The sequence below is a fragment of the Gymnoscopelus microlampas genome (genome assembly GCF_963454915.1).
Source record: "Gymnoscopelus microlampas genome assembly, chromosome: 3".
Classification (NCBI taxonomy): Eukaryota; Metazoa; Chordata; class Actinopteri; order Myctophiformes; family Myctophidae; genus Gymnoscopelus; species Gymnoscopelus microlampas.
This window is the reverse complement of record NC_139940.1, coordinates 22,785,150-22,906,482: the sequence shown is the minus strand read 5'-3', so window position 1 is coordinate 22,906,482 and position 121,333 is coordinate 22,785,150. Positions and strand designations below refer to the sequence as shown.

At 41.9% G+C, this 121,333-nt stretch overlaps 1 protein-coding gene across 5 annotated transcripts; it reads right to left on the bottom strand.

The window, feature by feature from the left end:
- Window positions 1-19,130: 19,130 nt before the first annotated feature.
- Window positions 19,131-76,444, bottom strand: znf385d (zinc finger protein 385D). 5 transcript variants are annotated; one of them, XM_084052635.1, is made up of 10 exons: window positions 76,106-76,444; window positions 70,031-70,173; window positions 48,941-49,048; window positions 48,557-48,649; window positions 39,255-39,423; window positions 29,375-29,560; window positions 28,774-28,914; window positions 27,491-27,672; window positions 23,233-23,334; window positions 19,131-20,778 (listed from the first exon to the last, which is right to left on the bottom strand). In XM_084052635.1, the coding sequence occupies exons 1-10, from the start codon at window positions 76,125-76,127 to the stop codon at window positions 20,533-20,535; spliced, it is 1,392 nt and encodes a 463-aa protein (XP_083908761.1). In that variant the 5' UTR covers window positions 76,128-76,444; the 3' UTR covers window positions 19,131-20,532. The 5 variants fall into 5 exon arrangements, with proteins under 5 accessions (XP_083908761.1, XP_083908762.1, XP_083908763.1 ...); XM_084052636.1 differs by having other exon boundaries at window positions 19,131-20,775; XM_084052637.1 differs by having other exon boundaries at window positions 29,375-29,554.
- Between the last annotated feature and the right edge of the window lie 44,889 nt (window positions 76,445-121,333).

Below are 121,333 nucleotides of genomic sequence, written 5' to 3'. Positions count from 1 at the left end.
TGATAGTGTCTTTGATTTTTGCTGTGCACCTGTGATCCTTGGCTGCTCGATCGGCACATTCTGTGTCAACAGTAGTCTATCTACAGTCAGTTGATGAATACAATCTACCCTTGGCTTTAATTAGCCTGTGTGTCAGACTGGATGAGTCTAAAATCACTACCGTGTTAGTAACCTCTTGGTCCTATCAATGACGTAAGTTTGTTTTGCCAACCACCCTGCTATTCAGCTGGTATGATGCATTCTGGAACCAATAGCTGGAAGGAAGAATCACAGGGGAGCTGGATGTACTGTGTGTACAGGGTAGCATATATGTTACCTCAAAGGTGTAGGTATTTGATTATGAGCAATATATAGTGGTTTCCAACCTTTTTGGATCAGGGCCCACTTGAAAACCCACATATCTGAATCTGACCACTTATTGGCAGCCAATGCTGTGTGCATTTTCAGAGCATGTTTATTTTAATGACCAAATCGATATATATTTGGCCGCGGACCCCCATCTGAAAATGGGACCCCCAGAAGAGAAGATTTGTTTACATTTTTTAAAATATTTTTCAGAAATGTTCAAAAATAACAGATGTACAAGCTTGCAGCCGCGCTGTGAGCTTGTAGATCTGCCATTTTTTAATATCCAACCTATAAATGGTTAAGTGGTTAAAATGATCGTGATGCTATGTTAACTACTTGTTGCTGGGGACCCCCTGGAACCCCCTAAGGACTCCTGGGGGTCCCTGGACCTCACTTTGAGAACCAATGTTCTACACTATATAGTCACAAATCCTTGTTGCATGAGTCAACATGTAGCAAGGTAATATGTTTCATAACATTCGTTAATTCCTGGGAGAGGGATCTACAGAAATCTTCAAGACAAATGTGTCATGAATGAACTAGAAAAAGTGCTCCTCGGAGCACAGGTCTCCGCCAGGTCAGGAAGGTTATTGAGGGCCAGCAATGTTCGGAATTCGCCAAGCAGGATGGAATTTGAAAAATCGGACGCAACCTTGTTGATCACTTGACTATGGAAATAATGTGTACCGATTTGCATGATGTTTGGACCAAATTTGTAGTAGTAACATAAAATATCGTCAGAGGGGTTATGGCTTAATTTGTTAATCAAAGGGACTTTGAGTGGGCTACTTAGAAAAGCCCTAAAATAATGTCAGGTATTATTATTATTATTATTATCAATTCAACAGTCACATAACTGCATCTGCATCAGGCTGTACCAGGTGATACGTGTGGCATTTACTCTCTCTGCCATCACTTTGTTCTGTCTTCATTGTCCCGTGTCAATTGGGAAGAATTAATGCCTTGAAAACACAACGTTCACTTACCACGTCTAAAATGGCGTTGAGCGCCACATCCAGCCACACCACGGTGGGTTTTGTGTGGTCTAGAACGGGCCGTGTTGCCATGTACATTCTGTTTCCTTCTTTCATTCAGGTGTATTAAAATGTCAACGTAACTGCACACCTGTTTAATACCTGAAACACAAGAGTGAACACAACTATGAATGAAAAAAAAAGTCAAAGCCTGGAACCAAGCCATCCAGGCTCCTGGTGAATCATGACCATAAAACATTTGATTCTGTGTAAACACATATTTGAAAACCGCAAAAAAGGGTAGTTATTAAATATAGTATAGAATATAATAAAAAATGTAAATCATTTTTGAAACCTTCTAACAACACAAATCTAGTACGGGGCTCCCTGGCACAAAACATTTTCAGATGGGGGTTAGGGGACAAATACATAATTTTGGGGTCCATGACATGAAAATATTTGCGAACCACTGGTTAAAATAATTTAAATTTAAAATTGTGATGCAAGCCCAAATGAGCAACTAAGCCCAAGAAACCACAACCCACACAACCAAATTTTACAAGCAAAAATAAGCCCAAAGTACGTTCTAAGCTGGTCCACCTGGCTCTCATTGGCTCTCATTGACTCTCATGACCTATATGTTCGTACCTTCTTTTTATATACCTTGGTGTAATGCAGGTAGTTGCCAGATTTTGCGAAAGAAACAAGCGGCCGTGTCGATAAAAACAAGCCCAAAAGAAGCAACTAGGCTAATTCGTTTCCACTTTTACATCGGCTGTTTGAAAATAGCAGATCAACAAGCTCACAACGTGTCAGATCATGACACGTTGTGAGCTTGTAGATCTGCTATTTTCAAAAAATATTTGGAAAAAAAGTAAAATATTCAGTTTTTTTTTTAAACATTTTATCAACACAAATCTTGTATGGGGGTCCCTGGCACCACATATTTTCAGATGTGGGTCTGCGACAAATACATATTAATCTGGGGGTCCTTGACATGAAAGATATGTGGAAACCACTGGTTTAAAAAATATTAGAAAGCATGCCCAATGAAGTGACTACAATTTAAAAAATAAATAAATAAAATGCTCATTTATAAGCAGACATGGCAACACGGGTAACGAGCGTATTAGGAGCCCCTTAGATCTTGCCGTCCTCAGCGTGATGTTGCTGTTCTCCACTCTGATTTGAGTACTCCAATTGCCGCGCTAGCGCTCTCCTCCCCCCCATACACACACACACACACACACACACACACACACACACCAGCAAACACGACGGTTTGTTAACAAGCGCTGCTTGTTTCAGTGCTTACCAGGCGGGTGAAAAAAAAGCTGCTAAAACACACTATGTGAGCAGACTGTGGAAAGAGAAGTGAATTATCTCTCCATCCATCAAACAGGTGAGTTTTACTGCAGGTGTGTGTTAGCTTAGTGTCAACCTTTCCCATGTCAAGGACCCCCAAATTGACACTTATTAGCCCGCGGACACTCATTTGAAAAGATATGCCAGGACCCCCATAAGAGAAGATTGTTTACAGCTAGCAGTGATTCTCAACCATTTTAATTTCAAGGACCCCCCAGTTTGACATGCATTTAGGCTACGGACCCCCATTTAATGAAATTTCTATCTCTGGGACCGTAATTTATATTGTAAAGTCAATGTTCATTTGAGAGTGTACAAAATGGAACCTAAATGGACCCGGTTCCATTTGTACACCCTCAGAGTTGCAGACCCATAAGGGTCCCATTTGGTTCCTAACTATCCATCATGTAGCTGGGGACCCCCTAGTACTCCCTCAAGGACCCCTGGGGGTCAACGGACCCCACTATGAGAACCAATGGCTTAGCTCAGTGGTTCTGAAACTTTTTCATGATAGGACCCCAAAATTGACACATAATAGTGGAAAAAGTACTCAAAGTCTGGAATTCGAAATGTACTTAAGTAAAAGTACAAACGTATTTGGTATCAACGTGCAGATCATGGTGTTCTACAACGTGTTCACACCCTCCTCAGTCTGCCCGCCGAAGTGCTGCCGCATCCGCACGCTGGTGATGCAACTACTGCTGGACGAGCAGCTGGAGGTACAGTAGCAGCACACACAGTAAAATCAGAAAGTTATAATGGGGCGCTGATGGCCAGGTGGCAAGTACATGGGGGTCCTTTGACATGAGAAAAGTTTGAGAACCACTGATATTATAGCAGGATACGTTTAAAAAAAAAAATGTTAGGATTTAGAATACATTTGAAGGATCCCCCAGAAGCAAAAGATTTGAGTTAAAAATGTTCGGTTTAAAACAAATATATATTAAAAGTTTGGGTTTGGGGTCTAAAAGATTAGGCTCCAAGAAAAGCTTAGGTTCGGGGCCCCAACACATGCTACAAGGCCCCAACTACAAGCTCACAACGCTTCGCACTGCAAGGTGTTGTGAGCTTGTAGATCGGCTATTTAAAAAAATGTTGCCTTTCTTGTAATATTTGACAATTTAGCCAATGTTTGACCATTTTTTATAGTAGTTGGCTACTTCTGACGAGGTATTAAAAAGGTCTTAAAAGTCCTTAAATTGTAACTTTAGAAAATGTGCAAATACCCTGTATTCACTTATACTGTATGTTGGTTTGTTTACTGTTGAGTGAGAAAATAATGTTACACAATAAGCTAATCATCTGGGGACCAAAATAATTTGGGTCCCGACCCCCAGTTTGGGAACCATTGTTCTACTACTCAATGCTCAATCTAGGCATTATCATTGTATTGTGTAACTGCTGTTCTACTTTTATGGCAGTAGTATGGCATAATTTACAGTAATACAAACGTTTAAAGGTAGGGTAAGTGATTTTCTTTGGTTAAAATAAGTGTTAGATAGCTCTATATTCTGATAGTAATCATTGCTTTAGAGTGTTTGTTCAGTAACAGGAGTCTCCATGTCTCTCCAGCTCTACAGAAAATGAATTTTCAGGTCAAGATACCAATTTTATCCAATCAGGATAGAGAACTCAGACAGGTATGGAGTTACATTTGTAACTCCATAGACAGGATACAGATTAAACAAGTGAAATTGGAAGTGATGACACAAAGAAATGAGCAGACACAATTGGAACTGGAACACTATACAAATTAAATAAATGGGCACTATCTCCTGATTGGCTGAAACTTTGTCACCTACCTGAAATAAAATGTATGTTCTGTTTATTAAAGAGCTGGAGAGACTGGGACACTCCTGTTACTGAACAAACACACTATCAGAATATAGTGCTTTAGCCTTTTAACAAAACACTTTTTCAACACAAAAATATCACTTACCCTACCTTTAAGAAAATGTAAAAATGCAATGTTGAAAATATTTTTGACGAATCTAAATGGCGTTTTTTTAGTCAATATCTCATCTGCTTTTAGAAGCAATTGAAAATACAAATGATGTTGCGTAGCCTATACTTTGTTGATGCCCCCTAGGGGCGCTGTGCTTGAATATCTGTCAGCTCTCCAAGATGATGAAAAGCTCAAGACTTAATGCCACTTTTGTTAACCACTTGAACCCTCAGCATCCCTATTCTGGGGGGAACGTTCAGCAAAAATAGCCGATCTACAAGCTCACAGCGCGTTGTGAGCTTGTAGATTTGCTATTTTTAGCGAATCGATTTGTGTAGAGTGAAAGAAGAGCATACCAAATGCGCTCTTTACAGGTCAGTTTTTATCAAGTATAGAGCGTTTAAGTGGTCCTGAATTTGCATCCTAACAAAAGCTTATTCATCCTAGTGTATGACGGAGGACAATTTCACAATAAATTAAAATCTCTGCGATACGATTATTGTGACAGTTGTGACAGGATACAGTATACGTATACAGTAAACATATTGCCTCAATTCACTGGCTCCCTGTACATTTCAGAATGATTTTTCAATGATATTTCAAGAAATAGCAGATCTACAAGCTCATGTGCCGAGCTTATAGATTTGCTCACTTTAATTAATGTTTGTTTGTCCTTCTTTCTTTCTTTCTTTCTTTCTTTCTTTCTTTCTTTCTTTCTTTCTTTCTTTCTTTCTTTCTTTCTTAGAGTGGAGACAGACTGTACCGTTGAAAGGCTCAACCCGAGGATGCCCTTAGAGATGGAGATCTCTCTATCCATGGATTTGTTTGCATGGGGGATTCCTCCGCGCCAACGGCCCTGGTCTTCGGTGGTCTCCACCGTGGATTGATTGCTGATTGACGCAAAATTCCACGACAGTGTGTATGATGTGTCTTCATTGATGCAGAATTCCACGACAGTGTGTATGTGTCTTCGGTGGTCTCCGCCGTCGGCCTCCACCGAAGACCTCGGCCAGCCGGGGGTTTCCTCTGAAGACGACTCTAAGTAGGAACCTCTTTTCCTTTTCCTTTGCTGGATGCTGCAGCTGCTTCATGCTGCAGTTTGTTGGATGCTGCTTGTGGTGTTGGTGTTGGATGCTGATTGTGTCGTATGCGTGCTGATGTGGTTAAAGATGTTGCTCTGCTGCTTTTTTCCCAGGTATTTTTTTTCAGGTTGTGGAATCAAACGCCGACGTTGAATCTACGACTATGTTGGTGGTGTAGTGTTGTGGCTGTTATTTTGTGGCTGTTAGTTAGTGTGTGTGAGAGAGATAATTTGCATTCAATATGTTTTTAGACATAGGCCTCTGTAAATCCGGGCATGAACCTGGTCATTTGGGGGGGGGGGGGGGGGGGGGTGGCAGGCGGGCGTTCACACTAATCACATGACGCTGCTACATTTCAATCAATGACGAGCCACATTTTTCATTTAAAAGTTTAATTTCTTGCCCGAAGAAGATCAAGAACATGTCGATGTGTTCCAACATACCTGAAATGAGTCAACGAAAAGCACATTTTGAATGATTTCTTCAGTCTTCAGTGAGAAGATGATTGATTTGACAATGCTGGACATCACTTATCACGATGTCTGGGAAATAGTTTTAGGCCAAAAACAAAACACAGAACAAACTAGAAAAAGTGCTTTCCGCCAGGTCAGGCAGGTTATTGTGGCCTCCTGGTGGCGCTAAATGTGAAAAGGGTGCCATTTCTTCTTAGGCCTTGCATGGCAATCGTACTCTGCATTAATGATTTGAGGCATTTTGTTCCAAAAATATGTTTTGCTAAATTAGACCTGCTGATGGCACTATAACAGGCCAATGTTAAAAGGGTGGCATTTGTTCCTCAACATAGTGTGAATGTGCATGCAAAGTTTATCCTCAATCGGACGCTGTGTTCATGATTTGCGGCATTTTGTTCAAAACAAGCCACTACTGCAAACTTTGGATGTGAATCTCAGCCAATCAGGATGGAATCAGAAAAATCAAACAGATCCGTCTTGATCACATGACTTTAGAGATCATGTGTACCGATTTGCGTGAAATTTGGATAAAATCGGAGTCATATAAAAAAAAGAGTTTTACATAAGTCGGCCTCCTGGTGGCGCTATAAAAGGAAAAATGCAGGCCAATGACCTTTAATGAGTGCGCATACAAAGTTTTACACAGATCGGTGCATTTATAGGTAAAAACACGAATCGGCCTGTTTTAGCGCCACCATGAGGCTGATTTGAAAATTCAAATGGCATTTCTTCCTCGGCCTAGTGGGTATGTGCGTGCAAAATCTCATGGAAACTGCATGCTGTGTTCATGATTTGAGGCATTTTGTTCAAAACAGGACACTCCTGCAAACGCTGGAAGCCATTTTTAGCCAATCAGGATGGAATATGAAAAATCTGAAAGACACATTTCCGTTTAATGACAATAGATATACACAATAAGCGTTCTCAAAGTTAGTTTGTGCTCTTCAGTAATACCTGAGATGGCAAAATCCAAGTGCTTTGGTTGCAAAGTTAAATAAGGTCAAAACACAGGTCTCCGCCAGCTCAGGTAGGTTATTGTGGGGCAGCAATGTTCGGAATTCGGCAATCAGGATGTAATATAAAAAATCGGAAGGAACCATCTTGACCACTTGGCTATAGAGATAATGGGTACCGATTTGCATGATGTTTGGACAAATTTGTAGGAGTAATATAAAAAAGAAAACTGTTGCAAAAATTGGCCTCAAGGTGGCGCTATAATAGGGCAATGTTAAAATGGTGGCATTTGTTCCTCAATGTAGTGCGAATGTGCGAGCAAAGTTTCACTGCAATCGGACGCTGCGTTCATGATTTGGGCCACTCCTGCAAACTTTAGATGTACATTTTAGTCAATCAGGATGGACTATGAAACATCTAACAGATCCTTCTTGATCACATGACTATAGAGATCATGTGTACCGATTTGCGTGAAATTTGGATAAAATCTGAAGGCTTACAATCAAAAAATGTGTTTTACATAAGTCGGCCTCCTGGTGGCGCTATAAAAGGCAGATGTGAAAAATGCAGGGCAAAGGTTTTTCTTTGGCCTCTAGAGAGTGTGCATACAAAGTTTTACACAGATCGGTTTTACACAGTTATAGGCAAAAACACAAATCGGCCTGTTATAGCGCCACCATGAGGCTGATTTTAAAATGTTCAAGTAGCATTTCTTCCTTGACGTAGTGGGAATGTGCTTGCAAAATTTCACGGAAATTGCATGCTGTGTTCATGATTTGAGGCATTTTGTTCAAAACGGAGCACTCCTGCAAACTTTGGAAGGCAATTTTAATCAATCAGAAAGGAATATGAAAAATGTGAAAGACCCGTTTCGTTTAATGACTATAGAGATACTGTGTACCGATTTGCGTGCTGTTTGGACAAAATCTGTAGGAGTACTGTCAAGAAATGTGTTTTGCACCAATCGGCCTCCTGGTGGCGCTATAACAGGCCCATGTGAAAAATTGGGGGCAGAGGTTCTGCTCTGGTATTCAGGGAGTGTGTGTGCACAGTTTCGCTGCGAGCAAGCCAACGGTGCCGGAGATTAGCTGTACATAGACAGATCGAAGGACGGACGGACGGACGGACGGACGGACGGACGGGCAGGGGGTAAAACATACTCTCTCGCCATGCCTTTCGGCCTGGCGGAGACAATAAGCTGAAATACACTCTTACCTGGACAAGAACTTGTCCTCAATGGCAGAAGTACTGCTAACAATGTTATTGAGGTCCATTTCTGCTTGCTTGTAGTGAAAGCACTTTGAATGGATTTTGCTGCAGACCGTCCTATGGAAATGTTTCCCTCATTTCCCTAGCAACAAAAGCACTTTTGTAGACACGTTTTGACGTTTAAATGGGGAATACATCTCAAACTGTCCTTCGAAAGGTCAGCCTTTATTAATGAACATTTATTACAGCCCCCCTTAGCTATGAATTATAGACACTGTATAGTACACTGTATAATATACAGTATAGGCTATATCACATACCCAGCCTTTATTTGACCTGGGTAAGAGGAGCAGTAAAATTATGGTGATAAAGTTGTGCTGACTGGTCAGCTGCCATATCAGCGGTGGTTATGTCAGTATAACTGCTGGGGCTGAAACCAATCAATGCAACTAAACTCAGGTGGGCAGAACTGATGCTGCAACTGACCTCTGGTAAGGAAACCACTATGTAAAATGATAAATGGTGCATTTATATAGCGCCTTTCTCAAAAGCACTTTACAATGTGCATTACATTCACCCATTCATTCACACACCGACAGCAGAGCACCATGCAAGGTACCACCAATCTGCTCATCAGGAGCAGTTATAGGGTTCAGTGTCTTGCTCAAGGACACTTCAACACCAACTCAGGGGGAGCCGGGGATCGAACCAGGAACCTTCCGCTTCCCAAGCGTCCGCTCTTGTACTACTTCCTGAGTTATTACCACCCCTGTGCCTCCAATGTCCAACACGGATGAAAGTTTGGTACTTGAGTTCATTCAGGAGCAAAGGAACAAATAGCAGAAGAAAAGTTACTTCTGACGGCCAGCCAGCAGCATCTGTGTTTTCAAACAACTCCCTCCCTAGTCCCAACACTTCTGGGAAATCCCAATGGGACTCATTTAAGTCCTCTTAAGGTGCAATGCAGATTTTCTCAGAATGTTCTATAAACAAAACTTGACAGAACCGGGTCCAGCAGGGAGAAGCCAGTCTGGCTACAGGCGTGTGACAGTATTTTGATTATAGTGATATGAACTAATGTTAAACTAGGCTGTGGATTCATGTTATGATATGGTTCAGTAAGCTAGAAATTCAAGGTTACATGAATGTTGATTTATTTCAACAAGAAGCACTGTTCTGTTGTTACAATTTTCTATCAATAATTAATTATTTTACATCTTTTTTTGTCATTCCTGTGTATATTTAAATTGAAATCACATGAATGACCACAACAGCAGTTAATCAGGAGGAATTTATCACATTTGAATGTGCTGATATTGTATCTGGATATCCCATTATCAAACCTATTCATATAGGCCTACAGTACCTACAATCCAATCTCGTTGAATTACTTCAAGAAATAGCTTTACGCATTATACTTTACAGCATTTTACTTGCCTGAAACATTTTTAACCGCTTTTGAATGTGGCTTTTACCTGTATGTTACTCGTTTAGCCATAGGGAGGCAGTAGCACACCACTGGATACCATGGGAGATATTAATTTAACAGACCCAGACTTCTTTACATAGCACAACATCTCTGGGGGGAAAAGACATTCCTCAATTTAGAAGATAATGTCTTTGATTGTGAATTTTGTATTTGACAATTTCCCTGAAAACCCCACCATCACAATTTCCATTGTGTAAAATTGTAGGCCTAATGCACATTGTGGATAGAGATGATATTAGACTTTCTGATTTAGACTATGATGATGCTTTATGGACCATGGTATCAGTTCTGACTCTGAGCCCTAAACTATACTTTTGAGTTCAAACCCTTTTCTTCAATTTATCATACTCCAATGAACAATTGTAGGCCTACGCACCAAAATAAGTTTTCAAACTGGGTCATTTCTTTTTTGCTATGGTATGTCTATTGGCATCAAATTGGAAGGCCAGAAGCTTTGTACTGTATGTAGTCTAATTAAATTAGGGTAGACCACACACAAAACGTGCCACCTTTACTGTCAATAAATATCAATATCACTGGAGAGTTTAAATGGGCTATTGTCCCTCAGTCTTCCTTCTAAGGTTGTGTTTAATATTGGAAAGTAGAACACAAGGTGAGACCTCCTGAAAGTCATTGCTGATGCCTGGTGTGATCTCCATAGCCAGTGGCACGTGTCACCTGTCTCACCTGTCAACAGCAACCCTGGGATGTCGCTGCCATGACAGTCTCATTACGGTGATAACTCTACCGGCTGAATATATTATGGTTATTTTCCTCATGGTGCTATGATGGTTGTAGCATTCCAGTGAAGTCTGAGGGACAGTTTTGCAACTCCATGCTATATTTGAAATAGGTACTGTAGACTAGACATGAGCTAAAGTTACTGTTTTTTTGGGGGTTTTTTTACATTGACAAATATAATTCATTCAATATTGTCAAATGATTACATAAAATTATCCTTAACATCTGCATACAACAAAATATATCTGCTAAGACCCAGCCAGTGTGAGATGTTAACAGATTTGAAAGTATGTTGTTATTAGTAGGCTAGTTGTAGCTTGTCATTCAGTAAATAAAATGACCAGAGGTTTTATCAGACTTAAGAGGTAAATGATCTCTGCACTATCATTTATCTTTGCCACAAAACCATGCTTTTTTACGTTGGAAATAGCCAAATGCAGACGTTTTCCAGTGCATGCCACTATTAGAATATTTATGAGCATGACAACATACCCCAAAACCCCCAAATGATGAGTCTTAATGTCCGTGCACATTCAACTCAGTCTGTCTGGCTCAGTCTTTATCCCCTTTTACAGTGTAGAGCAGTGGTTCTCAACCTTTTTAGGTCGCGACTCCCCAAAATAATCCTACTTGAACTGGGGACCCCCCACCCTGATTTAAGTACTGCCTGGGCTTTAAGAACATGACCCCCCCCCACCTGAGAACCCAATTCAAACCCCTCCAACTTGAGGAGGGCATATGAGGTATGCGGTCAGCTGTAGGGTTGGCTCAGGGAAGAGGACGCCCCTGCCTTGCACAGTCCCTTGGGATGTCTGCCACTTATCAACTAGGCAAATCTTAATGATTGGGCATGGGACATAAGCTAAGGCTTGATCACCCTGTAGCTGGCCACCTTTGATGAGGGTGTATAGTGTTTGAAGGCCGAAACACCCCCTGGCACACTACTGAGGATATGTCCCAAAATTGACATCTTACCCCAGTAAGAAAGACACCTCCCATGCCACTCTCGTAACATCAAGGCAAATCTCATGTGAGTGCACACCATCTATTGGCACAATGGACAGTATCAACATCACGTCCCGTGTTTTATGATTCTTGGAATTGTAGGAGTACTTGGAATTGTAGGAGTTGAGGTTACAGTTTGACTCGGTTCCACAGACAAATATTGTGAAAATAGCAGATCTACAAAGCTCTACAAAGGTTGAGAGAACCACTGGTGTAGAGCACCAACAACTGGCCAAGCAGAGATAAAGATGGAAAGAGGTAGACCAGGAATGTGTATGAGAGAGGGAGTAAGACAGTATAGACAGTGTACTTACTGTACAACTGGAAATCATGTGTCATGCTACACCTTCATGGCTGTACAGTAGAGATTGAACTCACTTTTACATCACTATTACTTCATGCCTCTCTTATTACATTGTGACTCCTGGCAGATTTGTGCTATACTGAGCACAGCTTTTCTTTTTCAATCTTTTTTCGGGCTTCAAGAAATGTCTGAAGGTTTACACAAAACATTTGTTTCAAACAGCATCTGTTGAAACCACTGAAACTTCCGACAATATAATGAAATTGAAATTGTGTTGATTTAAGCTTTAACCATGAGCATACAGCCTACAAGATTAAATTGCATGCTAAGTTTTCCATTTTTTCACAAGGGCTGAGAGAAGGTTATATGAGGATACAGGGACCTTCTAGCCAGCAGCACCTAGCCTAATGCCTGTTGATCTTTATTTCATTACATCCAGCTCACACTTTCTCCATATGTTTCAGATTAAAGCAATTAAAGTCTTCAACTGCCACTCTCATTTGATTCACAGAGGTGAAAATGGAGAAAGTAAAGGCATTTGTACCATCATGTATAGGCTGATATATTGTTCAGTCGCTGATATGGAACGATTGCCTTTTACAAGTTCCCTGTCCTTATAATTTATTGCAGCCTTCAGATGTGTTCACACTTGAGTGCTCAGAGCCGCCTGGTCAGACACGCTCTTCCATGTGTTTATAGCTCTGGCTTATTCATCAGGGTCAAACTGTCCGTCTCACTTGAGTGACATCTGCTTGAGCCAATAATTAATGGCTCTATAATTGATGTGGTCGTCATATGATATGGGCGAGGAGATCAGAGGACGATTAGGTCAATTGATAACACATGCAAATGAGGGTCATCAAACAACCTCTGCAGAAAGAAACTAACACTGTCCAGTGTCCACAGAAACAGACTCACTATTATAATCTGTATTATATGTTCTGTGGTATACAAGGTACTAAGTGAACTATTAGCGATACTACAGTACTTCCAAGGTAGTATCTGTTCACTGTTCACTAATGTGATCAGAGGGACAGCTGTCATCAGATAAAATTGTTGCAAAGTAGCCTATGCTATCCATCTATTTCTTGCAATAGTTACCTTAGCTGCTTTAAAAATTAAACTGAATAAATCCTTTATTGTGTTAATATTCTATTGGGTTTCGTAAGACATTGTAGCATTTTGGAAAAGTATAACTTTTTAAACTTTGATCATTTTAAGGCTTTTAAAAGTCTCTGCTTTGTCTATAAGTGTCTATATAGACTGGCTGTAGTTGTTTGCTGTTTTTCTCTATTTTCCAACCGTAGTCCCACATGCAAATACACCACAGTGACAACATGACAATAGCTATTAGCTAAATCTGGCATATTATTACATGCAATCATGTGTATTGATTGAACTGTTCATTAATGTGCACTGTCCCGGATGTAAACAAAGAAAGAAAGACAAAGACTGTGCTGCTTTGTAAAGATGCATAGTTACCATGCATTGACTTAGCACACACAGTATGGCAGCTCTCACTGTCTCATCAGAGACACGGTCACAAATCAATGTTATACATCTTTTCCAAAAAAAAATTAATGAAGGAAATGGTGGCTATATCTCATCAACTCTCTCTCTCTGTAGCTGTGTGTGTGTGTGTGTGTGTGTGTGTGTGTGTGTGTGTGTGTGTGTGTGTGTGTGTGTGTGTGTGTGTGTGTGTGTGTGTGTGTGTGTGTGTGTGTGTGTGTGTGTGTGTGTGTGTGTGTGTGTGTGTGTGTGTGTGTGTGAGAGAGAGAGAGACAGAGAGAGAGGGGGGTGCTCACTCAGAGGATGTCTGTATTAGAAATTAGTTGTGTGCATGTTTGCATACACTACAAAATCGTGAGCATTAATTTCACTCTGTGAAAACTCTCAGAGTTAAATGAACACTCAGGATATTATAGTAAAATTTCAGTTCAATTGCATGACAAACAAAGCTGCTAACAAAGCTGCTAAAAGACCAGTGACAACATAACATACGTTGGGTAGGGTATAATAATCGCATTTACTATAGTTAAGAATTAATGAATTAAACAGACCAGCTCATAACAGATATGTTAGTGGACTAGAAAATCTGATTGCGTCCTTACTCCTTGCTGTAATGTACCACTGTTATTCTGGTAATAATCCTGACAACTAATTGATCCAAGTGGGTGAATGGGTGGTCTGTGTCACTTTGAAAACACAATTCAGCCGTAAACTCAATATTACGGCCCTCTGGCTGGGTTAGTAAGAGTTTGAATAAATCACAGTTGTTTTGAACAGAATTGCTGAGCTACAGAAAAAAAAAACTTGAACCTAGAAGCACTCTGCTAATACATGAAAGGCAGTAAAACTGTAAAACCATGGAGCGTTTAATGCAGGTGTCCTTTTAAAAAATACACACAAAACTATGTTTCAAAAGACACTTGGCCCTAGGGCAGGGTTGAGGCGAGTGCGTGTTTACCTCCTTGTAAACTGCACGTCTGAGTCGAGTAAAGATGTCAAATCCTTATGGACTTGGAATGTTAATTGAGACATTTATCATAAAGCTGAATCAAAGCCTGTACATTGACATGCAAGATAGTTGCCTGGATTTGCCCTCTGTTGTCCCGAGGGAATTCTTGCTTCAGTTTATGTTCACTCTGTTAAAACATCCTGCCTGTGTGAATTAACCTTTAGGGTTGTTTTTTTTTCTTCTTCCTCCAACTGGCCTTAAGACAGGAAGGGAAAAACAGATGAAAATAACTAAGCAATGAACTTTTGACCAGTTTCGATGACAGAAAACCCACTGTTATTAAACTGTAATGAACAACAGGGAGGAGAGCAGTTAATATGCTACATGCTGCTCAGCTCTAACACACTAGTCATTTTTTTGGTTTTCAATAATGCCTGGCTCATTCAGGATCACGACAAAGAAAGGAGGTCCGCACAGTAACAGTTTAAGTAAACAAATAATGTATTAAATATAACTCAATGTACTCAAAGTATGTAAGCCAACTATGAGGTATAATAAAGTCAGTAGTAGTGAAGGATGGGTGTTGGGTGCTACAGTATGACACTGTAGGTGCCAACCTAAACTATGTGTAACATGAACCAAGGCTGAACTGAACACAATCAAAATCCAAACAAAACCAATGTGAGGAGGGGTCCTACGGGGACTGCTAATAACATGGTGTTTCACCCGGGGCGGTGCCTGCATCACACAGCGTTGTGTTTCTGATGCGTGTTCTTGTCGGCTTGCAGGGTAGTCTTGACCCTTGTTTTGTTAGTACGAAGATACACTTAGGTTTTTGTTCCTTGTACTGCTGCAGCATAGTCACCAGGGGAAAACCTACTTGGCATTGTACGTTTCTGCAAACCATGTCAACGTTTCTGAACCAAACGCAATTTAAAAATAGATTATTACTGATTCCCACCCTATCAGTATGCAACTCGGATGATGCTGAGTCAACAGCGTGGCCAGAGATGGGCGCAAATACAAATACTGGGTGAAAACATTTATCACATTACAAATACAAAATGCTGGTCTGAGAAATATATTTGAGATACAAATACGTATTTTGTATTTTGAAAATGCATTTTATAAAAAAGTGATGCAATGATTAGTCAACTCATAGCTTGATTGCCAAATATCAAATTGCCTATGTCAGAATCTCTAAGAATAAATTGATCATACAAGCAGAGTGTTTTTCATGGTGTTTGGAGCAGGCAGCCAAAATGTTTACCACTGTGTGTGAAAGCACAGGCCAGAGTGACCTTGTTATTGTCGAAAGCTAGACAAGAACTATGGGGTGAGACTGAATGCACACCATTGGCTGACACCAGGATACTGACACAGAGCATCAGAAATAAGCAAATATTAGGCTTGTCAGACCATTTATGGGTTATGCACTATCTTTAATGCATAACGACATTTCCACAAGGCTCCATTCACTAGTTGAGCCAAGGTGATATGAAGTCTGTCTCTGACTCTCATTTGTGGTTTGGAACAAATTTTGTTCTCAGGGTGGGTAAGCCAATCAGAGGAGTAGAAGTGACATCTCACATAGTGTTTTGTAAACCTGTGTAAATGTTTAAAATGTGTCTATTTGAGAATAAAATGACATACCGTTATATGTATTGTATGTATTTAAAATACAGAAAATACAAGATCTGAAAGTATCTTAATACAAATTAAATTTTTTTTCCATAAAAAAGTGAAACGGCCTATACTAAGGATAATGCTTTACACTGTTTATTGAGAGTAATCCCCCCATCTAATGACCTTGTCAGCGGTCTGATAGCCTAGTGACATTTATTTTGTATTCATATATCTGGTCAAACATCCCTATACCCCATTCAGTGGTTAATTCATTGGCCAGTTTTCAGTATAGTTGGAAGTTTCATATCTTACACAAACACAGGCTAGGAAAAAAAGGAAGAAAAGAAACCATCTGTGCTTTTTAACAAATTGCACCCTTTGCCACTTGTTACCATAGGCTATTCTGCTCACATTTGTTTTGTCATACATATCATATACAGTATTGATATAATTCACATTTCAAAGCTATTTATAATGTATGTAATGCCAAAAGCTTTCATATTGGTCAAGGCGCGCTGTTGCAATGTTTTCATATTGTGTGCATGAGCATGTGCACATGCGTTAAAGGTGCTCTCCCCCACTTAAAATAGCACTACATCGACCTGTCAAGGGGGAGAAAGAGATAGCCATCTTGAAATCGTCCAGCTTATAAAGGCTCCAAGAAGGTAGTCTCATGTGGTCAGGCAAATCCTACACCATCAATTCCAGTAATGGAGGGTCTGAATCACAAGTCAGTATGTCCGGGCTTGGCCAGAGAAATACTTACTGTAGCCTCTGATTGGCTGGGCTGGTTGGGCCATGGTTGGTCTATGGTTGGATTCATATGTCTGTTCAGGCATTTATTTTTATTTTTATTTTTTTTGTTGGATGTCGATAACCACTTTTTAATAATTTAGTTATTCCTCTGACATGAATGTAGATATTGTCCTGCTGCTGGATGTAGAGGTGTGGGTAATGACGGGCACGGCAAAGATTCTTAATTTTAGCAGACTTTACTGATGTAACTGCACTCAGGTACATACAGACTCCACAACACACAATACGTTGTCTGATTGCTTGATCATAAGAAATGCTGTCATTAAGGCACTCTAGCTCGGGCACGTAACGGGAAACTGTATCTGTCCATGCAGTGAGCTTGAGTACCTGATAACTTAGAAAGTGTCCAACTCTCTTTACAAAGCCAATGAGAGTGCGAATAGAACATGCACATTCAACCAAACTAGGGGGTAACTCAAATATCCAGGTAACACAGTCCCATGCTACACACATCACATATTGTCTCAGAACAAGGTGTCACAGGGCTGTGCTGTCAATCACAAGTTAATATCTATATAATCATTAAGCAAGTGAAACCAATCACTCAATGAGGTGGGAGGGGCCAGACCATTAGGAAGCGGAAGCAGGCCATCACAGACATAAGGCCTATAGGGCCTTCACAACACTGATACGTTCTGTTTGAGAAATGGAGATGTGAATGCCAGATGACAATTGCATTCAAACAAAGGTGTAAGTAAAATGTTTTCTTTTGGTTATAAATTCATTCAAAGACATTCTGATCTCTAGCAGTGAACTATTACTAATTACTACTAACTTCTTGGCTCAAATGTACCACTGTAATTCATCTGTAGTTATGTTGATTTTAGCTTTATCAATGTTTTTGTTAGTTTGTTTTGTTAAATGGTCCCTCATATTAATTGCCATAAAATAGAATACAACTAAGCTGATAAATATTACATTTTCCTAACTAAAGAAGAAGAGGGCTCAAGATTGATAACCTCAAAAGTCATTTTGTTCTCATTTCATAGCAATCATTTTGTCACTGCCTTATTTCTAAGATGGTGGATATCTTATAATTGAACTCATCAACTGTTCATTGTGCTATTGTCTGAAACACAGCTACCACTCTATTAAAAGCTAAGGTTTGCTCAATTTCAGCTCTTCCTGACGCAACAATCAATGCTAGTCATCAACTAGCCAATAGCTGGGAACTGCCCCATGCCTGGATTGAAGCCAGGTGTATACTCAGCTCTAATCTATCTACATTCCAAAGCTTTCTTTTCTGACATTCAGCTTCAGGGTGTGCTATCTGTTTTCCCCTCTGACAGAACTAGAGTCAGTCGATGACATTCTGCCGATAGCTCTGAGGAACAGCAGACAGAGGAGCTCCGCATCCCACTTACAGATGTTTGCGATTATTGTTCAAGGGGAGGGGGTAAATGGGAGCAAGATGGTGGCCACGCCAGGGATCCCCCTCACTGAGCTGCCTGCTACCCTGGCCATCACATCGACTGCTGCATTCGTTTTGGTGTGGGAGCTGGGCTCTGGAAATAAGCTTCCTCCTCTGGATGGACGGCCAAGTTGAGGGAATGCACTGGGAGCTTTTTGGGGGACGATATCCTCCTAACTGTTGATAGATGGATAAGCTTATGGGTTCATGGAAAAGTTCACAGACTGAACAACTGGGTTTAATGTGTCTGATGACTTATGGTATCGTGTTGAACTGGATTCTTCTGAGACATACAGGATCTGCATTTGTCAAATGTTATTTCCATTGGAGGTGAGATAGCAGGTTTTAAACAACAGTGTGTTTGTTTGTGCACCTTTATGTGTATGTGTGCGTGTGCGTGTTTGTGTAAGTGTGTGTGTATGCATACATTGCGGTGGCAACCAAACTGAAGGTTTGGCTGCCACCGCGCTAACAGCTCACCCATCATCAGTTGTTATACATCAGATACATCTAAGTGTGTGTACTTATTGTCTCCGCCAGGCCGGACGGCCAAAAGCGGAAGTTTCGCCAAATGTTTGTTTTTGACAAATTATGTTTCCCTTGGATTCCTTGGATTATTACACAACTCCCCAAATAAGCCACGCCCAATTCCACCTGACAAGTTTTCCACCATGTTGCGTTTTTTTCAATTCTGCTGGCCCACAAGAAGTTACCTGGCCTGGCGGAGACCTGTGCTCCAAAGAGAAATTTTAGTATACATGTGTTGGGTGCACTCCCAATTCATAGATATATCATTTCCTAGATGAATTTTCCCATAGCACTTTATATTAGCCTGAATGTCTACCACAGATATCTACCTCTAAAGTTGATGGTACAAATGCCGTTGATCTACACAGAATGACCAAAAATTAACAAAGTAGGACTCTTTTATTTGAAATTGTTCACCTTATACACATTGACAGGTAATATACACAAGCCTCAGTGGTCCCTCTGACCCAAGACATTGTCAGTGATAATGTGTGCTAGATATCAACTAGGATGGCTTATGATGGATGGAAAGCTTACAATCACTTCTGTACGCACACACACATAAACACACTCATGCACACTACATTGACTGTTTCATTCATTCCATGTCTCACAATCTTACCCTTATTAAATTGTAGTAACATCAAACTGGGAACATACACTTTGTCCCAATTAGACACGTCTCACCAATTAATTGGTTTAATGTCCAAAAGTTTTCACCAAAAAATTGGCCTATGTTGACGCGCACATGCACACGCACACACACACACACACACACACACACACACACACACACACACACACACACACACACACACACACACACACACACACACACACACACACACACACACACACACACACACACACACACACACAATTACTGTATGACAAATACAAACACATTATGCAAGAGATAACACAACACAAACTCTTACCATCTAACACAGTCTAGCCATCTAATGTAGACATCAACTGAGGAGAGGCTTGAACCTCATTTATGCTTCCGTGACAAAGTGTCATGTGACGTGTTGCTTGGCAAAAATAACGTATCATTTCAACAAAAAAAGGTGTTGTGTTTTCAATTGAAAATACATTATCTTTTCGCATGACACTGTCACAGTATCATAAATCAGGCTTTAAAGTGCATACAGCAAAGGACTTGTTTTCTAATCATAAACAGCCTGTTAAACTATGAGTGATGGTAACCTCCACTAAAGCAATGATGTTAGTGCCACACTGTGTCTTTACAAATAGTAGCCTACATAGTACAGTACATCCCTACCACATTTAGCTAGAGCTGAAATTGTGCCTTGCATTGCACACTAATTGACACTGCATAGTTCAAGGGTTTGTCTTGTACATTATTGCGGTAAAATACAGGTCCAGGTCCAGGGATCCAGTATAGTCCATGGGCACCTGAATGGCGCACAAAATGACTTCACTATGCGCATTGCCCAGATATAGCTGAAGAGAAGGGTGGTTTTTAGTGGGCTTTACCAAATCAGAAATATATTAGAGAAATAAATCCAATTCAAAGTCCTCTGGACTGCAGTCAAGTTTAGCTTCAAATGGTGGACTGTCAATGTGGATCTTGAGAGATCTTCCAAGCAGGGAGAAGTTACAATCAGTAGCATCCCCAAAATGTTTATGTTTCACTCATCACTGAATGATGGAGGATGAAGGTAGCCCAGATATACAGAAGGTTCATGGATTCTAACAAACGTCCTCAGCCTTCCCCCCGGGGTTAAGTTCGTGGTTGGTTCTTGATGGGAGGGGTCTGCATATCACCATATCAGACGGGTCAATAGGGGGCGAACAGAAGCTGCGGATGGGAGGTCCTGACGGGCCCAGGGGCCGGGCGAAGCAGTGCCGCTTGGAGGGTCTGTGCTTGGAAGAGGGTAGTGGTCGGGGCGTGGTTGGTAGTGTGTGTGGAGCGGAGGGAGAATCCGTTGCTCAGGGCTGCGGCAAGTGTTGCTGCCAGGTGTGCGGGCATGATCTGTGAAGTCAGAGGCTGGCAAAGGTCCTTTCCAATGGTCAACTTTGCCTGCTGGAGAAAGTAGATATATAAAAACAAAACAAAATCAATCCCATCCTTAAATCACACAGTGTAATAGTCAAACAAGCAAACTGGCTTTTAAAACATAACTTCAGGACACTAATGATGAAGTCCAGTGGTGTGAAACAAAGCCAATTTGAAGCATAACTGCTGATTATGGGGGCAATCATTCTTTACACAGAGAAAAGAAAGAACAAAAAGAGAAATACATAAATACGTACATAATAAATAAATATGAGAAGTGGAACAGAAAGAACCATCTCAGCAAATAAACAAAAATCTACAAAGGCCACCAAAGTTATCTGACTTAATCTTCTGTATCAGTAATGGGAAAGCTAAGGTTTCACAGCAACGCAATGGCAGCAATTGTCATGGGTTATCAATCACTGACTGAGGCATTGTTACCCTATGGGAAGCATTCTTTACTCTCTGCTCATCAAAGATCCTCGTCTCCGTTAACTCAGTCGATGATGGGTTTCAGAAAAGTAATTTCCCCCATACTGTTAACCCCTGCATTTTGTCTCAGCCAACAGTGGGTGTGATGGATGCCATTTCAAGGAAGCTAAGATGGAAAGTCAGGCACACAGCCTGACTTTGCTTCTCCACATTTGCTCCTCTATCCATTACTCTAGGCTCGGATCAAAAGGTTTTTTTTTGCATTTATTTCAATCTGCTTGAAGTAGTACCAAATGGGCAAGGTTTACTGCTCAGTGACCCATTTCAGTAAGAGCACATGCTTATAATAGTAAACTGTTATTGTTTAATTATTTGAACATTCCGGAGGGAACATTAAGCTCACAACATGTCGCAACGCAATGTGTAGCTTGTATATCGGTTGTTTTTGGTGAAGAGATTTTGTGAAGATGGAAAAAAGCTCTAACAGCCGACTCAGGTCAGTTTAGTCTAGCGGGTTTAACCCATTAAGACCGGGAAAGCATCTGCGTCATTTTAGATTTCTTTGGCTATTAAAAAATAGCAGATATACAAGCTCATAACGCGGCATGACCTTGTCATAGCGCAATGAACTTTGTGCAAATCTTTGAATATATATTTTTTTAAGCAAACATTTGTAACTCAAATCTTTGCTTCTGGGGATTCTAATGTCTTCTAAATCCTAACAGTAATCAGTGGTTCTCAAACTTTTTCATGTCAAGGACCCCCCAAAATTATATGTATTTGGCCATGGACCTAGCCTGACACTCAGCCTGAATTTTAATTTTGTTTCTATTGGGCTGGTGGTTAGATTTTCATCCGAGAAAACCCCGCCTTCTACAGCGTCACCAGACCAAGCGATTCAGAAAATAATTTGTTCCAGGGACCCCCCCCCCCCCAAGCAAAGATTTGAGTTAAAGATGTTCGCTTGAAAATATATATATATATTCAAAGATTTCCAAAAGAAAATGAAGATTTTTCAAAAATAGCAGATCTACAAGCTCATAATAATGCACAAAGTGATGCACTATGAGCTTGTATATCTGCTATTTTTGAATAGCCAAAGTACAGTATAAAATAATGGTTTAAGTGGTTACACAGGTGCGTTGCCGGTTTTAATGAGTTATGTGGTTAGTCATGTCATACTGGGATCAACACGGCACCCAACATTTGAGTTGCAGAGGTGTGCTGTTCTGCAGGTCTAATAAAACACCAGATGCAGCAGTGACTGTACCTTGGTTGTTAGTGTCACAGTGACCTATTCTGCTCAAGTGACACAAACCTTTTCATGTCAAGGACCACCCAAAATTATTTGAATTTGGACGCTGACCCCCATCTAAAATATGTTTGTTCCAGGGACCCCCAGAAGCAAAGATTTGAGTTTAAAAAATTGCAGATCTACAAGTTCACAGCATGGCATGAAGTGACGCGCTGTGAGCTTGTATATCTGCTATTTTTGAATAACCAAAGTATAAAAAAATGGTTAAAGTGGTTAAAATCACGGATGCTTTCACAGTCTTAATGGGTTAAATGAATATAGGGAGAGTGATAGTGAATTTAGAACAGTCTTCTGCGGCTGACATTCTACCTAGTAAACCCCCACTCATTTGGTAGGTGCCCCTTACAGATTAAACCAACAAAAATAATGATGTTGAAATAGTATTTGACCCAAGTCTGCATTACACCATTCAGAGTGCTTGGCTCAGACCTTCTTTTTATAGTACCTAGTAAATGTACCAGACTGTAAATCTAGACAAAAAAATTAAAGACAAAATAATGGCAACATATTTTTGAATTCCAAAGAAATGTTGATAATCTATCAGGGCTTTAATTAGAATGATAAATGATAAATCCTTCTACTACCAATTATTTTGTTAGTGTAGGTGTCATGTTTTGACAAATAAGTATTGCTCTTGAGCTGACATGTTTATCTATCTACAAAATAAAAAATCAATTGTCGTGGCTGTTGCGTCTACAAAGACATATTGTTATGATAGTCTTAAAGGGACTCACCGGTTGTTTGCTCAGACCTTTCTGTGGCTTGCTGTAGGGACTGTATTTGGGTTTGGCAGGTTTACCTGCAGCTCTGTCTTTATGACGTCTGCTGCTGATGTGCTGGAAATTAAACAATAACAAGCTGCATCAAACGTCAAATCATCTTAATTAGAGCCACTCGGTTGTAACCATACGGTATATTGACAAATAATGCAAATAATGTAACATAAGTAGGTATACAACATTCATGTGCACTGTCAGAGAGAGTGCAATTATATGTAGTGTGTTTGTGCGCGCGTGTGCACGTGTGTGCACACACACTATAAATTAAATCCACCAAAAGCCATTCATTCTGTGGAAATTTCCGCAAGCAACTACACTCCCACCTGTGCACTCACTGTGAGGCACTCTGGATAAGACCCATGGATAAATCCCTGAAATGTAAAATATGTCACGCACACATGCAGTACAGTATGTGTGTGTGTGTGTGTGTGTGTGTGTGTGTGTGTGTGTGTGTGTGTGTGTGTGTGTGTGTGTGTGTGTGTGTGCGTGTGCGTGCGTGCGTTCAGGCATGATACCATACTGCTGGCATCAGGGACTTTCGGGTGATTTACACTTAGTTGCGTGCTAGTGTCTTGCACCAAAAGGGTCCACCAAACAGCCTATGTCTGTTCAGTATATGTAAGCCATACAGTGTATGTAGGAAATATTTATAACTACATCCAAAAGTCTAAGAATTTAATGGGCACAAGCACATGCCAATGAGCAATGACAGATTTGGGAAAATGGCTTTTAGTCAGACATTCAGTAGTGCTTAAAATGGATTTAATAACTTGTTTCCTATTCTTCTAGGACTGAGTCAAGCTGAAACTGAAATGTGTCAAAATTAATCGTCTTCATTTAGGATAATGCCATATGAAAGTGCTCACTCAAAGTCTCTGAATTAAAAATGTATATAATCTGTCTATTTTCAGTAAGAAATGTCAAGGCTGGCGCTGACATAAGCACAACTGAATTTAACATATAGTGCCTGTCTGCCAGAAATAAAATTAAATTGATGGATGAAATGTGCCAAAGATTCAACCCAAATTCCTTTCCAGTTTATATTGAAGATTTCAACTACACAGTGATGATAAATATACTGTTATACTGTCAGAAGTTTAATTGGAATAATAATTAGGTGGGCCAGGAGCCAATGAGAACAGAATTAAAGAGTTCAATCAAGTTAAAGCTCTCAATGATATTTAGCCAAAGGCGCACTGACGGGTATAAAGGCGGGGTGAGGTCAATGTCTAGTAGAAACCTACTGATCTACTCCCAGCTTCAAGTACATAAACATACATTCACGTTGCAACTCAAGTCAAATCAAATACAGGCCAAAACTGCAGTTATCGGAATTATTAGCAATCATGTTGCCTTGATTATAAGGCATTCCAATCTATCCAACCCTATTTCTCATCTGTCTTTCTCTTCCTGCCTGTTTTTTGGTAAATCTTTAACTCACCCTCTTTAATTCTTTGCACGCACACATGCACGCACGCATGCCGCACGTACGCACACGCACGCACGCACACGCGCGCACGTGCACGCACACACACACACACACACACACACACACACACACACACACACACACACACACACACACACACACACACACACACACACACACACACACACACACACACACACCCCTCCACGCCCACATGCTGTCCCTAGTCTCTCTCACACACACTTATGGCATCCCAGCCTGTGTCCTCAGAGCATGTGTGGACCAGCTGGCGTGAGTGTTTGTGGATATTTTCAACCTCTCCCTCTCCCAGGCTGTGGTCCCCGCAGGCTTCAAGATGTCCACCATTGTGGCTGGTGTCCCCAAGCACTCCAAGTTTTAACGTGTCTGAATGACTGGAGAGCTGTCTCTGTCACCTCAATTGTCAGCAAATGCTTTGAGAGGTTGACTAGGGACTAGTACATTTGTTCCATGCTGCCTGCCACACTGTACCCATGGCAATTTGCATATTGTCAAAATAGATCCACCGACGACACAATTGCCATGGCTCTTCACACCGCCCTTTCTCACCTGACAGCTACAGCTTGGCATTCAGCACCATACTTCCTGCATAGCTCGACGCAAAGCTCATAGATCTAGGTCTGAACCATAGACATAGTCCTCACTCGGTAGAACCAGTAGTCTAGAAACACTAGAAACATACCCTACTTTATCATTAATTTGAAAATGAATGAGACCATGATTTACTAAACGCATATCATGATGATTTTAAAAAGGCTTTAAACTAGCGATTGAAAACATTAAGTGTTTATGAAAATGTTTACTAAGGTAATAAAATCAAGTGTAAAGTCAGCCCAAAACCTTGTATAAAAGTATATTGTATTGCGACCGGTAGAAGGTGAAATAGCGACATCTGCTGGGCCACTAGTAGGAACTGCATGCTGTAAGAGAACCCTTGGTCTGGACCCAATGTGCAGCTCAGACCAGGGACGTGCACAGATAGACTCTAGGTGGTGCTACAGCACCTGCCCTTTGCCCTCTTGACCAAAAGTGCCCTTTTGGAAAAAAAATGTTTACAACGGTCTTCAACACGGGGTCCGGGACCCCTAGGGGGTCCTCAGAGTTACTACAGGGGGTCCGCCAAATCTTTACGTGATATGATTTTTCTTTTTACCATAACCACTCGAAACCTAGCATCCCTTTTCTGAGGAGAACTTTAGCCAAAAATAGGCGATCTACAAGCCCACAACGCCTCGCGCTGCGAGGCGTTGTGGGCTTGTAGATCGGCTATTTTTGGCAAAGAGGTATAGGTGTAGAGGGAAAAAAGAGCAGACCAAGTAAACAAAAAAAAGTATAATTTACTTGAGCACCTGCCCCTCAAAATGTCTGTGCACGCCACTGGATCAGACGGCTGAAGAAGTCCAGCTGAAGGGGGCGGCCATAGCTGAGTGGGTAGTGAGCCCGCCTAGGGAGCCAGAGGCCCTGGTTGCCCCAGGTTCGATTCCAGGCCAGGCCAGTATATGTGTCGATGAAATGAAATTTGTCCCTAAGCAAGACTCTTAACCCCTAATTGCTCACAGGTTCTCATTGGAAACAAGACCGCAAGGACTTTTATGAACGACCTGTTAAAAGGAATTATCCTTATCCTTATCCTTATCCAGCTCCATCCTCAGGACGTTCTACAACATCCTGACGAGCTGCATCACCACCTGGTATGGGAACTGCACCGTCCTCAACCACAAAGCGCTACAGAGGGTGGTGCAGACGGCCCAGTGCGTCTTCAGCGGATATACTGTATATCGTTGCTGTCGGGCAGAAAGCAGCTAACTCCATTTTGACGCTTTTGCATTTTTTTTCCCACAAATCAGTGCTATTGAACACCCTTTATGTCTGTGTGTTGGTAAAACAAATATTGAACCAATGAAAAGTATTAAAAAGCGCTTCTGACAAAACCAGCTAACTCCATTCGATCCTCAAACTGTCTGCTAAACCAGCTAAGTCCACTAAATGGGGGTGGAGTTAGCTGGTTTTGCTGACTCCAGGCTCCACCCCTTTTGACCTCCAACCTCATTGTGAGCTTGGAGGTCCATTCAGCTGTTCTTATCAATGATGAACAAAACCTCCTAACTCCACCTTTTGTTTTGTTTTTTTCATTTCCTGAAAAATGAACATTTTGGAGTTAGCTGGTTTCTGCCCGACAGCAGATATATGTACCTATATGAGAAGGTGTGCGTAGCCAAGGCTGAGTGGATCATCATGGACGCCCACCACCCCAGCCACTATCTGTCGCTGCTGGCAGGCAGGCTAGGGAAGCAATACCTATGTATCAAAAGCAACACGTCCAGACTATGGAACAGTTTCCACCTGTCAACTATCAGGCTGTTGAAGCGCTGAGCCTTGTCGCCATGTCAGTCTTGGCGACATACACCGCCATACATTATCACTTTATGTACAGTACAGTATATGACAATGAACACACACCATTGCTCCTGCACTGCCACTGGCACCTACATTGTACATGTTTGATATCTACAGTACTTGACTGCTTCTAAGTGATATGTCTCTTACTTGCACAAGAGACTGTGATATTCTGCCACATTTGTATTTCTTTTTGAGTATGCACCATATGTATAGTTGATATTGTTATCTGACTTTTGCTTTGTTTCTTTCTCTATTCTCTCTATAACTGCAAATCATTGGAGCTTGTACGGACAACTATTTTACACCTGTAAACTTGATGTGATAATAAACTTGAAGTTGACACACCTGTTTGAGTTGGGTCTCTGAGTTGACATGGACATCACAGATCTCACAGTGGAATGTTTTGTTCTGCAGGCCTGTTGTTGATTTGACGGGTGGGACCAATTTGCTCTTGACCCCTGGCCTAGGGAAGGACTTGATGGCGCCCACACCACTCCTGGCCTCCAGCATTGTCTTGTGCTTCGTACCTAAACAATAAATACAAATAAAATAGTGATGTGGAATCCGCATTTGATGATAAGAAAAACAAAAGGAACATAAGCGCAAAATACTGTACTGGCCAAACGGCAGGTCAACAGTGAAATAAATAAAGTCTGCACACTGGCTCTTGGCTACACTTTTTTAATGCTGCTTTCAAAAAGTGGAGCCGAGAGCCAGTGTGCGGACTTTATTTATTTCACAAAAAAGGTATTTAACCTCATTATTGGATCACATCCTTGGTCGTATTACGCTTGCACACATCTTTTAGCATTCATTCCTAGTGCATTGACGACATTAATGACATCAGTGATCTCAAAAGTTGGGCATGGTTTCAACACGATCTGAGCCCCATTGACATCCATTATAAAATTCAAGTTAAACGTTTAAGAAAACATAAAATGTGAAAAATAAATTTGTGGAGGCACTAAGTTGACCTCCTGGAAGAGAAGGCACGAAACATTGATTTGGCGCTGAACGGTCCAGACAGACAATCTTATAGACGGCTAGCCTCCTTCAGAGCATAAAACACAGCAAAAATTACAGTTTGGTTCAGCTTCATTGCACTGATCTCATGAGCAAAGACAGGCTTCCAGCAGTAATGAGAAATGAGAAATGTTTAAAAAGTGTGTAAAAAGCATAAGAATATTTAACATGAACTGTGAGCTATCTTTTCAACACTGAAGTTGGCAAATTGACAATTGAACTTAATATGTATTAATAAAAAATCATGGAATTTAAGTGGACAACAAGCTTATTTTAATCTGTAGTCCCCTTTTGTCCTCTGTTCAAACAGCTCTGCAACAATCAGTAATATCCTCAGTGTTAATTAATCCATTTGTAACTAAGAGATTGTACAAATGTAACCCAACATGGTTACATTTGTACAATCTCAGTATTAAATTTACACCACAATGTTTACTGTGTAGAGAGTAGAGCCACTCAAAATCAATTGATAAACAAGAAGACTCTTCATTGGAAATGCTCTTTACTGCCAAGAGGAAACTCCCCTTCAAAAACCCATTAAAGGGTAAGTGACTTGGCTCACAAGCCGCAGGGACACAGCAGAAATGTCAGGACGTGTCTCTCACCGCTGTTGTGAGCCTCCAGCTGGGATGCAGAGTTAACGGCCACTTTACAGAGCGAGCAGTATAGAAGACGTCGAGCCTTCTCCTCCTCTGTCTCGTTGTCCACCTCTGCTTCACCATTGGCCTCTGGCTCTGTATCTGGGTCTGAATGCAAGGTTATTATAGTTAACTAGAACGAACACAAAAAACTACTAACTACTACTAACTAAACTAAACGATAATTGAACAAACATTTGAGTTAACTGAAATAAAAAGGCTTCACAAAAAATGATAACTAACTAATAACTAACTGAATTGTGTGTTTCCTTTCCTTTTTACAAAACTAGCCAAAACTAACAAAAATCACATAGAGAAAATGTCCTTAGAAAAGGTCTTTGTCAATATTTCATACAAAAGCCTAGAATGGGTGGATATGAAATATTATCTTCCAATATTTTTTTCTTCACAAATAGAGAAAATAACTGATCTAAGCAAAATGTTCTGAGCTTGTAGAAACTAAACTAAAACTCAGCCTTTAAAAAAATACTTGAAAACTAAACCGAAATTGAAAACAGAAAGCCAAAACAATAAATAAAAAATAAAACAAAAACAAAACTACAATAACCTTGGTCTGAAGGTGAGCCAGGCTCCTCCCCTCCAACGGCTGAGGTAGACTCCATGGCTGGAGATGTGGCGGTGGTGTTTGGATATGCCGTTGGCAGGGATGGCAACGTAGGGGTGACAGGGAGAGCCAGTGATACCAGAGGTTTTGCCAGTTTGAGCACAGGGGTTAATTGTAGGGGTGCTGCATCTGTCAAGGGAAACACATTGTGAGCATGGAATCAATCCTATGCTTCAAGGCTTCATTACGCACTTGGCAAAAGCTGTGTAAACAGTCTGTGCATGTGGCTAACCTTGAAATGTTTTGAAAATATGTTTCAACCACATGAACACTAGCTACGCTACAAGCTCACAACGCGTCACAGTGCAATGTGTTGTGAGCTTGTAGATCAGCTAATTTCGGCAAAGAGATTTGGTGCACTGTATCCATATATGGATATACCCATATATGGGCATGCCAATATATGGGCATATACTGATGACATCAGGGATCTCCATCAATGGGTATAAAAGGGACAAGGACTAAAAAATACAGAGATCTCCATATATGGGCATAAAAGAGACACAGGTGCAGAGATCTCCATATGGGCACAAAAGGGATGCAGACAGACGGGTACAACACTATGACTCAGACATATTGGTTGGATCGGTGGTCCAACATAGGTGTGAGTGTCGCGTAGCAGCCCGAACTCTAGATGTGAGGGCTGCATAGTTCGCATCACTGTTTCAGCTACTCTGAATGCAATTGGAACTTCTTAGTTAGGTATTCTGGAGCCGTGTTAGCTAATCGATTAAATGCCAATGTGATGTATGGGAATTATGTCAGCGAAACAAAAATGTAATTTACATACACTCCGGGTTATCAAGATGAACAGACTCTGTAATATGATTCAATATTTCATCGATTATCAGAAAGTACTTCACCACTTAAAACAAATTACTGCTATGGAAAACAATATTGTCTTACAAGTGATTGTCTTAAATGTTGGGATTAAAGTCAGTCATACATCAATGAACTTTGATCCCAAAAGAGCACCACATGTCACAGCGCAGTGTACAATACACCGGACTGCACGCTCATTTAACAAAATTTCATTTTGCCTTGGCAGCACCTGCTGATCGATGCCAGCACCTCTCAGCTCTCCATACCCCAATGACGTGAAATGAAGATCAGCCAGCCAAGAGAACAAATCAATAGCGAATTATGTCATGCTATTTTTGCGAGCCATTATGGATGGCTCATATTTGTCCCAGCAGAGGTGTCAGAGCTAACACTGTCAGACCAATAGAAACTATGCTGTCATTGGGTGCACATCTATCAAAAATCCCAGAAATATGTTAGACCTCTGACAAGAAGGTTCGGTAAGGTTGTTATGTTATGAAACAGGATAGAAATATACTGTATGTATGAATCAATTTTTATGTTTGTCCATATGTCTTCTGTACGTAGTGTATGAATGTCCCCCAAATGTGTGTGTCTGTCTGTCCGTCCATCCGTGTCTGTCCGTGGCTATTCTCGGAAACCATTGCACCGATCAGTACCAAATGTATTCTGCAGGCTTAGGCCAGGGATGTCAATCCCTGGATGTTTTTTACATTTTGTAAATATTTATTTTGACATTTTGTGAAGTGATGATCTCAGACCGCCCTGCTCTCCCTCCATGTTTGGTCAAGCCTGATGTCATAGACATGTAGATCTGCTTTTTTCAGAGCGCAACACCCAAGCACAAACAAGCATAAAATGACTTGTCTTTTAGTTCCACTGGATCTCTTCTCCACTAGTCCTTTCCCTAACATTTTAGTCTACTTTTTATTTGTTGACGAAATTGTCAATACATGCAGTCTTAGTTTCAGTCATCGTAGCTTAGTTTTTATTTGTTTTAGTCAGTGAAAAAAGGTAGTTGACGAAAAATCTTCGTCATAGTTTTAGTCGACGAAATCAACACTGACCAATAGGACGTCAGAGATTCACAGGGAAGCCACGCTGTTATAAAACTTCTTGGTTTAATCATGGTTCTCAATCATTTTAATCTCAAGGTCCCCCCCATAACTCCGAGAGTGTATGAAACCAAATGCACCCGGAAGGATCTACTTGGTTGCATTCGTACGCTCTCAGAGTTACAGACCTGTAAGGGTCCATTTAGAACCTGCTCAAGAAACCCTGGGGGTCCCTCGAGTGGACCCCACTTTGAGAAGCATTGGTTTAATAGAAAAAGAAATACACCAAGTGAAGAGCACTCTGATAATGAATTTCAACATTAACCCATTCAATCCGGCACTCGGTGCCACGCTATGAGCTTGTATCTGCTATTTTTGAAAAATAGCAGATACAGAAATCTTAAAATGACACAGATGCGTTCCCGGTCTTAATGGATTAAAGCTATAATAATCCGGGACTTATTTTATTCTAACCAACCAAGTATGGTAGATTATGTTAATACAAAATACTGTGCTTGTAAGTGGTCCCCCTACTCTTTCATTGATACATTTAGACTCTGAAGTCGGGTAGGACAATGCCTACTAGCTGACAATGTCAATATAGCTATATGAAGCAGACGGTGCACCGGATAGGACACGAACAGAGATGGGCGAAAATACATCCAAAAGTATTTTGATACAAATGACTAATTTAGGGTCAAAGAATGTATCACAATACAAATACAAAATACTGATCTGAGAAATGTATTAAATACAGATTTTTAAAATACATAAAAACTGATGCAATGATTAGTCAATTCATTGATTGATTGCCAAATATTAAATCAGTTGAAAAAATAATTTCTAAGAATAAATTGATCATACAAGCAGAGTGTTTTTCATGGTGTTTGGAGCAGGCAGCCAAAAATGTTTATCACTGTGTGTGAGAGCACAGGCCAGAGTGGCCTTGTTATCGAAAGCTAGACAAGAACTATGGCATGAGACTGAACAATCCTACACAGAGCTCCCACTACGCCTGAACTTCACTGACACCAGGATACTGACCATGATGCTGACCATGACACTGACACCAGGTTACTGACGCGAACGGCCTTTTACTGACCATGATGTCGACCATGATACTGAACCCACCCTGACCATGCATTTAGTAATGTAGGAAAGTGAAAATGTGTATTTTCTTAATTTATTTTATCGACCACTAGTTGAGAAACAGTGCACTAAATTACCTGGTGACGTATAATGACGTCAATGTTGTCAGTTACTGGGAAGTCGGACGTCAAGAACTTCCGCAGAAAAGGGAGTTAGAATCTCAAGGGAAAGTGTTGCCTGGTTGAGTCACCATTTTTAGGAAATGTGCCCATAATCAATCGCATGTGTCTGCTCGCTCATACATAAGTTGCAATGAATCAGTTAACATGAGTTTAATAGAAGGTTAAGAGAACAGAATAAGGGTAACATGGGATAGGAATGGATCAGTGGTTCTCAATCTTTTTTGAGCTCTGGACCACTAGCATAATATCTCAGTTAAATAATGACTATTAACTGCTTGATTGAATATGTTGCGCGTAGTATCGTGCAGCGAATTAAATCAAGCCCTTAACAGTCATATATTTAATTTCAAGCTTTTTCCCCCACACCACGCCCATATCCCCACCCAACACAACAGTGGTCCCCAGGTTGATTCTTAGTCAGGGTGGTGGTCCCTGGTTCACAATCAGTTGAAAACCCCTGTTCTAAACAGCTAGACTCCTGCAGAGCCATGTTGTAAATCTAATAAACATAAACCAACCTCAGAACAACAGCAACAACGTAATTGCGACTTTTTTTGTGACTACAGTGCGTTGCCCTGTCATGTCAAACTCAAGCTATGTACCATGTGCATGAACAATTAATTGGTAGCCTATTTATGATGTGGCCCACTTTGTCGCTTGTGATGAATAATGCTTATGCCAGGAGCACAGCAGCAGGGGTGACCTCTTAGCTCCCTGCAATTACCAGCCACCTACAGTACTCCCAGCCTGCTGCCGTGGACCAGGCATCAAAACAACCTTCAAATCACTACAATTCAAAGGCTTGACACAGCCATCTCAACAGAGACTTGACTGTCATCACACCGGCTTTGTATGGGCAGGATTTCAGCAGCACCGTCTGCCCTGTCCTTCTCTGAATCCAGAAAAGTGCAAGAAAATCACTTTGAGTCCCTGTCCGTGGCCAGTTTATTTTTACACTGTACATGACAATGTGTTTCACTGTGTACATGGACACAGTGTTGTACTTCCCAACCACAGTATGTGAGCAAGATTTTCTCATTTTTCATTTTGCGACATTTACATGAAATTGCAAGCGTTTAGCCCTGACTTAAAATGCCTGCAGTAGAACGAGATGGAATAGATTAAGGTTCAGCACCAAACCATTTTAACCACTTACTGTACTTCGTCACACAACAAATATAACAAATAGTGTCGCAATGCGATACGTGTGAGCTTGCACATCTATTTCCGCTATGTTTATATATTTTTGGAAAATGTTTCCCTATGCCTGAAATAGGGTTGAAAAATGTGGTTAACAAAGACGTAACTAATATTCACGTGTCAACACCTTGCAAAACGGACAAGCCCCAAAGGAAAGAGACATGAGCTGAGGGGAAAAGCTAGCCTTTTCATTTCAAGACCTGGGTCATAAGGTCAACCCGTGTTAACCCATGCATGCATCTGCCCTTGTGTCGCAGTGCACCCATCTTCCATAATGCCATTAAAGAGCCATTTGCCGTCGGAGAGGGCAGGTGATTAAAGTGTACTTTGGCTGGCCGAGGACGCCCTCCATGCTGGGAAGCCTCCAGTAATCCATATCCTCACTCACTGTGGCCTAACTGGCTCTGGGAGGCCCAGTTAAGAACTCTATCCCAGCTCATTAATGGAGGTAATGACTGTGATCAATCTAAAGGTGGGGTGGGTGGGAGCTGACAGCCAATGTAGGGAGAGGAGAGAAGATAGAGAGGAATGAAAGAACCAAAAGGGAGCATGGAGGAGAGAGGAGGACAGAGAAAAAGAGATAAAGGAACAAAGGAATGAATGGAAGGAAGAGAGGAAGAGGGGAGGAAAAGAGGAAATATATCACAGTACGAGCCCAGTGATAGGCATTGAAAAAGTGAAAAGTTCAATGAAAGAGAAAGTGATGATCAAGCATTGAGGAGAGAACAACAGTGGGAGAGACAAGAGAGAAAAATAACAGGGCAAGGGAGAGAGGGATAGAGAGAGGGGGGAGAGAGAGAGGGATGCAGTGGAGAACGGGAGAGGCCGTGGGACATGAGAGGGTGAGAGGAAAGAGAGGAGATATAAGGTCAAAAGAGAGGGGGTAACACAAAAGTAAAGCAAACAGACATTAAAGGGCCCATTATACTTGGTTGCATACCAAAAATCGCAGATAAGCTTATATACAATCTGCTATATTTGGTGCGTGACACCGACGTACAACTAAGTATAAATCCCCCTTAACCCATTCAATCCGGGAACGCATCTGTGTCATTTTAGATTTGAGCTATAACCATTATTTTATACTTTGGCTCTGTGCCGCGCTATGAGCTTGTATATCTGCTATTTTTGAAAAATCTTGAACATTTGTGCAGGACCACTGAGCGACCACTGAGCAATGAGGCCACCAGTCGCCTCGGGGCGACTGGTTGTCTCGTTGCTCAGTGGTCCTTCTAGCCGATCTACACAGTCACAGCTTTTTTCTGTTCTGGCCCCACAGTGGTGGAATGAACTTCCCACTGATGTCAGGGCAGCAGAGTTACTGCCCATCTTTCGCCGCAGGCTGAAAACCCACCTCTTCAGGAAACGCTACCCTTCCTCTTCGCCTTGCCTACTTGTTGTTAACTGGTTGTACGAGCTTGTTTTATTGTTTTATTGGATCTTGTTTATTCTATACACTTATTTGTTTTAGCTCTTGCTCATTTGATTTTCCTATTTGTCTCATCTGTTTAAGAAAGTAGGTAGCTGATATATTGCACTTTTACCTTAGTGCTAGGTATACTCTTAGTTGCTTGTTTTAGAAGAGAATGCACTTAAAGACTTCTGGTGATTAGAAGTTTCGTTCCCTACCTATGTAGAATGCACTTATTGTAAGTCACGTTGGATAAAAGCGTCTGCTAAATGACTGTAATGTAATGTGCAAATCTTTGAATATATATTTTTTAAAGCGACCATTTGTAATTCAAATCTTTGCTTCTGGGGGTCCCTGGTACTAAAAATTTGCCAAATACATATCATTTTGGGTGGGGCTTGACATAAAAAAGTTTGAGAAGCACCGATATTATAGCAAAATAAGTGTCTCAACTGTCAAAACTGTTAGGATTTAGAAGACATTTGTAGATGCGTTCCCGGATTGAATAGGGTCACAGTAAAAACAGAGAGAGAAAGGGAGAGAGGGTGGGTGTGGGCACATGACAAAGAGAGAAAACAAGAGAACAAGACTGATACAGCAAACCTCTTGGACAGCTGCCCGTCCCTCGTCTGTGTAAACCTCTCCCCAAGAGATTTAAGCATCAGCGATAGAGCGGGAATACCGCTCTGAAAACCTTCCACTCCGTTTAGTCTTTCAAGCAATCACGAAGCTCCCTGAAGATCTGATTACCTTTTTCAATGTTGCTGGATTAAGCCATTTAATTAAAATGATTGCGTCCTATTATATTCGGCCACAAATTAAAGGACAGCAATCCCTCAAGGCTCTTGAGTCCTGACAAATTCCATTCAACACCTATGACCCCCTCCCACAGACACACACACACGCACGCACTACAAACACACACACACTTGCAACCACGGACGTGCACACGCAAACACACGCACGCACGCACGCACGCACGCACGCACGCACGCACGCACGCACGCACGCACGCACGCACGCACGCACGCACGCACACACACTCATGACCAACTTCCCCCACAAACCAGGACGTTTGCAGCTCTGCGCAGGTGAGGAGCTGGTCTAATCACCAACTCTTTGCTCCTTTCTCTGATGTGTGTTCTGTAAGGGATTTTTTCAGCCCAGTGCATTCAGGGCTGAGGTACAAAAGTGTGTGTGTGTGTGGGGCGGGGGGGGGGGGGGGGGGGGGGGGGGGGTTTGGGGGGTCTTTTTTGCGGGAGGAGAGTTTCAGTGGGGACTGCGGTGTTGCTGATGGCTGAACAAGCCTGTGCGAGCCCCCTGCCTCCATGCAGCCTGCAGACTGCTACATTGTACAGCTGCTGTCAGCGCTGGCATGGCTCCCCTGACAATCTGCTCTTTAATAGCTAATATCAGGCTACATTTCCTCAGGCAGTGGACTGGAACTGAGAGATGGCGGGCTGTGCTATGGGCACCCCTCTCTCTCTCTCTCTCTCTCTCTCTCTCTCTCTCTCTCTCTCTCTCTCTCTCTCTCTCTCTCTCTCTCTCTCTCTCTCTCTCTCCCCCCCCCCTCTCTCTCTCTCTCCCTCTCTCTCTCTCTCCCCCCCTCTCTCTCTCTCTCTCTACCTCTCTCTCTCTTTCCACTCGATCTCTGTCGCTCGCACCCATCTCTTTGGCTCCATCTTTATCTGTCTGTCTGCCTCTCCTCTCCCTTTTTCTGTCTGTCTCTTTCTCCCCCCCCCCCCCCCCCCGACTCTGTTTCTCTATCTCCCGTCTCTGTCTCTGTCTGGGTCTCTGTCTCCCTCTTTATCTCTGTGTCCTTTACCTCTACATCTTTCTATCGCTCCCTCTCAATTTCATTTAGTTGTCTCTCCTATCTCTGCCCATCTATTATCCGCTCTCTGTCTCTTTCTCTTTTACTCTCTCTCTCTTTCCACTAGTGTGAAAACAAACACACACACACACACACACACACACACACACACACACACACACACACACACACACACACACACACACACACACACACACACACACACACACACACACACACACACACACACACACACACACACACACACACACACACACAGTTGACAGGCAGGCTGAGTCATCATGCTAATCTATAATATCTTACTGTGGCCAGCTGTCCATCTTAGACACAACCTCCCAGGGAAAGGGGAAAAACACAAATGACACATTGCCTTCTAACATGATCCATCCACCCTACAACTATACACTACACACTATTCACATATATACTGTAGACACTGGTTCTTCCCCATTCACATTCCTCTTGTGATACACAGCAGCATTCCATTCCTAAAACCGATTCATACTTCCTACAAGCTCACAACGCGTCGCGGATGTGAGCTTGTAGATCTGCTATTCTCTGCCATTCTCTGTGTGCGACACCGTTGGCTTTATCTTCCTACTTTGAGCACATAGAACTCTGAAACCTAATTAGGGTTTCTAATCTACGAGGCATCCAACATTTGAAATAGATAGTTGAAGTGAAATATAATATTACAATTGGATTAGTTAAATAATTCTCTAACTAACTACCTCTATTTCTATTTATTTTTAAGAAAAAAAAAAAAAAACGAACAGTGATTATAGGTAGCATTTCTCTTTTCCTAAAATAGATATGCTATATAGCGTCCAAATCCCTTCTTTCATATACTCTACACCTTCTACCGTATATTATTCTTCTCGGAACATAAACAATTCATCCTTCCCACTCTCTCTGAACACAGCAGGAGCCTGAGAAATGTAATTGCTTTTTGTCACATTTGAGACCAAAACATCACCACTGAGTGCCCACTCTGCAAAAGCAAACAAAGGTCCACTTTTCCTGTTGTTGCAGCCTACTCTATGTATGGTCATTACTCTTCCCTGACCTCGCCTTTTCATTAGTGGGAGTTATCTGGCACTGATAGAGCGTCAAATACTTCAGCCTTTCAGATAATGCAGCGTTTACCCGCCTTGCCAATTAATTCTTCTGACATCTGAGCACATTAATATTCATTACCCAATGCCACTTGTGACAAAACGCCGCTCCCACTTACTGTAGCTAGACTCCAAGGCTTAATGTGCTGTTTTGTTTCGTTTTGTTTTGTTTTTACTCTCTTATTTTCTTCTTTTTCCTATTTGTTCAGCATTGTCAGTAATGGAAATAATGAATAGCCATTTGTCTGTTTGGTGATATTGCATTTGAACTGCTGTCAACTAATGTCAAGGTCTCTTAAGGTTTGTATATACAAATCCTGGTGGACAAAATTATTTTGTAATTGAAGCGTGTTTTGGCACCAAGGGAGTTTGAGTGGGAAACCTGAGCTAATGTTTTACTCTGAACATAACACAACATCTAAAACCAAAGCTAAGTTACCAGGTTATTCATGTAATATTCTGTTACTATGTTCATTGGTAGCATAGATGGTTGGACACAAAGCAGTTTTACATTAAGTTGTGTGTCTTGAGATGTTGAGTGTGAGCTCCAGAAATGTGCTTCTAGTTTAAATGCAATTACATGTGGAATTCTGGAAAAGTAGACACCATGGGTAAAGGTATTCAAACTTTAGACTTAATCTCAGAGGACAACAACACAATATGTTTCCAATTTAATTTAGAAATGTATTAGATACTCAAAGTCTGAAGGAATGGTCTAATGGTCCAGTTTTATGACTTAATTACAGGTGGTGTTAGTACTACTTCAGTGGAGGAAATGAAGGCTTCTTGGCCATAGTTGTGGAGTTGGGAGGTTTTATCATGGACGAGCACAGTAAAATCTGTCTAAATGATCTGCACCTTGTCTAGTTTGATTTCTTTATATATTTGTACCTCAGTTACCATGTCCCCCACTGAAATGAAGAATCTCATTTTCAAAGAGACATGGCCAAGAAAGCAGTTTGACAAAAATAAAGAAATAAATGATAGATTTGTGCAACTGCAGCGTCTAATCTATTCATGATTGACTATCAAAGAAAAACACACCCGGTATAAAATGGACTAAATGTCAGTGACAAACAATGCTTGGTGATTAAAACAGGCGACCAAACACCAACCTTTCCTGTCGGTGCCATTGAGGATCTGTGAAGTGTCGATGCTCTTTGACATCTCCTGGTTGTTGGTTTCCTTGGTGCCGACTGAGCCTTTGAGCTTGCTTTTCGGTGCATCCAGAGATTTGATCTTCTTGGCGTGTTTGGTTCCCTTATAGTGGGACAGGGCCTGACTCTGCAAGAGGAAAAATAACAGGCTGCAGTTTGAAACAGGAACCAACTAAGCCTGCACCAACATTGAAGCTGAAAACCAGTGAGTCATTAAACAGAACAGACTAAACATAATTAACAGCTTGACAGTAAATAGGCCTTGCACTTCTGCAATGATGGCAAACAGCAAATGTTGAAACCTTGCATAACCTTATACAGGCTTATTACCGAGCCAGCGCTCACAATTAGAAGAAATACCCAGTAATCCTTGTATAGATGTGGTTCTTGAATGTCAACCATTTAATGTCCCATCAACAATAATAAGGTTCCCTGTGATAAATCTCTCTGTGACCCATGATTCTTCATTTATTAACCCATTAAGACCGGGAACGCATCTGTGTTATTTTAGATTTGAGCTATAACCATTATTTTATACTTTATGCTTCTGGAGGTCCCTAGAACAAAAATATTTTACAAATGTTCCCTTAAAAAAATACATATTCAAAGATTTGCACACATTTTCACAATTTTCACGCATCTGTGTCATTTTTAGATTTCTTTGGCGATTCAAAACAGCAGATATACAAGCTCATAGCACGGCACCGAGTGCAGCGCTATGAGCTTGTATATCTTCTATTTCTTAATAGCCTAAGAAATCTAAAAAATGACACAGATGCGTTCCCGGTCTTAATGGATTAAATGGGTGGGATTTTAAAGTCTGAACACGTATTTGCCACCAAGGCTCACCTTCAAAACACATTTACAGAGGCACACAGAAATCTGGGGCATATGCAAAGAGTTTTAGTTGTCCTTGTTTACTTCCACACACTTCCGCGTGGAATTTAGCCTGTGGCAGGAAGTAAGGTATCAGGGGGGAATAAATAAATGTGCCAGCCACACATCCCCGGCAGACATTCGTAAGCAACTGCAATTATATGGGCTGTAAGCGGGGGTTTCTCTGAAGACCACTGAGACAAAGGGACCATTCTATTTAATGTTCTCCACAAACTGTTAAATAAAGTGCTGTTCCTACTTCTCTTTTGCCTTGTGAGAAGAATCCATTGTATGAGCACATGCCGTATTGTTTTAACGGTAGAAAACGGCTTTCCGATGACACCCCTCCTGTAGAAACAGCCACAGCATAGCATGTGCTATTTGTACAGCAGTGGTTCTCAAACGTTTTCCTGCCAAGGACCCCCGAATTGATATGTATGTGGCCGCGGACCCCCGCCTGAAAATATGTTGTGCCAGGGACCCCCAGAAGCAAAGATTTGTGTTAAAAATGTAAGACTTAAAAAGAAAATGATTGAAAGATTATTTTGCACACATTTTCAAGATTTTTCATAAATAACAGATCTTCAAGCTCGTAGCACGGCACTCGGTGCCACACTATGAGCTTGTAGATCTGCTATTTTTTTTATAAAATATATAAAGGTGTTAAAATGATTGTGACACTTTATTAACTAATTTTGCTGGGGACCCCCTGGTATCCTCCCAAGGACCCCTGGGGGTCCCTGGACCCCACTTTGAGAACCAATGTCACCTAACCCTTCACCCTATACCATTTCCTATTATTCATAATCACTGATGATTGTTCCTCCAGATATTCTAGACACAAATCAGTATATCAGCTCATCTAAAAAGTGAGTCAAATGAAACGTATAGTAGTATAGTAGGTATAAGTCAAAGTGGCTTCATTCCAAAATGCTATACTACACTGTATTCACCACCCAATATTTCAAAAATATAGATTATTATATTTTCATTAATGTTGTAGGAAGGTTTTTGAGCGAAACAACTCCTAACGTAAAAGTGTTTCCAGAAATGATTAACAATCTTATTTTAATGTGGGCATCACTTTTTCCAAATGGTGGATCTCCTTCTGGAGCGACACTCATTCATTTCCAGTAAGTAGTGTATCGTACTTCATCAGCCATTAGATAATTTTCAACAAATATTCATCAACTATACTTGTGGATTAATTGCTGAAGTCCAATTGTGACACTTGCCCATGAGACAGACAACATCGTTTTTTTTCTGGATGCTCTATGAGTGAAAAATATTTTTCTATTAAACAAAGAGTGTGGCAGTGTGGTCCAAAATAAGGGACTAGGGCAGGTCAGTCAAACTTTACTGTCTTTAGAGCAGTGGTTCTCAAACATTTTCATGTCAAGGACCGCTGAATTAATATGTATTTGTCTGCAGACCCCCAAAATATTTTGTGCCAGTGACCCCCATACAAGATTTGTGTTAAAAAACATTCCAGATTATTTTTTAAAATATCAGATCTACATGCTCATAAGACGTCGCAATGCGATGGGTTACAGTAAAGTGTTGAAACTGAAGCAAGCCCAAATAGCCAACTACATCACAACTTCCTATATTTACAAGCGACTTTACAGGAAAACAAGCCCAAAGTCGCTTATAATAGCAGACTTGGCAACACTGTTTACATTTGCTCCCTGGAGCAGTAAATATGGCCATCAGCCATGTAGTATCCCTCAATGAGGCCCTGCAGCATGGGTCTTAAACAGGGGGCCCAGGGCTCCTCAGAGTTACTACAGGGGGCCGCCAAAAATCTTTTTTTTTACATTAACCACTTAAACTCGAGCATCCCTTAATTGCAGGGGGAACATTCACCGAAAATAGCAGATCTATAGGCTCACAACGCATGGTGTAGAGGGAAAAAAAGAGCACACCAACTATTGAGGGTTTAAGTGGCTGGATGTCTGAAAATGCACATGAACAAAAAACATTAATTTACATAACACTGATGATAGTGCTGTCAAACAAGTCTATGCAGCTATCTATGAGTTCAATAAGAAAAGTTTTATATGAATACATAATATGTAGTGGGGGTCCCTGCTTCATCTCTCTCTCTCCACTAAGAGGTTCTTGGCCTGAAAAACATTGAGGACCCCTGCCCTACAGTACATGTTCCAGTCTGTCTCGATAGGAATGTGAGGTAAAGTGCCTTGCATGTAAAACGAGAGCCTAGTCCTTCCAGCAAAGTCATGACACTGAAAACTAATGTGCTGTCACCCTTTTTGCTATTTTTACAACAACATTTTACAAGTACATAAAAAATAACAAGTATTTATGGCAGACCACTTGAAATGTTCTACATTTTAACCCTTGTTGTGAACTGTAATGGTGTGGGGAATATGGGACCATAAACAAACCCCAATCTCATTACTGTCAAAGAGAAAGTTTAATTAATTGTAATAAAGTGTCTGGGAACTCTAAATTTGGCATTTTGTTATTATAGGAATAGTAATAGATATCTGTATATAGTGCATATTTCAATTAGGAGAGTCTAGGATTACGGATTTAATACAAAACTTTGATTTAAATATTCAAGATGTAAGTATGCCCAAAATAATGGCTTCTCAATCATGGGGTACGGGAAACCCCATATAAAAACATTTTGTCCACCACCAGATAGTTGTTTACACACCCACACACATGCGCGCGCACGCACTCGCGCGCAGCCGTGCACACACACACACACACACACACACACACACACACACACACACACACACACATACGCACACACACTTACACACAATAGGAGGGATGCCAGCAATTTAAAGCGAAAACACTTCAGTTTCATTCTACAAAATACATCAACTCAGGGTAGTATTAAATCGATTGTACCAAGAAAAGAAGTAGGGATGGGCAACCCTTTTCGGGGTGCATGATAACAGTAACGCCAGCCGTTTTCCAAGACTGGCATGATCACCCACCCATGATCTAATCCACCACGGGCCATCCGGTTTGGCTGAGAATCAAAACACACAATTGGCCATGTTCGGGGGAGAGCAGTCGGGCGGGAAGGGGGATCTTAGTCACTGCACATACAACTATGGGCTGGGGCGGCGCCTGTCAGCAGGGAATGTTGAACTGGAGGAGCAGGAGACAGAGGCGCCACAGTACATCCCCCCCAGAGGGGGGTCCTCACTGGCAGGTGAGGGTACAAAAGCAGTGGCAACACTGAAATGTGTGGGAGGGAATTGGCAAAACAACGAAGAAAAAAGAGGTCAAAATATATGTAATAATAATGAAACAAAGAAGAATGAGACAGTAAGGTAATATGAATAATAACGGTAATTCTGATTATCTGGGAAGAAAAGAATTGTGGATTGGACTTTTAAAATACTGATGATAGCTTGTTTCATAAACAAATCAAATGTTAGCTACTTGGTTTAAAAATTCAAGCTTACTAAAGAAATAAGAGGTTTTTATCAAGATGTTTATTTGACAAATAAATATATTGCACTAATTTTCAAGATTCGATAAATATACAGGTTCAAGCAGTGCAATGTTGGTATGGTATGCTCTGCAGACTAACAAAAACTTGTATATTTTAAGCAAAATATAATAATAATGATCATCCATTCTGGATGTAATAAAAACAATTACTTAAAGTTGGCAATAGTACAGGTAAATAAAGACAGGTAGCAGCATATGGGGGAGGATAAAAGAAAAAAATAAATAATCCAGGTATTACTGGACACAATGACATGAAAACTAAAAAGTTGAACTGTTCAACTTGTCTGACAGACAGACAGACAGACAGATATTATATTTAGAAACTTGATGACCTATAGCCAGTGGTGTAAAGTAACTAAGTACATTTACTCAAGTGCTGTACTTAAGTACAATTTTGAGGTACTTTTACTTTACTGGAGTATGTCCAATTGTCTATACTTTTACTTCTACTCCACTACAATTATTTGAAAACTTGAGTTACTAGTTACTTTACATATATACATTATTACATTATAAAACATACTTTAACCACTTTGACCCTATTTTATACCTAGGATATTTGAAAATAGCCGATCTACAAGCTCACAACGCGTCGCGATGCGCGACGCGTTGTGAGCTTGTAGATCTGCTATTTTCAAACATTTTAGTACTTTTACTTTTGGTACTTTAAGTACATTCTGATACCAATACTTTTGCACTTTTACTCAAGTACATTTTTAATTCCAGACTTTTACTTGTAACAGAGTACTTCTACACTGCAGTCTTGATACTTTTACTTAAGTAAAACATTTGAGTACTTTTTCCACCACTGCGCTATAGCTTTAGATTCTGAAGCATCTGCCATCGAGGTCATTAGATGACCGTATATGACAAATCATGACCTTGGAAACAACCAAGCCCAGGAACATCAGGATGGCAAAGCCAAAGGCCGTGTCCTTTAGGGAGTCTGACACTCTATCCAGCCATGTCATAACATACTTCATGCAGGGCGTTGAGTAGATCTCCCGTCCATCCAGCACCGTGCATTGCCTAGAGGTGTCAACGCAGTCGCAAGATTTGGGCACCACCGTAGAGCCGTTACCCCAATCCAAATGTCCTTTGAAAAACCCACAGCATTGACTCGCCCTCTCCACCCTCTGGAATGACTCCTGAACTTCCATCTTCTGCTCGCTCAGAGGAACCAGGTTCCTCATGCCGTCCTGCACCAGATTCTGCGCCGCTTCACTTCTTGATATCCACCCCAGAGCTCCTACTGCGACCAGCATGATGAACATTATCAGCAGACCCAGAAAAAAGGTGGACAGCAGACAGCTGCTCTCCTTGAGGGCTCCATAGCAACCCAGTAAGCCAAAACCCAGAGTGACAGCTCCGACGAAAATCAAGAGATTTACTCCTGGGTTAAGTTGCTTAGTGCTGTGGTAGTCTGCAGGGTTGCAGCTGATGTGTAAACCAAGCAAAATAGTTCCACCAAGAAAGAACAATAAGTTGAAGGCGAAAAGCAGGTATTTTAAGTACTTGTTGACCACCATTGTTCCAGTAAGTCCACACAGCCTGACAGGTGAATAGAAATGCTTTGTGCTGCCATTTCTTAAACTGTGATACTGTCAGTGTGGTATGAGTGGGTGGGAACACTTTCTAGTGGTTACCAATCAAAGAGTTGTTTCAGGGCTGTTCTGTGGGTGGGTTCACACCGTAATAATGGGATTGGGGGTGGGGGGTCCAGAACACAGAGAAAGTTGACCTGGGGGAAAGAATAGTTCTGGTTGGACAAGAGTTGTGAACCTGACATTGTCCATCAGTCACCTAGCCTGACAGGCATTGAAGTTAAGGGAAAAAAAGCATTTCTTCAGACAAAATGACTGACCTGGAAGGGGCTATCCAAACATTACATAAATCCAGGTCATGTGATGCAATAAAAGTCCAAAGCACACCAAATAAAACTGCGCAAGTCTTTAAAAGTGTTTTAAAAGCCCCCCTGCCATTGTTCAAGCCTGCTAATGAACAGTTTTCTCACACAGACACTGTGATTTTTTGGGAAATGCAGCCCACCCACCAGCACATTGTTAGTACACTGATTGTTCTAACTGTGCATCAATCGCCTGTGTGTTTTGGTTCATTGTTCACTTTATAGCAAGGTGCATTAAAGTAAAAAGGCTTTACCGTGATAAGTGTGTCCCCAGTTTGAACACTTCAGGATTACCCAGGCATAACAGGCCAGGTTGCATTCCATGCCCTTGTGGGTTTTAAATTTACTCCTAGTATTTGCACATCACCCCCCCCTCTTTCCCAAATTAATTCAGTTATTTTCAAAGGAGCTTTACTGGCATGGGACAATCCCATTACCAAAGTAAGTGTGAAATAAAAAAATAAACATTTGTACAATTAACCCTTTAAGACCTGAGGCAATTCTTAAAAAAAACAAAATCCTAACAGTTTTTTGGAAAAATAAACAACAAGATTTTTCAAAAATAGCAGATATACAAAGCTCATAGTGCGGCAAAGAAATCTTAAAATGACACAGATGCGTTCCCGGTCTTAAAGGGTTAAATATATAGGCATAATAGAATAATGAAGAGTGTAAAGAAATGTAACATTGAAAATACATATCTATAGAAGGTTAAATTAACTAACGACGTGAGTCCGTGTGAGAAATATTTTAGATTTACTTCCTTGTCCTGCTGGCAGTGTGCACAAGAAATCTGGTGCCAATCAGGCCAGCCGTTTGCCAAAATTAGCCAACATAATGTTTTACTGTAAGGGGTATCTGCTGATTCTGCTCTCTTTGTACAGAAGGTTTATGTACTGAGATCAGCAGTTAATCTACACTGCATACAACAAGGCAGATCCCTCACTGGTTGGTATTGGTAAATAGAGCCAATGCTTCCTGCTCCAGTGATCTGCTGTGCTGATCACAACAGGCCATTCCAAACCCCTGCTCTGCATAGCAAACCAGTTTCATTTTGATGCTACATTGCTAGCTTGACAATGTGATGAATTCACAGTACAACCTGTGTAAACATGGAGCCATAAGAGTCAATTTGTACACTCGCCGAGTCAAATAAACACTGGGACGTTTCTCCCTCAACATTTACTGACAGGCAAGACAAACATAATGTCTGATTATCCTGGGATACACTGTCACTGCAATACACAGACCCAACACATCGCACACAATCCTGAGTATTAATTTAACACTCAACATTTTGACAATGTTAGAGTTAAATTACTCTGGATTCGTTTTTTGCAGGAACTTAAAAGCACAACAACAGTGTATCAGTAGTATCATGACACACCCATGGTTGAAACTCCCTCCCTTATCTTATGTAAAGTGCTGTCCCTCTCGTATCCCTCCCTTACATTGCCGTGTGTATCTTTTGTTACGAACAAGATAATACAACCTGTTAAATCGAGCACTCAAAAACTCTTGACTCCTACAGACTCAGCAATCACTTTCTTTGTCCAACTATATCCAATGAAATCTAACCAATGCACTGTACTGATCTCATTCTCATTCCTATTTAAAAACATTTCACATGAGAGGCCACTGACTCGTGTGTGTCCCTTTGTACTGATGAACATGGCTTCTATACTTGTCAGAAACTGCAAGGTTAATTTCCCCTCCGCTCCACAAGGAGACAATGGGATTCAGACTGGTACCTGTGGTGGTGACCTCACTTCCTCCCACTTTAAAAGCAGGACTGGATTCCCATTTCCCCCCTTGTCCTTTGTTTCCAAACACATGCAGCCGGCCTGTGTTTGCCGTGTGCTGCTGATGTACCACTGATGTTTGCCATGCGTCTGTTAAACCCGGTATAATGTAAGTTCCAGTGTTTTACTTCTGGTGATGTGGATTATATGATTATATTTAAGAATTGATGAACTTGAGTTATATGGATATTTAGATGTTTAATATTATGAAGTAAATACTTGGCCTATTATTATTTTGATGATATACCTAAATGTATAATATAATTTAAAGGCCATATTTATGTTTGATATTTTGTCTGGCATGATATTATAATTTTTTTCTTTATGTCTTTGTTTAGAACCATGGCATCATCATGAAACCCAATGTCAACCCTATTCATCATTATCCGGCTAAATAAACTGGATATTTGATTGCAACCTTTGTTTCCTGGTGGTTTGTGGCTCCAGCATGAACTTTAAATCCTAACAATACTATTCAATGAAATTCCTCCAATGCCCACAATGGGAGGTACCCTCCCTCCCTTGCGGAACAGTTAAGACACATGCCTTTTACATTATCACACTGAACTGCCCAATGATGGTGTAGCTATCATCAACCTTCTAGAACCTTTGTATCCATGGTAACCTCAAATGGGAGCGCAATAAAACCTACAAACTTCCCGAGGGCGTGCTGGTAGTTGACCAGATGCTCTGACCACGTAATCAATATACCTGGTTCAATCCCAGCTCTAGTTGCTTCTCTGCCCTCAATTTACTGTCTCTAGAATCAATAATTAAGAATCAAGAGGGTTTATTTGTCCCTGACTCATACAGGTGAAAGCAGACAAATGTTAGAGTGGAATGTTCTGCAAGACTGTGCTAATAATAGCAATACAATGTACACAAGATAGAGCTAATTCTAATTAAATAAAAAGAACAAGAAAAATACCATACACAGTAAGAATGTGTACAGGCAGGACACACATTCGGACCTTCTGTAAAGAAAACCATAGCAGCAATGATGGGGGATTTGGGATGTAGGGGGGGGGGTCAGTATTTAGTCTCAAAGCTGGTGGAGGCAAAGCCAGCATCTGAGAGTTGGTCCTAAGACAGACCAATTACGTAAAATAAAATACAATTCTGAAAAAGTAATGTAAAACTGTTATACAGTAAGTGTCTGGGCAGTGTCAACTCACCGTATGAGTGGCACAGCTTGGGTGTGGCATATAGAGAGGTAAGTACTGGGAGCTGATGATAGGTGTGGCGCTCGACCCCACCAATCCAGGGATCTAGTGCATTAAAATGGAGATGATCTTAGCTGATACTGACAATAAGCCTCTTCTACGTACTTACTTACTTTTTACACAAATAAGCCTTATTGAAATTTCTTCCTTTTTGTTTCCCATCTTCAAGGGCTTTTCCTCACCCAATTTACGTTCTAAGGGCAGGGGCTGCTGTTTGTTGGGTCTAAAAAGCCATTGGGACTGTAACAGTTACAGGGCTATACAAATACACTTGACATGACTTTTCTGCTTATCAATATATGTCAGCGCCATATTTGCTCATCTTCAGTCACTTACCTGTGAGTTAAACCTCAGTTGGCATACACTGCATGAGACGTGCTTCCTCTTGGTGGAGGGAGGGGCCCCAAGTGTGTGATGCAGGACAGCTTTCTGCACTGGATCCATCTGAAGGATGGGGAGGGAGACAGAGAGTTTAGAGATCAGGTGAAAGGGGGGGGGGGGATAGTAGCTAATTAAGATGCAGTGTTAAGGCTAACCTGTAAATCAACCTCACTCTTCCATCCCTTTCTGTGCTGTTAAGAGAGGCCACTTTGCCCTGAGCTCTCCACAACGACCAGGCATCTATCTTTAGCTACAACAGGTGCTCGCTCACTGAGACGCTAATGCAGACACATGGTGAATTAGGTCATTGTACACTCGCTCCAGGGAAATGTCATTGTTGAAATTGAATGTTGTTAGTATAATAGTTCTAATCAAAATCCGTTACAGAGTTGCACACTTACTGTACTTGTAGTCAGATAACTCATACGAGGCTTTATATCTTGGATGAGTTATCTCTAGCTGCATCTAAATATAAAATCATTACAGTCGATCCATATTGAGAAATAACATTACTATGAGATTTTGAATAAATGAATGACACACTCAGCTAAAACTAGAAAAGGGCAGGTACTGTATTTGCCAAGGTTGTGTCAGTCGTGGGTTGCAGCCGACAGGACACGAGCAAGCTGGGGGGGGGGGCACACAACAAAAAGTGTGTTTCGGAAGGAAAAAACAGCATTGCAGAAGAGAACTTATCAAACCTAATCTCCAGACATCCAAGTTTAAGTTTATTCTTTTGGCTACACCAATTCTTAGCAAACCCAATGCGTATCGCCGGGGCTAGTGGCTGAGAATAAAGAAAATAAGTCTTTTTACCTTTGGAGTGCATTGGAGTTTTTTTTATTGATTTTGTTTTGTAGTGCACTGCACACATATAGCCTACTCTCTTTACATGCATTCGATACTCTTCCTTGTTTAGGAGTGTCTGGGAATAGTGTTTTTACTGCATTGCTGCATCTTCATGGTCTGTTTGGTATGTACCTCCAGCTGTTTGATGACGAAGCTTAGGAATGAACAAACACCCATCTGCCTCACAGAGAGAGATTCAGTAGGGACCGCTTGGCTGGCAAAGGTGCAAAGGTGTAGGCATTGTGTAGAGAATATTATGCAGCAGGAAGGCAGACAGAATAAAGCAACAGTGAATCTTTCAGTGTAGCATTTAATGACTTGGGCCATTGTAAAAAAGAAAGTATAAAATAAATAGAAAAAGTGTTCCTCGGAGCACAGGTCTCCGCCATGTCAGCTAGGTTATTGTGGGCCAGCAATGTAAAAAAAATCGGACAGATCCGTCTTGATCCCATGACTATCTATAGAGATACTGTGTACCGATTTGTGTGATGTTTGGACAAAATCTGTAGGAGTAATATAACAAATATATATTTGTTCAAAAATCGGCCTCCTGGTGGCGCTATAACAGGCCGATCTGAACAATTCGGGGGAGAGGTTCTGCTCTGGCATCCAGGGAGTGTGTGTGCACAGTTTCGCTGCGATTGGGCCAACGGCGCCGGAGATTAGCTCCAAGAATTATAACTTAAAGTAAATTGCTTTTCGTTGGTTCTCTTTAGTTTTTTTTAAAATGCTGCTGATATTTTGGGTATTTTATGGATTGCATAGGATATACAGTAGGTAATAATAAGCCTCCAGCCTGTTTTCTTTTTCAGTCACTGATTTTGGGAAAAGCTTGATGTATATATTCATTCATGTAGAATCTGTTTACATCCACATCATTTGTAGTGTTGTCATTCATATTGTATAACCTCAATAAACCATGAATGAAATAATGAATTCATTCACTCATTCATTCATTCATGATTCATCCATAAAAAATATCCAGCAATGACAATGGATAGTCATGTAGTTCTGCATGGTGTCTGTTCCCACAGCCATTGTGGGATGGCTCACGCATGCTGTCTAATAGCCCGCAAGACTAGGCAATACAAGGTATTACATAATGTATGAGGCGGTAGAGTGTATTATTATTTTGGAATCTTTCCAATTCCTAGACATTTTCCTAGACATCAGCTGTTTTGCTTACCGTTTGCCAAATCCTCCTTGCCAAAAATGAATGCTGTGCTCACAGGTCGCACGATTTAAATAGCCACTTCGTCTACGTTGCCACATAAGCAAGGTCATAAGTTACAGAAATCTGACACTTTCATTCCCACTTAAGCGGTGGGTGAAACTTTATGTAAATGATACTCGGTGTCTTATGGAAGGAAATTTTAGGGAAATTGACACTGGCTCCTGTTCCCACATTATGCCAATATGGAACAGTGCCATTGGATTGGCTTTCAGTGCATGTGGGAAGGGGAATTTAGTTCCAAAGCTTGAGAACATCACTAACATGAGCGCTGTGAAACCTGTCAAAGATGTTTTGTGAAGTTTCTATAAAGATCATTGCCACTAGCAGTCTCATGGAGCACTTTTACCACAACCTGGCTTGAATCACAAACCCGCCAAACTCTGATGGAATTATCACAATAAAAATGACAACCATTGCAAGCTTCAACAAAGTATTATAGGCCTGAAAACAGTGAATGAACACAATCTACAAAATATTAACAGCGAAATCCTGAATATTAATTTTACCCAAGTCAGTAACACTCTGAATGTATTTATCTTCTGTTAGGAAGAAGATATTGTAAACCTTGTTCGGCCAGGGCCAGACTGGGACCAAAATTCAGCCCTGGCATTTTGGTCCGAACCGGCCCACCACCCCACTGGCCGTTTTGTCAACGGGGGGGGCGGGGGGCGTTTCACTGCTTCAGCCCAGCCCTGCACATGAACTCTGCAGGCGCACTGAGGCCCCTGTTGGAAAGCATCCCAGCCCAAACATTAAAGTAACTAATAATTGGGCCGCGCGACCCGGAAATGAGCGTAATACTCCTAAAACGGAAGCAAAAATATTTCCCCCCCCAAAAAAAAAATGTTGTTTTTTTTGGGGGGGCCAGCGGCCCACCGGGCATTTGCCCGGTACGCCAAATGGCCAGTCCGCCGCTGTGTTCGGCCGATAACCTGTTAAACAAATCAAGTACAACAATCACTCTCTTTGTACTACAATATAGTATTATCCAATTACATCTAACCACTGTACTGATCTCATACATGGCTCATGAGAGTCCATTGACTTGTGTCCTATTGTGTTGATGAATATAATTTCTATTGTGTAAATGAAGTGAATAATAGCAACACAGATTTCCTCATGTCCACAGTGGGAGGTAGCCTGCCTCCCATGTGGAAGAACAGCTGTTGAGACACCATGTCTATACTAACTGCCCAATGATGGTGTAGCTGTCATCGCCCTTTTGAAATACGGTTGAAACACCTGGCAAAGATTTTTTGTTTACGTGTAACGTTTCTATAAAGGTCAGTGCCAGCAGTCTGATAGCACTTTACCTTCAACCTGGCTCGAATCACAAACCCCCAAACACTCTAAAATACCACATGACCACAAATGGTAAATGGCACATTTAGAGCCTTTTTCCGAAGCCCTTTACGATGTGCATTGTGCATTACATTCAACCACCAACGGCGGAGGTAACCACGTAAGGCACCAACCTTCTCGTCGGGAGCAGTTAGGGGTATTTTAGTAGCCTGGCATGGTCAGACAATATCACTTGGCCGAGGGTATTTATTTTTTTGCAATGGCAGATTCGTCTGGAACCAGGCTAGTATTTCAGTGTCTTGCTCAAGGGCACTTGGACACTAAACCAGGAGAACACTAAACCGGGAAACTTCCGGTCCCAAGGCAGCGGCTGAACCCCCTGAGCCACTGCCACTCCACCACCACAAGAGAGGAGTATCCACATGTCCAACACATGAGGACTCCATTAACCCAACTAAGGAGCATGTTTAAACCAAGGGGTTATGTTATGCCATATCAGTCATGCATTGGTCATTGCATGCTGCTCTTTCTCCGGTTACACTACATGTTTAGCACCAGACTATAAGACCCTATCCAAAGTGGAATGTTCCCGTGTTAAGTTTTGTAATATGCACAATGCTTGACCCACTTCCCAGAATCTGTATATAATCTTATAACTATACTCTTAATATATACAAAATGTGTTTGCATATGTGCTTCTCCATATCACATAACTGTATGCCCAGAATAGTTTGTACCACATCTGTCTGTTCCTGTTCCTGCCCTGTCTTGCTTACAGGGCAGCATTATATGAGACATGATGACTCACTCTTCCGGCCACGTAATGTGGCTTGTGCAAATGCACCGTATATATTTTCTGTAGGTGCCTAATAAACGTCAGAACATGGTTCAACATGCCATGTGATACTGCCTTGGTGTCATTGTGTTCTCTGAGCTCACTGCTTGCTTACAGAGTAATTTAACTGAATGACTATAGTTACCACCTTAAAAGAGGACAGCTTTTAAGGATGACAACAGAGGATTGCTAAATTACAACATACAAGGGTCAAGTTATGGCCTGAATAGGAATTAAATATTCAATATCAAGACGCTATCACGATATTTTTTGTATAGAGGAAACTAGGACTGCAACAGTTAATCGAACTAATCAATTTAATCGATTATAATTGTTTCAAGATACATTTTTACGAGCGCTATATTTATTGCGTACACTGCCAGTAGGCCTCAGAAATAACTTTATAACGGAAGCCAATGGGGCTCTGATCAGGCTGAAACAAAGGTCTCCTGGAGAAACTAAACTTTTCAGTTGCTCGTCGTCACATCAGCTTCGCCTGCAAGGGGGAGGGAAGGCCCAATACACAGATACAAGTCAATCTAATCTAAATGGACTGTGATGTCCAATAGTTAATGGGACTAATCGATTTAATCAATTATAAACAATGTCTTTTTGTGTTGATTGGTTGATATAAATTAAACACTTAATCAGAAAACGTACTTCTTGATTATTTGATTAATTGAAAACTAATTGACAGAATATAATAGCTAGTTGCAGCTATAGAGGGAAGAAAAATAAAAGTAATGGGAGAGATGTATGAAACCAGGAATTACAGTAACTGGGCTTCTTTAAAGGATGTATAGATCTGAAATCATCTACGGTCTACACCACCTCAGTACAAGCTACCTGTTCAGACACACACTGGCCATGCTTTCATGCTGCAGTGGAAGAAAAAGAGGATCTTATGTAACTGCCTTCCATTATAAATCTCTAATCATAAATCTCAGGTTTTTGGGAGTCAGTGGAAGATGACACATGGGGCTGGCATGATGCCCTGGCAGAGGAAACACTACAGCACAGACACGGACACAGTTCAGCCTGCTGGGAAACCAGGGCCGGGGTTCTGGAAAGACAACACCAGTTAAAAACATCTGGGCCGTGCAAAAAGAAAAAGAAACGAAAAAAAAAATGTGCGGATGACCTCTTACTTGAAACATGTACTAGGGTAGAAACACGCTATTTCACAGAGTCCAGCGCACAGATTCATGATTTTAAATGAAGGTACAGTAGAATGTAAAGATGACACCACATGAAATGATGTGTTGAGGGGGAAAAAGAAAAGAAAAAAAATAACACTACATTATGTATTATTCATTCATGGCAATATAACTAATCAAAGAATGAAAAATGAAAACGAAAACTCTTTATGGTTTGTATTACACTGTTTTTCTTGGCAGGAGGTTTCAATTACCAACAATGCCATAGCGGTATGACTACATGTACTGTATCTATTTTCATCTACTGTATCAACTTTCCATGCAGCTTTTGAAGAAATCATATAGCATTTCAATCCCTCACGGCACTGAAAGCTGATGTGTACAGTATTAGACCTTGTCTGCAGTGCAGCTTCAGTGCCACGGGTACATTATTCCCCTGTGTTCTACTCCCATCAGCCCCCCACCGCGCTCGGTACTCCACATGGGCCACGCCTGCTACGAACACAATGTAACACAAATGTTCATGCACACACACACACACACACACACACACACACACACACACACACACACACACACACACACACACACACACACAGACACAGACACAGACACACACACACACACACACACACACACACAGACACACACACACACACACACACACACACACACACACACACACACACACACGCACACACACACACACACACACACACACACACACACACACACAGAGCCACACACACACACACACACACACACACACACACACACACACACACACACACACACACACACACACACACACACAGAGCCACACACACACACACACACACACACACACACACACACACACACACACACACACACACACACACACACACACACACACAGAGCCACACACACACACACACACACAGAGCCACACACAGAGCTCACGGCAGGATCTTCATGCAAATTCACGCAAACACATTTGAAATTCCTGCAGTGGCATACAGAGTAGGTTTTCACTATTCGTCTCATCTGAGGGTGCTTGCCTCCTTTCATTTGTCTGGCCGCTGTTTGATTTATACTGATGTGCTTCTGTCAGACGGTGGTCGGGCCGTAGCTACGGCAGCGGGAGAGAGAGAGAGAGAGAGAGAGTAACCAGGCCATTTAACGGATGCTATCTGACAGCTTACAGAAGGTCTGTCCGTCTCAAAGTTCAGTGTAGCAGCAGTGGGCCTGTTGTGACTGGGCACGGGCAGATAGTGAAGTGACAGACAGTACAAGACAGTGATGAGAAACCGTGGTTTGGGTGACTTTTACTGCAAAGGACTGATAAGGAGAGGAAAAACAGTGTGTGCAACGCTATCTGGTTTATTTTACTAGGCCTAATATGTCAGATGTGTGTGATAAAGGCTCAGGCTCAATAACCGTTGATTAGTTATTTTATCATTTTCATTTAAGAGCTGGCCTGGCTGGTTTTGACAATGCTGCCTGCATGCTACAAACGTGGAGGTTATCATATTATTAGGCATAGTATTCTAAATGTACAAGAATGTGTCACAATTGCACTGTTGCAGTCGGTGACAATGCACCAGCTGGCACATAATGTGTAATGGTGTTCCAATGTTGTGGTGTGTGTGAATGGGTGAATGTGAAGTCCATTGTATTTGAGTGGCCGGACAACTAGAAAAAGTGCTAAATGCAGTCAGGCATGTACCATATAGTTACACCTTATAGTGTACCATTACTGACGCAATCCTCAGTGATAAATGACCTCAGAGTGTAATTATTTTTTGCATTTCATAGTAACACATGTTATAAGTGTAAGGGGACGAAAAGACCCAACATTGAGGGCAAAAGGATAGTGTGCAAACATGACATGCAATAAGAGTTAGCCTATAACCCAGACCGAGTAGCATTCAATCAAAGTAGGGAGTACAGTTTATAATGTAACAGTGTGTCTGGCCACTGGATAATACATACACAATATTGCTACATGATATACTGCATGCCATGTTCGGACACCATTTGATATATGACATGTGACTGAGTAGCATATTCTATTTATAACCTGTATCCACAATACACACTGCCAGCCGGTTATGCGCTTGTGTGTGAGAGTATTAAAAAGAGAGAGGCAGAGAGAGCTGAAGGGAATGAAAGAGTGAGAATGAGAGAAAAATGGAACAAGAAAATGACTGGACATGGGAAGGCTCCAGTGGTGAGGTCTGAATGTTCCATTCATGGCCGCCAGCCTTGCTTACCATTAACTAAAGTGGAATGAATGACCTGTCAAAAGCAATCCCTCCTCCTATGTGTCTCCCAATTACCATCGCCGGCCGACCCAGTCACTTAGTTATCATCAGCCACCGTCGCCACCGTTAGATTGTTAGCACATGAACAACAAAAGAAATTAGCAAGTCAAATCAAAGAGGGCTCATAATGAGATACCAAAGGCTCCTCAGGTGTTCATTAAAAAACACACATGGGACGCAGGAGGCCTGATATAAGCTGATAATAAACTGATTTGGAAAAAGGTGTGACTAAAGAAATGTAGTGACACAGAGAAAATAACCCTCAACCAACCTGGAACTGTTGTCATTGGACGGGAACAGGTGCAATGTAATGCTACAATGCCTGACTGCAATATCTGCGGTTCTACTGAATAGTTGATGCTGTATGGATTTGGAAATTAGATTCAAAAGCATGCAATTATGTGCCACATAATGGGTGCAATTACTCAGAGGGCGACAGAGAGAAAGTGAGAAAGAGAGAGAAAAAGCATGAGAGTGAGAGAGAGATAAGGAGAGTGAGAAAAAAAAGATTCCATTGTTCAGCGCTTCATTGAATAGGAAAATTCACATTGGTTGTGCTTTGAATGAAATTCATGAGCTCTCCATTCATTTTTTATTCCATTTCATATTCTAATGACTATATGAGTTACTAAAGACCTATTTGATCCTCCTCAAATTTTAAGCCTCTAAAAGCCATTTTGGAAATGTCTGTTTCCACTCAATGCTACTTGTTTATCTCATTTACTTCAGGCAGAGAGTTCCAAAATAATAGTCTACCAAGTACCTCACACTTACTTAAAAAGGGCTCCGCTCCAGTTTAGGCACTTCCATTTTTAAAACGATACGTCAAACAAAGCAGGCAGAGAAATTATTACTGTAATGCATGCCATATGGCAACACTGCCATAATGGTTGCATTAATAATATTCTACTCAATAAAAGCTGTTGTTTTTCTTTCCATTTGGTCTTATTTTCATTCTGCATGAGTTTGGCTAGTCTTGGTGAATATAAAACAACACACACGTAAAGTATAAGCTGCGGTTTGCACGATAAGCTCGGTTTGCACTAGAACATTTTGGAAGGAGAGACAGACAGACAGACAGACAGACAGGCAGACAAGCAAAGAATTAAGATAAAACATAAAGTGCGTGTGTCTGTGTGTGTGTGTGTGTGTGTGTGTGTGTGTGTGTGTGTGTGTGTGTGTGTGTGTGTGTGCGTGCGTGCGTGCGTGCGTGCGTGCGTGCGTGCGTGCGTGCGTGCGTGCGTGCGTGCGTGCGTGCGTGCGTGCGTGCGTGCGTGCGTGCGTGCGTGCGTGCGTGCGTGCGTGTGTGTGTGTGCGTGTGTGTGTGTGTGTGTGTGCGTGTGTGTGTGTGTGGGGGGGGGGGGTGGCAGGATTTATAGAATGTGCCGTACTCAAACCTTTTCATGTCAAGGACCCCCAAATTAATAAGTATATGATTGCAAACCCCCATCTGAAAATATTTTGTGACAGGGACCCACATACATGAATTGTGTTTTAGATTTTTCACAGCTCGTGGATTGGCTATTTTCAAATAGCATATGTACAGTTTATAGGTTTATATGTACAGTGTAAAAAGGATAAACAGAGTTTGATGCTATATTGACACATTTTCTGGGGCCCCCTGGAACCCCCTCAAGGACCCTTGGGCAGGGCCGGATTAACCCTTCGGGGTGCCCAGTGCTACGACCCGTTTTGTCAGTGCCGCGTTTCACTGTTTTACCGCTCTTTCAGCAGCCGCTGCTTCTAAGTTTCTGTGCTTTTCGGCGATAGTTCAGTCTTCTTTGCCCTTGGGGGTCTCCGGACCCCACTTTGAGACCCAAAGTGGGGTCCGGCAGACCAGCGTTGCCAGCTCTAACACATGCGTACAACAATGTGCGCATCGGCCAACAGTTTGTGCAGAACTAAATGCCAACTTTTGCCAACAGAATGCCAGTCTATTGTAGTCTGTTGTAGTCTGAAGTAGTCTGTTTGGTGGAGAGTCACCTAAAGGTATACTCATATAAATAAATGTATGTACATTAAGTAAAAGTGTGAGCAAAAACTACAAGGGGGAATTTACAGATTTGTTTTGAGTTCGGATTTAAAGGGACTACACCATGAATTTTAACTTTTCCTTCTTTTTTGTGTGTTTTTGGTCTACCCTACCTCTCTTCTATCCCAAAATAACCCAGTTTGAGCACTCAGGCTTTCACAGCATATCTGGGGATTTATGTAAATTGGTCTCAAAATAGACCAAACTGAATCCCTCCCGTTTTTCAGTTCCAAAAAAAAGAAAGGAGATAACATGCATACAAACTGGCTCAATAGCGCCTGCAAATCAGGACAATGTGGTATTGCAGGTGAAAGTGCTTTATAAGCCAGAGAGAAGTTAGTTGGAATGAGTATATCTGAGGCTTGATTTAGGCTCAAACCTTTTGAAAAACGTTTGAGGGACATAAACAATATGATATTAAATATTACATCTTTTTTTTAAATTCATGGTGTAGATCCTTTAAAAGAAATCCCCATGTCCTTGTTCAGGGCTGTACTTGACAGCCTCAGGGAATAAAGTCTTGAGTCCCAGGCACCTCATATGCTTGCCAGCCCGCATCATCACAGACAGTCTGTTATTGGGGTGGTGGCCAGAACAGAAAAAAAGTTGTGACCGTGTAGATCGACCAGAAGGACCCTTGAGTGACGAGGCAATCAGTCGCCCCGAGGTGGCATAAGCCTCGAGGTGGAGGGTGTAAGCATCGACCATAGCCCGGAGGTAAGAAGGAGCTGTTCCTTTCACTGCCCTATAGGCTAGCACCAGGGTTTTAAACTGAATGCGAGCCGCTACGGGGAGCCAGTGTAGAGAACGGAGAAGGATATTGTGTGGGAACAAGCTCCAGAGGTCTGATGGCAGATGCCGGAGCACCAGCAAGGAGGGAGTTGCAGTAGTCCAGGCGGGAGATGACAAGAGACTGGATGAGCACCTGGGCTGCCTTCTCCATGAGGAAGGGGCGAATCCTCCTGATGTTGTAGAGAACGTCCTCAACTGAGGAAGAACCTGAGGTGATATACAGTATGTATAGGAATTGTCTGGCCTTCTTTGCCACAGTCTCTGTGTGCATTGTCCAAGTCAGGTCCTCAATGATGTGCACACCGAGGTACTTGAAGCTGCTCACCCTCTCCAGTGTCCTGTTGACCAAGAGCGGCATGTAAGACCTCTGCCGTTGTGTACACGAAGTCCATGAGGGGTTCTCTGCTTCTCTCTCCTGTTGAACATCTAATTTTACCACACACCCTTTTACCCTCTGCTCTTTTCTCCCTCTGGCAGACATTGCTTTTCAGATATTATTGTAGTCCATAAATGTTCCCATTGTTCTTTGGAAAATGTTTCTGTGTGTGTGTGTGTGTGTGTGTGTGTGTGTGTGTGTGTGTGTGTGTGTGTGTGTGTGTGTGTGTGTGCGTGCGTGCGTGCGTGCGTGCGTGCGTGCGTGCGTGCGTGCGTGCGTGCGTGCGTGCGTGCGTGCGTGCGTGCGTGCGTGCGTGCGTGCGTGCGTGCGTGCGTGCGTGTTGCAGCCAAATAAAAGAAAATGCTGTATACAGAATATAGAATATAAATGGATGAATAAATTAGCAATAAATATTGAACAGCATGCTTCCCAGAGGCAGGCTCACTCTCTGCCCCCAGCCCTGCTGAGATGAAAGAAATGAAAGCTTAGTGTACCTGGCCCTTCCATGTCAGTACAAGCCAATCTGGCCTGTGGCATTATTGCAGTTTTCTGACCGTCCAAAAGTAAGCTGCTTTGCGCCAATGGTTTTGGACCTAATATTACCATATAGGCTATTTAAAATGAAACACAAGCCTGCAATGGATGCAGAAAATAGATGATATGGATGGATCTAGAATATATTCCTTTTGATGAAGTGCATATGCACAAAGCGTGAATGCATTTGGTGAGTTTGGTGTTTAAGTGGATCCATCTACAGCACTTTGGAATGCATTATGTCATAACAGGCTTGGAACAGTGTAATGTCAGTACACTGAAAAGTGTTTTCGCATATAAATCACTATCCGTCAGCGCGCTGAAGCTCAAGTGGCTGCCGCTCAATAGTATTTTTGCAAAATTCCCTCACAGGGCATTCTCTAATCCATCATTCTATCAAAGTGCTCTCCAGCATCACCCACAGAAAAGAGGGGGAGTGCCTCACTCATGACGAGGTTCGATGAAAACTGAGATTACATGATTTATCTTCCTATAATTTTTCCCCAGGCTGATATGACGGTAATGAGAGAGAGACCAGAGGACCATGACCACCTATTGGATTCCCTAGAATATAGATCAATACACCTGAACAGACAAATGCATGAAACCACCTGAATATAACATTATGTTGACCAATGTGTGGTAGAGTATATGTTAACAGCTTTAATATAACTAACAAAACTGCGGTGGCTGTAGTTTGTCTAACTGTTCTACCGGTATCTATTTAATCCTGTGGTAGGATTGGATGTCATGAATGTCAAAATTCAATAAAACTTTATGTTGCTCAACAGTAGAAATGTCAGTGTTTGCATGTGGGACCAGGGTTCGAATCCCATAGGCATAAACGTTATGGATTGCAGCTTTAATGAAGGAGGGCACTCCTGTCCATGCAACTTACCTCACACATAGCAAAATCCTGAGTAGTGACTTAAGTATGATTTAACCCTGCAAGGGGGCATTTTTGCACTCTAAGGGTTAAGGCTGTATGGCCTGCACCTACTAATCTGATTAATAGGTAAGGACAGCCGACCATCCATGACCTTCTTCAGCTGTGCCCTATTTCAACAATGAATCTATCATAGACAATTGACTTTTGTTTACTGCAACAAAACAACCAACCACATTCTTCTACTGGTACAAATGTCTAATTAAGTGTCTGCTCAAAGGCACTGAAAGCAGGGCGGAGGGGAGCACAAGTCTTTTCTCATTCACGAAGTCTTTTCTCATATTTCCCGAGCTGCCTGGGGATTCAGACCACTGACCTCTTAGTCACAGACCTGCTTTTTAAAAATGCAGTTTAACCACAGACTGCTTGCGAGTGCTTTACTTCGTGAATTATTACACAGTAAAATACTCAGTGTCAATTTAACTTTTTGAATGTAAAAATGTCCACTTGGGGGCCATTTTTACATTCTCAGTGTCAAATTAACGCTGAGTAGTTTACTGTGTACTATAAGTTCTGGGTTGTTGTTTGGGGTCTTCTGAGCATGCATCGGACACTTTTATGAGTGCACATGGATCAAAACGTAGACATAGCTCACGAGAGAGAAAATACATACCATAAACCTTTACAAGCTCTGCAGAGGGAAAGTATCTCTGCGGAGAGAGGGAGAATAACAGGGCTATAGGCACAGGGTGGGTCCAAAGACCTCGCACCAAAGGCACGCCGCTGAGGGGGCCCCAGGGCGGCCATCTAAACCATGATGTAGTCTTGGGAGTCTGACACTCTCGTAAATCCTCAGATCAACCTTGTCTCCATGCAAAAAAAGACACCGCTAAATTCTCCCTCCGGGACCCTGTGCTTTTCATTATGGGAACAATGGTGTTGCAGGTGCAAACTGCCATAGCTCTCATAACTCCCAGCTGGGTTTGGTTAAGTGCTGAAACATGGTACAGTACGGGCCCAAACCTCACGCACAGACACACACGCACACCAAAATAGATGTAGCCTACAGACAGATGGATGAATGCCTCTACCTGCGGTGGCAGACATGGAAAGACTGAGGGAAGACTCAAAAACTAGCTGAATGTCTTAAAAGGAGAACTCCATACACATTTACAAATGCATATGTGTTGTTCCTGGGGCGTGGGTATGGTGACCAGATGAGAATGGGTGAAATTCAATACAGGGGAGCTGGTGGTGGGCACGGTCACATGACCATGGTGGGCATGGCCTCCACTAAATTACATTCTGTATGGACAGTAAAACGTGTGAAAGTCAAAAACTCAACACAATTTTTATTCATAAAGTCAACTGTCTGGGTCATTTGGCTCCCACACTTTTCAAATACTTCGAAAGGTCTGAAAATGAGTCGAAAATAAAGCGAATGTCCCACCTCGTTTTCGTAAAAAACTCTGGACTGGAAGCTATATTGTTTCGTATGAAAACTCTTTTTTTACGATCATTGTCACATGAGGCACGAGAGCATTTGTGCCTAATTTAGTGAGAAACCTGACTGATACATCTTGATCACATGACTTCAGAGATCATGTAATGTGTAACGATTTGTGTGAGTTTTGGACAAAATATAGGAGTAGGCGCTTGGGTGGCACAGTGGTTAAGTCCCTGCCCACTACCAAGGAGGTTGTGGGTTCAAATCCACCGTGGTCGAGCGTCTACGCGAACACAATCGGCCCGTGTTCGGGGGAGGGTGATATTAGTCATTGCATGTACTCTTACAGGCTGGGGCGGCACCTGTCAGCGGGGAGTGTTGGGCGGGAGGAGTAGGACAAAGGCTCTACGTCCTCCCGGAGGGGGCTCCTCACTGGCAGGTGAGTCAGTAGGATACAACAGCAGTGACAACACAGAAATCTGTGTGGGGAGGAATCAATTGGCAAAAAAATATATAGGACTAGTAGCAAATAGTGTGTTTTGAGAAAAACACAAAAATGGTGGAAAATCTAATATGGGAAGTTATGTCATGATCCAAGGAATCCAGGGATTTTTTTCTTTCCTACGGTTCATGAGTTAAAGGCCAAAATGTGAAGCAGCCTGTTATTGTGTCCACCATGAGGCTGATCTATAACATTTAGGGTAGAGGTTCTTTCTTGACTTACTGGGAGTAGCAAAGTTTCACGCCGAACGGTGCAGCAATGGTGCCCGAGATTAGCTGCTTAGATTAGCTGATGGACAGACAGACTCAGACCCACACCGACCTAACCTTGTGTGTGGGTTTGTCCTATACATATTTGAGAGCTGAATCAAAATAAATATAGAAATATGTTCAATTACACACACACACACACACACACACACACACACACACACACACACACACACACACACACACACACACACACACACACACACACACACTCGCATTCAAAGCATACAAGTACAATCAGTGACTTCATAACTTCATTTCACAGTATTTCCTTTGAACCACTCAGGGGTTCAATCCAACTAAAGATGAACAATAAGTTACACAAACAAGGACAGGGGGGGCTATCAGCACTCCTTTGCCAGGGAAGTTGGCATTAGCACCCCCCCATAAAACATATCCTTGAGCTCCTCTACTATTATCTCTGCATTCCACTGAGAGCAGTCTGCTGGCAGTTATCCAGAGGGAGTGAAATATTATCATGGGACTGCACGTCAGGGGTTCAGGGGTTAAAAAGCCCCAGAGCCCCTTCTAGATGATAAGGACGGTGACGTGGAGCATTAGACAGATACAGTGTACACGCTCCTCGCTCTGCTCCGCCAGGTGTGAGTCGCTTCGAGGCAGCTGGCACCGCGGCGGTGGTCGCACTCTCCGAAGCCTTTGATCATTCTGCTCTGTTTGTTGCGGTTTCGCTCGCTCTCCCTCTGGGAATATACGGTTTATTAGGATCCATGATGATTAGACATTCACAGGATCTGTGTAAATCAAATGACACGGAGACACAAGACACCGTTTGTTTTTCTCTCTTGTCTTCTACACGGAGCACATGCGATGCTCAAGCTATAATATAATTTGAAAGAGAGACAAAGAAAGGCCAGGGGGGGGGCCAGATGAAGCCATGTTGCTTTCAATGCTCTGAGAAAAGGTACATTTCCATTATGGGTATTGACTTTACTGGGAGGGGGACATTGAATTAGGATGTGATGCTTGATAGAATGCAGACTGAGGTCCATGTGTCACTCCAGGTGCGGGACTACAAAGCAATTTTCCAGCGTGCAGATCAGCTCACAGAATCGATAACTCACACTCCTGATTACTCTGTGAGTGGAAATAGAGTTTGTATTGTTTCTCCAAGACAAATGTTGGCTCCAGGCGAGATAGATGGCATTTTCTGTGCCAAAGACAGACCCCCCCTTTAACTGAAAACCCCCCATTCTCTTTCATCATAGCCTATAACTCAAAAGTCACCCGCCCCACATTGAGCATTCTATCTTCTTTTCCTTCCTTTGGCTGTCTCAATATCTGTTATCCAATTGATTCCCACCCTGCCAATACCCTGCCTGAAACCCATCAGCAAAACCAACAGGACTTGTGGTTGGCTGTCCCTGCTGACACCCAGCCTCGAATCTTCTGGTGCCAGCTGCCTTTCCTGACCTTCTGCCTATGCTGTGACATCCAGAGCGCTCCTGTTTTATGTCGCCGACCTCCAGAGCTGTCCAGCCTACGGTACGTTGCCGACCTCCAGACCAGTCCAGCTTGTGTCACCAGCCTCCAGGGCAGTCCCGCCCATGTTGCCAGCCTCCTGGTCACCCTCCAGACTTTCACTGCCCTTCAGTCCTGCCTCCTAGTCACGTTCCAGATCAGTTTTGCTCCTTTGCCCCGCCCCCTGGCTATCCACATGAGGTGTCCTGCTCCTAACATGTGTTCAAAAGTAGCACATGAGAGTTGCCCTAAACCAATGGTTCTCAATCTTTTTTGTGCCAACGCCCAAATTGATATGTATTTGGCCACGGACCCCCATCTGAAAATATTTTGTGCCAGGGACCCCCAGAAGTGAAGATTTGGGGTTAAAAATTCTAAATTATTCAAAAATGTCCAAACATTTTCAATATTTTTCAAGTATTTTCTAAAATAGCAGATCTACAAAATCACAGTGCGGCACAAAGTGACGCGCTGTGAGCTTGTATATCTGCTATTTTTGAATAGCCAACCTATAAATGGATAAAGTGGTTAAGATGATTGTAATGCTATGTTGACTACTTTAGCTGGGGACCCCCTGGAACATCCCCAAGGACTCCTGGAGGTCCCCGGACCCCACTTTCAGAACCAATGCCCTAAACTAGTAACATACAGTATGACTGTGATGATAATGTTGTGCCACACGTCCCTGGTCCCTCCCCTGCACGCCATATAAGGGCAAGGGCCGGGCGTCTCCCTCAGCCAGCAGCCAGCTCAGGATTGGCTGGTCCCAATCAGCCCGGCTGCTCCACATCACCATCATCAGGAGCTGGCCCATATAAACTGCTGAGAACCGACACCCGATGCTTGAATATTAACTACTGTGGTGTTGCTGGCTGTTAGTTTACTAGTGTTCTGAGTGATTCTCTAAAAAGCTACTTCTGTTTGATGCTAACTTTGTTCTCTTTTGTTCCAGGCTCCCTCCATCTAAACCCAGTGTCTCCCAGCTCCATCCACGCTCCTCAGCCCTCTCCACCAGCGCTCCACTTCCTTCCTCCCTGGATTCCAAAAACCCTCTCGCCTCCCCAGGACTTTTCCTCCCACCGTAACGTTATTATTTAATAAAATTCCTTTTACCCCTATTCCTGTCTCAGTGTCTTTGCCTTTGGGGTCCCCGGCACATTTGGCTACGCCGCACTGGTCGAGCGTAACAGATAATGACAATCACAATGTCATTTTGCTGCTTTCAGCACTGGTGTGAGACAAAGCAAACCTTGTAATCGCTTTCTGGATATTTTGAATGCAGCTGAGGGATGTTTCAGCAGGCATTACATCCTAGACAGTTAACCTTGTAAGAGATACAAGAAGGCTGTGTTGTTGCTACTAATTTCATCTGACTCATAGACCCTACAAACAGTACATTTATAGACTCGGTTGTCTGTTAAAGTTACTTTAAGGCGGCACATTAATATTTTCTACACAGTATTTCAAGGCAGCTCAGAAGGGAGGGGAAAAAAAGCATGCAAGTGCATTTCATAAATAATCTACCACTTCCGTTGGGCAAAGGGCATCCTGGTTGTGTCAGTTATTCAACACAGAACAGGATTTAACAATGACCTGGTAAGACATTTGGTATTGCTTTCATATTGTATCCATACAGTACAGTAGGTGGCCAGGCATACAACACCCTTTTTTTTGAATGAAGATGGAAAAGGCATCTAATAATCTATATCTTGCCAGGACACTGTGAGTCTCTCTTGCAGCGGTAGATGAATGGAAAAAGTGTGCAGTCATCACAATCTATATGGTGATTGGTATTTTGTGAAAAATAAAGCATAAAAGTTTATTGATCCTGGGAGGCCCATAAATAGATCTGACCTCATCTGTGCTGATAGAACGGTATCCCTTCACTGTGAAAGCAGATGGAAAGTGACTTCAACACAACCTGCAGCATGGAATCAGACAGTAATTCCATTTCTCAATTATGCAGAGAAAGTGAGGGGAAACATAATGGCATGATTATTAATAATCACAGAACTGCAGATTCTAATATACTCTGAAGTGATACCGATGTGTGATGCCATTCAGCATAACTCTAAAAACACCAAGCAAGCCAGCAGTGGTAACAAACAGGGACGTGCACAGATAGACTCTAGGTGGTGCTAGAGCACCTGCCCTTTGCCCTCTTGACCAGAAGTGCCCTTTTGAAAAAAAGAGAAACGTTTTTTTTTTTTTTTGTTTACAGCAGGGGTCTTCAACAGGGGGTTCGGGACCCCTAGGGGGTCCTCAGAGTTACTACAGAGGATCCGCCAAATCTTGGCGTGATATGATTTTTCTTTTTACCATAACCACTCAAAACCTAGCATCCCTTTTCTGAGTTACCATAACCACTCAAAACCTAGCATCCCTTTTCTGAGGAGAACTTTAGCCAAAAATAGCAGATCTACAAGCTCACAACGCCTCGCAGCGCGAGGCGTTGTGAGCTTGTAGATCGGCTATTTTTGGCAAAGAGGTATAGGTGTAGCGGGAAAAAGAGCAGACCAAGTAAACAAAAAAAAGTATAATTTACTTAAGCACCTGCCCCTCAAAATGTCTGTGCACGCCACTGCTGACCACTGTGACATAAGCAACACCGCTGCAGCTAATACAATTAATATTGGGTGTGTTTGATTTAGGTGTGTCTATGTGCACTGACAATACTGTTGACTAGTCCATGCTTTCACACTGGCACACCCATGGCACTGAGCACATCTAAATTTAACACACCCATCATTAATTGAATAGCTGCAGTTGTGTTGCTTACTTCTACCCACGTACAAAACACTGATGATGGCCTACAAAGCAGGGGGTAGCTGTCAGTCAGAACCATCCCTAAAACATCCGGGACAACGCTTCACACGTCCCAGACTCTTCTCCCTTCTGGCTCCCAAAGTGCGGAACTAACTCCCCATTGCAATTAGAACTGCATGCAGACTCACTCCCAATCTTCAGCCGTAATCTGAAGACCTCTTCAGACTCCACCTTAGCCCGTAACACTTGCCTAGCCTCGAGGACCTTGCAGGCTTATGCAAAGGCTAAAATGTAATTTAGCATGTTATGTAGACAGATGCCAGGTCATTGTTGACCTGGCATCCTATAGTGTGTATTTTTTCAATGTACAGATTATTGTTATTTTGATATTATACTGTTTAACTTTAGACTGATGATAGGTTTGTGGTTTACCTATTGTCCTAGATTACTATATGCATTTGATGTATTACCTTGTGTTTTCCTTGCTTACTGTAAATCGCTCTGGATTAAGAGCTAAATGCCTAAATTGTACTAGACTGGCATGTAAATCTGTTGTAGTTTTGAACATGAATTGGAAAACAAACTACAAAATCAGCTTAGAGTTTCATGCCACATCAAAGAGTCATTTAGACAATGTAATTGTCTAAAAATCAACTAAATATTGGAGCATCAGACAAGAGCTGTGAACCCTACTCCTTTTTTATTCCTACTCTTTATCCAACCCACATGCCTTGGCTCATATTCCTCAAAATCAAACTTATTAGAATCATAACAAAAGGACGATTGTAGGCATCATGGCAAAAAGCAGAACAATAACAATGTGCATATTAGGTTTTTATAGAGCTGCACACTGCTTTTACAATCACACCACCTTCTGCCAGCGATGAAAACAAAAAAAAAGACTTAAGCCCAAAGAAAAGGTTGCTGGAAAGATAGGCAGGCAGTGAGAGTACAGCAAGACAGATGGGTTGAGAAAGCACGAGTAGCGAGAAATGAGAGAGGGCGAGAGAGTGAGCAAGAGGGAGGTGATTACTCCGCGTTAATCTAGTATCAGCTTTCCTTGATTTGGAGGCTTCCCAAAGTGCAGTACTTATTATCAGTGGAAAACTCTGTTAAATGCAGATTAGAGGGGTAAGGAGCGCGAGGCAGCGAGGCTGAACTTTCTCATGAAACTCATTGCCGAAACAATCTGGCTTCCAATGGGTTATCTGAGCCTTGCTCTGTAATGTCGCCACTTGTCGTGTGTGTGTGTGTGTGTGCGTGCGTGCGTGCAGGCTGCGTACGCGTGCAATCGTGTGGGTTTCTCTCCCATCCAGCTGTCTTCCATATTTTTGCTCTGGTTTCCAGGAGACTAAATTGAGCCATCCCCGTAATTCACAAGCAAGATATTGAAGCTCTTTGGACTTTTTATCTGTCACATGTTTTCCAGGAGTCATGATATTTTTCTGACAACTTTGCTGATTTGGACCATGTGTGGGCCCACATATTTCCTCGTAATTACTTTCTACTTAAAAAAAAAAATCAATAGATCTATAACAGGGTATGGATGATTCCTGGTAAGTGCACATTGGGTGAGTGCTCTGCGCTCCATTTAAAAGGCAGTGCCTCACTGCTCGCAAATTCAATAAGGTCTAGCGGCCATATGCTGCAGTTTATGGCATGCATTTGAAAAAGTGAATCACCATCCTCCACATGAGATGTTGTCTTTCTATGGCCAGTGAAACACTGGAATGCTTAAAAAAAAAGAAGAAAAAAAAAAGAATTAATGAATAAATAATAATATTTTATAACCAAACTAAAACTAAAACAACCACCACAATACAAAAAAGCATAATTAAAAAATATATTTTATGTTCGTAGGTAATTATCTTGGTCGATATGATTCTAACTCACATATTTAAATATAATAATATTATAATGTCTTCCCTCCAAAACTGATTTATACTTCCAATCAATTAACCACTTAAACCCTACAATATATACTTTACTGACTGTGGTCCCCCAGGGGTCTATAAGTGACCCCCTCCTTTTTCCCCCTCTACACCAAATCTGTTCGCCAAAAATAGCCTGTTTTCGGCTGTTTTCATTCGCCTATTATGCCCAGAATTGGGACACTATAGGGTGTCATTATTCCCTAAATCCCTGTGTCATCACACTCGATCAGCTGTCACAATAGTTTTGACAGATTCCCTTTAGTGTGACCTACAGGCCAGTTTCATACGGTTTCAAGTCAGTGGCCTGAACCGACCCGTGTCACATGACCTGACAGTGGGACTCACCGCACTGAAGCCTGGAAAGAGACTGACTGCTGAGGCTGTATCCACAGGAAATGGGAGAAACTGCTTCATGCCCAGTGAGGTTTGGACGGCAGAGAGTGTGGGACGCATCAGTGTAGGCATGAGGCCATGTTGACACGTGTTACCTGCAAAGGAGACAAAGATGATGTTTCACGACTTGGCAAATCTGACAAGCAATCACTACCACAGTATAAGCTCCAGTTTACTTTCAGATGTGTTTGACATGTATATTCTGCTGTCGGTTTTGTCCCTTTGCACCGTGCACGAAGTCCTGCTGTACTTGTATCACAGGTTAATAGGTACCGTGTCAATACTAAATACATTTTCGACTTGTCGCCAAGACAAATGCCTGCACATTTATTGTACTACGTTGCAAAGAGTTTCTGAATTCAATGACTGCCAGCATGATGTCATTGGCTTCCAGTACTGTAAAATGAGTCACAGCCCGCACATCATGAAAATATCATCTGGCCAGCTCCTGCTTGCAATATGTTCAGGTTTTCAGTGCTCCTAAATTTGATCTCCTCTCTTAATCAAAATAAGACCTGCTTACTCTCATGTATAATGAGAGTAAGCTGCGGTTTCAGTGCTTTCTGATATTTGTGAGTAAGCTGTAGAGGCGCGCCCCTCATTTGTACTTTCTTAAAATTGCACTCATACGTGCACTCCTATGTAGGTCTGTATATGTCACGCTGCTGAAATACATCCAACAAATGACTGTTGCATGTACAGTATAGCCTAAGCCTATACAATACATGTATACTGTACTGGGTGTGATGATAATCTGGATAACTTTTTTTCAACATGCCACACTTGCTCTTTAATGTTTTGTTTATCACTCCTGGGGGAAAAAGCTTTTCATGCTTGAAGTATACCCCCAGATAGGCACCATCTTGCCCATAAGATGATTCAACAGTGAGAGGAGTCTGTGATTCAAACCTCAAGGAAAAACAAAAGTAAATGGTTCACTTTTATTGTCATGTGAGTGAGCTGTGCCAGAAGAGCCCTTTACAAGCTGTGGATTGGAAACAGCACAGGACTGATTTCAACACAAGGCGATCAAGAAAATAAAAAAATAAAATAACCCTCCCAGTCTTCCAAAACATTAGAAATTAAAGAAGCTATTTCGTGAAGCCGTAATGAGAACCAGAGGGATGGATTTTTTTTATCGCTGTACATTTAACGACAGTGGACGTCTGGGCCAGCATTGCTCTAAAAAGGGTTGGTTGATACGATGTCAAACCACCGGCCTGAGACAAATAAAAATAAGGTTTGCCACGTTTCGGTCCCGAGGCGATGGTAAAGGGTAAATAAAAAGCATAAGTCATAAAATGAGGGAGAGGGAGCAAGCCACAGTCGATCCGCCCTCTCTCTTCTGTCTTTTAGCCTTCAGCCGCCAGAGCGCTGCCATCTGTTGGAAAAAGAACACATGCCGTCTCTCATGTGGAGACACGTCCCGGTTCCCCTTTAACAAAGCATGTCCTTCTCCAGGCAGACATCATCCTACTGCACAGTGTCTTTGACATGCCCGCCTGACGTCAGGCTATAAGTATGCCTCAGCACGGACGAGCCAAATCCACCATCCAGCACTACAACGTGTACAGTACAGTCAAAACAACCAGCTCAATCATCAGGGATCGAGGGATGAAATGTGGGATTACTTCTCGAGTGTGCTGTACAGTGACAGTGTTCTGGGGGACGTTTTTGAGGTGTGAATTTTGTTCAGTGCAAAAAAGAGAACCCCAACAACAAGAAAAAACGAAACATTTCAATTATTTTGGAAATTGCTTAGTAAACAATATGTGATGAAATAAGATGTCACTGTGATGGAAGTCTGTGACTTTCCATGTAACCTAACGCAGAGTTTATTTTGCGACTCATGAAAGGGAAAAGTGATAAGGTTTCTGATAGAATGTGCCACAAGTAGGCAAACATGAAATTGTGTGTGAGTGTACAGTATATATATACAGTATATCTACACATACACACAACCTATTTCCTTAATTTGCACAATTTCATGTTTGCCTACTTCCGGCATATTCTATCACACCTTGTCACGTTTTCCCATTACATTACATATAACTATTTTCAGATTTCAATATACGACACATTATTTGAAAGTTTACAATCAGCAGCTTCCGTAAAGAACTGAAGAAATGTGCTGTGCCCTACGTGCAGCACATTCCAGCAGACCCTGTCAACTTGGAGCCCACATCACTTGAGGTAAATAAAAGATCATATTCTTTCAGCAGTTGTTACTGGAACAAAAGCAGGGCACACAACATGTCCAAACACAAGGGGCAGATTCCAGCCTGCAACACTGCCATAGGTTGTATAGTGTTTCAACTCTCTTCAGCCTGATCATCTGTCATCGGCAGCAAGCACTTGAATTGGAAAATGAGCCTATGGCTGTTAGTGCTAACCTTAACCCTTACCTGAACTCTATCTACCCTAACCCAGCACTGTATGTGTCTCAATATGTGTTTAAAGACGTTGGATGTGTCAAAGAAAGCTTAGGCTCTAGCACAGCTCAGCACACAAGTACCCACAATCACCAACTAGTATAAAATGTTAATATTTACATTGACTGTGGCTGAAAAAAATGAGTAAATATTTGACTTTCAACCACAATTTCTAAATTTTGACTCACTCTTCACCAACATGGAGCCCAGGTGGGCTTGAGACTTTCCAGCTGGTACTGACATATACTGTAATGTGCAGGGGACAGAATTAGAGTCAGTATTTCTCTCACTTAACACTGAAAGGTTAATGGGTCATAGTCATTAAAATGAATACTGTGCTACTGTGTGCTCAGCCTGAGAATTATGCTTGATTTACACACCGCCGTACGACATGTCATGTGCCGAAAAAAGCAGATCTAGAACCTCAAAACGCATCGTATTGCAACGTGTTGTGAGCTTGTAGATCGCTCATTTCCACCGCTCGATACTGGCGTGCAATGTAGTATAAATTAAGAATCATTACAACAAGTGACATCAAAACATGCAGGTGTTCAGACCTATAGTAATGTGTAAACTGTACATATGTGTTCAGTCAGGTCTCGTATTAATTCTGTGACATTTAGTGACACCAAGTGACATTACTGGAATTAATTGTGATCTCTTTTATCGACAATGTTGTCATAGTTTATGCAAAAAACACTTTTATGTCTTTTTATTAACGTCAAATCAATCAAATGCACTAGAAAAGGTTCAGTATGTGCACTGCAGTCAGTGCCTCTTTTTGAAACACAGCTTATATAATACTGACTTTATTTATATTATTAGTTATTGGAAAGACAGTTTTTTTTCTCATTTCTAATGTGTTTAGATGCTGGTGTACAACAGAGTTGAGTTATGATCATTTAGGCTACAATTGGCATAAAAAAATGTCATCTTAAATTAGATGAGACTGCTACCTACTCCTCTGCAATATCCACGTCGAACACACCACATCGGATTGAAACTTTTAGCCATTGTCCCAGAGGCACCCACTGCAAAATCCTGAGTGTCAATTTTAGATGGACACTCAGGATTCACCGTGTGCCCTTACCATCAGCCTGTCCTCCTCAATGCCCTTCCTGAAAAATTCACTTATCTGAACTCAAGCATTTTTACCCCTGCGGCAGTGGGCTGAGAGAGACGGAGAGAGAGAGAGAGGGAGGGAGAGTAAAAATGATGTCTGGAGGAGACTGATGTTAATAATTAATCATCTTCCGTTACTCCCCTCCACTACTGCCCCTCTCTCTCTCTCTCTCTCTCTCTCTCTCTCTCTCTCTCTCGCTCTCTCTCTCTCTGTCTGTCCTGATCTTGGCCCCTGCTAAAGTGATAAGATCTGTCCAAAGACGCCGAGATTCCACACAGCCGGCGAAACTGTTGTCGCGGAATGGAGAGTCGTGCACCGCACCAGACCTCCCCATTTCACTCGGCAAATACAAATCCAATTATTAGATAAGTGCAAGTTCAACTGAATGTCAAAACCATTTCTTATGCTGATGGCGACTCAGATGTGTGTACGCCCGTTGCATTTACGGAGAATTCACTGATTGTGTTCCATGACTCTCAATATGAGATCAATTATATTGCCTTCAACCAAAGAGAACAAAATCATTTCTCCCCAATTGGAATAAACAATATGTGTGCAAATGCTTTTTTTAAGAACACATACAGCACTTCCCATTAATAGTTCAGGTATTTGCTTTTTTAAATAACATACAAATACATGTTTGTATTCAAGTCCACAATGCTCATGGCTGCATGACAAAAAGCCTGCGTTAAGCTCTTCTAGACAACCTGTTCTTCCACACCCCAACCGTCTCACAGACAGACAAGTGTAGCTCTCAGTGTTGTCATGATTTTTAGTAGTGTAACCTCTAATAAACACAGCCGTCTCTGAATTTGATCCAACAATCACTTCCCCTTGAGCTCTGTAATCTGAGGTTAACCAAAGAGATGTTTAGTGTGCTGTTAAACTCTGACCGCGAGGCCCGACACACCAGATACATTTGCTCCAGGCATCAAATTCAAAAGACACTAATGGCTTGTATGATTGCAATGTGCACTTAGGACAGTTTAGTCCCGCTGTGTTATTGTTCTTTTACTGCCCCGTTTGATCTGTTTAGGTTGCTTTAAGGCAGAGGGACAGTCCTTTTGATCTATTTCGTTTATTTTTTTCTTTTCTGTTGTAATCTTTATATGCAATTTTAAAGAGGTCACATTCTCATGGGGTACATGTGTAAGTGATGTCATCCCAAATAAAATGCAATGCCATCTTAAACAAAAACACACTTTGGTCAAATCTGTTTCACCACCACTCACATCACACAATGTCGTCGTTGATGTTTTTTCTTTGTTAATATTCCAGCTTTTCTGTGCTCTAGTCTAGATTCAAGAGTCCATATGTGCTATAATGATGCCGATACTGAATCTGATGCACACAACGCAATGAGGAATGAGAGAGCGCCTCCATATAAATGAATGTTAGCAGGTGGAGAAATTGGCCCATTCCCCAAGTTATGCTTTTCCTTAACCACATGCCTCTTGTGATTATTGTACTACACAAAGACGTATACGCACCAGCAATTAATACCACAAACTGTGATTTATGACAGATGAGATTTTGAACACATTCCCACTTTCCTGCAGCACCACACCAGACCAACACTGGCAATAGATCTTTTGAGGAAAAACCATTGCTCCACCTGACACCTCATTCATTTATAATGCTTCATCCAGTCTCTCCATACAAAAAGGATGTCCCCCTCACTCTTCTGAGCCTCTCAACCTCTTAACTTCACACATCACTTTAAGCCCTAGCATATATACATAAAAAGACTATTTCATTTAACAAATCACCCCCTCCTTTATAACTTCAGATCCCTGTGTAATTATTGCTCCGATGTGACTGTAATCCAGCCATGTGAGGAGCTCTTGAAGAGGAGTCACTGGCGCATTAAGTCTGCTTAAGCCTCCTCTCGTCTCCTCTCGTCTCCTTCATAAAACTAATGGAAGGAGACCTTTTTTTTCGTCTTTGATTCCTACACAGAATATCAAGTGGCTCTTAAGACAGGCCACTTTACTAACTCCACTGCTCTTTAAATTCCTTCACTATAAACACTTTGGACATGCAGTCTATAAAACGACCACAATGAAATCTGAAGCCTGGACTTTCGACCCCTGCCACATGGGATTTGATCGAATAAAATAGAATGTTTTATTTTTTGTGGCACGGGGGGAGAGACACCTGGTGAGGGGGGGGGGTCATTCAACAAGGCTGGGTCTCCAGAATGTCTCTAACTTCATGCTGTTTTCCACGAACAGCAGTCAGCTCCGTTGTGCATCTTTTCATGTTGCAGAACACGCAACACGCACCGAGTCACTTTCAATACACATGCTTTTAGAAAAGATATCTGGATGCATTACAAACAAGCAAACAAGCACATACACACTCCCTGCACACAGGTATCAATGCACACACGCATGCACAACACACACACACACACACACACACACACACACACACACACACACACACACACACACACACACACAAACTCACCAAAATACATGCTGCTCTCCATAGCTCCTCAGGCACGGGGGTCTGTAGCTCCGCTTTGATGCCCTGCCAGTGTGTGTGTGTCCATGGACAGAAGCCTTGGCATGTCTCATACACTCCTTGGGGTTGTTTGTGTGTGTGTATGTGTGCGCGCGCGCACGCACACGTGTGTGAACGCTTGTCTGTGAGTGTGTGTGTGTGTGTGCGCGTGCGTGTGATAAACGGGAGTTCAATCGGAGAGTGCCGTCAGCAGCCAGTCTGCATGCTGCAACTGTGCGCGTTGTCTGTGCACCACTGTGGCTCTCTCTTTCTCTCTCCCTCTCTCTATCTCTCTCTCTTCCCACTGGTCCTGCCTTGCCTCTCTCCCCTCCCCTCCTCTTTAACCCTCGCCTCCCTCCGTCTCCTCCTTTCTCCTCTCTGCTTGAGCACTGCTGGCTGGCTGGCCCCCTTCCCTTCACACACTGGCTCCTCTCTCAGCTCAATGTGCTTCTCTTCTCTCTGAGGTGTCTATCTACATTTTCCAGCAACAGCGTCTTCTCAAATCCAATGTGCGTCCTCTCTCTCTCTCTCTCTCTCTCTCTCCCTTCCTTTCTCTCTCTCTCTCTCTGTCTGTCTGTCTGTCTGTCTCTTTATCTCTCTCTCTTTGACCCTTTCTATCTGTCAGTCTGTCTGTCTGTCTGTCTCTCTCTCTCTCTCTCTCTCTCTCTCTTTGACTCTCTCTCACACACTTTTTTTCTCCTGTCTCATCTTTGTTTTATGTCAAGCGCACTTCTTTCTTCCCTTGCTATCTCGCCTTTATTTGATCCCCCTCCCATCTCTCTCTCTGTATCTCGCTTGCCGTTTTTCTTTTTTCATTCTGCTGACTCTTCCTCTGCTCCCACTTGCCTCTCGCTCCTTATATCTTTCTCATTTGCGCTCTCTATCTAAACGTCTTCTCCTCTCTTGCAGTTTCTGTCGGATCTCTCTTGCTCTCATTCTCCACTCACTGTTCTTTTTTTCTAATCGTGTTATATATCTTTCACTGTTTTGTCTTCTCACTCCTCTCTCTCTCTCTATAAGCTGTCTCTTTCTGTTAAATCGCTCTTTTTCCATTTTCTCCTAATCTCTCTTTTCGCGCCTCTTTCTCTTTTTTCCCCTCTCTGTGGTCACTCTCAGTTCATTGCTTTTTAATCTGTTTTCATTTTTTCTCTTTTTTCATCTCTTCCCTTCTCTCTCTCTCTCTCGCTCTCTCCCCCTCTCTCACTTTCTTTAACTCACTTGCCAATGCCTTTTTGCCTACTCTCTCTCCCTCCCTCTCTCTCTCTCTGGCTGTAATCGGACTCTCTGGGAGCAGGGCTGATATGAGAGTTGTGCTGCTTTGCTGCTGTAGTCATGAGACCTGCTTCAACGCTCTTCTCAATCTGTGGCCTCCTTCCTCAGGAAGACACACACACACACACACACACACACACACACACACACACACACACACACACACACACACACACACACACACACACACGTCCCTGCATGTCCGCATGTATGTGCATGCATGTTCACACATTCACATGTGCACCTGCACACATACAACACACACTTGCAAGTGCATACACAACACGCTCGCTCGCGTGCGCGCGCACACACACACACACACACACACACACACACACACACACACACACACACACACACACACACACACACACACACACACACACACACACACACAAACAGCCAAGGACCCCACAATGTTAGATGAGTACAGTCCACCACAAAGTTCTGTGGTAAACAGCTAGACCACAGCGCTTACAATATACACCGTATGTGTATTTTGCATGTATGCATGTGTGACTGTGTGGCATGATGTGTGTACAGTATTTGCCTATACGGAACGCAAAGAAACATGTGTTTCTTTGTGGATATGTTTGTAAGCTAGTCGCTGGCACAGTGCTAAACAAGCCTGCACATGCTAACTGTGTGGACATGCTGCTCGCACACCACTGTTAATGCCTGATTCATACTGACTGGTTTATACTTGGTTGCACGCCGTGTCACGCACCGAATATAGCAGATACTAGAGCTGCTATTTTTGGTGCGCGACACTGGTGTTGATGGAGGTGTGAAGGACTCTGGGTTTCACTTGGTTACATGAGCATATGTTTGTGTTGTGGAGTTAATTGTGCACATGTTATGTCCAAGTGGGTGTGTATGGGATTATAGGTGTGCGAGTGTGTTTGTGCGTGCATCATGTGCGTGCATGCATGTGTCTGTGTGTGTGTGTGTGTGTGTGTGTGTGTGTGTGTGTGTGTGTGTGTGTGTGTGTGTGTGTGTGTGTGTGTGTGTGTGTGTGTGTGTGTGTGTGTGTGTGTGTGTGTGTGTGTGTGTGTGTGTGTGTGTGTGTGCATGCATGTGTTTTACCTACACGTCCTTTTGGCTGTTTGTCCGTTTGATTGCCTCACTGTAATGCCACTGAAGGTCAGACAGCATTGACTGCCGCTGAGCCCTGGCCACTCCTATCGACTACAAATGAGACACTCCTGATCAAAGCGATGTCTGTCACGTGCACACATGTCGTGCACACATGTCATGCACACACACACACACACACACACACACACACACACACTGAGATAGCCGGCCAGCCGGTTGGTGACATCATAACTGTCTCCTCAGGACAAAAAAAAAAGAAAAGGATATCAATGTAGGCTATACTCGAGTGCTGCGATTTCTCTCTCCCACCACCCGCTCCAGGCTTCTCTGCAGCAGCCATTTTGCTCTGCACAGATGTTTTCAATTAATCCTGAATTCCCATTCCCCGTCTCATAGTCCCCCCAACCCCACTCTCTCACGCCCACCCCCCCTCTCTCCTCACAATCACATCCAGGTTTATTCTATAGCGGAAACAGCAATGGTCTCTCACTCTCTCTCTCTCCCCCATCTCTCTTCTGTCCTCCCTCACTCACTCTCCTTCAACCTATCCTCTGCCAGTGTCAGCGTCTGCTGCGAATGTGTTTTTTAACCTTGACTCACAGGTGTCGGTGGCAGAACGGGGCATTATTTGTCACCGTAAATAGTGGTTAAGCAGTCGCGGCAGCCCTGCAGGAGGAGCCCCACTGCGGCCACATGCGAGTGCAGCCCAGGATACTTCATTAATCTTGCTGTCACTTCCATGACGCTTTTCATTAGTTATAGGGCTATCTGATCAACAGGCAGACTGCCGGCTTTTCAGAGCCTTTTAGTGGCTATCTGAGGCGAAGAGAGAAGCCGAGGGGGGAGTCAAATGAAGAGTGGGATGGACGGAAGGAATTGAAATGGGGAAAAAAAGGGAAGAGCAAGAGAGGGAGAAGGAACAAAGAATGGGGGGGGGGGGGGGGGGGGGGGCAAAGAAGCCATGGCGTCCTGACCTTAAACAAACAAACACATGAATGGAAGAAGCGACAGTGCTTATTAATGCTCCCTCTATGGCACCATGGAACAGCGGCTAGAGTCACCTTCAGTGCAGCCACACACAGCCTGCCCCCGCAAGCCCAAATCAGCGAGAGGAACCGGCGTGTGCCTACATTATGATACACAAATTAAATAAGTGAATAATTCATCAGATGACTGCCCTTCAGCCATGTAATTCATGCATCTGTCATTTGTTATAATTCCTGTTTGTTATGCTAGGAATTGCTCATTTTTTTGCCAGGGCCAAATATTCTCATAACCAGATGCAAGACATGAATATTTATGTGTGCTGTCCGTATTGACAGGCCAAGGGAATGTTGCGTTGTAATTCCTTGCAACATCTATTAGCACTTGCCTCTTGAGAGTTCAGAGCTTAGATGTCATGACAACGGCAAAGGATATAAAAGAATGGGTTGCAACAGTGTTTCATTTTTATTTGCCCTGGATTCAGCACAGATCATGAGTCATGAGAAATGTCATAAAGGCAGAAGTGGAAACGCAACACCCAATGAGAAAGCATTGGCCCATGTTGACTCAACCACAAATATTCTAAGTAAACCAAGTAGTAGTACTGATGTCCAAAGACCGTTATGGAGGGCTCGTGAAATGCAGCGTTACATAAAAATTCACCATGTCAAATGTGGCTTGTGTGTAACCCACCTACATGTGTGAGGACGCCGCTGTGGCCGGATTCCCTCCCGCTTTGCCTTCTGGGACTAAAGCTTGGTTTCCTCGTGTTTCCTCGCCATGTGTTTTACATCATTCGGTGAATGGAGTACAGGCGGTCGGGAGATACCAATCATACCTGGAGGGTAAAAGTTTAGCTTAGAAAGTCTCTCTCACCAGTTGTAAGTGCTGGGAAACCCCTTTTCCACAGAGATGGTCTATGCCCCCAAACATACTATATTTTCTACTTGGGTTTCAGCCAAGTAAGTTATACAGCAACAGCAGCCATTTAGAGAGAACATGATGCATAAAATGTTTAGCCGCTACAACAAAACTTCCAGTTGTTGTAAAATTGAAATTGAAGTTGAATTGGGGTTTCAGGTAATCAACCTGAAATACTGCCCTGGTCGGCCAGTCACAAAGCTATTGATCAGTGTCCCATCCTGTGCATTATTTCAAGTTGCCTGGCAGAGATGATCAAAGGCAGCACCCTCAAAGCAGTCTTCTACATCCATGTCCTGCCGTCTGCTTGCTCAACAGGATAATTAAAACCAGATATACTGTAGTTATTACATTGGTTAAACCACTTATACCCTATACTTCATTGTACGTCAAGAAGCAAAAACAGTCGATCTACAAGCTCATAATACATCGCAACGCAATGAATGTTCACCTATTTTCGCTGAATGTTCACCCTTTTTTTTGGCCTATTATAACATGAACATAATGGGACGCTAAGGTTGATGTGGTTAAGGAGTCACAGATGGTTGTCAAGACTGTTTTACCATCAGGTTCTTCAAAGGGATTTGTCATTTTTATCATAATCTCTGTCTATTTTATGCGGGGGGGTGGGGGGCATACACTTTTGTTGCTTTTAAAATATGACTTTTAATCACATTATGTTGTGTTGATATACTGTATGTAGATTGCATTATGCAGTAGATACCTTCATAACAAAAGCAGCCATATTTATTTATTAAAATATAGTTATACCTACCAATAAACACATTATAGAGATATTTGCACCCTTACTTTACTTGCAAACAATGGGCTGTCATAAAGGTGTAACCACACTCTCAGTCTCCATACACAATGGTTATAGAAAGCACCATAATGTTCTTACGACTTTATAACAATTCATGAAAAATGAGTTGTGTTTATGAGCAATTGTGATACATTATAAGTAAGATAGATTACAGCCTTATGACTGTTGTGTTGATATAAGACATCATTATGAGGGCTAATAGAAATGCTTTTAATATATTATGCATGCATAATGAAGGTTAATGCACCATTGATACAGGTTTCAATAGTTAATAATAAAGACTGGGTATGAGATGCAATAATTCAATAATTATTGTGGGAACCAAGTACAATCATTGACACTCTAATCCAGGGGTTCCCAAACTGTGGTGCGCGCACCCCTTGTGGTGCGCGAGCGCCCACCAGGGGGTGCGTGACCTGCCATCTAGGCAAACCAACCTAATTGGTTTGCCTAGATGACGCCCCGGGGGGGTGCGGCATCTAGGTCAGGATGTAATAAGGGGTGCACAGCTAAATAAGTTTGGGAACCTCTAATCCACTGATGTTACCACTACACCACAAAGCCTAAGAAACATTTTCAAATGTTAGATGTAAACTGAACCATCTGTAATCTAATACTTCTGGTATAGCAACAGTATGGCGATTTTGATGGCAAGACACCTGGGCGAGCTGGACGGTGAAATGGAGCATGGCTACCATTGTTGTTTAGAACATATTTGATAGCATGTTACAACAAAAATCTTTCTTTTAAACAGGACATATCAGTGTTTTGAAAATTACATTAAAATAAAAATAAGTTTCTAAACTTATTTTGTATTGAAAAGAAACACAAATATATACTGTTACAAAACAACACCAAACAATTATCTGGAAACCTAAGCCACTCCACCCACGGACTCAATCTGAAAACTTCACAAAAGTCAACGGAACACATCAGGGAAGTCACGCACCGGTAATCAAACCGATTCCAGATTTAGTCTCCACTGAGGTTGTTGTGATTCCCTTCCCTCTATATTGTTCTCTCTCTTTCTTTTCAATCTCTCTCTCTCTCTCTCTTTTCCTTTATCTGCCTTTACAGCTTGTAAAGATAAACAGTTGGAGAAACAAGGGTGGTATTGATCTCAAAGGGAGGAAGAATTACTGCAGTCTAACCAACATAAATTGGTGTCAAGAGCTCATCACTTGACTAAAATACAATCAGAATAAATGTTTACTGCCACCACCCTAAACACACACGTAAATATACGCACACCTTGCAAGCAGATCTGACTAGCAGATTTGAAAGGATAAACTGAAGTGCAGAGATAAAGAAACTTCAAGGTTGTTAAATCCAGAAGGTTAGGAAAAGTACAGCTTTGTGAGTCATTACCAAGCAGCCAAAATCGAAATGTCTGCTCAATTCCAGCTTCTTATCTAACCTTGGGCTATTTTTGTTACCGTCTTGCTCTAGACAAATAAATCTTCTTGAATCTTGAATTTTGTATCTATAAATAAGTACATTTATGGAGTAAAGATTCAAGATCATCGGAACGGCTGAGGCGAGGGATAATGTTTTCACTCCTGTGAGTCTGTCCGTGAGAATCTGTGAGCAGCTAATCTCAGGTGAAAGAAAGGCTGGCCTTTTACCAAGGCCAGCCAATGAGAAAGTAACGGGAAAGTGACAAGAAACTGATGACTAGTTGCAGCGTCTGTTTTTTCATATTCCATCCTGATTGGCTTAGATTGGCTAAAGTGAACAAAATGCCTCAAATCATAAATGCAGCGTCAGACTGCCGTGAAACTTTGCACGCACATTCCCACTAGGCCGTAGAAGAAATGCCACCCTTTTCACATTGTCCTGTTATAGCGTCACCAGGAGGCAGATTTTTGCAAAAATATATATATAAATATTACTCCTACATATTTTGACCAAAATTATTATAGTCAAGTGATCAAGACGCATCTGTATTCGAATTCCGAATATTGCTGGCCCACAATAACCTACCTGGCCTGGCGGAGACCTGTGCTCCGAGAGGCACTTTTCCTAGTTTTATCTGCACACACTGTAACTGTTCTGTTGGAACTGGTCCATTTGAAGAACTATGTATGTATGTATTCAACATGCTACACACACAAAAAAATAACATTTACTAGCTAGACAAGGAATAGGCTACACTTTGATGAAGTTGAGCTGTAGAAAGCATTTAGATGGATTTAGATGGACTGTCTCTTCACCTTCAATTGGACTGCTAAACTGGACTGAGTTTAGACTGCAGTCCAACTGACTGCGCTGTTCCTGGAAGACTGCTTGTAGCCTGTCGCTCCAACGCAGACTCCTGACAAAATCTAAATCATGACAACACGCAAATCACACTAGACGTCTCAACCGTTACTTTGGGGTAAATAGTAACTGTAATATTATTACTCAAAACGTTACAGTGTTACTTTTACCTCATTACTGCCCAACCTTCCAGAGGGCAACACAACGGGTCGAAGACCTGGCAACACCAATATTAATCTGTCTCTGGGGTTGGGAGGGGTTGGCCATAATAATATCCAGCTTTCTTGCTGTTCTCACTTTCGCCACCCCCTCCACCCAGAGGCGTACCCACTGTAGAGGCAGGACAGGCGGTCGCCTGCCCAACTAAGATCTCGCCTCCGATAAAAAAATTATGTAAAAGACTGACTGAAAAACTGAGAGAATAGTGGCCGTCTCCCATGCGCTGACACGAGAGGGGTGAGACATGAGACTGCAGTCTGCAGCAATACCCGTCTCATTTACACGGGCAGGCAGCCAATTACCACCATATCCATTCAGCAGAGCGACCCTCGCCCATAGCGATGCAAATGCCTGCCTTTGTCTTCATGGGGTGCCTGGGGTAGGGGTCTACTGGGCCATCACCTGTACTCACCTGGCATAAAAGGGGCTCTAAGAGCAGCTTGCCTTGAGCCATTCATTATTAACAATGGTGTAAAGTAACTAAGTGCATTTACTCAAGTACTGTACTTACATTTTGGGGTATTTTTAATTTACTATTCTATACTACTAGAGTTTCGGGGGGCTACGCCCCCCTCAACCCCAGCCGCGCACGGGGCCCAGCGTGGCCGTGTGTATATTGGGGGACCCAAATCGCCGGAGTGAAACTGTGGAAAATTTTTTTTGAAAAAGGAAAAAATTTGAAGAAATAATATTTGTTATGTTTCAGGGGGTCCACAGGGGGTCCGCGGACCCCCTGATGGTCCACTGACCCCCTGTGGAGTGTTGGGACGCGCGGGGACACCCCTGGAACCTTGCGGACCATTTCGGTGTTTTTTTTTTTTTCATGAAGGTGGTTGCTTGTTTCTGGCGCAGGCTGTGCAAACCTGGCAACCCAGCGCATGCTGCCGCACGTTTAAGTGGCGTAGCGTCATGAGGGTCAGTGGGGCCGTGGCTCGGTCAGTGAAGACCCTGTAGTGCGGATGATATGTGGCATAGAGGGGCAGATTGTAAATCCACAGAGGAAACATCCGTGGGCTACCATTGGTTCAGCGATGTGTGCGGTCGCCCTGCGGCCCCTCCTCCTCCACCAATGTGCAGTATTGAGAGCCCTGACGTCACAACAATTGGAGCGATGGGCACTGCACTGTGGTTGGTTAGGGTAGACCTAGGGCCCAGGTAGAACCCAGTTAAAGCCTGCATGGGCAAACCCAGTTAGGACCCGCCTTGGTCCCACATAAACATGGCTAGTTGGGGCCCACCTAAGGGCCAGGTAGAAGCTACTTATAGCCTGCATGGGCATCGCAGTTGGGACTGAAGTGGATGCCGCTGACATTGCTGACATGGGGTCCATATGGTTTAGCCCACCTTGAAACCATATGGGAACTACGCTGGCATGCTGGCTGTAATGCAAACGCTGCATCATACCTGCAGTGTGTAGTTTGATGTTGTGTGTGTAGCAGATATACCTGCAGTGTGTAGATCAATGTCCATAGGAAAGTCAATGGCCAGCAGTGTTTTTTTTCCCCAGCAGAGTTTCTAGTGTCTCTGTGTCTCTCTGGAAGAGGTTGCACATGAACTCTGCAGCCGCACTGAGGCGCTCCAACACAAACACTCTGACATTAAGCTGCTTCACACAACAAACATCAGCACCACGCTGCTGTTTGTCCAAAAGACACAGTATGTCCTCTCCCACCGACGTCATGTGTTCATTTATCGACAGCCGTACAGACTCCTTTTGACACATTTTACGTCGTTTATCCAGCTCTCACTGACTCTCCACATCGGGCTGTTATTTTGCTGCGATCAAGTCAACGATGTGAGAGATTAGCTATCACAGACGGACGGACAGGGGGTGAAACATAGTCTTGCGCCATGCCTTTCGGCCTGGCGGAGACAATGAAAAACCGAAAGTAAAGGAAATGGCCATTTCTGCAACAGAAGTAGTCAATAAACTATGCTATGAAAACATGGGCCACATTGGCAAAGAATGTAAGAAAGAGGCAAGCATGTAGAAAATAGCCGATCTCCAAGCTTACAAAGGCTGTCAACGTGAGGCGTTTCGAGCTTGTAGATCGGCTATTTTCACAATATTTACTTGTGGAACGGAGTCAAACAGAATGGGGGGGTCCCAGATCAAGTACGTGTATTTGGGGGGGGGGGGGGGGGGGTGAAAGGGTTGATAAACACTGCTCTAATCGGAGCGAAATTATCTGAAATTACTACATGACCATAATGCAGGCTAACATGCGTTGCACGGGGCGGTCCTGCCATTACGTTAGTTACTGTAGTTGCCGTGGAGCTACATAGTTCTCCAGAAGACACACACAAACATACACCATCTACAATGGACGAACTGAGCAGCAATATAGACATTCACCACACGAACGTGCATTGTTGACAAAGTGATTGCACAGCCGCTGCAGGCATGACAACCAGGTTAGCGTTAGCGACATGGCAGCTATCACAGCGCCCTGTCCGTCGTGCTGCAACTGCCTGTGATGGCTACAGCAGTAACAGCAAGCTGTCTGCGATGCCATTGTCTGGAGAGTGCTCTTAGCGTGACACGACCAATGAGAGTGAGCGCTGTAGTTGTTGCTAAGATACGGTGGCGTCTCTGCCCCATAGCTTGTAGATCTCTCACACATGATTGGCGTAGGCTGCGTTGCCAGGTCTGACTTTGTGTCTAAGCAATGGTCGGCTTATTTTTGCGCGCCTTTGGGCTCGTTTGCATTGTGCGCACGGCAGCGCTTGTTTAGCGTACGTCAGCGCGACGTGGCAACGGACGTGGCAACGTGAAAGGTGATTGGCTGGTGTAAAGAAACACCCGAGGTTACACCAGAAATGGTGCCCGGAGAAAATGGTGACCAAAAAAAAGGTTTGGAAAAAAAGGAAAAAAAACCCGCAGCGGCTGCCTGCTGTTGTGGTGATGAGGTCGTGCGCACGGTAAACGGTACGAAGCTGCCTCCCCTTCCGTTTTGTCCGACATTTGGTGAGTAGAATTAATTATGTTGCGCGGTGGAAAAGCTGTAGTGAGCAGTGAGATGTCCCCTACGCGAGGCGTAAATTCAGCGCGGCCGCCGTGGCGAGTCAGTTGCCGACATGTGGTCTGGCGGTGCGTTGTTTATTCGATAACAGAGCTGTGGGGTGTCGCACCCAGGGTGCGGAAGTTGCTCGCCATTTATATAGTTAGATAGTATTTCCAATTCTCAGTACTTTTACTTCTACTTCAATACATCTCAGAGGCAAATATTTTACTTTTACTCCACTATAATTATTTGAAAACTTTAGTTACTAGTTACTTTGCAGATATAAATTATTACATTACAAATCATACATTAACCACTTTAGCCCTATTTTATGCCAAGGCTATTTGAAAATAGCCGATCTACAAGCTCACAACGCATCGCGACAAAATCTCGCCTGCCCTAAATGTAATTCCTGGGGATGCCACTGCCTCATCCCCATCCAGTGAGGGCCTGATCATGGACCCAGCCTTCCCCTCCCCCCCAAGCAGGCAATTGCAAAGAAAAAGAAAAGGGCACAAGCCATTACAGACTGAGCTGCTACAGCATCTTGTCGTAAAAAACTCACAAATCAGTAGGCCTACACATCATCTCTGTAGTCATGTGATCAAACATGTTCCGTCAGATTTTTCAGATTCCATTCGGATTAGGTACAATTGGCCGAGGGGCCCATTTTGCACAAAATGCCACAAATCATGAACGCAATGTTCCATCTGCTCCAAATCTGAATCACACATTTAGAGGGCTCTAAATAACAAATGCACTCACACCCATTGGAGTTGCCACACATACTACAACAAACGTCACAGCTTGTTGCCGAAATGTGAGACCTCCCCCCCCCCCCCGCAAATGATCTTGCGAGTCATGTGACAATGAATGCTCGCCCCATAACACGCTCGCCCCGGGTTAAATCCGGCGACCTCAGAACGGTCGCCACCAGGTTTTCCTAAACGTAAACTTAGTAAAGCTATGTCTAAACCTAACCTTATTCCTAAACGTAACCTCGGTAAAACTATGCCTAACCCTAACCTTATTCCTTTTGATTGATTGATTGATTGAATACTTTATTTAGAAATTTGCTGAAAAAAAGCACATGAAAGTACAGTTTAAATACAAGGTCAACTAAATAGGATTGAAAAGCCCCCGAGTCCCCATGTACTCAATTCATAACCTCAACCTCAGTAAAACAAATACAAGAATACAAGAACCACTGTGGACAAGCGGTCCGCGGAAAAAATGGGGGCGAGTGTGTTTTGGGGCGAGTCTTCCAATTAGTAATAACTAGACCATACCCGGTCGACGCAGCCGTGGGGGGATATGCGCACATGATCTAGCAACCCGGGAGGCAGTTCGTCCCATAGCTGGGCAGCCCCGTAACCATGGCGACAGTGTTTTACACATAAACGCTAATAAGAAGCTGAGATTTGATGAAATTGAAAAACGGGCTTTACAGTTAAAGGGGAAATCCACCCATTTTCAATATTTAACTATGTCATTAATATAGCATAAAGGAGTTGTGTGGAAATAAGAAAAAGGTTCCCCCCTTTCGGTGTTGCCTTGAACTGGAGGATTGATTGTGGGTTTAACATTGCAAATTACAACATGATGACTCATCATGTTGTAATTTGCAATGTTAAACCCAAAAGATGGTTCAGATGGTAATGGTCAATGGCTGTGTGCAAAATCAGAGCAATTGGTCCAGCCACTGAGGAGAACCGGGTAGCTTCACCTACGCTTCACCTACTCAAGACGGTTACTAGAATTATAGTAGGATATGTGCTCATACAAGTTTGTGCAGTGAAATGTTGGTGTGGATTGCTCCATCAGACTGTTGCCACCTTGTCTTTCACCTTATGTCTAATCTCATGTACATACTGTACCTGCTGATTTATGCTATGTGATATATGTAGAATAGATATCTTACATTTTTGCCTCTTCTTGAACATGTTTTTCTTTACCGTTTGATTTGTATCCTTGCTCTCCCTGTCCCCTCCCCTTTGATGGAGCCTGCACAAAAATGCATTTCACCCACTTACACCTGTAAACCTGTGATGTGACAATAAAATAGATGCTGAGTGTCCAACATAGTACATAATAAAAACAAAAAACAAGATATAAAAACAAGGTATAATACGAGTAAGTAATAAGGTTATATAAGGGAACTGAGCAGCACTAAGTAATAAAGATTAAAGTGTATCAAGTGTCAAGTCTGCGACTGAATTTCCCCCACGGGAGCAATAAAGGTCTATCTATAGAGGTCTATCTATCCAAGTGTCTAAAGTGTAGAAACATTTACATTTATAGAAAAAAAACATGGATTTTGCAGTGCCATGTGAATATTATTATTCAATATTAAAAAAATGCTATGAAAAACCTAAGGTATGAAGTCACTTCATGTCAGGAAAAACATGTCAAAACAGTAGTGGTGTGCGGTATCAACATGGGAACTTTAGGGGACAGAGGAATGATGTGATCTTGGAAAACAGGCGTTTCAAATGAATTTAGTTTGTCACAGCTTTGATTGCCAGCGCTGTCACTCCAGAACTACCAGGGGATCATTCTCTGCTCTCCTTTCTGACAGGAGAGGAGAAAAACCAAGGATTGCACTTCTGCCTCTGCCAAACTCTACATGTGAGGTTCCCAGCGTCAACGGCAGCTAATTACAGAGAGTAGATACTGATGTGATCTCAATATTCTGCCTTCATCCAGATGAAAGCCCGTTTAAAAGGCCATCAACGATCAATCTGAATCAGGAAAAAATAAACATGCCACAGTTCAAGGAAGTGGTAAACTATCTAAATATCTATTTTTATGGGGAGCAGGAAGAATGAACAGTATTTACTATGATGCAGTGAGCTGTTGGTAACCATTGGAGACAAAAGCAGCAAACAATGACAAACAAGGACCGTTGAAGCGTACCATTAGATTAATTTAAGACAAAGTGCAGACATAAAGACTAATCCGGTTGGATGAGCTCTATTATGCTAGCTAAACATGATGAAATGTCATTGGCAGGCTGCGTGGCCAGTCATCTGACTCTAGTTATATTGGATACTGACAAGGTATTAACAGTGGAATATCATTAGTTACACTACGGAGACAGTTTTACAATCACTCATGAAAAACAATGTCATTGTGGTGAGTGACAATATCAGGTCAGGTCGATGCTTTGAAGTTCAACCCAAGTATTGTCCAAGAGGCTGCACTTATCCAAATTGATCCCTCCTCCGTTTCAAAGCTTAATTAGAACTACCAGGATTGAGGAATGGGAAGTTTCACGCCAAATAAATCAGTGTGGTAGTAGGATAACTGAGAGAGTATGTGGCATGTGCCACTATTGATTGCAGCATCCTTGGGTCAACCCTAGCCTTCACTTCAGGTCAAGGTCCATCTGAGTTTAGCTGAAATCTCCAGACGGATGTTGTAGATGTAGTGTAGTGTGTGGCAGGCGCTGGGGGGACTCACTGCTCATTATGATAAAAAGGTTACATTGGATGCAGCAAATGATAGCTGAAACTAACTAACATGTTATCTTATTTCAAACTTGCGTTGCCTCTTCTCAAAATTGTTTATATTTCAGTTAGTTTTTTCCTCAAAATATTGCACACCCAGGGTGGGCATTAAATGACATATTTCCCAAAATCCAATCCATCTTTCCTGGTTTTTGAGGAACATTTTGAGGAATGTTTGCTTGAATGTATGCCAGTGCCTCTGTGAGCGTACATCCAGTTACACTGCTTAGAATGCATTTTTGATCCGTTCCAAATTTTCTTGGCTGGTGAGTAAAGTCTCCCTTTGTAAACCATTTGAGAAAATGTTTGCTGTTTTGAGTGCAGTTAAACTTTCTGCCCAACCTTACCATCAGGCCTATATAATATAATATACTGCCACACAACTGCTGTAATAATCTAAGCAGTCTTAACAAGTGAGGTGATCTTTCATTGATCTTATGTCTTAATATCAAAACAAGTGGAAAAAAAGGGGGGGGGGGTCATTTAACTCAATAAAGTTCTTAGATTTGCAACAAAAAGGATACACGCAAAACAATTATTTTACCCTGTTGTAAGTCAACTTTAGATCAAATGACGATTTCATTTGGATATGTTTGTGGTCATCTATTTAGTCTATTGAGTCTTTTACTTAAAGGAGGAGTTCACCCAAAAAATTACTTATTTTCTATCAATTACACACCCCATGAAGCCTTGATTTCATGGATTTATTTTAGTTTTTGTGGCATTCCTAAGACAATAATTTGATGACCGTGTGTATTTCCGGTAGGAGACGGGAATCAAATTATTAGCTTAGGAATGCGACAAAAACTAAAAATAATCCATGGATTCAAGGCTTCATAGGGTGTGCAATTGATAGAAAAGAAGTCATTTTTTGGGTGAACTCCTCCTTTAACTGATTGTTTAGGCCTATAGACAAGGCAGAGTTCAGCCAATCCTTCTTTTAGTCATCTAATCATCAAAGGTGCTATTCTCCTATATTCTAATAACAACCAGCGTTAAAAACACATTAGCTATTCTTGGCCACTGTGTGCACAATTTTGTCTGACAGATCCTTACTTTGATTCGATGTACTCACATAATTATCAACCGCAAGATAAGCCAAACTCCAATTCCAGCTAGGACTATTTCCCCCCATTCAGTATCAAGCATCAGTATTTTAATAGTATTTCTATTTCACCAGTACTTTCTTTTCCTTCATAGGGATTCAATCAATCGTGGGTTCCACACAATGTATAGCTCAATAAAACACATAACCTCAGGTTATTTACTGAGGCCTTCGACCACTATCATCTGGGCCCATAATGCACAGAAAGAATGTGCACCTTGTCACCGGATGACACCCAAAGCCCAATAAATCCTGCCACTGCCACTGCAACACAAGATAAATGGATACATCCGCCACCCTACTACCCCCCCCCCCCCCCCCCCACCCATCCTAGCCATTGTCAAGGTTATTCAGAGCAATGCACTTTGCGAGGGACTCAGCAGCACACTTTATTTTCCCCCACTGTGGTCTCGATCCCCAGAAACGGAGCGCAGATGACTTCCAGTGTCTGGCCTGTCAGAAGGGTAAGAACGAGTGGGGGATTTTGGAGTGTATTCGATTTGTGACATTTGAGAGTCAGTTGAGCAATGGCTGCCTGTGTTTAGCTGCCCTTGAGGAATGAGCGAGGAATGATGGCTGTTTGTTAGTTCAAGTTCAAGTTGAATTAATATATGTCATTTCCAGTGAGCTTCTTTTACATACAGTATGACTGAATGCTTGGGGTACCTGGTGGCCCAGCCAGTTAGAGCACAGATCATAATGCTCCTAGTGAAGGCCAAAACCTGGTTTAGAATCCGACCTCTGAGGTTAATTACTATGTCAAGATAGATGCATGCTGGGACACAGAAGCCCACTAATTACCACGTTTTGGACAGATTCTTTATTTCCCCTTTTAATTTAAAAATTAAAGAAGTCCAGAAAGTCTTCTCGGCAGAAAAGTTGTCTTTTTTTTGTATAGACTTGGAAAATTGTCATTAGTCATGACTAGGCATGGTTTGGCAGTGACAGTGCATTTTGTTGTTATTATTATTATTATCATAAAAAATACATCAAATCAAAATGTGTCTTTAATGCCCAAACTTTTTTACAGAGCAAAATCTTAAAGCGTCCTTTTTCTGCCTTCTGTTCATATGCAAGGCTAGCAGCAGACCATAGCCACTATATCGAACATGCTCTATTGAAAATGATTAGAAAACTAACTTTGAGATAGGCTGCTACACTATGCTACCAGATGCTTAGAGTACCATATGACACGTTTACGTAGCATGCTGTTGAAATGCTGGAGTAGCTCAGGAGGTACAGAGTGGCCGTCCTGGAATCGGGAGTCCCCTTAGCTCCTCCAAACTTAGCCTAGTTAACTGTCCCTGAGCAAGGCACTTAACCCTTCAACTGCTCCCCTGTGCGCTCACTCTGAGGTAGCCACTGCTGGGTCAATGTAGAGAAGCATTTTCCCCTCTGGGATCACTACAAATCCTCCTTCTAGCCTCCTTCTCTAAAGGCCCCAACACACTACGCTGACATCAGGCTGTCAGTCTGTCAGGGCCATCTTTGAGCATCTTTAGCCAACAATCAGTCATAGTTTTCCAGCAATAGAGCAATAAAATGATATATGATTTCCATGACTTTTAGATCACAAATACTTTTCAAAAGTGATACTGTGTGCTCTCATCTCTCAATGATACATCCCTTTAGCCCACTTATTTCTAGCCTATGTTACAGGCAGTCTTAACAGCATAAATAACGTTATTAATCACATTTCGACATGCTCTCATTTTTTTGTACATTCTTCCACTTCAACATCTGCATTTTTTCAACGTATCCTTTATTAAGAAATTCCATTTACAGATTATTTCTCTATTTTAATCTGTGTTTTTTTAATCTTATCTTTTTCTTATTTTATGCTTTATAATGTATAACTGTCTGTATAGGCTATTATTTAATTATTTGTTTTTGTTATCTTCGTTCACTATTGTACACATAAATGAGAGTGGCACTGCAGCCAGTGTCTAGCTATCCAAGATGAGACTGCCTTGCAAGGCGAGTGGTAGGCAAGACCAGTGCCATCTATTAGAGAGTTACGCCAAGTCCGTTCACGTATTCGGGCCAGGTCTTCTACATACACATTGGCGAATAGTGACAAATCCCTAAACCGGAAGTTCATGGAATGCATTAAAGTCGACGGCTCATTAGTCACTATTTCCAGCTACATGAACCACGTGACCGACGCTGTTTCTGACCCCTCATTGGCGCAACTCTCTAATAGAAGGCTCTGGGCAAGGCAACAACATGTTGAATGTTTCACCACCTGCAAACAGTGAACGGACACCGTGCGTGTTTAATAACAAATAACACATTTGGATGTTTGCTCGTCAGTGTGTCGTCACCTAAGAATGTAAGCTAATTCTTGGCTTACTTACAAAGTTACAAGGTTAGACCATAGAGGTATAATATAACGGGTTAGACCGACGGACATACGTACCTCGAGGACCACAATGGGTGATGAAAGATGAAGCTGTCACACGTGATACTCATGATGGCAATGGATTGGAATCAACAACGCTGGTCAAAGCATTGAACTTCAGTCGTTATGGATCAATTGGAGACTATACCATAGGCTCCATGTTGTAAAGTCATCGTAAAAGGTAAGCAACAGCAGCACGTGTAGACCTAGTGTTACGAACATTCAGGGCATACTTAGGAAACATTCAGGGCATAGTTGCCAGCAATAGCCTATATATGGAGATCCCCATAGATGGAGATAATAGACCTGCAAAGTCGTCATAGAGACCCAAACGTGCCATATGTACGGAGTCTGACATCAGCGAACCCTTCCCCGAAACTCCATGTATAGACATAGCCATCACGTCCAGGGCTGAAGTCTTGATCCCATATTTGACCATAACTAACATCGGCAGCTCCATATATGGAGACGTCTGACACTATCTGACATCATCATAGTGATGTCAGGACCGCAAGCCAGCATTATAAGAAGAGGCTCGAAACCTCTCAGATAGGCACATTCCAGAGCGATTCCGAGAGACATCTTAACTCTCTCCCGAGTACCAGGAGATTGGCTGGCCTTACAACCCAGTTAATCACAGATTGCATATTCAGGACGACTAGCTGGCCTTACAACCCAGCTAGGCCTTCAAAGTAGCTCTTGAGTCCGGTTCTAAAGAACCAGTCGATTATCATTGTTATACCTAGATTTCATTGTTGCCAGGTTTTGCGAGAGAAACAAGCAGCCAAGTCGATTAAAACAAACACAAAAGAAGCGAGCCCTTCGCCCTGTTGGCTATTTGAAAATAGCCATCTACAAGCCCACAACGCGTCGCACCTGCTATTTTCAACAGAAAAATTGCCTCTTTTTGTCTGACATTTGAACAACACAAATCTATCCCACTCCCTGGCATAAAATTGTTTCAGATGGTCGGAAGGGGTCCGGCCCGCAGACAAATAATAAATATTAATTTGGGGGTCCTTGACTTGAAAATGTTTGAGAAACACGGATTTAAACGGCACTAGAAACAAACAAGCCCCAAAACCTGCGACTAATATTTACAAGCAACTTTACAGATAAACAAGCACAAGTCGCTTATAATAAGTGGACATGGCAACACTGCCACATTTGCATTGTTGACCTGCTGTCGTTGACCTACCCAGACCCATTCTGATGTGGTGATATGGCCAGTCAGGCCAGATTACAGATTTACCTTTCTCACAAATAATATACCTACAAAATGTAGACTCCAGATCGATTGCGACTTATAGAGCATTTATAGGCCTATTTGTGACAAAAAAAAGAGAAATTTTTATGACAGTATTTTCCCTAGCCTCAAAATAGAAATCAGACAGCAAGCCCCTCTGAATAGCCTATGCCTAGGAGGCCTAATCATGAATCATGATTTAATTCACCTGTGTGATTCCCATTGCACAAAATAATGTTCCTCCACACTCAACTGATTTTCATTATGGAGAGTTGGAGACAATAGGGCTGCTACTCTGTTCTGAATTAAATTCAAGATGATGGCTGGGCGTGGGCGGTTGCATTACAAAACGTTCCTGTTTTAAACTTAAAAAGTAGGCTAGCCGCTACACTAAAATATGTGTTGCTAGCCTAAACTAGACACTAGGCATATCTGAGAACATTTCATGTGATAATGCATGCAGTATTCAGAGGGATTGATTACTGTTCAAAATAGATTTTGTATTGTGTTTATGAGGTGAGTGATGGATGGGGTAATCAAATAATGTGAATGACAAAGGTCAAGGTGCATAGCAGTATTAGAGGAGCCAATATCTCCACCAGGCAGGGTGGCCCACCCAGGGCTGAGTAGGGGGCAGAAAGTGTCATTGCAGGGATGATCTGTGACATTCCATCAGCTGTACTGGGCGTTGGCATATATGTGTGCGTAATGTGTTTTTGGAGCATAAAGTTTGATTGCGACATTGTTTGAGTGGGAGCTAGAGTTACTACAGACTAGCGAAATAAATGCAGCTGTTTCATAGCAATACTGGATGGCAGAAATTTGATGCTGAATGAGAATGCCAGTCCAGATTAGAAAACAAAACGTTTTGGGTGATTTTACTGGGACATCCTTATAGTTTAATGCTATATGCCCAACCGTGTCACTTTTTTGTTGTTTTTTTACCCCCTTTTCTCCCCAATGTAGTCATTATGCCAATTGATTCCTCCCCCACACATTTGTGTGTTGTCACTGCTGTTGTAGCCCTCACTGAGAGGACGTAGAGCCTTCGTCTACAGTCCCTGCTGACAGGTGCCGCCCCAGCCCGTAGGAATATGTGCAATGACAATTAATTATCACTCTCCCCGCCTGGCTTCCCTCCCCCGAACATGGGCCAATTGTGTGTATAGACGCTCGACAAAGCGGGATGCACCACGGTGGATTCAAACCCACAACCTCTGCGGTGGCACTTAACGTAACTGTGTCACTTCACAAAAATGACAGATTTTCAACTGAAAAATGTGATAGAGTCATGGACATTTTTCAGTCGATAACCATGCACTTATGGTGTGGGTAGTGGTGTATGCACACGCACACATAGGTCTCATTACTGGGGACAGTGGGGGTACTTTTGTCATTCCAAAAACCGAGGTTTAAGACACAGAACTATGTGTCTGCATAGTCTGCCGCCTTTCACCTGTGTAAATCTCATCCTACTTAAGCGTCCTTGGGTTTTTGAAAGGCGCTATATAAATTCAAGTTATTGCCAGACCTGAAAGGTATGGCCTACACGAGCCTTTGTCACCAATTTGTCCATACATGGTATGTCTGGTTGTGGTTAAGTTTCTTATGCATGAATAAATAGGCACAGACTAGTCGTGACATCACTATTATGTCACAAGTATAAATACGGTTGGTATATAACGTAAGACACAAAGATTTCAGAATTTCTTCTTCACACGACTTCACACAACACCGGCTTAGGTCTGGGTCAACCAGGTCCCCTGGTTTTTTAACTTGTTATTATTATTACTTGTCATTATTTTTCAGTTTTATGTACAATTGACTGTTAGCTTTTTCGATGTCCTAATGGTTCCATGTCCACTTAAGTGGAAATACAAATGCTAGCCGCTCACACAACTCCGGCACGGAAGACAGAACGGAATGGATCGGTGTAGCACGGACTCATTTGGCCTCAGAACGGTCATGGAAAATTGCCTTTGTTGTCTCTATAGGACCATTCCTCTTTTAGATTCAGCATTACAAGTGGCGTGCCTCAGAATCCTTGGCCCCATACTGTGCAGTATCTATATGGTCCCACTGTGAGCCATCATACTGTATGTGCATATACAGTACTGTAACATAAATCTCCATATGCGGATGACCCGCAGTTACTATCTCATCTCAGTTCTGCCTGATGACATACACCCATAGACTCCCTTATGAACCACATCTCCAATATCAATGTCTACTCTAGATGAAAAATAACTTCCTGTAACTCAACAAAGACAAAACAGAGACCATTATCAAGGCTATGAATGTTACCACTCAGGAGCACTCTGGAGTATACACTTTGAGCAGCATGTCAGAATATATCAAAAATAAGTGTTCTACCATCTTACCTTCTTTATCTTCTTCAGTGACACTGAACAACTTGCACACTTTCATAACCAGCAGATTGGACTATTTTAATGTAAACCTAACTGTTCCCTCCCTAAAAAAGAAACAAGGACACATGCACCCGAGTTCCCTGCATTGGCTGTCAGTCAAGTTCAGGATTTATTTTAAGATCTTGTTGTTGGTTTACAAATCCCTCCACTATCTGGCTCCTGAGTAACAAGGGTTTCATTGTAGTAAAGTGAGCTCTTACCAAAATACATCCCAGGCTAAGTAATCATGATATACTGTTTCCAATTCCAATACACTGGTCATGAAAAAACTGAAAGAAATATGGTCTGGCTGCTGCCACCATATTCGTCTTTGGAACAACTACCGCTTAATCTGAAAGGTGAACTTTTCAAACCTAATGCTTAAAACACATCTATTTAGTCTTGCTTTAACGCTACAATCTGGGACTTATTTAAATGAATAAAACATTATTTTTATTTAACCAGTATGATAGAGTATGTTAATACAATATACACTGTAACTACCACATCTGCAGTGGTTGGAGGTGGTCTCCCAACTCTTCCACTGAGACATTTCGACCCTGCCTGGTAGTATACCAACAGATTGACAATGTCAATAAAGTTATTGGAAGCACAGCACACTGGATCTTCATCTGTATTGTAGTCTGTACATCACTGCGCTTCTCTACTTGAACATAATTTGTTGTGAATATTTCCAGTGTTTCTACTAATAATATTTTATTATTTCTTAATATCTTATTATCTGTAGTTTTATTTTATGTAAAGTACACTGAGCTTTGCTTGTCAAATTAATGTAAAGGTTTTGAGACGCAGTCCATACTGGAGTTAAAAGGTTCAAGTTTCAAGCTGGTGTTTATTGTTACATCTTTTGTACAGGTACGTAAGAGTCTAATTTATTTTTGTCATTGTATCAGCATAAGTAAAATGTCTAAATTGTTCTCCTGTGTAAATAATACAAAATAGCTGGTGTGCTAATATTTCAATAAAAACTCACAGAATGACCACCAACATGGACACAGATGGCTGAAACATTAAACATCTGTGCATTGTCACCAAGACTAACTTGTGTTCTGGTGATTTTGGCAGCTGCAGTGTCTGGGAACGAGACAGAACCTCATCTGAGGTTCGTCTTTAACACAAAATCTTTGCCTGCTGCTGCTTCACACTCTCGCATCAGCAGAATTAGGCTGGAACAAAAACAAAAAATAAAAGAAGATGAGAAAAGGAGAAAGAAATAGAGGGAAGAAATTACCTTGGGGAAAAAAAATTAGATGAAGTCCTAGCTGGAAGAGGAGCGTAAAGACTGAAAGATTTTGACTAATATCGTGAGAAACGAAAGGGGAAAAAGTTGCTCTGTGTTAGCAGTTTTTAGCAAGATACTCCTCTCAGATCTCCTCTTGCTTTGACTGAATCTGTACTCGCCAGCATGGCTAAGGCAAGACACCACTTTATTTCACCCTCCCCTAAAGTGATGAACACAGCAGTTCCTTGCAGCCTTATCTGCTGCAACACAGTGACACGCCACTCGCCTCCTGCTCCTCTCCAATATCTCCTATACCATACAACCAGAACGCTGTGACAGTTGCTGTAGATCCTCTACCTTTTATCACGTAAACAGCGGGTAATGCGGAAAAGCACCTCTGCCGCGTGCACGTGGCATAAGTTACAGCTCAATTCAATGAATATGCAATGAGAAATCTGATAGATGAGCTAAACTCACATATGAATTGCACAGAGGCAAAAAATATGTGCTCCACTTTAACATATACATAAGGGTTACTAACCCCTCTCCTGAAAAATAGGAAGTGACAACAGAGAGGCCTGTTCATTTATCAGCTACGGGAGAAGAAAAAAACTTGATGCTGTTTTGCATACAGATTGCAATGCCTTATGGGAAAGTCACTCACCAAAAGGCACATCTGTGATAATCTAAATCAAAAGTTGCTGGTGCGGTCAACACGTTTCCAAGCATGGTTTATTTTTATATCATAGCAAGCAGATGAAAAGATGTTTTTTCGGTTTTGAACAGATTTTAAGTTCCTTGTGTATTTTCATTAGTCAATTTGGCAAACTGCTGCTGGGCTTGTGCTGAGATAGAAAGAGTGGAGAGGACAAAGGAGAGGACAACTTGATCTGTACAGATTTATAGTTTTGTAGAATAGTATTTTGCCGTTCTGTAGGCAATCTAGGCTGCCATGTTCTGGGAAGGAGGATACTGTATTACACTTTCCTGGTGCATGTAACGCAATCCCAATCTTGCTTTGCTATATCTGTATCAATCACCTGTGTGGCTTATTTCATTAAAATATCTGTAAAAAAAATATTGCTCACTTCATATTTGTGTGAAATGAGCTTCTCCGGTGATAATAACCCTTGCATTAAAAACCTGTTAAGACCGGGAAAGCCTATACGTTGTTATACCTTTAAAACCGGGAAAGCATCTGTGTCATTTTAGATGTTGCTATGTATATAGCAACAAGATTTTTTTAATAAAACATTTCAGATTTATTTTGTTGAAAACTTAGGTTAGGATTTAGAAGACCTCAGGGCCAAATGGGTTAAGCTAATTTTAATATACTAGAGGTTCGGGCCCTCACACCTACGTCGCACCGGCCCGCCTCCCAGTACCCAATTTTAATATAGGATTATTGGTACTGCATGTACTGATCGGGTGGTATTTGCCTCTCTTGTGTCCTTTTACTGCCAATGGATACAGAAGCACAGTACACAGCAAAACCTTGAGTGTTAATTTAACTCGGAGAGTGTAATGATGGACCCGCAAGGGTCACTCAGGATTTTACTGTGCACACTAGCTTGGCCCAGTTCTTTTTTGGGAGGAAAGAGAGCGTAAACAAGGGTTTCATTTCATTGCCTTGCTTCAGTATTGGCACAGGGTGTAGACAAGCTATATGGCCCGCCGAAGTGGATATTGAAAACACAATACAGAAGTAGACAGCCCAATCCATTACAAGGCCTCTAGAATTACATTTTCCTCAGATACAGTGGAGCCGAGTGAGACCCAATACATTGGTGTTCCTGGGGAGTGGAAACAGAACCGGCTAATTCTCCTAAACTGTGTGCTCACTGACAGCAATGATGGTGTTACAGAATAAAAAGGCGTCCACTTAGAGACCTTGTGATTTAATTTTATTGGACGCAACTCAAGGCCGATGCATTCTTTTTTTACGAGGGGCAGACTTAAAAATATCTGGCCACATAACCCCTACCAGAGCTGACGAGATTAAGATTTAACTGTCTCGTCACAGGAGAGTCATGTACCTGTAGTTCAACAGAGAATTTTGGCACAGAAAAGAAGAAGGTGTCTGAACTTGGGAACAGATGGCTCCCCTTGAGAATATAGCGAAAGGGTGGGATTTAAATGAAAATAAAATAAATTCATTATACAGTATATCTGTTTTGATTCAATTGTGCCCTATTGACTTTTGCCCAGGGACCTTGTTAATAATTATGTGGTGACGTATTTATGTCAGAAAAAAGTGGACATCGCCAGTGATGGTTTGGATTCTACTCAATTAAACTTTAGGGAATGTGAGTAAAAACCGAGGTTCCTTTGAATCCATGTTATGTTTTGTGTGCGTGTGTGTGTACAGGTGTTGAGGAATGGAGGGGCACTTAGTTTTTTGTTGTTGTTTTTGTTGTTGTTTTTTCTAGACTTCAATTTCCTTTTCTCCATTGTCCAGTCAGTTCTATAAATTGCCTGCCCTTTCAGTTTTTTTCTTTGAGTACAGGACATTTGTTACACCTTCAGTAGGGAATTCAGACACTTGATGTGAATGGCAGTAGCAGTGATCCAATATTTGCATGACATTAAAGAAAGCATATTTGCATCATCAAATCACCTGTCAACCTTTGGAGACATGAGCAACAAAACTGCTGTTGTAGCCCTTTGTGTTGTGAGAACATCACACACACAATTACTACAAGACCATGCTCTGGCAGTCAGGATAAACCAATTACACTATTCCTGTTATCTGTTAAATAAGTTGGTATTGTGGAAGAAAGCTACCATTGCAAATCAATGGTTAGGATGGAGACATTCCAAGTGTAGTGAGTAGCTTAATGCACATTCTTTATTCATTTCCTCCAGCAGAATCTTTTATATCAGACTCACTTGAAATTCCCACAGGACCACTTTGTAATATAATGCTCATATCTTTCCTGTTGTGTTTTTATATCAACTGAAGTAACCCCTAAGGCTGCATAATCCTAATCCGTAGTATCATCACACTAACCAAGCCTTATGTCCAAGATGATTGTAATTACCCCCACCGCCTCTGTGACCTCATGACATGAAAAAAAGGTCTAGGTCTGGTTAATGTGATTTTCTGTCAGCCACATGACACAGCATGACTCCAGTTTGGCGATCTTTCCTAAAGGGAGATTCCGAACACTCAGCCTATTCAGACATTCGAGCCGCACAGGAAGACAAATATACGGTTTCAACTCAAAAATGTAAATCATCCACCAGCAAGTTTCAAGCTGCATATACTCTGCATGAGCAGGTATATCTTTTGAAATCAAAGCTTGCATTTTTATTTTTGTCCCGCTGAAAATGTGGTTTGCCAATGACACAGATGTTCCACAACAGATTTCCATTTTCCATCACTGGAAATCCTCTTTGATTTAGCCTGGATCCCCTTTCTTTGTTAAAGAATACTTAAGGGGTTTTCATTCCAAAATACCCAACATTTGCAAAAAGGGATACGAACACTTGACGACTGACAATTAATAACACATTTAAACACTTAAGGAAGTAACTAAATTAATATATTGCATTTTGGAAAAGTAGTCTTCAAATAGATGTCTCGCAAAGCGTGTTTAGAGTTAGATAGAGGAAGTGTGTAAACATTGGCAAGGGAGGGGGTCATGCTGTGCCTGAGCTTGGTAACCTTCCCAGCTGGTGGAGATTGCATGTTTTAGAAATGAATGGAGAAAGACTGGAGACTCTATTTCCTGTTTTTCAAACTAGCACTCAATTCACCAAAGCCCCAAGCTTGTCTGAAGTGACAGTTTCATTGACAACATGCGGGTGACACATTGAACTGGGCAGAGAATAACAGAGACAGACTGAAACTGAAAAATAACCGACCCCGCTTGTCCCTTTGTTGGTGATTTCATTGAAATTCCTCAGGGGGAAACGGTCTATGAGAGATTTATGAGTAATTTTATATGCTGTGATTGCAAAAGAAGTGTTAAACTGTACTGAATTGGTGCAGCTCAAGGGGGCAGCGATTGGATTTTTTCTGGACCCAGGGACCAGCCAATATGAGTCAATGTGGACGGACGGACGGACGGACGGACGGTCCGGCGGTCTGTCCGTCCGGACTGACTGACTGACTGACTGACTGACTGACTGACCATCCGTCGATCTAAAATACAACCCAGATAGAAATCTCTTCTTTCCTTGTGATACCATTCTCACCCACTGTGATCGTAAAGGCTGTGGCCTTACTGAGGTTAATTTTGGACTCTAAAAGAATGGATTCAGTTTTACCCAGGGGAAATGACAGTTTGTTATCAGCGAGTGCCATGTGCGGATTTCACCGAGCTCGGAGCTAAGGGCTTTTTCAACCTGCAATTTGCTCTTGTCCGAGACCAGGAAAGCAGAGTCAACCGCAAACAAGGACAAATTGCAGTCACATGCTGATGTCACGTCATTAACGTAAATTAGGAACAGTAAAGGCCCTAGACTAGTATGCTTCCTTAAGGAACGCTGCATCTCACTGGGAGGGGGGAGGACAGGGTTCCGTTCACATCTTCCCTCCAGATAGGATTTCATCCAGTTCAGTTTTAAGTGACTTCAGCGCTTGATAATAAGCATTGATCATTAATTTGAATCAGCTGTGTGGACTGTGGAGGGAGATCTTGTAGGGTAAGTAGGCAGACTAATATGACCCTTTTCGATTTCTGTCACGTTATTGACTGATTCGATCCCTCAAATGAATTGAATGACTGACAACAGGAAGTGATGCCCACAATTGACACACCCCCTTTTCCCCAGTAAGCTCCTAAGGAAACTTTTGGATAGTCACTAGCGCAGCAACAAAGGTCACCCTCCCCAACAGACTTTGCTCCTCCGAACATGCAGCTGTGTTCGTATAGACGCTCAGCCAAGCCAGATGCGCCTGTGTGGATTCAAACACCTACTTTACCCTTACGCCACCCGAGTGCCCTACTATGGGATGAAAATAATGAAACAATGAAAATGTACCCAACCAATAGGCCATGCAGTTGCTCAGTCTTTATCCTCTACTACGGCTAGTTTTTGTTTACATGATTTTCATTGAGGAAATGGTTGCTACATGGTTGCTACCTGGTCAATCTGATTGGCCGCTGCTCACACTACACTAGTACAGTGTCGCTGCTTCCTCTATTTGTTGTTTCAAATTAAAAGCTCCTCCAGCATTTCATACCAACATATATCCCAATGGCATGCATCCGGGTCCGGCTTAAATAGGCTTGCCTTGTGTTGTTTTGAAAAGAGCATTTTGGAAAGGTACGCCTGTTTCTTATTTTCAGGGAACAAATGAAAAAAGAACCTTGTGGAAACCAGAGATGGATGGAAGCCTCCTCACTTTTGAATTTCTGTCTGTCTGTCTGTCTGTCTGTCTGTCTGTCTGTCTGTCTGTCTGTCTATCTATCTATCTATCTATCTATCTATCTATCTATCTATCTATCTATCTATCTATCTATCTATCTATCTATCTATCTATCTATCTATCTATCTATCTATCTATCTATCTATCTATCTATCTATCTATCTATCTATCTATCTATCTATCTATCTATCTATCCAGCTGAATTCCATTGGGACTCATCCCGGGGGTTATTAGTCATCCTTCATTTCTCCTTTGATCCCAGTGCTGATCTCTGCTTTCTAAAGCTGTTGCTATTCAAGCCATTCCCATCGCCCTTTTATAATTAAGAACAGCTTTCGTTCAGGGGATTTCAGATTTCTTTCTCTAACCATGCAGCTGTTTCATTGTAATTCTTAATTTATACTCCGTTCACACGTCTGTGTCGCGCACCAATAATAGCAGATCTACAAGCTCACAACGCGTCGCATTGCAACGTTCTGTGAGCTTGTAGATCTGCTATTTTCAACGTGCGACTCCATCGTAGGATGAGGTACAAATCAAAAGGCCCATAATATACTTTTTTGGTCATTATTGGAGCAAACTAGAAAAAACTTTTTGTAACTTAAGGAATTGGCTGGCCCTTGTTAAATTCATGCCAGTGGGCAGTGTAGCATTGTTCTGAACCTTAACAGAACAATAGTCCACCATGTACCTAAAGTGATGTCATTTTCTATTAAAAATTAATAGGTCTCAATTTGATGCTGGAGGGCCTCAATATTTTCAAAAATAAGAATCTAATTATTATTTATGTACTTATTTTTTGGACAGGGTTATTCCCATGGTGGGCTGTAAACGAAGAGTACTGTGCCTTACTTGAGTACTGTACCTTCGAGTATCTGTATTTTACTTGAGTATTTGACTATGACATTTACTCCACTACATTTCAAAGATAAAAAAAGTGTTTATTTGACTTGACATTATATTTGTATGAAGGTTGTCGTTATTACTATAAGCATAGCTTGGTTGTGAATAATGTTTTTATCGAGTTTGTCTCGTTGAAAGCAGTGTTGTTGGGGAAGTTGAATAATCTTTTTTTTTAATATATATAATAGCCTAGCTGTCCTTTTTGTTGATTAGTTTACATTAATATTCTTAAGTATTTATAGACCTGTGTTTCTAGCTTTGTGTAGCATAGTAGTTCTACACAAGCAAGTTACTCTGTATTCATTTGGAAGTTTCAGAGAGTTGATGTTCTGTAAATGGATTGTGAAAACAATACAGCAGTGCGTTAATATTAAAAAGAAAATCTACGTTTAGAATACATTTCTATTTTTAATAGCAAGGATGACTGTACTTTATCTCAAGTAAAGATTTGACTGAGCAAGTTTCACTTGTAATGGAACTAGCATTTGACCAGGAGAATCTGTTCTTTGTGTAATGGGGTTGTAGGCTACTATACTTTGTCCACCACTGGCTATTTCTTATTATTATTAGCATCTGTGCTTGTTAACATTTCATCATAATAGGAACAGAATTCAAAGAACTGAGAACACTAATTGTTGTGTGTTGCCTGGGAAATGTTCCAACCCCAGTTCTATGCACAACAGGCCCTATGAGGCCTCTTATGATATTCTAGCTTCTCATTAGCTTTTTGTTCATTGATAGGAAGGAAGGAAGTGAGGAAGAAAGGAAGGAAGTTAGGCCAAAAAGAAGGAAGGTCAAAAGAAAGAAAGAAAGAAAGGAAAAATAACTTGACTCAACAGTCTATATAGTTGCTAAGTGGAAGTGGAGTGCTTGTTGAGAGGACACAGGGAAATGTAATATGATTGGCAACGAATCAGAAACCTCTCCCATGATGCGCTATTATCACTCTCCCTTGTGTCACCCTATTTCATTTCCCCCCGTGCCACTGACCTTCATCGAACAATGGATCCCGCTGACTTAAAGGTTCCCCCGTCCTTTCTGCATGGATGATGGACGCTCCCCCACTGATGTACCTGTCCTCCTCTTGCCCTGTGTGATTGCTGCGCCGAGACAGATATCTATGTCAGGGGGTGCGGTGGCCCGCGCTGTTGCCGATAAGGACAGACAATGCCACACTCATCTTCTCTTCCGGACTTTTCGACTGTGTTCTCATCAATTATTCAAAATGTTGAATAATGTCATTCTTTATTTTTATCTGCATTTCAACCTAACCACTGATCTCTATCTCTAAAGGCTGAGTAATGGCAGAGTCAATGGGAGGTGGCAGGATTTCAATAATACTTCAGACTTCCTTTGGATGTTTAAAGTGAATAATATTGAGTAAAAAAAAAGAGATATGCTGATAAGTCCTCTCATGATATGTATATATATTTATATATATATATATATATATATATATATATATATATATATATATATATATATATATATATATATATATATATATATATACACACACACACACACACACACACACACACACACACACACACACACACACACACACACACACACACACACACACACACAGTATAATGATGACACCTCCTTGACGCCTCCTTACAGATACTGGACAAACAGATCGGGCGTAGTGAGTGTGGATCACATAACGATACTTGGCTCTATACTGAAAGGTGTGAAATTACAGTGATTTAAAAACATTTTGAGAGAGTCATTCTTCAATATGACAAGACAAGAAAGTGCACGTTTTCCCTCTTGAGCCCTGTTCGGAAGGAATGTTAATAGGAAAGAGTAATGTCTCATAAAAGACAGAACATTCCAGAGCTGTCACTGCACTAATGGTGCTAACACACATGATGACTAGACAATTGGAGCCAATAATGAGGATGTTTTGCAAATGTCCCGTTGTCTACGAGCATATTTCTATAGCATGTATTTACTTCAGCATATCTGGAACCAGTTCATTGGGTTGTTGTGTACACACAGGTCTACTGTAAATACAATTAAAGGACAAAGTATTGAAGAATGAATAATTGGATTATCACAATAATAGCTTATATAAGGGACAAAAGGTAGTATAGCATTCATTTTGAGCAGCCACTCAAAACAGTGACTTGTCCATTAACACAGTAATTCAATTTTGAATGGGCGTTTACAAGGTCAAAAGCAATGCCCTCCTCCAACATTTCCCAGAAGCTGGAACTGGCATCCATTAGATTCAGCGGTAGAGAGGAGATCTGATCTTTGATAATGGCACTGCCTAAAGAAAGAGAGCCACAGTGATCCCATCCAAAACCACATCAGTAATCTCTGACAGCGATCTGGTCTTTTTAAGGCTTACATAACGCACCATCATTAGCCATGTTCCATGAAACATATGTTGAACTAATTGACAATAATGGCAACAATAAGGATAAGGTGGAATAGCTGTGGAAAGTAACAGACCGAGCAGATGTGTTTTGTTTTTTCCAGCATTCATGATACCCAATATCCCCTGAAAAAGAAACAAAAAACAACATTATCTTCACTTTTTCTCTTCATATTTCATTTCTGACAGATCGTGGGGGCCCCTTGGTAGTTTGATGAGCTAAGGTGCATACACACTCTTTGAATCCAACATACATTATCCACCCTTTCTCTTCCATCTAAAAAATAAAAAAAGGTCATCTAAAACATAAGATAAAAGCTAGTAGTTCGTAATAGTCAAAAGAGCTTTGACTATATTTCCTGTGGACAGAGGGATGGCGAGGCTTGTCATGAGCAGCTTTGGACATGAAAATATTTCTGTAACACCTATCAACGTATTCTCATACTGTAACTCTCTCAGATCTATGATCTTCTTAACCTGCAATATGAAAGCAAAGCAAAACAGGAAGGGAACATAAACTAATTGGGGAGATGTGCCTTAAATCATTCTTCCCTGGACCCTCACCGTCTACCATTGAATATTTTCATGGCTGACATTCGGAAACCAGTCAGCATCTTATCTGTTTTGATCATCAGGTTTCTGACAGTGCTCCCTATCGTAGATCATATATGTTTGGAACTACCATGTCCTCCTCCACACTTTACTTGCCTCCGTTGCACATTTTCCCCCATATGCAGCACTTTGCTGGCTGGCATGCATTGTCTGATGAATGGGAGAGACCTTTGGCCCGGTGGCAGCATTTGAAAGCAAGCAGGGGACGCAAAAGACAACGCTCGCCGTAGGCTACATCTAGCATGTTGTAACTCACAGCAAAGTCGCTCCACAAACACGTGTAGCCTGTAATACCTCCATCGCACAGGCTCACCAAGAAGAAGAAAGGAGAAGTAGCACTGGAGTTTAACCACTTATTTCCACAAAGATGTAGTCATTTATTTTGAAAATTGCCAATCTTCAAGCTCACAAAGCATCATGGTCATGGGCCTATAATTATTTTTTGTCCCATGTTTGGGACGCCAGGGTTAAAGCGGCTAAGTACACTAGCTGTCCCAGTGTTTCTACCCAGAGAAAATAATAGCTAATCCTTGGACATTTGTCTTTTTCTGTGACGTTCCAAGCAGCTTCATGCCGTGCCAACACAGCTTAACAACTGAACACTTACAACTGACCCACGCCCCAGTGCAGTGCCAGTGGATTGGCATGGTACCACAGTCAAGCGATGGCAAAATGGGCCAGGTCAGGGAGTTGCGCTTTCCATCACATCAGCATTACATTACATTAGTAATAGCCTCAAAGAATGAACCCATATGGAATCCATATGCACAGTCAGCCAGGATTCCCCAGAAGGGGTTAACAATAGCCAGGGCCAACTTGTCATGCATCAGGGGCACACAGGGGCTATTGATGTAGTACCTCTTGGTTTAAGACGGCTGGAGCCGTCGGGAATTCGTCAAGCTAGCCGTGTTGCAAGTAGAACTGAAATTTTCAGAAACTTTTTTTTGTAACTTCCTAGAAAGTCATCACCTTGCAAAAAAATAAAATAAAATACCAGTACTCCAAAAATGTACTTAAGTACTCAAGTAGATAGTTACTGTCCACGACTGGAACTGAGTGACTTTAGCCGGTGTTTCTTATGATGAGTATGTCTTCAACCTCTTTCTGGCCTTATCATGTTGTATTTCTGGCTCAAAGGTGTTTTCGTTTACTCTAACAATGGAGGAAATGCCTCTAAAAACTACGGCATGTACAGTACGTAATCGGGCTGACTTTCACGCTGCGTTCACTCTAGCAAAAAGTACAAAACGACCAGGCGTAGTCAGCTACATTACTGCCGAGTGGCAGTTGAAGTGTTGCTTAAGCTACACTGCGTAAATGAAGTAAATGAATAGGGTTAAATAGCACAGGGAACTGGTTAACAGCGCTGTTGTTATTGCATTTACAGAATGGAGCAGGAATTGTGAGGGGAGAGAAGCAGAGTGGAAATGGTGAAACAAAAACATATGATTGATTGGGTGTTTCACTGCATCTCTGGAGTTCTGAAAAAAAGCCAGTACAACTTATTTAGTAGTGCATCACGCCTCTAACACAGTGACAAGTGACTTGCGTCAGTTTGTAGCTTCATGTCACTGGATTCCATTGAAAATGACTTGTAGCCTGTCGCTTTGTGGCCGCTAGTGTGAATGCAGCATCAGATATAGTATATCCACAGTCCAGCAAGCCTTCAAACTGAATATGCACAGAAGAATTCTCAATAACTCTGACAGTGCAAAATTGGACCCAACTGGTCCCCATCTTTCAGAGTTAAAGTAACACTGGATTTTACTTCAGCTTCAGTGAACATTTATATTCAGGAATCCAATTTAGTTGCATTCTTGAATAAGAGTGCACCAAAATGAGTTGCATTTAATTAAAAGTGTAACAGAAGTAAGAGATAGACCACATCCAATCAAGCATTTAGCTGTCTTGGCAATGAATAAAGATGAGCCTGTACTGGATGTACACACCACTTCCCAAACATTGGACTGCCTATGGGGAATTCATGGAGCAACAAGAACCGGCTTGTTTGGAGGAAGAGAGCGTCCGCTACTTCTGTTTAAAGCAGTTTGATGTGCATTGTGTGCAAGCCTCTTTGTAAACCTGTACGCCTCCATGCTGGCGAACATAACACCTGATATGTCCAATGATTGGCCACTTCACACCACTCCAACACATCTACACACTGATCCGTCTACTCGGATGTATGAAGGAAGGTTCAATCCATTGTCCATCCGTTTCAGCGTGATGGGATAATCGTGTGATTGTCCACGTCGCATAGCTACAGTATCTTGTATAGACGTATTCACACCAGGGGGATAAAAAGAGTGTGATTAGTTATAACTGAGGAAAGCTGTGCAGTTTTTCCTCGCTACTGTGGAGTGGATGACTGTGTGGAAAGCATGAATCTACATTTAGCCATGGTCACCTCTCACATAAGAAAGCATTCTGTCTGAGCTAGTCGCCCTGCGGCCTCGCTTTCCCGCCCACTCCCGCCCCACCATTTGCAGTTCTAACTGCAACTCACATGTCAAAGCTAGACATGAATCCCCCACATTCCTGCCTTACCCACTTAGACCCTCTAGTCTAAACGGACCTGAGCTGCTGCACTGTACATTTGCACTCTTTTTTTCCCACTACACCAAATCTCGCCAAAAATAGCCAATCTACAAGCGGTAGATCTGCTATTTCTGGCGAACCCCCACGACTAGGGATGCTGGGGTTTAAGAAGTGGTGTCGCCTATTCTGGTCATATAGGTGAACATTTTCAAAACATAACCCCCCCCCCCCCCCAAAAAACCCCAAACAATAACGGATCTACAAGCTCACAATGTGTGTGTGTCTCTCTCTGTCTTTACTGTCCTTGAATAGTCTCATAGCTCCTTAAAATGCAATTTATCAATATTATACATTCCTGTGCATCGCTTCCAGCCATTATTCAAATGGGGGCGTGCATGAGGAGAGAACGCACTGAAGCTGGTGGAGAGAACGGAACTGATCGTTTTTAGGAGGAATAGCACGAATGGTGTTTGTGTGTGTGTGTGCTTGTCTGTGTGTGTGCGTGTGTGTGTGTGCGTGCGTGCGTGCGTGCGTGCGTGCGTGCGTGCGTGCGTGCGTGCGTGCGTGTGTGTGTCTGTATGTTGTGTATCTATCTGTCTGTCCATCTGTGCGCCGGTGTTCTGTGTGTGTGTCGGTGTTCTGTGTGTGTGTGTGTGTGTGTGTGTGTGTGTGTGTGTGTGTGTGTGTGTGTGTGTGTGTGTGTGTGTGTGTGTGTGTGTGTGTGTGTGAGTGAGGGAGTGGCATGTACAGGATGCTGTGTGGCAGACTGAGGGATTGGGGAGAAGGGTGTGGAGTCAGGCTGACGGTACCGTTCATTACACGCACCAGTGCTCACACACAACCCTGTCGTAGGCCCAGAGCCATCACTCACACACACACACACACACACACACACACACACACACACACACACACACACACACACACACACACACACACACACACGTCCCCACAGGGAAAGAGGAGACAACAGTGATCGCTCTCCCCCCTCCCTCCCTCCCTCCCTTCTCTCTCTCTCTCTCTCTCTCTCGCTCTCTCTCTCTCTCTCTCTCTCTCTCTCTCTCTCTCTCTCTCTCTCTTACACACACACACAAATGCATATGAATACAATTATACATTTCCCTGTGTCTCTCTCTGCTTTTCGTTCTATCCCACACACCCTAATGCATTCGTTTACAATTATCCCCCCCTCCTCTCTCTCTCTCTCTCTCTCTCTCTCTCTCTCTCTCTCTCTCTCTCTCTCTCTCTCTCCTCTCTCTCCCTCCCTCTCCCTGTCTCTCATGCACAGACAAACACACAGTCATACACACATGCACATTTGATTCCTCCACATTGTACAGTACAGTCCTTTGTCTTCACTCCCGAGGGATTGGTCAACGCTGTCTGAGATACAGATGTTATTGACCTCCCTAATGAAAACTTTCTACGTTTAATGACTTGATTTGGTGTAACCAGTTAATAAAGACTAAAAACACAAAGGCCTCCTTATAAATTTGATTTTATTGGGGGGGGGGGGGGGGTGGGGGGGTGTCATAGTGTTGTAATTCACTCATTAAAAATCCCACACTCAAACAAATCAACAGCAACAAATGCATTAACAAAAATTGCATTGAGTAATTTAGAAAATATTATATGGCAGCGTTCCAAGTAGCTATATAATATATCCATTTTGATTGTAACTCTTCCTCAAATGTATCTAATCATCCTCAATGATCTTGTAAGCAAATGCCCTATTACATTGAAGCTTGTGCTTTACTTGCATTTTTACTTTACTTTTGTTAATCTAGTTTAGCAAGAGCAGGTGCAAATGTCTTTCCAAATTATTAAAGCTATAAACATGTTCTGATAAACCGCTCCAGTGGATCAGAGGTCATTGCCATTTTGGAGCGATTCACTGTGGAAGGAACAGTGAAATTTGTGGGTTTCCATCAAGGTTTGACTCTGTCCCATTACCCCAGATTCAGGTCAGGGCACTTGACAAATGATTCTGTACCTCAGTGACCCTCTGGCCCAATCAGCATGGCCATCGAGATGAAATTGCTGGGAAGATAATATTGCGAGCAGACTCATCATTAATTACTGCCCCCTCTATCAATATCTAATTATACTGGCTGTCTGGTTGCTGCGAAACAGAAGATGAACCCCATGCGGAAAGGCTTTATATTGGCCATATAGCTGCCGTCCCCTTACAGGAAATAGTACTATCCACTCTTCCACCAAGGCCTATATAAGAGTCAGATTCGGTTATAGTAGCTCCATATTTTACATCTGTACCACAATTATACTGGTTCATTCAACCATATAACTTTGAACCCATAGCAAAGAGGCCGTTAAGTTTAAAATAGTGTGTAAAACCCTGCAGTATTCACAGACAGTGGATGTATATGATGAAGAGAACACTGGTTGTTTTGACAGTCAGTTCATCACTCCATACGTGGATGCAGCATACTGTATTACATCCCTGGCACGGTTAAAAGCTGGTCTACTCTGGACTGATAACAAATATTCCATTAAGTTAATAATCATCATGTGGTTCTTTATGTGCCCTGGTGCATTCGCAGACAGTGCATTAGCTGAGGGGGTATCTGGTGAGGAGTAGGCCAGTTGTTTTGGCAGTAAGATCATTGCTGCATTAATGTGTTTCCCTGGAGAGGACATTGCTGCAGCTGTCCTTCAGTAAGGCACTTAAACACTATTGCCTCAGTAAACAATTGGCTATGGAGGGAGGGGGGGGATTGGCTATGGAGGCGGGGGGGGGGGGGGGGGGGGGGGTAAGAAGGAAAATGGCTATGAATGGATTGCCTTTCTGCTATATAGTGGGGTGAGATTCAGGCTAAGAAAGGAGTGGTGTTTTAATCATTCTCTATTGACCTGTGTCAATGCAGTTTCATAGGGGAAGTCTCTTATTTGAGAAACCCTGAATTGAGACAAAAACAATGTATCTGTAAAACCTTTTCAGACGTGGATAACTAAATGCTTACTTACTCATATCATTGACACAAACGTATTTGATCTTATGTAGTGGATGTTTACATGTTGGTTTTACATTTTAAGAATCCACACTATCAATTGAAGTAAAGAAAAAGGAAAGCACCCCTCACTCACCCACACACTCACTTTGGTCAGCAAAAACTAAATTGGATTTCTCCACATCCACAGTAACACGGATCACTTTCAAAAACTTAACAGCCTTTTTCCTACCTTGATCAAGGGTTATTCCCCTGATAATGAATGGTCAGATCTGAACAGAATGGAAGACATATGAGAGTCTACTCCAGCAGTACCTGTGGATTAGGCCGGTGTCACTCTTAACACTTCCACCTCTATATCTGCACCTGCTTCTTAAAAGAACATAAAAACCTTGGGCACGTCGAGGTCAATTATCTCCAGTAAGCCTCTGAGCCCAGATTATTTCACAGACGACTTCTGGGAACGATAATCAATGTTCCCGGCTGTCAGCCGGTGCTATCTCGATCGTGTGGCTCGGAAGCCAGGAGAGTACCAGAATAGAATAACTCCTGCCTTGTGAGGCTGGGGAAAATGCTTTGTCATTTTTCGGATCGTTCAAACACTTCTTGTTAGACTGTCACATCAAGCAACTTCCCTTATTACGTGTGCCTGTTGTTCTCCTGGGAGTCTACTAAGAACAGTCTGGCAGGATATCGCTGATGATGCTTTCATGAAGATATATCCGCTGGCATTCTAATAATGAGCTGAGCTCACATGTTCTTGAAAGGAATATAGTGCACATTCTCCTATATTCTGCTGTTGTTCTAAGAATAATATAATATTCTTATAATGGCATGTGTATTGTGATCTCTAGCAATATACAGTATATCCTATACTACACTTTAGGACAGACCTCAAAAAGTTCGGGAATATTTCACAAAGGCAAATTCTTATAGAACCAAGAATGCGTAGCAGTACAGTATAACCAAGTTGACGTGATAAAATGCCTCAGCTCTTCTCAGCCGGACACATTCTCCCCCAAAAAATATTTTTCATTATTTCCTTAGTGCAGTCAAGATGGATTGAGGTCTGTCTCAGAAGAAGATTAGCTGACCCCACAGCTGTGAACATCGGATAAACAAAATAAACTCTCCAATTATTTTGGAGAGAGAGGGAAACTTGTTGGTGTGCAACAGTTTGTTTTAATTCCACTTAAATCCTCTCCATCCATGCTTGTCAGGTATTGAAATCACAAATCAAGAATTAGAGAAACCGAGAGATGTAGCTACAGGCCAATGTGGTGAGGATTAAGGTTTGTGTTCATTATTTTTTTTCCTTTTTTCTTTTTTTAGAAATATGAGGAACGGGGAAACCCGAAGGTTTGGGGTAACCTTGTATGCAGGATTATCTCAGCTGGCTTGTTGTATAAGCAGCTGTGCTCTCCTCATGTTCTTCTAGATATTTGACCTTAGAAAGGATTTAAAAAAGAACATAAAATGTTGAATCCATGCTTTGTGAGCCAGAGGCTCCACAGTTTAATTCCTCTAAATCACTGTCACATGAGAGATAGTGAAGTACTACTGTAATAGCTAAGGTGAGCAAAGGCTCAAGTTCATGTGCAAAAACATGTTATTGCAGCACATGACGCTTAAAACTAATACTGGACTGTAGGCTATGTATACCTTTCAACAGGGTCATAGCTACTTTAAAATATTCCTGTTCCTGATGTCCTATTGTACAATAGCCTTGTAGACTCGTGGGAGCAGATAAAAGTAGAACATATACAGGATTAAGTAAGCATGATGTTGCATTTAGCATGGTGTAGTTACAAGCTAATTTCTACTTTTTCTTACACAGTCATTACATTATGTTCTGCTTCACTACTATGAATGGGTTTCCCTCTTATGGCTTTTATTACACTTATTTAACTCTCATATCCTACTGAAAAAGAACAACATAGTCTGGCCTCTTAAACTCAATTTCAGAGTACAATGTGCTTTGTCCAATGCATCAACACATCAGTAAATTAAACACTGTTGCATGTATTGCATATCATCTGAGCGTCATTGTATACAGCCTGAACTCCAACTGTCCTGAGACAAAAGCTCCAAGGGCAGACCAGGAAGATACATAAAGCCCAGTGCATTAATTATTCACTGCATAGGGGGCTTGTCAGGAGCAGATAAATGACAGTGCTCTTCATTGTGATTTGGGTTAGAGGAAAAAAAAGCGCACTGTTGCCCATTATCATCCACTTTATCTCTTCAAATACTATATCTGACCTCCTCTGACGAAAAAGAACCACACAATTCATTAAAAATGCAGGGACCATCACACGATTTTCTGCAGAGTGGTTGAAAAGCTTATACAATGGTGTGTGTGTGTGTGTGTGTGTGTGTGTGTGTGTGTGTGTGTGTGTGTGTGTGTGTGTGTGTGTGTGTGTGTGTGTGTGTGTGTGTGTGTGTGTGTGTGTGTGTGTGTGTGTGTGTGTGTGTGTGTGTGTGTGTGTGTGTGTGTGTGTGTGTGTGTGTGTGTGTGTGTGTGTGTGTTTTTGGTTAAATTCATGCGGTGGCGTATGCACACTATTGCGCTCCAGCATCTCTATGAGTTACTTTAGATCAGTGCGTGGGCAAGCAGCATCTCATCATCTCTTCAACACAGCATATGCTCTGTCAGAAAATGGACCATCTAACTGCAACTGCTTACTTATCTTTCCCAGGGGATTACAAAGCATAACAAATAAATACCATGCGGCATAACTGACAACGATCACATTATTATTATTGCTGGGCTGGTGATAAGATGCTGTGTATGGCTTCCCATACATATACTGTAGCCAGAGGTGTAAAGTAACTAAGTACATTTACTGAAGTACTGCACTTAAGTACAATTTTGAGGTACTTTCACAGGAGTATTTCCAATTGTCTATACTTTTACTTCTACTCCACTACATCTCAGAGGCAAATATTGTACTTTTACTCCACCACAATTTTTTGAAAACTTTAGTTAATAGTTACTTTGCAGATATACATTATTACATTATAAAACATACATTAACCACTTAAGCCCTAATCATAGGCTATACATAGGCTATTTGAAAATAGCAGATCTACAAGCTCAACACGTCGCATCGCAACGCGTTGTGAGCTTGTAGATCTGCTATTTTCAAACATTTTAGTACTTTTACTTTTGGTATTTTAAGTACATTTTGATACCAATACTTTTGTATTTCTCCTCAAGTACATTTTTACTTCTGGACTTGTAACAGAGTACTTCTACATTGCAGTATTGATACTTTTACTTAAGTAAAACATTTGAGTACTTTTTTCACCACTACATATAGCTGACCGAAACTAGAACAGACGTACATGACATTGGAAGGACTTCGGTAAATGTACTGTATAAATCCTCCAAGGACAAGTTCACACAGTTCTCCTTTCCGGAGAGATCCAGCACAATGCTTCCTGCTCCATCCGCCTGCATGAAAAATATCACAAACAGCCCTGTCTTCCAGCTGTTCCTCTCCTCACATAATACAATTCACTCACGTCTTTCTCACTTAATTTCATTCTACCACCCTCACACCTGCCTCTCCCCCTGCTCGCCCCCCCCTCCCCTGAAGGCCCGTTTCCCCCACCCACACCGCACCACCCCAATCACCATCACTGCCGCCAGGCACGAATGGGATGTCTTTAGCAAAGGTTGTTAATGTGGGATTCCGGTATCAGCCAGAGGAAGACAATGTATACTGACTAGGTAATATTAGCATAGGAGTGTGTATTCACGTCTGGGTGTACATAAGAGTTAAATTTCTTGGTAATACACGGGCATGTTCTTAGGCAATGATTAGCATTTTTTCTCACAGCCAAGAGCGCTCTATTCTGAGAGTCTCTGCGGGAGGCTTTTTAGGGCAGCTGGGGGTTTGCCATCTCTTAGACCTGTTCTCTTTATGCTGAGTACTTTGAAGTCATATAAAGTGACTTTATGAGAAGATTTCAACTTCCAAGAAAGCCCAATAAAAGCCAGCTAAAATGGATGATGTATACGGCCCTTCTGGCTTTTTACACAGCCTTAGACAGGCGTTCAAGTTTCGAATTTAAGCACTTAAGCCCTATTTTATACTTTGTCGTACAACTAAGGTAAACGGTACAACCAAAGTGTCTTGCCCAAAAAGCCCCTGAGCAAGGCACTTAATCCCTGGCTGTTCCAGTGGCGCTGCATTGGCTAAAAGCAGACTATGTGTTTGAACTGGGCATGTCCCATGTGTGTATGAACGCAACTGTATAAAAGCCTTGCTGAAAAATTGCATGCATGCTCAGCAAAACCATTCCCTGGATAAATACAGGTTATTAAAAACTCACACTTTCCACAGCACTGTGTCATGTTCTGTATTGACAGTCAATGTCTCTACTCTCTCTGTGCTTTTAGAGGTTCTCTACCAATTATAATAAAGTTTCTGTCCTTGAATGTTCCACTCTCCTAAAAATACTGTCCCAAATGTCGTAAAATTGCCTAGGACTGGTTGTCATGGTGTCCAGCTTAACTTGATGGAAAACGTACAGCACATATGAGATCACTTTTTTTGAGCTTGCAATCCTGTCATACAAATGTCCAATTTGTGTACAAATATATGCAGGGAAGCTCATTTCATCTGTTTAAGTTGTAAATACCATACAGGAATGTCAGCATGGGCACTGCCTTTTTATGTTTTATTTTATTTTATTTGGTGGTCATATCAGAAAAGGGGGGAGAAACACTCCCTGCTACAGGGAGAACAGGTCAGGTCTTGAATTGCCCCTCTCAGCAGTTCAAATCTCAGAGACATTATTGGAATTGTGTGCGACTGTAAAAGAAATGTCCCCTAGTTTGATCGAAATTGATTTTTGTTTTTTCCTTCAGCATTGTTTTTCACAGGTACAGGTCTGCTGATAGCTTGTTTTTTTGTGGCAGCATTCAAGCTTGAAGCATCTCAAGCTTCTGGTAAAGAGTGATGTTGTGTTGAGCAAAGCAATGAAAGATCGGAGCCATATACAGGAATTCAAAGAAATGAGCAGAATGCATGTACTGTATCATACTTCAAAATAACAAATCACATAAAATGGAAGAAATAATCATCTTTTTTTTTGTGTGCACGTGTGTCTGCATCATGTTTTGATTATGCTACTGCTGTCATCTGCAGGGCAAATACAGAATTGCATCTCCTGGATTTTGTTTTATTTGCTTTTCAATAAAAAGATTAACTGCATAATAAAACAGGCCTGGTCAGAAATAAAGAGATAATCAAAGCAATATAAAGCTTTCTTCAGTCAACAGTTTTTTTCTCTCTTTCCCAGATGGTACCCTAGTTTTCTTCAGATCTTCAGCTCAATGTTTATGATGAGGGATACTTGAATAACAATCAGAATGAAAACAACATTTTGCTTTTAATCCAATTTAAAAAGCATCATGTCAATAAATCTCGCCAGTGGGAATGTTTGCTTGACTTTGTGAAATTGTGCCAAACTTGCCAACAACATGTAAGCATTAAATGATTGGCATTGATGACAAGTGGTGCGATGCCATTTGAGCTGCATGCTTATAGGCAGAGAATAGTAAATTAACAATGATCCCTTTTCATCAATATGGGATGTAATGTGTCCACTTTACACATTCTTGTCAATATGTGACGTAAACGTGGTACCGTTCTGAATATTTATGTAACTAGTAACTACTCAGGAACCATGCAAGTTGGAAATGCATGACCCACCTGCTTATACAATACCTGTTGTACCTGTTGTCAGGGTACTTAATTAACCCTATGCTAGAATACCCAGTGCGGTACCCGTTAACACAGTCAGTAAGTAAGTAGGTTGGAGAGGCTTATTGTCGGTATCGGCCAAAGCGCAGGAGTTTCCCTGTTTCGCAGTGCGCTAGACCCCTGGGAGATGGAGCTGAGGTTGAGCGCAACACCTACCATCAGCTGCCAGTACTTACCGCACATCTTACCACACCCAAGCCGTGCTACTCATACGCTGAGTTGGCGGTGCCCGGGGTCGAACTCATGACCGCGTGGTCAAGAGGCGAGGGCTCTACCGACTGAGCTACTCGGACACAGTAGCACAATAGTTTACTAATAACATTAGATATTACATTGGGTTATTTATAAACGGGCATGATGCAAGTTGGGAATGCATGCCCCTCCCATTTATGCAATACCCTCTTTGTAGGCTACTGGTTGTACTTGTACTTGTACTTGTACTTGTACTTATCAGAGTCCGAGTACCCGTTGTATCCGTTGTCAGAGTAGCCTAGTTACTGCAGTACCCACTACCGATGCAAAGCTCGGCCAATCCGTGAAGCTGATGGGTTGGGTTAGGTTGGCCAACCACGGAAGCTGATGCCTTTTTCAAATGAATAATTAAACAGGCCAAACACAGTACGATGCACTAGAGTCAATTGAATATTTGAAAAGAAATTAGGTGCTGACTAATCTGGATAATTATAGTCAAGTGATTCCTCAAGGAAACCATTAGAATACTTAATAATGTTCTTAGCTAGAAACACATGCTTATTTGAATAAATGGATCAATCACATGAAGGCCACCATATGCTTGTGTGCGAATGCCGATTTTTTAAATACACCTTTCCCCTGCTAATTACATTGCAAGAATGAAAGAGAGAATTAAACATAGCAGGGAACATGTAGTAATCAGTAAAAATATTCAACTGAATAATGATCTGAAAACAACTTACCCTGATTAGTACTGATATACAGTAGCTATTCATTTAGACAAGAACAAAGGTGAACAAAAGTCTAAAATAGTTGCATTCACAAACAAACTAGCCCTATTTGAAATTATTGACACCAATTAATATGAAATATTTGCTAGTGTGAAACTTTAGATGACAAAGTTTTACACAGATCGGTGCAGTAATAGGTAAAACAAGAATCGGCCTGTTATAGCGCCACCATGAGGCATGCACACTGTGTTCATGATTTGAGGCATTTTGTTGAAAACGGAGCACTCCTGCAAACTTTGGAAGCCAATTTTTGACAATCAGGATGGAATATGAAAACTCTTTAATGACTATAGAGATACTGTGTACCGATTTGTGGGATTTTTGGACAAAATCTGTAGGAGTACTGTCAAAAAAATGGTTTTGCACAAATCGGCCTCCCGGTGGCGCTATAAAAGGCCCATCTAAAACATTTGGGTCAGAGGTTCTGCTCTGGCATCCAGGGAGTGTCTGTGCACAGTTTTGCTGCGATCAAGCCAGCTGTACACAGACAGAATGACACACATGGACGGACGGACGGCAGGGTGCAAAAAATTCTCTCTCTCGTCATGCCTTTTCGGCCTGGCGGAGACAATAAGGTTTATGACATTATGACAAGGGTTGAGGTCAATCATTAGGCTCAAAGGATTACTGTACAGATTCCACTTAAATAAACATTTCCCATCATCAAACTCAAATAGCTAGTAAATGTAGTTGAATATCTGCACAGCGCCCAGAAGTTATAATTTGCTATTTGTTTAGTACAGTCAAATCAATAATAGTAGAAAAACATTACTCTAGCATAAAAAGAAATTAACCTCTGAATCTGAACTCACTTTCTAACCATAAATTAGTCTCAAGGTCACAAGATCACTTAGCTGAACAGCAATCCCTCAGGATGAGCATATTTATGTGTTCTGTTTCCTGTATGTATACAAAATAGTGTGTCTTGGGACAGCTAAATGTTGAACGGCATACAGGAAATGCAAACAAACCATTAATCTTGGCCCGCAAATAAAAATAAAAACCACACAGTGTGCATTTCCTGAATTCCTTTCTAACCACATTTAGAAAACGTTTAGTCACAAAGCAGATGTAGAAGTGAAGGAGATGTTTAATAAACAAAACAAAAATTCTAATGGTTTATTAATAATGACTGTAGGAAAGAGCTTATT

Coding starts and splice junctions, on each gene's coding strand:
- znf385d (XM_084052635.1), bottom strand. CDS start 76,127: ATGGAGAGCAGCATGTATTTTG. Junction 70,174..76,105: donor GGAGAGCAGCATGTATTTTG/GTGAGTTTGTGT, acceptor TCTCCTTTGCAG/GTAACACGTGTCAACATGGC. Junction 39,424..48,556: donor CAAGCTGTGCCACTCATACG/GTGAGTTGACAC, acceptor TTCCTCTTGCAG/AGTCAGGCCCTGTCCCACTA.